Here is a 144,179-nt window from a genome sequence, read left to right as displayed (position 1 = left end):
TTTGTAAAGCGCCCTTGAGGTATTATATTACGAAAATCGCGCTATATACGTTATCCATAATAATAATAATAATAATAGTTGAACACAACTCCGGATAGTATGATTATAAATTGCAGGCCTTTATTGAAGAACCACGCCATGCTAAATTTATATAGTAAATTATTATCCCAATCTGCACCATTTTTCCTGACAGTAAGATGTCTGCCGCTCCGCCATCTTTGGTAAGATCTGTTTAAAAATGTCTGCAAAAGAACAATGCAGTTGATGCATAAGTAATGATGGTAGACGTCATTATGCACTACACACATACAAACGTACGAGACAATAATACATCCACCATCGCAGTCATGAATGAGTTGACTATTATGCAATGCAATTCTTTCTGCGACATTTGTGTTCGTGACAGATACGTATATGACATTCAGAAATATAGCAGATAAACTAAGTAATCTTATGTATTATCATTTTAAAAATGAATCGTCTGACTGTATTTCATTTATTTATTCAGATATTTAGAACATTACAGAAGAAAGGCCCAATTCATTCTAAATACAACAATAGATCACAAATTACAGTAGATAGTTATGTTATTAAAATAATATAACAAAATGTAAAAAGACAAATTAAAAGTTAGAAAGTGCTTTCCTAAGGGAAGGCCCACTGTCGTGAAATATGTTGACATCCGAGGCGATGCGATTAAGTAGCAAGATTGCTCTGCCAACCGGCATAACCATTGGCAGGTTGGTTCTGCATCATGGTAGGTAAAACAATCGATGCTGTCTTTGTCGAAGATTTGTACGAACAGACCTACATCCATCAGAATTTCTAAGTTATGTATGCGACCACCGATCACCTGGAAAAAGTGAACACCCAAATGAATGTCCCTCCATCTCCATAATGACTGATAGCCTAGCACCCCCAGTAAAAAGTCGGTAGGGAAGAGCAAAGGATAATATCCACACTCTTTTAGGTACAGATAGCGCAGAATTTTTTTCTGCACTCTCTCCACCATTAAAGATTATCGAGCCTTATGTGGCGACCAAATAATGGAACTAAACTCCAAACGACTTCTTACCCAGGAATTATACAATGTCCTCATAATCTGAGTGTTAGAAAAGATCTTGGCATTTCTAAGAACAAAACCAAGCATTTTAAGGGAGTCATTACATAGATTTGTATTAGTATTATGTCATCTGACCATCGTGTGGGGAGTCTTCCTCTACTTTTCAGACTTGAAATAATGTTGCTGTCGAAGAACTTCTTCGGATGACCATATGACCCGTATTACAATGATAAGTTAACATTTATATTAAATTTTATCCACAAAGTGAAATCAAGTTTTCCGCATGAAAAATATAATACGTGTACAATTTTCTAAACATGTTCAATTAGAGGTAACGGACGAAAATACTTGAAATAAACACATTTTCGTAAATAAATCTGTTAGATAGCCATTGGAAATAGCCCTTTTAGACCCAAGCCACAGAAATATCTATTTCACTTTACCAAACCGTCTCGATATTTACCGATAAAAATAGCGTTTATAATCGCGACCCTGAGATCTTTACTAGCTTGTTTTACAAGGCATCCGTTTCTCGACGTCCACCGCTGACTGTTTGTCGGCAGTTCATGGCAGAACTGCGGAACGCGAACCTGACTTGGGAGGATGCGCAGGAGCTGACAGCCGACAGAGATGTCTGGAGGATCTTCGTGGACACCATATGCTCCAACTAAGGAGCGGACATGGAATGATGATTATGAAATTAGGACCATTTTTATTAGTCGTAAATTGATGTGTTAGAAAATGGGAAAACAGTTGTGATAAAGCGGGGTTCGAGCCTTGGACTTTCTGAGCCAGAACCCTCGTCACTAGCCACGGGGCCTCAACCTGTCCGGCTGGTGTTAGTGGCCACTTAACACTATTCAGCCTTTGTTTGAACATCCATATTTCTTCAATTCTTTTAGTTGTTTTTTTTTAATTTGTGAAAATTGCAATAGAGACGTTACACGGGCATTTTTTAAAATTATTAGTTATCTTACTCTTTCATCAATAATTTATATTGATGTATCTATTCTGTATTATTTCATTTTCTCTTCTTTCCCCGATTTCCCATCCCATTTTCTTTAACTCCTGGGCTGGTGTTCTTAACGTTTTCGCGGGCGTAGAACACATTTAAGCGCGTTTTTAGTACGTAAATATGCGCCATAAAACGGTTCTTTACGCTCGCGAAAGCGTTCAGAATACCACCCCCTGGTGAACTATATATTTCGTATTTTATATTGTTGATCCAATGTGAAAGGCGTTATTAGTATTGTTGTTGGTTTTTATATTGTATCTATTGTTCAATTTTGTATAACTGTATTGGTTTCTTGGATAATTGATAAAAAAAGGCTAAACCTGTTAAATTTTGTGAACTCAAATAGCTGAAACCTGTATTGATGTGGGTTCTGCATTTTATTATATTTTAAAATCCGTATATTTTCAATTCTCACGGGTATCTTTTGATTTTTTTCTTTATCCGCTATTAACATGAACTGGAAATAATAATATTTTACGCAGCGTAGTCCGACTTGCGGCCATTATCTATGCACACGACAGATACTGATTTCTATGTATGTATGATGTTTCATTACAATTCGCTTCCACTACATATTTACACTGTACATTTCCAAGTCAATAAATCTGACTTCAGCATGTTTTTCGTGCCTGGCTGGCAACCGGCAACACGCTGTCAATACTTTGTCAACAACTGACTATTAACGATCTGGTGCTCAATCACAGATGTTTATCGCGTCGATTAAAAGTCCTGAACACTTTTACATTAGAAAATTTTATCGCGTCTGTAATAACCGGCAAGTGCGACCATTGTGATTGAGTCGCTAATTATTGAATAATTTCATCGCTCTTAATTTCTCACAACATTGCAAAAATGATTTTTGTATTTTAAGCATTTTCAAAAATACGATAAGCACATATTTGTATGTTACTCATATAAAATATGAGCATATGAATATACTATTACTAAATAACTTTTAGCTGCTAACTGTTTGATTTTCGGAAAAGGGTTGGGTTTTATGTAACCTATACACTTGAATTGTCACTATCAAAATACTTCAGTTTTTTCTTTTCTCTTTCTTCTTTCCTTCCCACCCCCCTCCTCTTCATAGCATGGTTTTGATTTTAAGTTTATTATTATTTCAAATTTCGTATAAAATTATAAGATTCTGTATTAATACCTATAATATGTCCATATATAGTACTTTTAATTTTAGCAAACGGTCTGGGCAGGTAGGAAGAAATTGTCTTAAAGCCATATGAATACATTATTTAATACTATAGACAAATTAATGGCAAAATTGTATTTAGAACTATAAAAAAAAGGTAAGGATACCTACTATATCATACAATACTCATTTTTATTCATTAATTGGTGGATATTTCTTATCTTATGATTTCCTTTCCACACCTAATGGTGCATAAGACACTGCATTAGTACACCAATTGCAACGTATCTCGATCAAATTTTGCAAAATTGAAAGTAATAATTGAATCGTAAAAAAATATTGACTTTTCGACTTTTCTTTATAATATAGTAAAAATAAAAACCCTTTTCTTAACGACTTATTATTTATTTATAAACGACCGGTTTCGGTTCGAATTTAACCCCTTCACCCTTCACTTCATATCTTCACAAACACAAAATACTTCTCGCCATAAAGGCTTGATTTATTACCTCCATTAGACTTAATGCACTGTTAATATTATAAACTAGGATTTATTTATTTATCTAAATAAAATTATATGTACATCTGAAAAGAAGCACGTGAAGCTCTGAACCGGTCCGAAATTAAATAAATAGTAAGTGGTTAAAAACGAAGTTTTTAATTTTAATTTTAATTACTCCTGTTTTTAAGTACGTTTTTCACGGGACTATAAACTGACTCAAAATATAAACAGGTTCATAGAGTACTGGTATATAATATGTAGTCACGTAATAATATGTACGTGTAATTTAATTACTATTATTTCATACAGTGTAACATGTCAAGGATTATTGAACTGTCCTACTGACAAGTAGTCACAACAAAGTCATTACTATTAAAATTATCTTTGGAAAGTCTTATTTTATCATAATATATATATCAATTATTAGAAAAAGTTATATTGTAATATTAACCTAATTTAACAACGAAGTAAGCGTGTTTATCTAGCTTGAGTCGTAAATACTAAATACAATGTCCACCCATTTTGATTATTACTTCTATGGTACCCACTTACTTCTTAATTTACATATATATGAAAATTCAATGTTTTTTCTAAGAATTTTGAGTTTGATTAAAATAAATTTCAAAGTTTATAATTTTTCAGTAATAAAAATATCATTTTGTTATAAAATGATTCTTATTTTTTATTTTAACAAGAAAATAAGATAATCGTAAAAACGAGCTTAATGTTTTTTTCGGAGATTTATCACGCATGGACATTATGAATATGTTGGTTTTTATTATCTCGCACCTCCAGAAGTATACTGCTGGGGCGAACCGTCCTAATAAGCGGCTGTTTGCAGCCTACCGTATCTTATCTTTTTGACATCGAAAGTAATGTTTTTGTCACGTCACAGTCCATAGTTTGCATTTCTTTCTTTAGTAAATTTACTTCGTATTTAGTTTAAAACTTCATTTCATACAGCAAGCCAGTGCGCTTCTATTGGCCGAAATTATTACTACTGGATATCACGAGCAATGTGCGGCTAAAGATAAAATATTAATTTTATTACGTCTTTAAACCCCAAATTTTAGATTGATGTTAAAATAATACTCTTACGATTACTTTTAAATCTTGCAGTTTTCCTTAATGTAATTTAGTATTTCAACAATTCTTCAAAAGGGCTATTATTCTTTTAAAAAAAACTGTTTAACTTACGACCGTGCAAATGAGGTAGCATTATACGCATCGGTTATATGTGAGAAAGAGATATCGAATATAGTATGTCTTAACAATGAAGTTAGATTAGAAAAATAAATACTATGTTCGGTGGTTTGAAAGCGAATTTATTGTAAAATAAATAATATTAGCCACATTTTTGCGGATTATTTATCAAATAAAAAATAGATATTCTTCAGGTTGTGCCATACTACCACTATGGACATCTTATCTGAATTTTGCAACTTATTAATCTAAAAACTCACCGCTCGCCACTGGTATACTGTTTTGAGTTATGAATGCCATATAACCACATTTTTTTATATTAGGAGAATACTTGCGTATCTCAACGTGCTTTGAGCGAGTTTAGCCACAAACTTCAGTATTTTTGAAAGTCATTTGAGTAAAATATCAAGAAGAAACTGCAATATTTTTTTTGCTGCAGTGTTCTCTTCTCATATTTAAAGAGACAAATGAGAAAATACCACTAAAATACTAGGCATTATAATGTCGACATACCTACATTAAGTTACGAGCATAAAGTTAATTTTTGTTCTACTGCAAATAGTCGATATAGACGTACCACAGTGTACTTCTAGCAGGGGCGAACCGTGTATAGAAGCGATTATGCACAGCTTACCATTATATTTGAATAACCATAATAATGTTTTATTTACATAAAACCAAATAAATAATTAACATTTATTTTGTATCACTTCCACCATTTGTATTTTTATCCTAATATAAAAAATAATAAAGCGCGCCCAGCGTCTGCGGTGAGCCAAGAAACTAGCCGATTATTCCAGCTTATTTTTTCATACAAATAAGTATACTATATTTTGAATGTATTAACCCCAGTGCAGGTATTTTCTCCTAGAATAAACTTGCAGATTACACAAATTATTTGAAGATCCTTGATTTGGAAAACAGTATTTCGAACATTGTTTCTTAAGGACTATTTTTCTTTGAGATAGTACATTTGACATAAGACCATAATTACTTTCATGCGTCATTTTGCAGGACATAAAGCGCTCCACGCGGCTGCTTTTAGCACTATTAATTACTAGAACAATGCGGTCAGTTGACATTTCAATTGAATACCTAATATCGACATAATTCAGTGGTTTTTTTTTTTTTTTTTAATGAATTAAATATTAAAGTAATGGATAATATATATATTTAATATATCACGAAGTTACATCGTTTGAGTTGATTTCATGGATGAAAGTTGTTGTATCACACAAAACCACAGAAAAATATCAATTTTTAGTAAATATTACTTACATTTTATTATGTTCCTCCTTTGTAGGTACAAATATATGATATTTTTTTATAGCTTACCTGTAAATAAAATCACCATTCGCCACTGACTTCTAGAGGTGTGATCCGTCAGTCAAGCAATAACTTCGTTAATTTATGAACGAAGAAGTCTCTCTGCATTATGAACTTTCTTCTTTTTAATAACATTGGAACATCCGTTACTTCACCGCACATGGCAATCTCGTTACGCGGAGGTTCACTGGCCCAACGGACGAAATATATTTACATATTATGTTTGTAAATTGTAGTGCAGTTTCTCCGGTTAAGGGTTACTACAAAAAATCGCACGATTTTGTTATGAATCCATACATTCACGTCAATTCACATGTTTTAATTGCGGATTCATACAGCAACGGATCCATTCGTGAGTTGTAACGTTGTATTCGTTGTTCATAGCTAGTATCATGAGTCTAATACCGGCATCATATGGAACGGAAATCTGCTGCTAAAGCTGATCAAATTTGTAAACAGATTCAACGGATATTCGAAATTCTGATAGAAACAAAGTGTAATTTGTAAAATGTGTAAGTAGGCATATTTTTGTTATTGTTAAATGAACGCCAATTTTGTTTGTTCAAATACATAAACTTATAGTTTAAAAATCCTAATTTATTTTCAGCTTTCTTTGCCCTTCTAATAATTTACAAGTTGTCCGTTAGACAATTATAAATTCCCACCGACGATATTTAATTATTAAATTTATTTTATTTAGTCCGCCCATTGGTCTACTGGTTAGGGGTCTCAGGGGTCTGAGGTTTAATTCCCGATATCATCATCATCATTTTTCCCTTTCCGCACCTAATGGTGCATACACAAAGCATCCAAAAATTACACATGATCCGAACGGGGAAACAAACGACCCCTGCGCCTACTTGTGTATGGCGTCAGGAGAATAAAACGTTGGAAGTGTTTATGACCGAGCAATAATTTATTCATGTTTTCGCGTACACATATTTTACTCATTTGTGTATTTTATTAATTTTTGTTAGTTTGCCGGATGCTTACGAACATAAAGTGAAATTGACCCTTGTATTATTTACATCTCTTTTGTTTAAGTATAAAAACAAATAAAAAAAACTATTTCAAAATTTAAAACCAAAAACAGGAAAATTCTTATTTCTATTAATTTCACGATTACAAAAAATATACGGAAAACAGCTTTAATACTACTTGAGTTATCGAATTAAAATCGGCCTATGGGGGATTCGAATCCCCCCTTCAGTCCGGCTAGATTGAAAATGCAAAAATTATCGCAGTAAGCTATTTTTGTTTTGTACTTTCGTCATATATATGCTTTTTTTAGTTGAAATAAAAATACACTTTATTTTAATGCAAAAAACATCAGTAGTCCCAGATAAACTACATATTTCAACATGTTTATTATTATTATCAAAAAAATCATTATTTTACATTGAAAGTTCTTTATCGATTGAAATTAATCTATTTGGTTCAAAATTTATGATGTTTCTGAAATCACGCAATCACGAAATCTTGTTTCCTGAGCATTTCGTTTAATGTGACTCCCGTTTTTCAAGTTACAGCATTAATAAAAACATGTTTAGTTTTCTGATTCACTTCTTTCGGTCATAACAGTTAATGGTATGAATTATGAAAAGTAGGTGCCCCGAGTTTGGGGCGTGTACCGGTATAAAATATTTCCAATGCCTGATTCTCGTACACATACCCCCTCACGTCGTACTGTATCACGACTGTACCGTGTTCCATTAGCCGATGGAAGGAATGTTATCCACACCAAAACTTGTATAACCTGCCCGAAGCCAAATATCCGAAGATTACGCCATCATTTTGCATCTTCCACACAAAAATTATTCGGAATTAAACATTTCTTGATTAATTGCAGCAGCGATGGAAAAGGCAATAATCTAAACATTTATTAGGTTTATGACCTGCCATTAAAAAAACAAACGAAATTTCTACATTTTTACAGCGATTTAGGTAGGTAATCAAATATTTCAATTTTAGAATAATTTTCTTTTAGACGTAAAAAACCGCGTTTTTTATGGGAAACAACTTGTGGCAGAGTGGTATTCGAACCTCGGACCTCCTAATACGGAATCCGCGACTCTAGCTACGAAACCACAACCCGGCTGCTTCAACTCATCTTTGTACACCGTGTAACTTTTACTATTGCGCATTAAGTCTTGTCACTGCCTAGGCACATTGTACAACAGAGATGCAACTCTAGGCATTTACAGGGCATATGACTTGTTGGCTGTGGTGTGGCCACTTTACATACCATGTCACATTCACTATTCTGCCCATGTTTGTATTCAATCTTTTTGTCCATCGATTTTCGTGAATTTAAAGAGCTGAAATCGTTATTGATGCGGGTGGGATTTATCTGACTGAATTCGATTCCTGCCTGCACCCGATGGTGCATAGGGCACTGCATTGGTATACTAAACGTAGCATATATCGATCATGTGTTACATGTCACGGCAACTACTGAGACGGATTTATCTCCACTTCCTTGTTCAGGATTCTTACCTGAGAGCAGCCATATAAACGAATGTAGGGGGCTCAAATGTCATGAAATCTAGTCTTTTATATAAATTTGGACAAACTCACAATATTGTAATTGTTCGTAACGGTGAATTTTCCCAAAAAGATTACTAATATGAAAGTAAGATAACAATATTTGCGCTTATCCGATTAAACTGTCCGTAAAATTAACGCTTTTGTATTCGTTCTCACATATCCATAATTCCGCGTGTTCTCGTTTGTTTCACAACCCGAGATTTTTCTATCTTAGGCTTTGCAAATATCCTTTTTTAAAGTCAGCCGTATTATCGCCTAATGTTATTTATTAATGTCGTGTGTTGACGCAATCTTCTTTCACGCTCGTTTTCTATAGCCAATTATGTGCGTTGGATGGAACTTCGGAAGAAAAGTGTAGAGCCAATCACCAGTCACCGGTTACCAGCATCTATTCGTTCTTCTCTCAACCTAGTTCGGTGTGGCCTACTTACTCGCCGGAATAATGACTACTATTCACCATTTCTTTGACGAGATTCAGTTGCGCAATGTCTCGAGTGCAGAGTCATGAGATGACTTTCTGTGCAAAAGAACGGCATTAGCGATGCGCATAACCGATTTTGAAAATATAAATAATCGAAACGGATTTTAAGCGGTTTTAAAGTATTCTGATCAACTAATTTTTCCTCGTTTTCACATTTTTATGTTTCCTTATTTGATTTTATAAGGTTATTCAACAAAAAACATATAATTTGCAAATGTTCATGTAAAATTACATAGAATAGAAGACCTTGTTTCGAAAACTTCAAATGTCACGAACCAATTTTTTTCCCGAGAGTTTTTAAACAGAATACCACGGTTTTATTATGCTTTTTATATATTTTAATGAATTGAAATCATAGATTTACTTATATTGCACCGTATAAGGTACATTTTTGGTCTTAGGAAATATGACCACATTTCTGATTATCGTAGGCAACTGAAATGGCTCAAAATTAGAAAGCGGAGAGACTATCACTCCCTTTCACTTCTGTTCAATGTACTTCATAGTCCTAACGCTCCTATATACCTGCGTGAAAAATTTGAACGCTTATCAGTTCATGGTTTACCTTTTCGTTCTAATTCTCAAGGCACTCTCTTAATACCCATCCACAATTCCTCTTTCTTCTCTAACTCATATAGTGTCCATGCGGCTCGACTGTGGAATCATCTCCCATCCACGATCAAAGATGTTACTACATTATCTCTGTTTAAATCACGTCTGAAAAAACATCTCCTTTCTTTTCCTTAATCTCTCCTCCTTTCCCTTTCCTCTTTTTTCCTTTTTCCCATTGAGTAATAGCTTTGATTTAAGGCAATTTTTTACGTTTATTATTATTTTTATATATCTAGCTTTTTAATCTTTTTTTTCTATTTAATATGTTCTGTAACTTGAATTATAAAAATAAAACTTTTATTTTATTGGTTGGTTGGAAGAAATTGCCATTTGGCAATACGCCCGCCAATGTACAAATAATATTATGTACAAAAAGTTGAATAAATAAATAAATATAGAACTTGATATTTTTCTAAATACTGCATGTATATTTAAATATTAAATAAAATGTCAGTGTGAAATTTACTGTTTTTAGACAATATTTAGACATTCTGTTTTTTTTGTGTAAACTATGAAGAAATTAGAATGAAAATTGCGGTATTTTTAAACTTGTATAGTAGTGAACTCACCATTTATAGATTTGTCAACAAAAACACATATGAGGGTTGATGTTTTTTGTTGATATTTCTTGATAAAACTCCAAAGTTAATGATTGTGATAAACCACCACCACAAGTCTTGAAGATGCCTACTTAGGCGAAAGCGCTCGTTGGTCAAAATAATAAAAAAGTTAAACTAAACCAAGAAGTTTCATCAATAACTTTATTTATAATTTTATCATAATCATTATATATGAATGTATTGAAAGCAAACTTAGAAATCTCCATTTAAGGAGTTACTGAGATATTTGCGAAAAACTTTGGAAAAAGAATTTTGAGATTTCTAATTCTGCTTCACCAGCTCAATGGAGAATGCTAAGATTGCGGTTTCAATTAGTATTATTGAATTTTTTTTTGCAAGATTTAGAGACGGTTTTGAATAACGCTATTTTTTAAGTAGGTGGGTTTTTATATATAGTTTATTTTGGCATCAATAACTAATTTTCCGTTTTTGTTGTAGTTTTTTAAGTTTACCTCAAATAACTGTTGACGGTGTATTCTGTTCATTCTAACAAATTAATGTGGACAATAATCGCTGTTTTTAAATAAATGGTTGTTGCGGACAATTGCTGTTTTCACAAAAATACCGTATTTTTAACAGTGAATTTGAGATACCTAAGATTTTTTTAAAAATATTTTGAAAGAAAGATTGTATGGACTCAAAGACACTGACAGAGAAAAATAAAATCTAATAATTTGATTTTGGACATCTGATGTTTTAAGAACGGGGTCTTCAATTACGTTTGACATTTTTGTGTTTGTGTTTTTTTAAAAAATATTTCTTGTACAAAAAAGTTGCGCGCATGTATGTAGATACTTATATAAGATTGTTAATTTTTAATTTCTTCCTATGATATAATTTGCAAACGTTGTAAAAGGGTCATGAAATATGTTTATATGCGCAGTATACAAGCACATAAATAACTACAAAAAAAATCATCACGCCGTTCCTGCGTAGGGGTAGACAGAGAGATTAGAACGCCACCCTTGCATACAGGCCTTTCCTTTCCTTTACGTTTATCCATTTTTTCATGCAATCTCGTCGAATATTCCGACTTTTGTCACGCCCATCTTCAAGTATTTAGTCATTCCATGTTTTTTTCGTTCTTCCTCCGCCCATCAACATTCGCACCGAAAATCTTTTTTGTTGTTCCTTTGGTATCCATTCGCTGTACATGTGTGAACAAACGCAGCACCTCTTTCTTAATATTGGTTTTTCAATTCAATTAAATTATTTTGACATATATATTACAAACCGAAATTCAAGCTGTACATATTTTAAAAATAAAAAAATACATAAAGTGACTCTTTTCAAAATAGTAGGAGAATCGTGTTTCGGAAAACCCCTTCGGATACATGAAATAGATCTAGATAGAGATATAGATAGAAATAGATCTAGAGCGATGTTGTCAGCATAGCGGTAGGGTTTTCAACATGCATAACCATTGGCAGGTTAGTCCCGTATATCGGAATATGAAACAATCAATGCTTACGCTGTCTTAGGTAATTATCAGGAACATACAAACCAATGCTCATCATAATCTCAATATTATCGATCATACCGCGCAACAATCGATAAAAATGTTGAGTCAAATACACATTCCTTCTAGTCTCTAATTTGTTGTAGTCAAGCATACCCTGGAGAAACTCGGTCGGGTTGAGCCAAGGATAATACCCGCACTCTCTCATGTAGAGATATCTCAGAAATTTCTTTTGAATTTTCTCTATTATAAGAGAGTATTTCAGTTCATGAGGCTCCCATATCATCGAGCCACTCTCGAGTCTACTTCGCACCAAGGAGTTGCAAAGACTTCCTAGTACACGGGTATTTTCGAAAACCCTGGCAGTACGCAGAACGAATCCTAACATCTTTTTGTTGACGATACTTGCAAGATAAGGCATGAACCTCGATATTTTTGCACCTATCATATTTTGTTTTACCACACATTCGCCCGAGCGATTACATTTCGACAGCATTCAGCTTACTTTCATCCTTGTTCTCCTGCGGCCAACACTGAAAAGGGTGATTTTAGTGCATCGTTCAATATGTACCCTTGCTTTCCCCACTAATAAAAAAAGAGAAAAAATGTTCAAGTAATATTTTGGAAAAAAAAAAACTCATTATTATTACCCATTACTCCCATCACTAGATGAACATTTTCTCGCGTTAGAAGACAAAGTAATACATTCTGTCTGCTCTGAATATCTATTCAATCTGCGCTAGCGACTGGGAATTCGAGCATTTATAATTCATCTTAACTTCCATAACTGAATTGTTTGCTAAAATACCCATAACATAATGATTGACGGAGTAGGGTCATCTAATCCAGTAATGAGATTTATTCATCTATGGCATTACAGTCATGCAACCACGTATTGCTGTAGGCCAGCGAGAGTTGAAGCGATCACAGTAATGGTACAGAAGTGTACCTAGCGAATTTTAACAAAACTTCGAGAATATCGTTATATATCGAAATAGACGTTGAACTAGTGGCATTTATGTATATAATAGGCACAGCATCCTTCAAGTGCAGTGATATTCAAGTTTAGATGATTTTATAAAATTGCATAATACTTTTGTCTGTTTTGAAACAACAAATAGACGCATAGGATTGAATAGTTTATGGGTGATGTTTTTTATCAATGATGCATCGATTGTGGAACAGTGTATTTATATAACTGCAATGCATAATCCTTCGAATACATTAATATTACTGAATTAACATCAACTATAGTTAAAAGTTTCCAATAAAAGCTATGCTCACCTATTAAAAAACGGAAACTAAATTTTGTCTTTTGTCTGTCTATATCGCTCTTTATTGATACATATCGAGACGTTTTAAAGTACAATCGATATTCGAGGGTACTACTTGAAAACCCGGCAAAATCCACATTTCTTTATTTTGAGCAAATCGCAAAAAACTGATACAATACTTAACTTAATTTTTTTCTTAAACTTATATTATAATCAGTAAATATTTTATATGTAAGCAGTGATGATAAAAGCATGATTATGTCAAGAAACAGAAGTGAAATAATAAATTTAATTTTATACATTACCAATTTTGCAATACTCAAGTAGAGGTTGCCATGTTTGCAACAATGCCGATAATTTTGAAGTCTTACAAATAAAGCTTTATTTTTAACTGACAATGAAAAAAATACTGTAAAAAAATCTAGAATTAGTGAAGTTAAAGAGCTGAAACTCGAAATCGGAAAATTGTTTTCAGGCGTTGCCTAGTATGTGAAATAATTCAGTCAGATGAATCTCCTCACAACAATAAAGGTTTCAGCTCTTTCACTTAAATCAATAAATGGAGGAATTGAAGAAATATGGTATATTTAAAATCGGGTTGTGGTCCTGTGGCTAGTGTTTTGGACTCACGAACCAATGGTCTGTGGTTCGAATCCCACTCTACTCCAACTTTATTTCCATTTTCTAATAGTGAGTTATTTACAACTCGTTGAAAATGGCCCTAAAAAAATAAATATTTCGGTAAATTATAAGAACGCAAATATTTATTTTTATTCTATTTTTTTTAAAAAAATGGATGTTCAAACATAGGCCAAATGGTTAATGTTACACAGTGTGTAAAGTGGCCACTTAAACCAGCCAATGACAAGTCGTAAGCCCTGTAAATGCTTATACTTCCATATTTCCTTCTTTAAAGTATTTTCCACCATCCCTGTTGTAATTTGTTACTGCATGTTTATATTTTTTTTAAATAAGTACAAATTTCGACCAATTGGTCTGTTTTAGGTTGGCTGGAAAATATTGCTTTTAGTTGTTGCTAACTCTCCACCAAAGTGCATGTATTTTTTATTTTTAAGTTTAAATAAATAATGACATAATGGAATACCCAGACCTAAGAAAAACCACATTATTGTGATTTCACCGGAAACCGAACTCGAGACCTCCGCGCTTGAAGCTAGCGTCATAGTCTTTGCGCGCATTACACCACGGGAGCTGCCATTGGCCCATTGGCCCATTCATCGGAATAGAAACATCCGGCACTGTTCTTTTCAGTAGAAATCTGCAATGATTGGTTCAATGGAATAAGAGTGTTCCAAAAAGCGCTTACTTTCAGATTTCTACGAGTTCTTTCACTAATAAAGATGCTGCAAATATGGAATTAGTCTAAAGTCGCGGTGACAGACTCATTGGCCCGATTTCATATGATCGTGTGAATATGCAACTTTTCGGTCAGCGGCGATTTCAATCGGTCTGGCCATAGACATCTTTGCGGAAAATAGACGACGCGATTCTCATTGTCCACCGGCCATTGTGTTAGGAAGCGAGACGAGGAATTTCTAACGGTCTCCACTCGACACACTTAGAACAAAAAATTACAACCGCCTATACACGGTGCACTCGAGTTTTATTTGCTAATATCTTATGCTGTTTGCATTGCTTTTGTTTTGACTTCTTATTTGGAACGCGTTTTCTGTATAGATAATAGATTGTCTATACTCGTAGATACTTCGCGAATTGATAACTGGTGACAGAGTCTGCGTAGGCTGTCTGGGAAAAACAAAATTAAATATTCTCACTTCACGGAGCATCTACCTCACACAAAAGTCTGCATACTCCTACTAACTCAACATAAATTGCAATGAATTGATGTAAAAATCACGTGTTGGCTCGCATATTATATTCTTTGGAAATAATTCATGGTTTATCTCATTTGTAATTTTGAGGTTAGTTCAAACCACGTGTAAGTTTTAACTAACAAAAAATGTTTTTTTTTAATAGTCCGTCTCCCGGTCTAGTGATTAGTTTCAGGCTCGACTCCTGACATGATTGACATGCAACCACGTAATTAAGGGGGGGTTTAGGGGGCTCAAACACCCACCTCATCGAAAAGTAATTTACAAGATATGTAATATTATTTATGTTTAAAACATTAACTTTGTGGTCAAACATTTTCACTTATGTTAGTAAATATTTGTATTACCACTTACCGACTTTTTTAGTCTACCGGTTTCGAGACGTACCCGTCTCTTCGTCAGGATAATCACTACGCCAACATGCAAATACTAAAATACACCTCCACCTTCACCTTCGTTGACTGAAATTAAATAATATGGAAATTTTTCAAAAAAGCCTTTAAAAATATATGCCCTTAGTAAAGATTCAAATAAGTTTCCAGTACAGCCCTCTTTTTTAGTTAAAAATTTACCAATCGGGTAACCCCACCTCTACCCCCCTCCCTCTCAACTCCCTACCAATTCTTCAATATAAGATTAAATATTTTTTTATTAAGCTTAGTGCATGTTTAGACATGGTGGTGTTCGCATCTCTATACATCTGCACGTGATTTACATATTTTTGAAATACTATTTTTATACAACGATAATGGTGATAGTGGAGGTTTATTTTAGTATTTGCATGTTGGCGTAGTGAATGTCCTGTCGAAGAGACAGATACGTCTCGAAACCAGTAGACTAAAAATGTGGCTAAGTGTTTAGATACTAATATTTACTAACATTAGTTACAAGATATATTATAATGAATTTTAAAGCCTGGACCTCAAGAATGGTACACGAACGCCACCCGCTTTACAACGAGGAGAACTTATTTCCACTTGATTTTTTTATTCAGGATTATCAGGTGATCGAAATACGTTATATTTGGTTTACCAATGCAGCGTCCTATGCACCACTTGGTGCGGAAAGAGACATGATGATGATAATGATTGTTTTCATAACCCATAGATACCTTCTTTGAATTTTTGCCCTTTACCTTAAAAATATGAGATATTTAAATAACAAAGCTAAGCTAAAATACCACACCCCTTCGAGCCATTATATATTTCTCTAGAACACCCCCCAATGTGGAAGCTAAAAATACGCCCGTGTTGACATGAAAACCACCAGATCATGACCCGACAAGTATCGGCACAGCAGCTGATGGTACCACGACAGAAAAACTACTATGGTGACAGAGCAATGGGTAGTGTAGTACCAAAACTGTACAATTTAATACCAGCTGAAAATCGTGAAGAAAAAAACCTAATTTCATTTAAAAAAATAGTCAAAAAATTATTAAACAGCAAGTGAAACTTAAGTGTATAAATATATTTTATTCTTTAATTATTATTAAACTATGTACTTACTTATAAATTATTTTTTTTTAAATGTAATGTAACCCGCAGACAAGCTTCGGCTTTGCGGGAACAAAAATACAATTATGTATGTTACTTATGTGTTAAAATGAATAAAACTTAAAAAAAAAAAAAAAATGAATAAATTCAATTCAATTCAATTTAATGTAATCTAATTTAAAAAGGTGGTTAAACACTAAAATATTGTATAGTTCCTGGACTTGCTTCTAAAGCGGAGTCTTGTCTATAGTTAGAATTCGGATTGTGGTCCTGTGGTAGTTATTTCTACGCGAATTAAAGGTCTGAGGTTCGAACTCTGCTCTTCTACAACTTTAATCACAGTTTCTAGCACAGTTATTCAAAACGAGTTAAAAATGCCCTGAAATTTGAAATAAGTATATGCGTAAATAATAAGAAAGCGTAAATAAAAAAGATTTTTAAAAATTCCCATTCCACTTCAACCGACCATTCCATTTCAATCAACCAGTTCAAAAACCGCTTGGAAGCTTTTTTTAAGCAAGAAGAACGCAGACAAAAAGCAGTACACGAGATATAAGCGCATCAGCAAAGGCTGCCTGCCTTAAACGAATAATAATAATAATAATAATACGTATTATTTTTTCTTTAACAAAAATTTAATATAGAAAAAATAAATTAAGATAAGCTGCGATTGGTATTCCAATATAGTGTCCCATGTACAATTATATGCAGATATGTTGATTGTTTTTAATTTAGCTGTTAATATGTTGTATTGAGTAATTTTCAAAAAAAGGTTAGTCACATATCATCGATTTCGATACGTATTAATTCAGTAAAGAGAAACTCCTTCAAATTATGTGTTTTTATATTGTCATTTGTGTACACAGCACATGAGTCAGGACTCAGAAGGATATAGCTAAGGACAGTAACCGCTATAAATTCCAAGCACACTCATTTTTCTTGTAAATCTTTAGCTGCGAAAAATGAGTCACGAATGTTTTTGTTCGTAAACCTAAGACATGAATGCATGCGACGTCAATATTTTTTACAATACAAATAAAATATGCTACCTATATTGTGTCGTATTATTTTATCATATTATGTACTTCTGGTGATTAGACAGGTGTACTCGTACTGTGTCAGAACCATTTATTTCCACGACAACATAAGCATAAATTCTTACGAAACCCTCACGCACGAATATGAAATACGATCAACTGCGAGAAGTGTGTTGATGGTCATATTATTTTTCGGTCCAAAATTAATGATCTGCTACTGGCATTGAGGCATATAGAGTAAGCATGCCCGTTCCAAATTTGGTCCCTCAACCTGCGGCCAGTTTGCAAATGTTTAATGGAACGGACTTTAGTCTATTGCGAGCAGTCCCTAGCTACTTTTGAACTTTTTTTCTGCTCGCAGTTACTAAAATGCTTATATGAACGCTAAGATACTGCACAAAATCGATCTGGAAAACCGATGGTATAACCTTTCACCGGCAAGTTATGTTCTTATCGTAATCAATACTCATTTAAAATAGCTATTTTAATCTCAAAAAACTTTTTATTAATATGTTACCAATTCGTATGTTATCTTTCGTCTCTGCCCTGCTCAGTTATTCGGGGGTATAGTAAAACTAAAACGACTAACAAAGGTGACGCATATGCAGAAGGGAGCGACATACTGAATCGAACTTACAGTAGACCGATGTAAAAAGTCCGTGCTTTTTACTGTAGTTCGTGTTTTGCTTGCTAAAATTAACGTGATATGACGTGACGACACTTTCTGCCTCCGCAGGTCATTCCCTTTCCTTTGGGGACGACTTTTTTAGCTCAGAGGTTTATAGAGTGTTATCTTATAAATATAATATCTCAATGGTTACCGGATAAAATTCACATTTACTTTTTTAACTTTTTTAGTAATATTCGTAAAATCTTATAACTAGATTCATAATTATTGTACAATTCATTTATTGTTTTTTACAATTTTCTATGATTAGTCATGTTTAGTTCAAAATAACATTTTCTGGTAAGGGATCAATACTCCAACCAACAAAAATTAAAGAAATTACTAAAACGGGTCATGGTCCCGTGGCTAGGTTACGGACTTACTTTTATTTTTATTTTTATTTTATTTTATTTATTTCGAATACAAACAGATGTACAGGTTAAATGAATATTTTTTTTTAAAAAAAATATATAAAATGTATACATAGTAGGGCCTGCCATCCAATTATATGTATTCACTAAATACTACTGTAATAAAGCGACGACGGCTTGAAGTTTAAACTATATAAATAATAAATATACTATATATTAAAATAAGATAAATATGGACAAAACAAGGAGATAGTGGAAAGGAAAAGAAGGAAATTGATAAGGAGTGGAAAGGATGATTGAAGGAAAGTGAGAGTGGAAAATTGCATTTGATTTAATGATTAAACGAATTATGAATGAAGAGCATGAATCTTACTTACGGATCAGAGATCCGTGGTTTGAACCCCACTCTACCCCAACTTGATTCCCATTTAGTAATAGTGGGTTATTTACAACTGGTTGAAAATGGCCTAAAAAATTTCATATCTGGGTCATCATAAGAACGCAAATATTTTCTTTATTCTAAAAAATAAAAAAAACATATCATTCAATTTTGTGGTTGATAATTTGATCCCTTATTGAAAAATGCTGTTTTGTATAATACAATCCGTATGATTCTAAGAAAGTTTGGTAATTAAATTTTAATCGTAAATTAAAAATTGAAACAAACTCATTTATGACTTTTTTTAAAAAATCGATTATTTCCTAGTGATGTTCTGTCGCCAATATTATGACTTTCTCTATTTTGAATTGGTTTAAAAATATGAAAACTATTTCCATTGTTTATTCCTATTTCAATCGATATTTTCGAACACATTCCGAACTGCGTCCCGTTCTTTCCCGCGTTGAAGCGTGCGAGAGCGAGTGGGAGGGCCTATCTGAAATATTGGCGGGAGGGTAGCCATCTTGGATTTTAGTTTCTAGCCTGGTGCATTCGGAATGTGGAATTGTCGGTTCGTGGAAAAGAAAGTGAAATTACCATAGGAAATTGACACATTTCCGGGGCAAATTGTTCGTTAAATTTTGGGACATAACAATACAACAAATGCATAGGAAATTCTATTATTTGTACAGTACACACTTAATTCAGAAAAACCGTTTGTCCGTTGAAATATGTAAATTAAATTACTAACACTGATTACTCCCACTCCAATATTACTCACCAGTATGGGAGATTTATGTAGGTTTGTGAGGACGAAAAACATCCGGAATTTGAGTAGAATTTAAAACAAAAACGTCTGTTTTTTTGTCCTGATAGAAATTTCGATTAGTAATATTGTATCTTAATGACAGTTTTTTTTATTTCATTTGTGCTGTATAATTTATATATTTATTATTATAACTAACGGCCGTAGCCAATTTGTACAAAATTAGAGGTAAATATAATTGAAAGAAAACAAAGTTTAGGGTTATGGTTAAGCTCAATAAAAGTAATGTACAGTTTATAAAAAGAATAAAAGATTTATAGTAAAACAGTAAAATATAGAAGAAAAGTAATAAAAAAAATATGCATTTTAGATTTGTAAATCTTACATAGGCACACATTATTAGACACAAATATTCAGCAAAAATAATAATGAATTGACCAATACCTGGTTCATCGGTTATTGTTGCAAAGTCAGTAGTACCCACTTCCTATGTACAACTGAATGAACATAAACCTATTTAGGTAGCAAGTATGACTGCTTGTATATATATATATAATATAATATAATGTTTCAGGGGTCTCAAACTAATTATTTTATTTATTATATCTTCAAATTAAAGAAAATAGATATTAAAAATAAAAATATTGCATATATATATAAACTAAAAACTCAGTTTTTTTATTCGCTTAGCCTGACAATGTTTATGAACTGTTTTTAAATTGAATTATTTTGCCCATTTCTCCTTTAATCTTCATTTCTTCCAGTTGGGTTCTTAATCTCCTAAAATGATTTATTTCGTTTCTGGTTCTGTCCTTTGATAGCGAAACGTTCAATCGCTCGGTGTTTTTTCTGTAATTTTTTTACGGTAGAAAGCGTTCATTAATTTGTGAGCATTTTTTTATATTTCTAAGTATCATTTTTATGGGTCTTGTTTTATCAAGATTTTTTTCCTTAGCCTAAAGGCTCTCAGTATTTAAAGCATATATTATAATAATACTTAAATTAATAATGAAACCCCTTAAGATAAACTGCATTACTAATTAAGTGCTCTATGCACTATTCATCGAATAAAGAAACGCTGATGATGAATTTTCGTTTAGCCTTTTTCAAATCCAAAAACACCCCTTTTGTGTTACCTATGGATTCTCATCTCTTTTTCAAGTCTTTTAACACAAAACTAAATCTTAACCACAAATATTTTGCCTTAGCAAATTTAGATTTTAAAAATATTATCCTTAAGTTCCTACTTGTTTAATTATTTTAAGAAACGTTTTAGCAAGAAACAACCTAATCGTCTTTTTTATATTTTTAGTCCGTCAATATCCAATGCAATTTCACAATTATTGTGCAAACGCATAATATAACAAAGGGCAACAAAGGTATTTTTCTACCATTTTAGATTATTTGATAAACGCATTTTACCCTGCCCGACGCACGTCAATTTTTTTAGCTTCGTATTGCGATGTCTATTGACTGAAATATATATTTCGTTGCATAGAATTAAAAATAACACACAATTGATAGATTTGCAATGGCGGCGCTGTCAACACATTTCGTGCGATGACAATCCGATTTTTCACCTTTTTCCCCAAACAGGATTTCTACTCGAGCGACTGTTCTGTGAAAAACCTTAGGTACTCTATGACGTCACCCCGTCAAAACTATTTTTCATTTTGAACATGCACCAATAACACCGGCAAAATTAGGCAGCGATTACCCAATAATGGCTGGCGGGAAAATGTTCTATTTTGTACGCCTATCAATGGATTAATAAAATGTCAGTATTTCCTCTTCCCGCTAGGCAGGAAATAGATAATACACTTTTCCTGAAAATTCTATTTATGTCATTAAAATTACTACATAAAAATATTTACTGATGAAACATTTCAAAAATTGTTAGTAAATAACCACATAACGTCCTTTCATATTCTTATTTGTCTGTATACTTATTATATCTACATTTAAATTATATTTACTATTCACTAACGCCATAATATTGTTTACAGGAAAAATAAAATCTTAAACACCTTATCTTATATTTTGACAAATCGGAAGCAGAGAGCAAAAATCTTGTACTAAAAATAATATATTATTTAATGTTCGTTTAGCATTCTAGATTTGAATAATATTATGAAGGGATTAGCATGCTAGATTTGAATAACATACATTTGAAAACGTCTGTGTTAAAACACGTTGATTCTGCTATGCAATCTGTATTTAATTTTATGGATAATTTCCTCTTCTCTTCTTCTCTTTTTCTCTTCTTCTCTTCTTCTTTTCCACATCCGCTCCTAAGTGGAGCATGTGGACATCAACGGTTGCCTCCAAGAGACCCTATTGCCAGCCACCACTCTCGCCTTCTCCCACGTCAATCCAGCGCCCTTTAACTCCACCGAATAAAGTCGAAAGATCGTCTTCGACGGCCTTTCAGGACGGACGGCGTGAGCCCGCCGGTTTAAAGAAGAGGTAATTTGAGGCATGCGCAGCACATGACCAAGCCAGGCGCTCGTTATAGGAGGCTGCTGCTTCCGTTCTCGGACTTCAATGTTCGTTATAAAATTGAACCACCGTATAACTTATATTCTCCTCAAGCACTTACTCTCAAAACATAGAAGTTTGATGTTCTAAGCTTTGGTCAGGTTTCGAGATTCGCACCCATATAGGAGTACTGGCATAATACAAGAGGTGAATAATTGGCATTTCGTTTTGACCGAGTGTAGACTAGAGTTCCAGACAACACGCATCACGTCAAAAGTCACTTCAGCAATTCCTAGGTGGGTTGCGAGCTCTTTGTGCAAGTTTCCATCCTCAGTTATGTGAACTCCCAAGTATTTAAAGCTGTCAACTTCTTTGATCCTCTGTCCATTATTATAAAGAGTCTTTTTGGTTTCAATATTAAGACCCAGACGAGTAGAGTTTAATTTAGAGGATAATTTAGCTAAATTTTAATTTATTCACGCCCGGTTTAATACGCATTGTACTTTTTTGTTGTAGCGGGTTTATTGCCAAAAGCAATATCTTTCAGAATATAATATTTCTTTTAAAAATTTATTTTGATTATTACGATTCTGTCTGCCTAAGTTGTACATTTATGCATCTTTTTATAAGAGAAATTTTAAGTTCGTTGCTTTGGTTGGAAGCTGACGGCATTCAAAATATGCGGATTTCATATTTTATTGTCGTCACGAAAATCGCAAATAATTGGGCGCTATTCCAAAAATAAAGGCATTGTTTCAAAACCACATTCTTAGCAGAAATATTTCTGCGAATCGCGTCATCCTTGCGGTTTTACTGGTATTTTATTTTCCTTTCCTTATTTGCTAAAATATTCATAATCTAATATTTATATCATAATAGGTTTTATTTTTTTTTAATAGGCAATCCACATTAGTATTTCCTGAAACAAAACAATTAGGTATTTACTTATTTATTTTTTTAAATTTACACGCCCTACGGGCTTTTAAATATATTAGAAATCACATTCAAGTGCAGCAGTGAAACATAAGTATGTAAATTTAGTTAAAATTAAAGATAACATAAGAAAAACTAAAAGATACAATAATAAGTAAAAATAAGGAAATGTACCAACATAGGTATATGGGTACAAAGAAAAATATTTAATAAATTTACATTTGAAAACATACACACACGCATACACACATACATACACATGCATATACATACATACACATACATGCACATACATAGACATACACATAAGTTTATACATTATTATAGAGATACACGAGAAAAAAAAAGTAAATAAAGAACAATATTAAGAAATTTTATACAAATTAATTTATAACCTTTTGAATACTTAACCTATATTTTAATAAAGACAGACGAAATATATCAACTTCACCATACTCGTTACCTAGCCGGTGTAGTCTAGGTATTGGTGAATTGTAATAATAATTATTTTATACTAAGGTTAGTAAATATCAGTATGTAACCACTTACCGAGATTTGAATGTTTACCGATTTCGAGTACCCGTCTCTTCGTCAGAACTCTCACATCTACATGGTTATACGAGTACTTAAATACATTGCCACCTTCGCTATTACGACAGTACACTATATGGCATACAGTAATAACGGAAATAATTTTTAACATGTATATTAAAAAGTCTTATGTGGTTATATACGAGTACTAATATTTATTAGTTGAATTTTTTTAGCAAACAATAATATAATGTGTTATGAATTGAGAATATGGAAATCTACGCATTTATAGAGCTTATGAAAGGAAATTATGAAAAATACATTACAAGACCCAGACCAATTGAGAATAAAATATTTCTTGATTTTTTTCTTGTAACTGGCGAGAATCAAACCGTCTATGATTTATTTTAAAGCGTCCATCGGGTATTATTTAACCAAGATAGCGTCATGTAAGTTATTCGTAGTAATACTTTTTACGATACTTAGTCAACTATTTTTAAAGCGTAGATCGAACCTCGGACTTCTGATCCGGACCCCGCGACACTGTCACGGGAATGCACCCGTTTTGATTAAATTATTCGATTTATTTCATCGACCCGTTATGCGCATCACTAATCCACGTTTGTACGTCCAATGTACAGTTACGCACTGAAACGACCTTCGTCGCGAATCGCCCACAAGAAGAATGATCGCCATTCTTATTGCTATCGAATTCCTTACATTGCGCATGCCTTGAACTTGACAGGTGACCGGCCGGCTCTACACGCCTAGGTACTATGCCCGTTTTGTATGAATCAGAAAACTGAATAAGAAATTTGACAGAATTCTTACATTTATTTCATTTAATTTTTATTCATATATATAAAGATCGCGCATGACACACTTATTAACTTCATGTCCTGACTTGCTAAATAAATCCTCGTAAGGTCGGGACTATATACAAAATTATTAGCAATATGTGCACATACATTTATATTCGTAAGATAATTCGTTAGTCAGAAGGGGCCATCTGTAATTTTTTTTAAATGATCAGGAGAACTGAAATAAGACTCAATTTTACAACTAATTTAAACTACAATTTTAACATACAATCCATAAACAAAAAAAATATGTGTTTTGTTTCAATAATTAATTACCATTTTAAATTATGCTGTTTTTATTTTTTATTTTCTAAATGTATTTACTGAAATATTAATCAAAACTCTTGACAACAAAAAACAAATAAATAAAATTACCTTCTGCCATCTGATTACCGGATTACTACGACAAGGTAACTTCAAAAACAGCATTTTTGAGTTACCTGCTAAAAACACATATTTGTATATTCCTCTACCAATGCTACAAATTGGCAAGTCGTGATTAATAAGAATCATGTTATGATGATTTGAATGCATGACTTATCTATTAGTAGCATTCATGCAGAAGCATAAAAAAATGTATTTTTTTTAGGTATCTGACAAATGTTACTTTTTACATGGCTATTTTTTAATATATTTTTTTTTTTAAATAATTATTTGCGTTCTTATGATTAACCCAAATATTAAATATTGAGGGCCATTTTCAACGAGTTGTATATAACTTACTATTAGAAAATAGTGCATAGTTAGTGCTACAGACTGGCATATGGAACAAATACTTATTTCTTGTCACGCGGAGGGGGACCTTGAGATTAATTTTGGAGAGTAGGTTAAAAGAGTCTACTTTATTATTTAATAATTTATGTAAATAGCATAATTCAGATGCAGTGCGTCTATTTTCAGGGGTAAAAAATCCATTTTGTTTGGCAGATTGGCTGTAAGTACTAAGCGTTTTAGTGTTTTTATAATGTAGGTATTTAAAAAATTTTCGTTGAACATTTTCAATACTTTCTATGTTTGTTATGTATTGTGGGCTTCACACATCGGATGCAAACTTAAAATAACTGCGTACAAAAGTGTTGTATAAAGTTTCTAATGTATTTGGTTTTTTAAAAGGTTTGGAAATTCTTCAAATGAAGCCCAGCATTTGGTAATATATATTATGGGCGTGTTCTATTGATAAGCACGTGTTAACCACTTACGCTTCAATAATGTACTAACATTTCTTAAAAATAATTAGTCAGTACAAGAAATCGTTTTTTTTAAATCTATTTCAAATAAAAAACGCGAAAAAATGTGTATTACACGATACAATATTTTCCAGTCAAAATCTGACCAATTTGTTGTTTAATTTTCTTATGCATATAAAACGTTCTTTACAGGCCCTACTCACAGGCCACTGGCCTCGAGACAAAAGATTTCACACTCTGAACTCTAGCTTCACATGTCATTGTTGTACCTACTTTATTGTACGATCCTCCGTGTCCCACAGTTTTCCTGTTTGTCTTATACACGGTTGCGATAACGATCAAACGCTTCCTTGATAAAGAAAAACATACTCTTATTTTAAAATTTCAATTCAATTCGAACAGAGAAAAAAAAAGATTAGACCTTTTTTGTGCCCACAGTTTTTTTTAAATATTTGTTTTATTCCAGTAAAATGGCTTTATAGTGCATAGCCAATTCTACCATATAAACATGAACATAATTATAAATATAACCATAAACATAAATATAAACAAAAATATAACAATAAACTTAAATATAACAATAAACATAAATATAAACATTAAAAAATATATATATTTGCAGCACTCATGGTGGTCTTAGCATATCGCGCCATCGCTCGAACAACGGTGAATGGATCCACCCTGCAGTGGCTTGGAGAATTTCGTTATTAGAGCTTTTAGGCGTTCCCATAGGCTTCAGGCTCTTTGGCGAAGTAGGGCAGCGAAGGTGTTTATTCGTCCAGCTGTAAACATTTCAGAGGCACTGCAGTACCTAGGCAATCCGAATAATTGTATGTATGAATTATTATACGTGACTCTTAATTTATTCCATGCCGCTTGCGTATAGTTGTTACATGGTCGTCAAATACGAAGTAAAGATGATTTTCTTCACTTCGTTACTGCATTGAAAGAAGCGTCTCGCTAGCATAGAGGCCCTGACATTGATGGCCCTTCTCTGTCTCTCTATGTCCTGATCATCTTTACAAGTAGTCCTCTGGGGTGTAGTGGTCAAGACGCTTGACTCACGCACGGAAGGTTCCAGGTTCGATTCCCGGTGAGAACACAAAAATTAAAAATGTGATTTTTCTCAATCCTGGGTGCTCTGTGATGTAATTCACCACTGTAATTAGGCCTCCTGGCCTGTTGTGGTGCAAAAAAAAAAAAAGGTTGTGCTTTAGATATTTTACTAGATATTTGAGATTTGTTCACGTTGTATTTATATTATTAGGCTTTAAAAAATCAAAATAAATCGATGTCTTCTTCAATTTAGAGTAATAACCTTATAGAGTCGCCCATGTGGAGGAAAACCATTATATGATTATTGACCACGAAGTTAGCTACAGATAACAGCAAAGCAACATGCTGTAAGTACTTGGGTTGAAAATTTCAAGGGCAAATCGAAACCGTCCGTTGCACGTTTGTTGTTGAACTAAAACCAAACCAACAAATTGGACCGTTTTTGTTCTATGCATTAGAGCTTAAAGGCTTATCTAGAGAATTATTACTATGAGCATGTCACCCATGTCGGGAATCGAATTCGAGACCTCTTGCATGGTAGGCAAACCGCGGACCATTTGACCACGAGGCGGAGAAAAATCACGGATTTAATTGCATAATTCGATGGTTTTGTGCAAATAAGTAGTTATACACATTTCACCGAATTGAATGTTAAGAAAACGGTTTTTTATTTATTTATTTATTTTGTTCATTAACGCCCAAAAGGCATTTACAAAAAATAAAAATGAATTACATGCTAACATACTAAATAATAAACAGAATATACAGAAAAAAATTGTGAAATTAGTTAGAAAGGATATGATAAAAAGTTTTACAAAGTAAAAAAAAAAACAATAATAACAAAGGTATGCAAGAAAAAACAGTAAGCATATAAACAAAAAATGCAAAGATATAAGCTTATGAAATAAATTCTGTAAGGCAAACAATAAATAAATTGTTACGGTAAGCAAGAAAGACATTTTTAAGTTAAATTAATAAACAAGCCAGCATATATTATCACGAAAAAATAAGAAATAAAAATATGTATCTATGAAATGCGTATTTGCCAATACTACAGTGCAATTTGATATAATGGTAAAAAATAAAAAACAAGTATAAGGTAATAAAAATAAACAAGTAAGTATTTTTTTTAATTTATGAAATTGAATTGTCAATAATAGTTTGACGAGCAGCTACAAATAAACTTGATATTATGTAAATGAAATCAAATGTTATTTGTCCTTTTCAGTACAGGCTTGGTAACAGATACAAATTTAAAAAAAAAACATAATATATAGTTCAGATTTAGTAATAACTGATAGTGTGCCTGTGCTAATATTATATTAAAAAACATTGCTTAAAGAGCTTATGAAATTTCGTCTTCATAATTTCAATTTACGTATTAATTTGCTGTCTTTTTTATCCACTTGTAACTCGTATTAATTAAAATCCCTTACAAAATCAAGGTTTACATAATAATAATTACGATTTATAATGCGGATTGATTGAGTATGACACGCATATGCAATACTATTTCCGGTAGCTAGATTATTATGCAATATTTTAATTTGCTCTGCCTTATTAATCATTGCAATAACTCATTGACGATTTTATCTGACTAGATCACTGACATTTTACTCCCGCGATAAAATCAATGTAAATGCAACCGCTTCTATGTATTTTAAAAAAGTACAATTGTACTGTGAATATAAAACTTTTCAAGGTCCTCAATTAAATTTTATATAACGGTTCTGCGTAATAATGCTAATTATAAATTTATTTTGTACCCTAGTATGCACATTGCACAATGCATTTGCAATATTTTAATAACATATTTGATTTGAATCTTAAATTTAGAACATCATTGCTTGAAACTGCTAGATATGAATTTTAAAACCCGTGGTATGAAATAGTGTATAAATCATAAAATAAATTAAAAATAATTCAACCTCTATCCTTTCGTGTTTACCTCTGAACAGAACCAAATGAAGGCGGCCTCCGTGGTGTAGTGGTCAAGACGCTTGACTCATACATGGAAGGTTCCGGGTTTGATTCCCGGTAAGAATACAGACATTAAATGTGATTTTTCTCAAGCCTTGGTGTTCTGTGTTGTAATTCATCAATGTAATTGGGCCTTTTGACCTTTTGTGGTGCAAAAAAAAATCTTTGCCATTGGATTGCAGTGTATTTTAATAATCTCCGTCCATTTTCACAGTTTTGGTCCATATTTAAACAAGGGCATGTATTCCACTGTAAAAAGCACGGTCCTGCTTCTTAAACCATTGACGTACGGGCGTATTCACAGCCTCCTCATCGTCAAAGTGAAGCCAACGATGAGTTTCTTTTAGCGACCCGAACAGATAGAAAACTGATGGCACCAGGTCAGGGTTGTATGGAGGATGAAGCAGAGCTACCCACCAAATTTTCACAATCTCTTCAAAGGTTGTGACGACTGGTATGTGGTCTTGGATTGTCATGAAAATAAGAACTTAAATAGGCCAATGAGGCATCATTTTTATTTCGGATATATTAATATATCTAAGTTAAATTCGAACATTAATTCTCTGTTCCCGAATAGCACCATTATGAAACGAGTGAATAATCAAATCGACACCACAGTTGGAATGTTTTTGACTTTGACAAGTGATAAACAATGAATACATTAGTTTGTTTATATTACAAATAAGAATTTAATTATGTATACGACCAGTTTTAATAAACTTTCAAGTACAGCTAGATTTATCTAGTGCTGTGGTTGTTTTTTTACAAATTGAGAAATATCGTTTTTTTTATCGACACTATTTTCAGAAGGTGATAATAACAGTTTTATTTTGTATAAAAGCGGTCTGGCCATTTTCAACAGAACATAGAATTGAATGGCACTTGTTCTAGTAACGATGGTAAATTAATGCATTTATAAATTACTATTTTTTCATTTTAAATTGTATTTATATATATATAAATTGTTCATAACCTCTTTATATGTAAAGGATCTTTAGGCGTTAATAAATAAAAGAAAAATAAATACACAAGCGTTTTCTTGAATTTCAGTTATTTATTTATTTTATATTTGGGAAAAAAACATCAGTTTTTACATATATTGTATAAAGAAAATTAGAATACACATGAACGAAAATTGTGAAAACAGTCAATAAAATTTTTCCACAGTAGTGTAAGATATCGATTAAGTACACTATTGGTATCAAAATAAAAGCAATTAACAATTGTTAGGCACTTAGAAATTGCAAATAAAATAAAAATACATATACTTATAAACAGTTATAAAAATAAAGTAAATAGAAACAAGATAAATTTGAATTTAAAGAATAAGAAAAGAAAAAAGCTATAGAAAAATAATGTAAAAGGTACAAAAATATAATAATGAACATACGAATACATACATAATTACTGACATCGTAAAACTAAACGGGTGTACTATTAAATCAGTCGCTTGCTTTCTAGCATAAACATATTGATACATAGATACAGTGTAGTATGATTCGTTTGAGACTTCGATTAACATCTGTAACCTTTACATGTGTAAACTATTAGGATTAACGGTACATGTTAAATGTATGTTCATAAATAATCCGCGTATAAATAGTAATTGTGAGGTAACCGCTAACCGCGGCCGCGCCCTGCGTCGGATTCCTCTCCCATAGCCGCGTGTGCCCGCGCCGGGGTCAAGTTCAGCATTCTGTATAATATTTACATACACGCTGGATACATAATACTCGCGTCGCTTACGCACTCTGACGTCACGTGTGGCGTCCGCGTCCGACGCCGACGCGACGCCGCGTCTCGTGCGGCCGGCTCTTGTGTGCGCGCCTTACATAATTCGAATCGTCGATAGGGCTTCGTAGTTAATAAATGTCGATATCTCATCGGAACAATAAGGTGTAGAAGTGAAGATAATATAATTACATTAAAACAATAAACAAAAAGCAATACATTTTTTTATTTTGTAAAAATATTTTACTCTGTCCGGCCTATTAATTAAATTAGCATAATTCACTCTGAAATTGTTTTCGCGCCATTAGTAAAGTTCGTTCCGTGTTATTTTTAAAATTCAAAATGGCGGCTCCTGAATTTCCATTTTAAGGTCGTATCACGATACTGTGACCTGTTTATCATTTTTAATTACTAGGAACATTATTTGAGGCGTCCTTGTTGTATACACTTTTGTACACTTTTTTATCTTATACTTAGTTTCTATAATAAAATATTATTTTATCTCTAATTCTTAATATTTTATATATTTTTGACACTTGTGCAATGATATTTACACACATGTCCACTCTCATTCCATTATAACACCCACTCACCCACCCTCTCACACACTTACACTCACACAAACACACTAGCATGTATTGTACGGGTATTCAATGTATGTATTTCTGTAGATATCTGTTATTGGTTTTATTCTCTGTATATTTTATTTGTTATATTTTTTTACATGTTGTATTTCTGTTGATATCCTCATAAAAATAAAATAATATATAGGAAGTGTGATCGTGATAATTTATTAACTTTTTTGTTTGTTACTGACCTATAAGCACGTAAAATTTTTGATTTGGCCGAATAATAATTTAATTTATTTTTAATTTATAAAATTATGCCTTTGACATGTTTTAGAAAGAATTGACATTACTTTGTTTTTATTAAATGTCTACTCTATATATATAAACGTAAGTACAGAGGATGTTCACTTTATTATTCTCAATGATGATTTTTCATTTTCGTGATCGTAATAAATTTTTGGTAATGTAAATTTAATAACATTTATAAATATATTTTGGGAAAAATAAGAAAGAAATCTAAAACGTCTAAACACCACGTGCTTAATAATTATGTCTAATAACTAGGAAATTGTTAATGCTTTTTAATTGAATGAATGAATCAGGTTGTTGTCCCGTGGCTAGTGTTGCGGACTCGCGGATCAGAGATCCGAGGTTCGAACCCCACTCTACCCCAACTTGATTTCCATTTTCTAATAGTGAGTTATTTACGACTCGTAGAAAATGGCCAGCAAAATTGAAATATTTGGGTTATAAGAACGCTAATATTTCTTTTTTTTTCTTTTTTTAAATTCAGCATAAATAATATGATGAATATAAAATAAAACGTGTAGTTGCAGATATTCAAGACATTAATTAATTTATGATACTGGTACAGAAAAAAATAAATATACTACAGTCTGTATAATATGTGCATACAATTACTCGTATATACAGTTTTAAATGAGTAAATCTGTAATCACGTGTAATCTCTCCTCCTTTCCTGTTTCCTCTTTTTTCCTTTTTCCCCAGTGGGTAATGGTATTGTTTTAAGATCATTTTTACAGAAATACATTTATTTCTATTTTTATATATCTTTAGCTTTTTTATTTTGTATTAAATATGTTTTTTAACTTGAATTATAAAAATAAAACTTTTATTTTATTAGTTGGTTGGAAGAAATTGCCATTTAGCATTATGCCCGCTAATGTACAATAAATATTTTGTACAAATAGTTAAATAAATAAAAATTAATCTTAAGAAATTACAACAGGGATGGAGAAAATTTTAGACAAAGGAATATAGAAGTCATTCTGACAGGTCATAAGCCCTGTAAATGCTTAGACTTCCATAATCCCTTCTCTAAAATGTTCTCCATCTCTGTTGTAATTTGTTTATGTTTATGACTCCCTAGGGGGTGAAATCCAGTCTTTTGTCTACAAATATTTGGACAAACTCAAAATATTGCGTACATTAAAAAAACCGAATACATTTCTTATGTAAATGATAATAATTTTAATTGCTGTAAAATTGACTGCAGATTGAACAAACACCTTGCTAAAATGAACCTTTCCGAAACTTCTAGATGTAGGTTCTGCAGTGCAAATGAGGAAACACCTATTCATGTTCTATGTGAATGTGATGCCTTATATCATGAAAGAAGCGGCATCCTCGGGGGATCACTAGTTAACCCTGAAGGTGTTAAAGAGCTCACCCCCCACCTAATAGCCCGAAACTTCATGGATCGAAGCTTGGAGGGGGAGATTTAGCGAAATGAAAACTCTCGCCCTCCACACAGTATCCAAGCTCTTTAGACCTGGGCTTAGACGACAAGAACTAATTCATGAGGTCCCGTCACAATAGATCTTCACAGGTCGCAGTGACGTCAGGAGCTTATATAGCAATGACTCCTACTTCAAAGAATAAGAATAAGACGTGGATTTTTTTCTTTTTTGTAAATTTTATTGTGTTATTATTTTATATTTTGCTACCCTTTTGAGCTTTTGGCTAAGTTTGATTCCCGAGATTATAAAAATACGTTACTTTTCCTTTGTTCTGTAATTCACCAAACTGTAATAACCGGTTTTTTTGGCTTGTTGAAGTGCTAACAATTTTTACTGTTCTTAAATTAGGTGTATAAATAAACAAAAAAAGTTATACGGTATTTACTTATTTTATTTCAATCGTTTAACTTTTTATAGAAGCCACGAAAAATAATCGTCAGCGCTAATCACCAACCTTTCAAAATCTCACTCGGCGATCTTCGTCAGAGCAGTCTACCATTTAGGTAAATCAAGGCTGTAAATGGAGATACATGTTGCTATCGAAACATTTTACTCGAAGCTAATAAGTTCATAATATCTTCATTAATTAACATACTAACAACTTCCTCTCAATTATTTTTCTACGTGATTATACTGGAACAAGTAGATTTTCATCGTTCCTTACTAAATTTATTTTACCCCGAAACAAATTAATACAGGTTCTTATTCGATCGCCTTCGACAAGCGTCCGCGTACGTTTTATTAAAACTGTTTTATTTAAATAATAAACCCAAACTTATGTATATTTTCTAATTTCATTGCTATAAATTAACAAAAAATTAGTGTGTCTTATGCTTGTAGACGTGTTTTGGTTTTTACGGCCTAGGGAATTTTTTATTAATTATTTATTAACTAAATTTATATTTCAACGCCTTTGTTGATCAATAATAAATTATTACTATTTCCATTCCACAGCTATAGGTGCGGTGCGTGTTGTAAATATGAAATTAAAGAAATATTTTATGTTTTCTGGAAAGCGTTTTTTATTTAATCTGCTATTTCTTCTTCTTCTTCTTCTTTTGCTGCTACTTCCGGAGGTTGGTGACCAATATTCTGAATGCATCACGATCCTCGACCAGTCTTATCAGCGCTGCTGCATCCGGCACACAGAACCGCTGTCTAAGATTTCTGAGCAATAATACTCTTTCCTTCCGTAATATGTTGGAGTAGGGCATTGGTCTCATTGTGGAATATGTGACCAAAGTATGAGGCTTTTCTTCTTTTGACAGTGGTCAGTAACTCCCTCTCTTTGTTTATAATTGGAGACATTATTAGTCCATGAGATTTGAAACATTCTTCTACGCAACCAAATTTTTGGCTCAATTTTGTTCATCGTTGAGACTTGGGTCCAAACCTTCACTCCATACAGCAACACTGGCAATATGTGGTTCATTAAATTTAAATTTATTTATAAAACAATATGTGCGTATAAAAATCAAAACGTATAAAATAAAAAGTAATTCTTTTAACATACATATGTATATGTAAATAGAATAAATCTTTTAAACAACAGGAAAAAAAAAGTTTTTTAATGTTAAAATATGGCACGATTCGTTTGTTCATAGGTATTAAATAGATGTATATAATATTTTCTGTATTTTTTTTTGTTCAACTGAGGTAGTCCATATTCGATTAAATTTGTCATGTAATCTATTACATATAGCTTTATGAAGGAATGACTTTAATTAAAAGCTTTGAGACAGTTTTTTTAAATAAAAAAATAAATATAAACCGTTATATTTCTGTACCGGGCGTTACCCATACCCATATCAATGCAGTACCCATACACAGTGATATACGTACACAGGATGCTACAAAAACTAAGTAAGGACAAAATAAGGCTTTTCAACATGTATTGTTTTAAGCTCTTTTTAACTATCTGTTTTGTGTTTTAGATTCCTCCGTGTATTTTTTTTATGTTTCCATAAGATCATAAATTAACAATTCCTTAATGTGTTTCAACCTCAACCTAGTCAATAGTGTGAGTATTAATTATGTAGTAACTTCATATATGATAATATTTTCATATAAGTTCATATATGATAATATTACAAATTAAAATTTTTGGTACACTTACACCTTTTTATTAAACAAATTGGCAATTTCACCCTCTTACCAAGATTTCCGTTAGAGGATAAAAGCACAAGGATGAAGCAGTAAACTTTTACAAATACATACGGTAATAATTACCTAATTACAATGAAATTCCATCAACAAATATTAATAAAAAATACCATAATTCAAAAAGTTTTCTTTTTGAGAAAATATTACAAAACAGTTTTTTTAATAAAATTTCTTGAATTCTCGATTGTTTGTGTATCAAAATACAATTATTGACTAATTAAGATAGGGTGTTTTAGGTTATGTCTTCATTTTGATGATTAGTTTCATGATTTAGAAAATCTTTGGAATAAAGAAAGCGAACAACGAATATTTCTTAATAGTATCAAACTAATTGTTTTCCCGGAAACCGGAAATCTATCACAACATTCTATCATTGATTGATTCAGATGAACTAGTGACGTCGTCGTTCAGAGTAGTTAATTTATATTTTTTTTCCATTCTTATTCTTATTCTTAGTGGTGGGGGTCAGTGCTATGCAAGGTCCTGCCGCCACTGCGACCTGTGAGGATCTATTGTGACGGGCCCCCGTGAATAGTTCTCGCCCTCCAAGCCCAGGTCTGTAAAGAGCCTGGCTACTGTGTGGAAGGCGAGAGTTTACATTTGACTAAATCTTCCCCTCCAAGCCCAGATCCGTGAAGTATCGGGCTATTAGATAGGGGACGAGCTCTTTAACATCCTCAGGTTTAACCAGCGGTCCCCCGATAATGAGGCTCCTTTTATGATATAAAGCATCACATTCACATAGAATGTGTATGGGTGTTTCCTTATCTGCACTGCAGAACCTACATCTAGAAGTTTGTTCATTCTAGCAAGGTGTTTGTTCAATCTGCAGTGCCCTGGGCTGGCTCTGGTGATACCCTCACTTGATTTCGGCTGAGCGTTATTAAGTCAAAAGCAAAACTCTGCGAGTACCCTTTTATCAGTTCCTTCTCATGGTATTCTTTTCATTCGTTTTTAAGAAACTTTGCCGTACAATTGAATGCTCTGATTTTTACCGCACGTAATATAAAAATCTAATTTCCAGTAGCAGTGACCTTCCTCATAGTATCGAAAGGGTAAAGATAAACAATTGTTACGTTTTCGTCAAAAAAGATTGATTTAGCTTACTTTTCATAAAACTCAACTGACTTGATAACATAAACTCTTTTGATGCAACTGGCTCTTATAAGTACAAAAAAATACTAAGTTAATATTATTCTCAAGTCATGTTTCCCAAGACTTATTAAAATTAAATATTTTTGGAACACTCAATACATATATGGATATTATATAGATGTGTGTTTTCGTCATAATGTATTCCGCGTTGAGTTTGTGTGTGTGGTGCGTATCGCTGTAAACTACCATAATAATATACGCTGCATTACGCACACGAGGTCACTGACCAGGAGATCCTTAAGTGACCCACACACGGACATTCAACTACCAACGACCAACACATTCATTCATACATACACGTACGTAAAAAAAATGTCGCGCAGTAGTAGTTTCATAGTTCGTTGCGTACAGTTATTTTCTACAAACCTATCAATCTACATAATATTATGTATTAGTAGAAGTTTTTTTTTTCGTACGTATAATTTTATTTATTTATTTTAATTTTATTATATATACGGCCTAAGCCAATTACAACAGTTACATTAAGAAACATAAATACAAGAAACTGATCAAAAAGAACATAAAACTATGTTAATGATTATGATAAAATTATAAATAAACTTATCAATGAAGCTTCTAGGTTTAGTTTTACTTTTTATTATCAAGAAATATCAACAAAAAACATCAATATTATAAAACTATGTAGCAAAGACAAACAAAGGCGATACAATAATGGTATTCAATATACTAAATGTTATTTAATATTTGTATATAACCACTTACCGACTTTTCTTTGTCTACCGGTTTCGAGACGTACCCGTCTCTTAAAACCTGTAAGTGGTTGTATATAAATATTTAATAACATTTAGTAAAATGTTTGACCACAAAGTTAACGTTTAAAATATTAATGGTATTCAATATATTCATAAAAACGAAATAATAACGAGCTAAACCATGCCAATCCAACTTCACCCCAAATTGTTTTAGCCGCGTAGAGATCTATGAAAAGCCGGAAGATCTATCCCAAAGAATTCTAAGTCGTGTGACGAATTGACTAATCTACAAATTCTGTACATTGGGGCATAAAAACAAAAGTTGCTCTTAAAAAAAATAATAAATAGCAGATTTTGACTTCTGATGACATGGTTGGGAACATGAAAAGAAATTGATTGCAACAGAAATGGGACATCACTTATAGCACTAAGTATTTTGAAATATCTTTATAATAAAATTAAATATTCTAACTAGAAACCACAGACAAAACATACTATTTCATACCGATGACCATAGAACTAACTTTTTTTTCCACTATTTTTCCACGGTTTTCATTCCACTATGTCCAGAACTCTTATGTCTCCCAATAAATATACCAGTCTTGATTTCTTTGATATCAAGTTGTCTTCTTTCATACGATCACTGAATCAAACTCAATAAAAAACACCTCTCTCCCGCTTCCACTCTTACCAAATCTAATATATACCATTGTGTCTTTCTACTTTCATTTTAATAATTTTCTATGTATAAATATGTCCTTAAAAATGCCCATTGGGCGTATATACAAATAAATAAATAAATAGTGTCTTAATAAATAAATACATTTAAAAAAAGAACAAACGGAAAGCGTTCTTTACTTTTTTCATGTAAAATTTTAATTAATTTTAAATGGACAGAACACATCGAATATATTGTACAAAAAATTAGAAAACTTTCCCATATCTTTAAGTCAATACGTAATATCTTATCCCTAATTAAAATCAAGCTACTATATTTTATTTTATGTAATTCAATTATAACTTATGGCATAATAAGAAAGGGAGGCACTAATAAATCGATATTAAAACCTCTCGAGTCTGCTCAAAAATCCATTATTAAAATAATTTTTAAAAACCCCTTCGGGTACCCCAGCGTCAAGTTATTTGAGGAATTCGAGATTTTAGATATAAGACAATTATATATTTTTAGAATAATAATGTTTGTGCAAGTAAATTATTCTATCAAATCCCAAAAGGAGCACTCCCACACTACCAGAAGTCAAACCAGAGGATGGGTCATGGGGTCTATCACAAACTCTGAATTCGGGCAAAGAAATTTCAGGTTTCTGGGCCCCAAAATATTTAATATGCTACCCAAAGATTGCAAAACCATGACTCGGATTCAATTTAACAAATTTGTAAAAAATTGGTTACTGGATTTAGGTCGAAAAAAATCGGAAAATTTACCAAAAATAAATTCCTATTAAATTCATATTGTATGACTGTTTAGTATATTATCAAGTAGGTAGTAATGTTATTGTTTATTTTTGCATAAAAATGTCTGCCTTAAAACAGGTTGTACCTAGTTAGCCATACTAGACATGATCCAGAGAAATCTATTACCTAAGTGTTTATGTTGTAGTTAAAGTTATTGTTATTTTTGTTAATAAACTTTGATTATTATTATTATTATTATTATTTAACGTCGACTTTTTCCCTGTGTATCTTTTAAAAAATATATATTCTTGAAATATGGTGAATTTGTTTTTTCTTAGTTTAATGGGATAATCTGCTGTTGCGGTGGTTCAGTGATTGTGTTGTAGGTGATTTTCGTTATCAGCAAATCTTCTGGTTCTTACCAAATTTTTTTTTGTTCTTGTAATTTTTTTGTTACCACCTTAGTGCTTTGGTTTTGAATGAATTAAATCAAATTAGGTGATAATTTTTTTGGGTGAAATAAATAAAAATAATTACCATCACTTTTACTACTTAAAAAATGTAACTTTTAATTGTGTCATAATTGCACATCAATTATGTACTACGATTTTAAGTGTAAATTCGATTGCAATTTTCATATTAATAATAAATACTTGAAAAATATATGTATATATCTCATCAATATAGTTGTTAACGAAAAGTAGGACTGTAAATGAAAATCGAATTTCATTCAATTTTGTTATTGGGAAATATTTGAGAAAGGAATAGGAAAAAAAATGGGTCAAAGGAAGGATGGGAACGAAAGGTAATCGGACAGAAATAATATCGATAAATGCTGTTATTTACTTAACAATGGTCGTGAACCATTTGTTTAAAAAAAATGTATGTTTCTATTATTTACCCGAATACTTCCTAAATAATCTTCAAACTTTTCATAAGGTTTAAGCTCGTTTAGCTTACAAAAGTCAACATTAAAAGCCCCACTACTTACCCGAATCAGTTTTAAAGATCTTAAGGTCTGTTTTCAAATCCGCACATTGCAAAAACACTTTTTTTTTAGCTTTGATGATCGATAAATCGTTGTTGTGATTAATCCAAATTTTTAGATTTCGGAGCCATTTTCAACGAGTTGTAAATAACTCACTATTAGAAAACAGGAATCGAGTTGGAATAGAGGGGGGGTTCGAACCTCGGGCCTCTGATACTTGAGTCCGCAACACTAGCCACAGAACTACAACCCGATTTTTAAACACTTAAAAACTTTGTTTATAAAGGATTCGCTTTTCTCTAAGAATTCACATTTACTGTTTTCAATGCCCCTGTCGCCGTCAGAGCAACCTCAGTATGTAGTCAATTCGTCAGTTACCCTTAATCTAATTTTCCCAATTCTGACGGCAATGGGGAATGTTAGTTCATTAGCTTGTTTGTAAACTGGATTTATTTTTTTATACTTTTACATTGTTTGTATTCTTTTTTATACAGAATAATGTTTCCTCACTGGTGTCCCGTGCCGAGGGAAACATTTTACAAAATGTGAAACATGCCTTGGATTAGCTATTTAACAAAGTTAACATCAAAATAACAATAAAAAAAACGTAATAAATCCAATTAACCTAATTATCATTAACATAATAAACAATAAAAAACTAAAACAATCATAAAAAACATAACCGATTTATACAGACCAATAGAACAAATTTAATACATAGTACACACATTTTACCGATTTGGCTTGATCCACTCATCGATCCGTGCGCAACCCACCTCCACTATCCATTTAATTTTATATTGTGAGAACTTACTATATTTTTTCTTATGGATAATGGAAGTAGATTTTACACTTTAACCGAGTAGTAGGCCAATCCTCTTTGACCGAAGGTTGTATTTATTTTTTTATTTTTTTTGCAGCATCAGGGTGGAATATCTAGTAACTCTTGTATTTGTAACGGAAGGTAGAGAATAATGTTAAAATTACGTGCGTATAGTAATAAATTACAAGTAAAGATTGGACTTGTTTTTTTCCGGTTTACTAAAGACAACAGATGGTAAATTTGATGAATTGCGGATGTTACACGGTGTGTAGAGTGGCCAGTATAACCAGGCAATGACAGGTCAAAAGTCTTGCAAATGCCTAGACTTCTGTATCCCCTTCTCGAAAATGCTTCTCTCATTTGTTTTGGTTTATTTTATTGCCGTTCCGAGATATACGACACGATCTTTTCTTATGCAAATTAGAAGAGGAGAATGTTACGTTCTCACTATGCGGCTATGTAAATGTCGTACCTACAAGTCGGTTACGAACGTTATTACGAATACCTGTCCACGCATGCGCGGTAATTCCGGCGATGACACGCTTGTTACGCGCCGATATCGCATTCGTGTCAATGCCGTCGTCAAGCAATAATCATACCGGCGCATGAGTATTATAATGTACAGTCAATATGAATAAATATGCAGGTAAAATAAAACGGGCGGACGCGATTATGAACTTGCGCTATTCCGCGCCATTGTTGCGTGAAAACTATTCAAGTTTAATGTGACAATCTGGGATTATTGAATTCCCGCAGTATATTTGGAAATCTTAATGTCGAATCTATAAAACAACTTTATGTAAAAATTTGTTACTATACGCGCTTAAGCATTATTCTCTACCTTCCGTTACAAATACAAGAGTTACTAGATACTCCACCCTAATGCTGCAAAAAAATAAAAAAATAAATACAAACTTCGGTCAAAGAGGATTGACCTACTACTCGATAAAAGTGTACAATCTACTTCCATTATCCATGAGGACAATTAGTAAGTTCTCACAATATAAAATTGCTATTAAGAAATGGATAGTGGAGGTGGGTTGCGCACGGATCGCTGAGTGGATCAAGCCAAATTGGTAAAATGTGTGCACTGTGTATTAAATTTGTTCTATTGGTCTGTATAAATTGGTTATGTTTTTTATGATTATTTTAGTTTTTTATTGTTTATTATGTTAATTATAATTAGGTTAATTGAATTAATTACGTTTTTTTTATTGTTATTATTATGTTAACTTTGTTAAATAGCTAATCTTAGGCATGTTTCATATTTTGTAAAATGTTTCCCTCGGCACGGGATACCCATTATTATGTATAAAAAAAGAATACAAACAATGTAAAAGTATAAATAAATAAATAATGTTGTTCCAAATTTGAATGGAAAGTTTCCGTACTGAGTGTATCTGAGCTCCGATCACAACGGGAAGTAACAGAGTTATCTTTAATCGTCTAAAAAGTAAAAAAAAAAATTAACGAAAATGTGAATATCTGTATGAAAATTTTTAATATCTTTGTCGGTAACACGCAATCAAACATGTTTTGAATAAGTAAATCATGAAAACATTTTCGAACGAAAAATCGATTTTATTTTAAAGATAATTGAAGATAACTTTTATTAATGTTTAAAGTATTGACTTTGTGATCAATTATTTTAACTAATGTTAGTAAATATTTCTATGCAACCACTTGCTAACTTTTTATGTAGGTATACCGGTTTTTGTACAAATATACAAATTTTCGCACATAAATATCGATTTTAATTTATACCGTCTAAATATAAACATACCAACACGTGGAACAAGACAAAATAGTATATATTATTATTGTCACCTTTCTTAAACCAACTATCTTTGTCACTCACCTATACCGCGCATACACAGACTAGGAAAACTCGAGTCTTTGTGAATTCAAATCGTCTCTTTATAAATATTTTATGGTGTTCTATAGTAACGATTAACGAATTATTTACAAAAGTCACCTATGCTAATGATCTGGTGTTAATTCATTTTATATTTTTATATCGTTTGTATGCTGACATACATACATAATACATATATATATAAATATTTCTTGTTTGTTTTATTTTTCTTTTTATAATAATATTTTTTTTTAGTTTTTGTATCTCTAACTCATTATATTGTTATATTTTGTATTATAAAAGACACCTGTGCCGTATAATAAATAAGTAAATATGTATCGATGAAAATAGCGTTTGCAATCACGGCCCAGGGTTCGTATTACTACGGAAAGATAACTAAGTTATCTTCACTAATGTAAGTAAATATAAGCATATAACCACTTACCGATTTTTTATATCTACCAGTTTCGAGACGTACCTGTCTCTTTGTCAGGACATCCACTACACCAACATGCAAATGGGGTCCCTCTCCTCTCCTTCCTAACCCCACACCCATTCTCCAACACTCCATTGAATATTATGACACAGCGATATTTGTACCCCTTTAAATCCGCGTGTAATTTATGTATTTTTTCGTAAATACTATATATATACTACGGTGATGGTCAAGGTGAAAGTGTATTTTAGTATTTGCATGTTTTTGTAGTGAGTGTCCTGACGAAGAGACGGGTACGTCTCGAAACCGGTAGGCATAAAAAGTCGGCAAGTGGTTATTTACCGTAGTAATACGAGCCCTGGGCTGCGATTGCAAACGCTATCTTCATCGGTACATATCGAGACGGTATAAAGTAAAATCGATATTTATGTACGAAAATGTGTATATTTGCACGAAAATTTAAAGTGTCTTCGTCGGTAATATGTTATTGAAAATGTTTATAAAATAGATTTGTGTACGTATTCTATTTTTCAAACAGACAACTTAATTTTACATTGTAGATAACATTGAAGATGAATGTTAACTTCCCATCGTAATACGGACCCTGGGCCCCGATTTCAATGGGAAGTTACCAGAGTTACCTTCAGTTTTGTAAAATATTTTTTCTGTTCGAAAATATAGATATCTCAAAATTGCTACGCATTTTGTTCTAAGATATTCGATGCAGGGATAAGATTCAAACCTTTCAAATACGCTGTAAAATTGCAATTTTATCAATGTACTTATACATATCTGAAAAAATATTTCCTTCTTAATAGCGATCACAGTAATAACAGCAGACAGTATAAACTTAACAATATTTTTTTTTTTTGGTGTGTGCATGAGTTTCTTACTCTAATATACAAAGAAATTGGCAATATATGTGTACATACTGTTTGTTTACCTAATAAAATAAATAAATACATTTTCAGTATGACCAAAAGTTTCCATATAAATTTATTCGAAATACATTTAAAACATCATAATTTCTCTGTCTATAGGCCACGCATTGGTACTCTTATTGGAGCGTATCTTATTATTTCATTATTTTTGCAACAAAATAGTTATAATGTTCAGAATCAATCTTCAGGTGCCCGTCCCAATACACTGACAATAAAATATCACTGTGTAGAACCAGTAATTGAACCTAGAACCTCAAGCGTACTAAGCAAATGTACCAACACCTACGCTGTCGATAAAAGTGCGTGAAAATTAAACGAAAACTCGAAGGCTGTAGTCTGGTAAAACGAACGCAAAATTAGAAGAAAACAAAAGATTTTGTCGTTTCAAAACGAATGTTTTTTTCAATCGCGTAGGTAATATTTAAAAAATAAAAACAAATAAATTATATAAAAACAATGATTTTTAAAGATATTTTATTATAAAATATTATTAAAAGTTTTATGTAACAAAAATATAATTATTTTTCGACCAGCAGATAATGCCATTTCAAATTTAGACTAAACTTAGGTATCTGGGATCTCAACAATGACTAAGTATTGAACTAAAATTTGTTGTAATAATTTAAAGATAATAAATTAAATTAAACATAAAAGTGGCTGCGGCCAGCCCTAATCGTTTTCAGTAATCCTGCATCCTAATCCGGTCATAAAAAAGTCAATAAGATATTATTTTTAATTTATTATTACAACGAGAATTACCTTCTATTTAAAAAAAAATAAAACAATTCTATAAAAAAAGGTTTCAACTAAAGTATTTCAACATATTACAACAGAGATGAAGAACATTTAAGAGAAGGTAATATAGAAGTCTAGGCATCTACAGGGCTTATGACCTGTCAATGGCTGGTTAAAAGTGGCCACTTTACACACTGTATAACATTCACCATTCTGCCTATATTTGAACATCTATATTCCTCCATTTCTTAAAAAAAAAAAATACTTTCAGGCGTTGCCTAGTATGTAGGTGAAATAATTCAATTAGATGAATCTCACCCGCATAAATAAAGGTTTCAGCTCTTTAACTTCACAAACATCAACAGATGAAAGAAATGAAGGAATATAGATGTTCAAATATAGGCAGAATGGTGAATGTTACACATTGTGCAAAGTGGCCACTTAAACCAGCCATTGACAGGTCATAAGCCCTGTAGATGCCTAGACTTCTATATTACCTTCTCTTAAATGTTCTTCATCTTTGTTGTAATATGTTAATATAAACAGCTCCCCAGGGAGTTGAATCCAGTCCTTGTCTACAAAAATTTGGACAAACTCAAAATATTGTTGTTGAAGTATTTCAATAATTTTTTTTTTTTAAGTATTACTGAAGGAATAATTTTAAGTAGAAATAACAAAAATGTATGTGATTTAAAATGCTTGTATTTCTTTTTAAAAACAAAAATGTAAAATTTTACCGCGACCACTTTCATGTTTAATTTATTATGTTCAAATTATTACAACAAATTTTAGTTCAATACTTAGTCTTTATTGAGATCCCAGATACCTAAGTTTAGTCTAAATTTGGAATGGCGTAATCTGCCGGTCTAAAAGTAATTATATTTTAGTTACATAAAACTTTTAAGTTTATTTTCTTACAGAAATACATTTGAAAAATATGGTTTAATCTAATTTTTGTTTTTTAATTTTTTATTTATTCCACGATTAAAAAAATCATTCGTTTTAAAATGGCAAAATCGTATGATTTCCTAATTTTGCGTTAGAACAAACAGGGGAAGTTGTGAGTTGTGTAAAGTGTTTTTTTTTAATTAATATTGCTGTGTCCGTGTCGAAATAACGTAAGTGATTTCGACGGTCAGGAGTATAGTAAGTTATTTATGTAGTTCTGTCTTGCGACCACACCCGCTCCGGTTACTGCGGCTAGTTCCTGAGCAATGCATCTATGCACTGTATGTATACCTACACATTATACTATGGTATGTTGCGTGGGCGTAGCGTTTACAGCATGCGCGGTCCATCCATGGATTGGACGGAACCTAAAACTCAAGTCTGTTCATTATTACAAGATTTGTTTAAAGGTGATTCTAAACGAAAATATGAAACTAATTATTCACAGATGGCGCTTTTACAATTTTTAATTAAAAAATGGCATTTTTACATTTATTTTCAATGGAAATTTTACAAAACTTGGTTTGCGGAAACTTTACACTATATTGATTGTAACAAATACCATAATAATATAATTTAGTCCATTCTCACAAAATGATGTACAAAACAAAAAATAACTTATTTTTGACGTTTAGAATCACCTTAATAAACAAATCAGCTGCGTGATATCCGACGGACAATAGCATATTGCACACTTTTTATCTTAATCTAAACGGCACTGTGAAATTATAGTGGATTGACATTTATTAGATTCGTTTGTACCTATTTAAATTTGATTATATTTATGTTTTTGTTATTTTTTATAAAACTCCATAGTTAATGATTTTTATAAAAATATTAACAAAAACGCCCCTGTATATATATTATATATATTTTTTAAATTTATATTTGCGTTCCTATAATTTACGCGAATATTTTAATTTTGGTGACGATTTTCAACGAGATGTAAATAACTCACTATTAGAAAATGGAAATCTAGTTGGGGTAGAGGGGGGTTCGAACCTTGGACCTCTGATCTGTGAGTCCACACCACTAGACACGGGACCAAAACCCGATTCAAATAATACAGTAAAACTTAATAAAATAAATTTTAATGATTTATTAAAATCGTTATTTAAATTTAGCGAGTACTCTCAGGTAAAAATCCTGCAAAAGGAAATCGACTGGAGATTAGTCGGTCTCATGGTGTACTGGTTATTGCGTTTGCCGGGCATTAAATAAGTAAATAATTGTAAAACAATGAATATCGATTCACCGTATTGTATTTTCATGCCAATAGGCTAATCATGCGATATCACGCAGTGGGCTCGTGGTTTGCACGTGCACAGCGGTCCAGTGACCGTGAATGTACAAATATTGAGATGGTGACATTTTAACCATGATTTAAATTATAATAATAAAAATCCTTTATAGTTTTATTCCACTTTTATTTATATTTTTTTTACCAGTGACCGGGTTTTGTCGTGACCGACATCGTCAGACTGAACGTCACACGATCATCAGTCTGACGATGTCGGTCACGACGAAACCCGGTCACTGGTAAAAAATTTATAAAAAAATTATAAATAAAAGTGGAATAAAACTATAAAGTATTTTTATTAATCTTATTAAAATGCAGTTCCAGCAAGAAATGTCAGTAGAAAAACTCAATAAACATTATTTAAATGTTAATAAAGAAGGGGCGTCATTGACATTAGTGGGTAGATTATTCCACAATCGAGTAGTCACTACCGTGAAAGAGGAAGCAAACATTATAGAGCAGTGAATGGTTATTGAAAGCGTTCTCTCGTTGCAAGAACTAAGTGATAGCCCATGCTGTGATAGTGGTTGGAAGAGCTCTCTCAGATAAATAGGTGAAGTGGGATTATTCAAAATATTTAATTTATTATAAAAATCATAGTCCACTAAAGATTTGAATGCACTGTGCGCGATTCTTACTTTATACCTATATATTGATGCTATTGTATCTAGATGCATTCATACCTACGTTTCCGCGCAATCGAGCGGTTTGTAGTTAGCTTGAATTAATCGCCAGTTAACTTAACTGGCGGTCAACTTGACCGACGCGTTTAGGAATGCCAGTTCAAGCAGCGCGACGTCTCTCCAGTCCCCAACGGTGGGCAAAGTGAAGACACCGCGTAGAATGCGGCGCAGCATTTCCGCCTGCATTTCCACGGCTCTGGGCGGGAAATGGCCCTCTCGGCGTGGGTGGCGGCCGAGTTGACTTGTGGCGGACTGAAGCGGTCGTGTGCAGAACTAAGTTTACTAACTCTAACATTCCGAACGCAAGATCACGGCCGTCCATTCACACGAAGTCCATTCTGCATTCATTTATTTTGGGCGTAGTCTATTCCGCACCTTTTTCAAATGAAGGGTACAGGATATGAAGGACGAATGTCAAAAAAGGAAGGTATAAAAATGAAACATTTTCAAGGATCTTGGACATACAAATACTCTAACACACATAAAAGAACCTGCTTAATGTAAAAGTCCTAAACTTTTTTTTTGTAATCTAAATCGATTTTCATTAATATTACATCATCGCTTCATTTTCAGTATTTAACATCTGACATCCACCCTTTATCCTCCAATGCCTTTTTTTCTTGTTAAAAAATCTCGGAAAGTAGAGCCTTTGTGTAAAATTTTACTAAATAAAAATGCAGATCGTGTGAACTGCTGCTAGATGTTCTTATTAGTTTAAAACACATCAACATTATTTACATCCATCCTGTACCTTCCAAAGTCTATTTCTATTATATGATTACGTGTTACATTACATATTATATTATATGCTTACACACATAATACGCGAGATAAAGGTGTTTTCTACAACCGCGAGGGCGTTTGGAATATCACCCCTGGGGTGGTATTCTGACTCATCTCCACCCTTTAAAGGGTGATTAATTTAGGGATTTTTATTTTTTGCATGCGTTTACACTTTGCTTCATATCTGGCCACGCTAATAATTAAACGTCAAATAAATATGAGCACGTGAAATCAAACATGATGATTTTTATTAATAGAAGTAAATACTAGTATTTAACCACTTACCGTCTTTTCATGTCTACCGGTTTCGAGACGTATTCATCTCTTCGTCAGGATACTCACTACACCAAAATGAAAATTCTAAAACACACTATCACCTTTACCCTACGTAGTATACATAGTATTTACGAAAAATACATAAATTACATGCAGAGTTAAAGGAGATGCAAACACCCCCATGTTCGAACATGCACTAAAATTAGGTTAATAATATTAAGCTATATGTTGCAGAATGTTGGGGGTGGGGAGTTACTAAGGAGACGGGCTAAGTGATAGAACGTTACACGATTGGTTAATTTTTAAATAAACAAGTGGGCTGTATTGAAAAGATTTCGATTATTTATAAGGGAAAATATTATTTTTTAATATGAAACACCTCCGTACGTCTTGAAACCGGTAGACATAAAAAGTCGATAAGTGGTTAAATACTAATATTTACTAACATTAATCAAAATAAATAGTATGATGATTTTCGTTCAGAACACTACTGCGGTTGAATTGACCAAATCATATCAGTTTTTTTTTCGTCATTTGATGTATGTATTTGATGTCATTTGATGTATCAGTGTGGTCATTTATGAAGCAAATTGTAATCAAATAAAAAAAACACAAATCAACCACTCTCTAGGGGGTAGAGAATATTCAGCATTCCACTCCTGCAGTGGGCTCATATCGTCACCCTAACTTGTAAAAACTCAAATCCACAAAGAGTAAAAAAAAAATATAATGCATACAATCTAATATGTGTTCAGTTCTATTTTTAAAGGGGCTTTCCTAAAATATTTTTTTTATGTAACATTATATTAGTTTATTTATATCAACTTCATCATTATTCCCCTGTTTCCACCTAACGGTGCATAGGGCACTGCTTTGGCACGCCAATATCTAATGCAGTCAAGATACCCAGTATTACGCTTCGGGTGCTAGTCCAGGGGCTTTGAAATATGACAGTAAAAAAACATATTTAAACCGAAATGCAGAATAGTTAACTGGTTCATGTGGCCACTTTACGCTCTGGGTAACATTTAACCCCAGTTGACCCGACTTTCCTCAAAAACAGAATAAATTCAAATGTTCTTTATACGTTTCATGTTTTATTAATTTTTCGATAAAATTTAAAATTCTAGTCTTGTATAGTAAGTTGCGCCATGCGACAATGTATCGCTGTCATTTCTGCATAAATTAGTTTCTACGCTTCGATAGACATATATGTTATATAAATACGATATTATAATAAACGTGTTCTGTGTATACAGCTTAAGGGCATCTTATGGGCGGGTATTGAGATAATGGTCTACCATTGTTTCGCTTAGCCTAATTACACAATGACCTTTTGACTGGAACCCGTTTTACTTTCCAAATTAGGCACTTATGCAGAAGTAATATGCTCGGCCTTGTGCCACTTATCACATCAATACCGTTTAAATGTATTTTTTGCTATTTATTTTAATAATACACCGTATTCTACAATGTTGACTGACTACTCTTAACTATTAATTTTGTTTTTTTTTCTTTGCGCGAAAGTTAGCAACTCTGATGAAATGTTCAGTTAAAAGATAATTTATGTAAGTACAAATAGGTACATCAGTGAAAAGTGACGTAACTCAGAATATCAACTCTAATATCAAATGTGTGGATCATAGAATTAAAAATAGTCCAGAAGGAACGTAGAATCATATTTAAATACATCAGACTGTGTCCAATAATCTTCCCACTATGCCCCACATTCGCCGCGTGCATTCGTGATGTCGCCGCATAATGTTGCGCGATGGGAAAAAATATAATTATAACACAAATGTAAGGTTAAAAAAAGCAATCTGTTAATTTTTCTAAAATTTATTTAGTAATTAAAAATATAGCATAACTGTTTAATAAACGTTTGTCGATCTTTATATTAAAATTTTCATTAAAAAACATGTTATCCTTTTGAATTTTTCCTTAATTTTATGTACGACTTGCGGTTTGCTTAGTAATATTATCTTCAAAATAAATGGGAAAAAAACTACGCGAACAATACAAGAAAGACACAGTTTTTGCAAAACAGTTTCGTAAAGCAACATTTTATCGTGTAACGAGTCTTTCATCGGTCTATTCATTTGGTGTCTATGACCGGATTTCTTTACAGATGAAAACGTGTTCTTCAAAAACAGAAAAAATGACCAAAACGTCCACAATGGAAACATTGTGCACTTTTCAGATAAACGTTTATAATTAATTGACAGTAAAACGCCAGGGTGTTAAAAATAATATAAATTTCCTAGTTCATGTTTTAATATATCAACGCTTATTTTTGCAAATAATAAATTAATGATATATTCAACGATGTTTTGAGTATCCAAATGCTTGCAGACAGGCTGAATTTCTTTCCTAGGGAGTCATTCAGATCTAAATTTGTTGCAACACAGAGGAAAAACACTTTTGCGAAGGGAATTTTTTATTTATTTTATTTATTTATGCTTTATTAAGTTAGTTCATAACATCTTAAGAATTTATATAAACTTTAACAATATTACTTTTTTTTTATAAAAATTTCTCAATAACATTTTTTCAAATTAATTTTAAATATTTAGATTTTTTCTATTTCCTTTATTTTTTCAAGTAACTCATTGTACAGCTTCAATCCCTTGTACAATGAGTTTTGAGATTCTGTTTTTCTCCTCATTGGTAATCTTATATTTTTTTTACCCCTTGTTTCATATGTATGACATTGTTGGTTAAATTTTATTATTGTTTTTATTTTATTCATCCCCTTAATTATTTTATGTATAAAAACTGCTACATTATATTTTTGTTAATAATTTGTTGCTTTACTGTGAGCAAGCCAATTTATGGAATATGGAAGTCTCGGCATTTACATGGCTTATGACCATGGCTGGTTTTAGTGGCCACTTTACAGGCTGCGCAACATTCACCATTCCGCCTATGTTTAATCATCCAGCCTGTATGCAAGCATTTGGACATACTCAAAACATCGTTGAATGAACTAACTGGTAAAAAAAAGTATTCGAATTGGAAAATTCTTTTCAGGCGAGTAATTTTTTAATCCACTTTATTATCTTAGTTTTTTATTGATTGTTAATTCAAACATTAAACATTAATGAAAATCCTCGAACCTTAATTGCAAATTCATCTTTACAAACAATAACGAAAGTTTCTTGACTATTAGCATTTTATTTTTCTTTTTTCTCGTAGTTTTTTTTGTTACTGGTGTAGAAACTTACTTTAAATAATTTTGATATATTTTGATATTTTATTTTCTTTGTTTCATAAATCCATCAGCAATAAGATTTTTTCCACATGTTTTACGTGTTTAATTTAATACTTTTTGCATGTGGAGTGATACGGAGTAAACTGGTGCTTTTTTGACATTGTATTCAAAATTATTTAGAAAACTATTATTAGAATTATTTAGCTTTTTTGTAAATATGTTTTTTTGCCACGGCTGTTGCTGTAGTAACAAGCGCGGTATACACCACTTCACGAGGTGAATTAAAATTAACAGTTCCACTTCTTAAAAAAACAGTAACTAACTGAGTTCCTAAATTTATTAACCTTTTAGGGGATTATGGCGTCAGCAACAATCTGGTTAGACTTTTATTGCCCGGATTAAAAATTAATGGTTAAGGTTGGGAGTTAGCAGACCGTCAACTTGTGCTCAGTAGTACACGTCGCCAAGTTGGTGTTGTGCACTTATTTACTGGACTCGATAAACCAGAAAAGATTAACTGAGACCTGAGACGACTCGTATTTTTCTCTCCAAGCAATGGAAGGAGTATCTCCTACGCTCGAATCCATTTCTGATCTCTGTAGTACTTATCTATTTAGTCCTTCTGGCAAGTCATCGCGGTAAATTATATTAAAGTGGACTAAACCATAATGCGAGATGCATTTTTTCCTACCGCAAATCTAAACGTAGCTAAATGTACTAAACGATTAGATCCAGGGCTTATTTCAATGTGATAAAATGCAGAATAGGCAATTTCGCCAATTCTTTATAACTTAACTCAGAGGATACCTCAACCGAAATGTATAACTCATCCGTCCAAGAGATGCTTAGTGCATTGTTTTGTCATGTCTGTCAATCGCGATATAATATTTTTAAATTCATCATACAAATGCATTTACCGGTCCAAATTTTTAGGAGCCACTCCATGTAAATATTTCAGCAAAAAAAAATGTTAAATAAACACTTAAATTTGAACCTGTTGGAACTCAAACGCAAGACCTTATGTACAGTGTATCTACCATCAACGTGCTTCGCAATACTAGCTGATCATTCTTTTCGGACCATATTGTTTTTAATTTTTATTACTTATGTAAAATTTGGCTAATTAGAACATTAAAAATGCTTTTATACATATGAAGTATGTATATAGATATAACATACAATATAAGATTTGTATTGACACATCGCACTACCCGCAGTGCACTGTCGTTAGTCTAAATTTCGCTGTTTTGAGTTATGAATGAAGTATAACCTTATTTTATTCTCTTAGGAGAACACTCACGTATCTATACGATTTTTTTAGAGCGAGATGTGCCACAAACTTCAGTATTCTTTGAAATCAATTGAGTAAAATACCGAAAAAAACACTGTAGTAATTGTGATGCTACAGTGTTCTCATATTTTGACAGTCAATCGAACAAATACTGGGCTAATGCCCATAATCGACATAATTATCATTATACATTAAGCTACGAGCATTAATATATTTTTAAAAGTTTGTTTTTGCTCTCCTGCAAAACAGATTTAGTCATACCATAGTGTACTTCTCAACAGAAGCACCAACGTGCGACATTTTTTTTTTTTTTAAAAACGTGTCCATCTTTTCTGCTTTATGTGTTAAATTAAATTAAAATATTTTTAAAGTACATATTCGTTGAGCGAACAACATTGAAATTTACTAGCAATTGAAGTACAAGACGAGAAATAAACGACTAAACGTCTAGACATAAAAGACGAGTGATACTTTAATCCACAAATTTGGAATATCCAGTGACCGGTTTCATAACTTTCGCGACATCTTCGAGACTGGTTTCTTCACTAAGAAATTCAATGTATATATAAATTTGTTTTTGACTGCCATGTTAGCCAATAAGCTGACGCCAGCATCGATGACTGCGCTTATTCTGTTCCAACCGTCTCCAAAGGAAGATTAATCAAATTGCTAACTGCTATCACAAGGTTTTGAACTGCAATCGCCGAAATCTTCAGCGATTATCTTTCTTTTTTACTCCGTGACTGTGGTTAATAGCGATCGTGATATTTCAGTGCATTTTATTCGTTTTTTTACGTGGCTATTCATTCGATATATCCATCGTCACTGTATATAAATAAATAAATGCAAACCAGGTACCCGCACCTGATATTGTGAAAAAAAAGTTACTTAATCGATTTTTTAATACGCTTATTCACGCATTGCGTAATTAAAAATCACATTTTGTTAATAAATTACAGAAGAAATTAATAAGTTTAGAAATTTTTTAATTGATAAAGAATTTTTTACTGATATTTACAATAGATTGCGTATTTTAATTATAAATTTGACTGTGTGGTTTTATATGATTATAAATTTTATACAAGTTTTATACGAGTCTTATTAGCGTCAAATTCCGGAGGAGCAAGTCAACCCCTGTGCAAGCAAACACAGGGAGAAATCATGCAAAAAAAGGTATTTTTAATATCTATCACCATTTATAAGTGTACATCAGGGCCTCCATTGAATATAATAATTATAATATAGAATATTGCGCTAAGCTCGATCGCTCAAATTTCTTACCTACAAATTTCAAGTTTTGTAAAAAGGAATTCTCGGTAACAGTAGTTCATGGTGTTTAAAATGTGGGTATTTCATAAGCATGAACTGTGTATTGTATTTGGTTCTACTACCTAAAATAAAGTCAGAGTACAGTAAAACTGTTTTCACAATAACTTATATAATTTTTATATTCTTCACAATAAATTTAACCATAGTATCGTGACTTGACAATTTGCTCGAAAAAAAATATTGGCCAAGTGAAGTTTTTTAGGGTTTTTCTATAACTTAGACAATGTGAGATGGATTCTATTTTTCATGGAATCAAAATTGCGAGCCGTGCAATCATAAATGGCGAATCTATAGAGATTTATTTAACTAAAATATAATACAAAAAACAGTCAAATTAATGTTAGGTAGATACAAAAAAAATCATACAAATACATGTGGCTCAGTGTCAAATATTTATTTTTTTGTATGTAAATTCAAATAAATTGCGTTTTAGTTACATAAGCCGTTCATTGTCGTTTCAGCACGCGTTAAAATGTTTATTATGTTATGTTTTTGTTTAAACATTTCAAACAGTGGAAATGTTGTTATTTTTACCAGCAGTCATTTGTTGAACATCGCAAAAACATGGTACCTACGTTGTTTTTGGCAGCCGTTTGTTTAAGGGTCAGATATTAAACATAAACATATCACTTCGCACTATTCCAACAGAAGCAGTATTATTGGTGATTTTTTTTATTTATTCATTTTTTCACATTATAAACAACAATAAAATAATGTGACCTCACTGGTAACCCGTGCCGAGGACCCTTAACAATATACTTTATGTATTTTTTTACATGTGAGAATATGAAATAATTTTTAAAAAATATAAATAATAAAAAATTATACATGTCAAGAAATAAAATGCAGAAAGGTTATTTAATAATACGTGGCAATATGTAATTAATAATTTATAGTAATTTTATAATTCAATTCGATAATTAATTGATAGTAAAAATAAATACAAAACAAAACAAGAACGTAAGAATAGTAGCACATCTATATGGTAGAATATGTAATTTAATAAACATAATAATAAATCATTTTATGCTTCGATTAGCAATAGTTAAAATATATATTTACAAATTATTAAGCATCAATATTAAGTTTATTCAAAGATGATATACATATATAAGTATATGAATAATAATGAAGACATCATCGTTATTATATATATTAAAACCACTTTTTATTTCAATTTGTATCTTAATCAAATCAAACTTTGGGAATATTACGAAACATCTGTCGCCTATCTGCATACACATTTTTATTGGAGTTTTGGCGATACCGCGCCGAAATAATTCGAACGATGTATTCGTTTATTTATTAGTTCGGAAAAATACTTTGAGCTGGACGCACGTCGGTTTGATTGTTTTTTTTTAATGCAAAGCAGGATGTGGGCCTGTATAAGTTCATAAAATACCTAGCTTAAGCAGTCGGTTAGTTTGTGTCTTGGGTCTTAACTATGCAAAAATATTTGCCCAAATTAACTACTTAAAACTGCAATCTTTAAGTATGTAAGTATGTGTATTAACTCCGCAAAAGTCAACAATCACCTTCAGATGATTATCTGCTCGCTTCCTTTCCCGCCTCACGCGTAAAACAATCTATGAACCTTGAGTTTAAAAAAATATAAAATACAAACCCTTCCAGCTATTTTGCGTCTGTATCAGCAACGGTACCATTTTGCCATTAAAGAAAATCGCTCTCCGCGCATTATTTCTCATTTCCCATGTGATTATTCTGCACTTCGAAACAAATAATAACGCCATCGTCGAAATAAAGCCGTTAATCGAAAGTCGAGCGGAGCGTATTCACCTGTTCCATTTTTTCCAACGGACAGGTACACCGGTACGAGGGGGACGGCTGATGACGAGATTGGGCGCGTCTTCCGAACAAACTTGATGAGATTCGAAGGTCGCTGAACTCGATTCGTCTAGCGTGAATCGAACATGGTTATTCCACCAATCGTCGTCTTTCTATTTTTTTTACATTCCAATTTTGAATCATTTTCACCGCTCGCCTCTAAGGTATGTCTTGACCACACTATCAGCCCTGTGCGTGCTGTTATATTGTGGTTATATCTCAAACATTGTGGACTTTTCAATTTTTTTAGATCACCTACAACATTTCATTGCGGATTGAATAATATCTAACTTATTTTTATCCTTCTGCTTTCAATCTTCGGTTCGCCACAAACACCCGTATCTCCTTCATCGTCCATTTTTTTTCCATTCTATAGGACTCATATTGACCATATTGAGTCCGTCCTTTACCGTTTACTTAGAAAAGTGGTATGGCTGCTCGAATTACAAAGGGGTAATTATTCCTTTTTTGAAATAGAGTACTCTCTCTCAATCTGTCTTCATAGGAGAAACGTAGAACGGGGATGGATCTTATATGTATTTTCAAATATTTAATGCCATACGTGATGTCCCATCTCTGTTACAACCAATTTCTTTTCTTGTTCCCAACCGTGTCACCAGAAGTCAAAATGTGCTATTCATCAAATTATATAAAGTAATAGGCAAAAAAAAAACATTAAGTCTATTTCAAACGATTGCAAAAATTCACACAACACGATAATTTTATACATAGTGTGGAGTAATACAATTATAATTGTATCATAATGTCGGCCTCGTGGTGTAATGGTAAGCACATTTCCCTACCATGCGAGAGGTCTCAGATTCCATTCCCGACATGGTTGATATGAAACATTTGTTTAAAAGTGTTTTTTACACCAGAATATTTCATAGTCTCTGGACGCGTAAGACTGAGCATCTTACCTTCATGTAACAAAAATGATCAAGATACGCTGCGATTGGTGTACCAATGCAGTGCCCTATGCGCCATTGGGTGCGGAAAGGGAATGATTATGATAATGATGATCATAGCTTTTTTCGTTTTACAAATTCATTTAATGGGCAGCAAATCGGTAGTCAGATGGCAGAAGGGATCATCTGTATTTTTTTCTGTTTTTTAGTTTTCAAAAGTTTTAATCAATATTTCAGTAAATACACATAGAATAAAAAAATTTAAAAACATCGTAAGAATATAATAAATAGTTAAAAATGGTAATTGATTATTGAAAAGCAACACTAAAATATTTTAGTTTGGGGATTGAAGTCTTGAAATTGAGTCGTATTTCAGCTCTCCTGAACATTTTTGAAAATTACAGATGGTCCCTTCTGCCACCTGACTACCAAATGCACTAACGAGAGCACTATGAAACCGATCAGGATTTTCAGCTGAGAGTAGCCACTAAATAAACAAAAATAATAAAAAATACTTTCGTTAAATCAATCCATCCTAATTTTACCGTGTCATGTGGATTTATACGGCCGGTGTCAAATCGCCCTTATTGTTAGATAAATGCAATATACTATATTTTCTCGCTGTTCCTGATGTATGTAGTGCAAATATTTGACAAAGTTTTATTTAACTTGATATTCTCATTTCCTAATTTGGTTTTAATTTATTCTATGCACAATCAAGTAATGTAGGCCATTTCACATTTTCTCACGTCCTCTTGTAGTGTCAATCTTCCATTCCAAGCATATTCTTTCCATGTGAAAATGCACACGAATCATGCACCTATGATCGCGTGTTTAGTGAAATTGATTGCTTTAATTTCGATACTGATAATGATCCGCTTGCTTAAGGGTAGGTGCGTTGGACACCACTTAAGAATAATAATCACCACTGCAATAAATGTTCGGGCTTAATCACTCCTGAGTCAACATTTAAAAAAAGTACCATAGTAGATAATACCACACTAAAAACGAGATGAATGTTTTTTTTTTTTCAAAAAAGTTAACAGTTTTATGTTATGCCTTTATTGTCTGTTCCTGTTACTGAAATAAATAAATAACAACGTGTTTCTCGTGTCCACAGGCGATGGAGGACGCTCTGGAGAGCGAGGCAGAGATGCACGACTGGTTCCTGCGGGACACCAAGTCGGGCGTGGTGCTGCACGACCGCCTCATGACGGACGCCGCGCTGGGCGCGCTGCCCATCAAGACGGAGCACTCCTACAGCCTCAGCTCGGGCGGGGAGTCTGCCTCCGCCTCGCCGCGTGACCTGCACACCCGCGTCGACGGTACGAACCCCATCTTCCTGTACTCCTCGTTATCAGTTTCCTATCTGCACCTAGCAATGCATTGCTTCGTAAATTGCAGCGTATCTCGATCCTCAGGATGGGTTTTGTTGTTGTTCAATATGCTCTCAAGCTGGACAAGCGTCGAAATCCATTGCAACGAAGAGAGAAAACACCTTTAATGGGAATATGGAAGTCTAGGCATTTACAGGGTTTATGATATTAGCTAATTTAAATGGTTCCTTTACAGTATTTACACTCCGTGTAATGTGGATGCTATCACCCTTCTTCTAATAACTACCTAGGTAGTGAAATCCAGCCGTGTCTACAATCACCTAACGTTTGTCCTAGTTCTAGACATATTTTAAATGTTGTAGATGCACTTTTGCCAGTGATCCAAATTATTTAAAAGACCAAGAGTCTGTCTATCGGTTTCGCTCATGCATTAAAACATTTTTTTTTGTCAAAAATTCAAATTTCATAAACCTCTGACTTCGACTTTTTGTGTAGATTGGATGGTTTAATTCAGATATTGCGTATCTTTCTTGAGACAATGTTGCAATTACACAAACACTACCGTATTGTATTTATTCACACACCTTTGAAAAATCAATTTCCATTGTGTTATTAAAAGAAATTCACCATCAAAAATTTTGATTCCTATCGATATATTAAAATATTACTTTAACTCTACTGACGGCGACGCCTTGCATTCAAGTCACCAAAATATGTATTTCATAATCGTGCAATCAATACAGTTTATTTCAAGATTTATTGACTGTTTCAGTTTTACCCAGTCACAGTGAAGGGATTGTCGTTATCATCTCAATTCTATAGAGCATTCACCGAGGTGTACCAAATACCGTTTCACGGCTGGCATGGCGCTATCGTTTAAGTGAAATCTTTTTCCGCCGAGATATTTTTTAAGATAGGGAAGCGATGGAAGTCTGACGGTGCCATGTCAGGTATATAGGGCGAATGGATTATCGACTAAAATACAGAATCATGCAGTGCATCCATTGAAACTGCTGTTGTGTGGACTGGCGCATTGTCTTGATGAAAGTTGACCACTATGGTGCTGACCAGAACGCTGATTCTAGGTTTCTTCTCCTAGTTTTTTTCGCAACTGGGTTATGTTACGATGTCAGCTATCTTACTCGCGAGGAGCCTCGTCAGACAAATGAACATATGCTTTAGCATTTCCCGATCAAAATCCAATGATTCTGAAAGGGTAAATATGCTGAATGATTTATTTGAAGTGACAAGACCGCGACCTGTGCGATAATATTTTATTACGTTGCCTAGATAAATTAGTGATAAAATGACAAATCAGCTTATTATGCCAAATGATGTCAGATAGTGTCAATATCAATTAAAAGTTTAAAGTATTCATATAAATCAATAATAAATTGCAACTGGCTATTAGATGCATTCTTTACAAATAATAATGCTGTATCCATCGACCTATTTCGATCGATGGCTTTATCAAATATCAGTTTTAATGTATTAACCCTTTCCCTGACGGTACAAATTTGTCCAGGTGTGAAATGACTCATATATCTCTTACATGTTGATGTATTTGATGTAACTAATCACTCTCGGTATGTACATATTTGGACATTTTAAGTAGTTTCAGCCATTTCGAAGTAATTAGCGTAGAGCTGTCACCCGTTTGGCTGTGTAAAATTACTACTCCTCTACAAACCTCAATATTATAATTATGATGGCAAAAAAAGTTTTTTTATTTTTTATTAATATTTTTGGGGTTTGATTATAATGTGAGTTTTTCATTTATTTTTGTAAATATTTCGTATTGGAAAAATAACAGCTCTTCATAATTCAATTCCCTCGCGGTACAAATTTGTACCACCATCTTTTTATATGAAAATTTTAAAAAAAACAATAAAAATACGTCATCGTTTTCAAGCTTTAAATATCATAATTCAAAAAGTAAACTAAAGTTTAGCGTTCAGAGAACAAAGGGTCATCGATCGCCGATTGTTTGTTAAGATTTTCTTGCGTTTCAACTAGATTCCGTGGTTATCGCTTTGACCTTTTCTACTGATCATGACACGTGCTGAATGCAGAAATATCACCAATACAACCTACATTATATATTAATATTATTCAATCAAAAGTGATACTTTGTTCTCTATTATCTGCCACTTGATTTATCCTTATTTCAGTTTACTGGGGCTATTCTAAACAATCTTATGACTTGTTTGCACAATCATGCAAATATTTGCTCATCATACACATTCTTATTCCTTATTTATTGACTGTTAATTTGTATTACATTTATGTAAATATCTTTATATAATGAAATTTGTATTTTTTAATATATTTTTATCAACCTCATTAGAGAAATATTTGAAAATCACTAATAATGCTGATGAAACACTTTTTGAACTCAGTCTTTCTAATGTATAGAAAATACCTGCTTATTTTAATTATTATTATGGATAATTCATTTACATACTTTTTTCGTAAAAATCACCTCATATGCGAAAGAATCACAAATAAAATAACTACTATTACTTTTTCTTTACTTGATCTACGTTGCTATTTTTTCCTTGCGTTCATTATTTTTTAAATTATTTTTGAATATATTTTTTATTACAAATTATTTGGGTAGTTTTAAATTATTTAAAAGACAAAAAATTCATAATGTCTTATTATGCATATTAAGATGTGTTATATATGTTTATTAATATAACAAGTGTTTGAACTATATTTAATTAATTATCAAAAAAATATAGGAATTAATAAAACAAAATACATTTTTTTAAATATGCATTTTACGAACATTTATTATTTTTCATTTAATTATGGCTAATATTAAATTTATTCGGGAAAAATACATATATTTTTTATTTAAATAGTATTTCCCACGTTTTATGGATTTTGTAAATTATTATCGAGAAATAGAGTTGCAGTAAAATATTCGATAAATATATTCGATTTATTTATAATTTACTAATTTTAATTTATTTGTTCACCCACAATCTTTCATTCATAATTATACAATTAATTATGCTCATTGGAGCGACGAGTTGTCGTAGAACCTTCAAATTTGAAAAAGACGCAAGTTTGGCAATCAAACCGATAAAAATGCCGTCAATGTGTAAAGTTTTTTTTTTATAAATAATTTCGGATATAAGTGATTAAAACAGAATTAATGTAAGTAAAAAAAATATTTATTACAGATATGGAGGACGAATGTTTCCCCGCCATCCCCCTGCGCAGCGCGTGGTCTGGTGCGGGTGGTGCGGGGGGCGGGGTGCGCGGGGGCGGGCGGCCCTCCCCCAGCCCCTCCCCCTCCTCTCCGCGCTCCTCCTGCCCACCCTCGCCGACGATGGTCAAGAGTGAGCCCCCCTCTCGACCGGGCTCCCCCGCTTCCCCCTCGCCATCACCCCCGCCCGTGCAAATGATCGACTATGTCATAGACCACACGGTAATAAATTTTTACCTCTTACCCTATGTTATAGACCACAATGTAATAAACCTTTTACTTACCACTATGGCATAGACCACACGGTAATAAACCTTTTACTTACCACTATGTCATAGACCACACGGTAATAAATCTTTTACTTTCTACTAGGTCATAGACCACACGGTAATAAACCTTTTACTTACCACTATGCCATAGACTACACCTTAATAAACCTTTTACTTACAACTATGTCATAGACCACGCGGTAATAAACCTTTTACTCACCACTTATTCATAGACCACACAGTAAAAAACCTTTTGCTTGTCATGGACAATGAGGAAGTTAAGTGCTACGGAAATTGGATAAAAAATAGAGCATTCAGGAATATGTTTGTATCAAGAAAAGTCAAACAACGTTTCCTCTTAAAGTTGAAGTGTGATGTTTTCTATTATTTTTTAATTATGTTTTATATTTTATTTATCATAGAATAATAAAAGTTCAGAAATCGCATTCGCGCATCAAACTGAAGCCGACCAAACTACTAATAAATGAGTAGTTTTACGTTTGGGCCACTAGTTTCTCTGTAGACGTTGCTTAAAACGCAATTGCCGATTTAAATTCAAGTACGCCGTGTTATGTCGTTTTTAAGTGGCAAAATACTGCTGGAATTAAAAGGGAATAGGTTGGGATCACATTGCACGTGTAAGTTGCGAATCCACAAATAATATTATATGAGAATTTGATTATTTTACCGTTTGTCAGATTGTCAAATAAAACAAGGCTGACATTTTGTAATTATTTCCCGGCAAAGTTGATTCTGCGCGTCTTCTCTAATTTTCTAATTCTGTGATATTTATGTTCATTTTGATTTACAGACCGGCAGCATTCACTTACCACAGAGTGCACTCAGAAGGGGGACGCCTCTTTTACTCGGCGCCTCTGGCCTCACATCCCTGCCTAAACTCAGCATCAAACTGGAGCCAAACACATCCGGTAAGCCTCCCAAATAAATTATATACTCATCCATTTCGAACATTTCGGAAAAATGGCAGGAATTTACCAGAGCATTTGGGTGTTAAAAAAAGATTTATTAATTCAAAAACACTATCGATTGACAATTATGTAGGAATGTGGTAAGTCTAGGCAATGAGAGTAGAGCACATTTCAGAAGAATCGACCGGTAATTGGCTCGTTTACGTAATTTGTACACGGTGTGCATAATGCCTATTTAAATTTATTTCAACAGAGAGGGAAAAATTTTTGAGAAGGAAATATGGAAGTCTAGGCATTTACAGGTCTTATGACCTGTCATTGGCTGGTTTAAGTGGCCACTTTACACACTGTGTAACATTCACCATTCTGCCCATGTTTGAACATCCACATTTCCTCAACTCTTCCATCTGTTGACTTTTGTGAAGTAAAAGAGCTGAAACCTTTATCACGTGGGTGAGATTCATCCGGCTGAACCAAATCACCTACTAGGCAACGCATGAAAACAATTTTTCAATTTTTATACTTCTTCTTTTACCAGGTAGTAATTCAACAGTGTTTGAAAATCCAGTAAAATTGTAAAGAATTCTGAATATGACATACATATTTACAATTTTAATTTATTTTGGGCCTTACTCATAAAATTGGTATAAAGTTACGCCTGGGCATAGTGGTATTATATTTATGTGAATATCATCCTCATAACAGTTAGTTCAATAAAGATGGTATTTCCATCCTTATTTTACCACTCTGCCTTTTATTTACTTATTTATATCATATAATATACATATAATATACCTGTTGTAATTTGTTAATCTTAAGGACTCCCGAGGGGGTGAAATCCAGTCTTTTGTCTATGAACATTTGGACAAACTCAAATATTGTAACAATTTAATATCTAAATAAATTATTCTAAATATACAATATATGTAATAAATTATTTATATAAGTTATAAATTAAAATACTTGGTACACATTCACTCATTTTTTTGACCAATAAGAGTTTTCACCCTCAAACGAGTATCTTCAGACTGATCTTACCTTTGAGTAAAGACACAGTTTGTAATGTTATAATTTAAACTAGTCGATGATAGGTTACATCCACATTCAAAAGATTCCATAATATTCCCTTTTCAAAATACTATCTCAAAGGGTATTGTTGAGATGTCTGTCTTGATAAAATACCCCAATGATTAAATCTAAGACTTGTCCCTAAAGAACTGGATATTCTAAAATGAATGTAGATTTTTTACATTGCATATAACATCTTGCTAACTGGGGTACAAAGTTCGTTCCAAGCCAGGCAAGGAATGCATTACGATATGTGTATGTAAATATATTTTTTGTCATGGTTAGACTTAAATCACTAGATTATACAATGCAATTTAAGTTATATTATTTACAATGCAACCGCCATTGATCTCCATCTCTCCGCATTTCTTATTTCATCATGTCTATTTAAGTAAACTTCAATACTCCTCTTCTCTGCACTCGATATACTGCAATAACAACAACAAATGCATCACCAGAGCAACAAGGAGGAAGATAAATAAGTTTTTTTTAAATATAAGAAGACGTATAATTTGGAGTTTTTCAACAAGTCAACTCTCCGCTACAAACGGAATAACATTTAGCCTTTTCTTAAAAAAAACTAAATCTACTCCCATAACACACGAACATACATACCACATTCCACACACATCACTGCATAGACCACACAACACACGCCACACTCTAAACTCACATAATAATAATAACACCAACACAAATAAAATCATCTTTCTAAAGATATTAGAAATTTTATTATATCATCATCAGTCTAACTTGTAAATCTTACAAGTCCACAAAAGGTCAAAAATAATATTTAGGCATTTTCTATCAGAACAAATATATGTGTAAAACTTGTATATTTGTAGTGTTCCAATATTTATTGTTAAAAAAAACTTCGCCATCATTTGCTACTTAAGTAAAAATTGTACTCTGTTACCCCCCTCTGCACAAAAGTAAATTTGGGACTCATGAGCTTTACAAGTTAAGTCGACAATATATTGTGTTGTATATGTAATTGACGCTGTGTTTGGTTTATGTTTTTTTATAATAATGCTTTGTAATATAATAAATTCAAATAATGAAATAAATGGTATAAAAATACTTGAGCCAAAATATTTTACAAAACAAGTACATACTTAGTTAACCAAAGCTGAAATTTTTTATAAATTGCTAAATTTGTTATTTTAGGTTTCGGTCTGCCCCCCACCCCTCCGTCGTCCCTCTCGAGCGAGGACAGCGAAGGGGGTCTGTCCCCCTCCCCGCCGCCCCCCACCGCGGCCGCCCCCGGCACCCGCGGACGCTCCTCCACACACCTGTACTCGCCCGCACACCACCAGCGCCAGCCGATACACACGCCACTCATCAGCACTCAACCGGTGAGTCCACACTCCTAACTTTGCCCCCGTAAGCACTGAGGGGCTTTAGTCCAAGACATATTAACAAGGACAAGTTTGGTAAACCTAACAAAAATTGTTATGATAATAATATTGAGACAGCAGACTTTTTATTACATATATTCTCGATACTTATGCAATATTATTCGTCAATAGCCACAAAAAATTTATTCTGTGTTTCGACATAATTGCATGCAAATTATGGGTATTCTATTCTATTCACAGAAATATATTTTTTAATGTTAAATAGTTTGGATCAGTGCGAGTACTAACTTGCAATCATATTAAAATGGACCATTTGGATGGATGTTATTCAAAAAATAATCATTGTAATTTCCTGTTATCGTATACTATCACAAAAAATGTAACTTCCTGCGGTTCAAATTGCAGCATTTATAATATTTTCAAATTTCGAACAATGATTTTGATTTAACAAATAAGAAATTCTTGTTTTTATATTTTTACTAATAAAATGTCAGAGTCATTCTAGAAATGAAGATATATTTACAGAGGTATACTGCTTTTCAACTTTTTATCGGTGGATTTTTTGGATTTTCATTACAGAAAGGCTCAACAGGAACATTAGAGCTAACAGATGAAGAAAAACGCACATTACTCGCTGAGGGATACCCAGTACCAACCCGCCTACCACTGACCAAGACAGAAGAAAAGTCATTAAAAAAGATTCGCCGTAAAATAAAGAATAAGGTAAGTACGTCCATTGTAAGAATTGTGCTGAAAATTTTAAGGGTATGAGATTCAAATTTAGTATAATTTTTAATAACCATTAATGAGATTAAACCAAATGTTAAAAATCTACATACATATTTTTTGTTTTGTTTCATGAGCTGTATTATGGGCTCGTGAATTAATTTGTTTTTATATGGTTTTTTATTTTTATTTCACATACACTAAGTTCATTTCATTTCCCTAATCAACCGTTTATAGTATCATGGGTTAGTTATGTTACAAATATGTTATGTTTCAGTACTTACAAAATCCAACATATTATGTAAATAAAAATGATAATTTTAAATCAATGGTACACCACAGACGTACGCCATCAATGCAATTAAAGTACATTTTCTCATAAACAGATGATTACATGATGATGATGATGATGATGATGATTATGATGATAATGCTGGTTGCTAGAAAGTTCATTTGAGGTCCACTAGCCGTAAAATTAACAGGGATGCGTAATTGAAATATCAAGACAATTTAAAAAAATATTTATTTAGTACATGTTTTGCGTATTGTTTCATAACATTTCATACTTCTTGAGAATACTTTGAGGCATTGTTACGCAATGTGACATAAATGTCACACTCTAATTTTGTAACGTTTTTTATATTTTATTATGAAAATTTTGAAAAACTAAAATATGTGTTCCATTATTTGCAGAAAGCTATCAAAACACCCGGTATTTTTCGGAGTAGAAGTTGAGTTATTTGTAACCCTTTGGGATTAAAATATTTTCTAAAATCTGCCACATTCAAAAATATGATATTATACTTCGGTTCGAAGTTTAATTTATAATTGCAGATTGATACCTTTTCAAAACATTCACGTCTATCTTAGTTTATTTTCTTTCAAAATTATGTAAACGTTTTGCTATATTTTGTTAATAGGCTAATTTGTTATTTTTCTCCAGATATCGGCACAAGAAAGCAGACGCAAGAAAAAAGAATATATGGACCAGCTAGAAAGGAAGGTGGAGATCTTGGCTGGAGAGAATTCCGACTATCGCAAGAGAGTGGAATCTCTAGAACAGTCCAACTCTAACCTTCTCAGTCAACTGGCACTCCTGCAAGCCGCTGTGGCGCGCGCTTCTCGGAAGTAAAGTCATCTAACTTAAGATACGAGCCAGGAAATCTTCTCCGTAAAGGTCCTCGTCTCTTACAATAAAACTGAATATTGTACATTATTTACAGATTCGTATTAGAAAAAAATAATCATCGTCATTGTTGGGGCCTTTCGGTCGATCTCCTATTTGGTTTGTCAAGCTTTTATGCTTCTGCATATTATTATTGTTAAGGTGTTTTAATGTAAGTACTACGTTTTGGAATTGCAGTGTGTTATTATTGCCTCCGTTTGATCCAGCCATTTTTTTTTTCGAAACGGAAATCAAAACGAATCAATTGACTTAGTTTTTCAAGTCCAATGCGCAGATAATGCGGATTTATCAAGGCTCGCGTATTCAACTAGACGTACTTTATGCGTTGTTGTGTTTTAATGCAGGGACATATATAATATAGTTATCATATACATATTTGTATAGTAAAATATAAATAGATTATATGACGCAGCGAAATTAAATTTGATAGAGTTCTCTGTCTTCCATTTCTTATTAGAAACGTGTTGATGGCATGTGAACTCGAGTATATTAAATGCATGCATTGTATTATTTTGGACATTCCAATATGAAAACCATAAATATATTTTATAAAAATAAATTATTTACGATATTTAGAAATCTATTTACAAATCAAGCGAATATTTAATTACATTGATATAAAAAATGTGTTTACTGTAAATCATGAATACATATTTAGTACAAACAACTTTTCTTATGTTTAATGACTGCGTGCAATTTGCGATTATCTAATCTTAAATATTGAAACAAGTGCAATGATAAAAGTGATGATATACGGTATCTGTGCCTTATTTATTACCCCAATATGATATTAACGTTACACCCCGGAGCTCCATTGCCAGACCCCACGGGGACTGAGTGCGGAGTTGCCCGGACTAGGATTAGGAGAGTAATCGGAACTATCGTATGTTGAGGTGTGAAACTACGCTGCGGTGTTACTCCACACCGCGGCTACATGATGATATAGTGAAATGTATAGTCCAATCTTAATAACTTAGTCTTTCTATGAGATACGGATGTATTACTTAATAAAGATAGTCTTTGGACTGTCTTAGCATTAATATCTGGCAATCGGTTGCGTGACCAGTTAGAGCGATTTAATTATTACAATGTATTTTAGATTATTTATAACATTCTGAATTGTTATGAACCTGAGGCTGCTTTTCTTCTTGACAGAACAGCGCGAGCTGGTATATTTTATAAACAAAATTATTTACACATATACAAATGCATGTATTGTCTAAATTTGTAAATAAAAATAAATATTATATTCGTATTTAAAGATTTTAAGAATAAATGTTTTATAAAAGTAATATATTTTGTAATATTTGTGTGCTGCGGCACTGAAGACACCGGGGGGAAGGTAAAACTACTTCCGTTTATTCTTCAGACTCCTAACTATTTGTAAGCATTTAATAAGTTATTTATCTGATGATATTGTAACATTAATAGACTTACGATTGTGGTCGATACATATATAACTGTACAAAGTAGAGAAAACTAGTTTTAATCATTTTGGGTGCCTATATTGTAATTTGCGTTTTAAGCTTCACATTCCATACATGTTTTATTACTGACCTTAATATTATATAAAGAAAGACCCAGATAGTTAGTGCTATGTGAAAATGTACTTATATTTCGATGAATTAGGTCGCCACTGTCAATCTGAGCCATTACTACTTCCTTAATGTATTGTAAACAGCAAAGAAAAGAAGAGCTAAAATATGTTATTATCAAAATTAGATATTAATGGTTAATATGAGAAGTACATTATGTAATGTATATTAGGATTTATGACAAAATCGTTATTCTAGAGAATTTGTTTAAGAAAATATTTTAAAATATAAATAAAAAAATATATAAAAACTGTTTTCATTCATGTGAATATTTTATTCGTAATGAAGTTTTCATAAATATATAATATATGTGTTGCGTGATATTTTTTGCGTTATATTATTTGCGTTTGTAATAAGTTTTATTTGTGACTGTTTATTGGTGAAATATTTATTTAAAGTCTTCCGTTGTTTCATAATTTCATTGTTGCCAATTAAAGAGTCGCCATTTACAAAAATGTCCGCTTCACAACAAAAAAAATATTTAATTAAAACGAGTCTTCATATATTTATTTTCTCGAAGAGCTAACTTAATTGTAGTGTACCGATCCTATGTGAGATATTGACGAATTACGATAAGTTATTTTTCTACTAAATGAACTGCTAGAATGAAATTTTAAATGTATAAAGAGAATAAATAGCTATTACGTGAACATTATAATATGTAATAGCAAGTTATTGTAAGTGTTTGTTTAACAAAAGATTATTGATACAACTGCGGTCGGGTCGCTATGTCCACTCTCGTTACCTTCTGCCCTTCGTATGAATTATGATCGTACGGGCAAACATTGTAAGCATCACTTTATAGCACCTGCTAAAATAATAAAAGTCAGTTATATTTATTCTCTGTTCTTTTATTTATCTTATTCCCGACTCCTTACAAAAATACTGTACACATATTGTTATCACATTTAGAGGAATAAGCTAACCCATTGTACCTTATTAACAGAAGTAACACAAAGCATCTTTAGTCAAATAATCAAGAACATATTATTTCAAAGATTCTAATATTATGTTACAAATTAAACCATTACATCAACTCAAAACATAGATTAGATTTTAACTTACGTATTTCATAAGAAATTCTACAAAATAAACAGCAGTTCAACCTAACTAAATGCACAATATTTTGAGTTTGTATAAATTTTCACCCCCTAAATGGAGAACATTTTAAAGAAGGTAATATGAAAGTTAAAACATAGGCAGAATAGTGAATGTTCTTTCCTTCTCTAAAAAGTTTTCCATCTATGTTGAAATATATTAATTAAATGCATAAACTTATAATGCAAGTAAGACATCGGGTTGTGGTCCCATAGTGTTGCGGACTCACGGATCAGAGGTCCGAGGTTCCAACCCCACTTTGGACCAACTTGATTTCCATTTTCTAATAGTGAGTTATTTACAACTCGTTGAAAATTGCCACCAAAATTGAAATATTTGGGTAAATTATAAGAACGCTAATATTTTTTTTTTTTTTTTAATACAAACAAAATCTGTACAGTAACTATGTTTTAACTAACGAACTTGTATGATACCAAAGCATGTATAAAGCTGAATAAACATTATTTTTAAATTTATATTAGCGATGTTTTAGCTTGCAGTATCAGCTTGATAACAAAACACAGATACTTGGCAAAAAATATGTGAAGTAAAAATAATGTAAGCTATTTGACAATACTTTTTGCCTACAGGGAAAACCAGAATTTATTTATTTATATTTATTGAGTTAGTTCATAACATCTTAAGAACTAATATAAATTTTTAGTAAAATTACATTTTAGATACAAATTTATCAAGAACATATTAAAAAAAATTGATTTTCAATATTTCAAGGCTTTCTAATTATTTAATTAATTCATTTTTATTTTATCTTAATAGTATTTTCATTAGACTTGACAATGAGGAAGTTCAGTGTTTTTTTTTTTAATGTTTATTTATTTGTTAATAGACTACTAAGCTAAGTCAAAAACATATGTTTTTTTTTTTTAAATTTATGTATCGTTATTATCAGCGCTATGATTTTTTAAAGTTTTGTATTTCTGAAATCTATGTGTGACGTCTCAAGTTCTCTTCCCTTTCTCGGGTAGTTCTGCAGATTGGTCCATTGACGGTAAGGACACTGAAAATCTTCCACAACTCTCTTATCACTGGTTGATTCATATGAACTAGCGACGTCGTTCAAAGTAGTTAATTTTCATTAAAATATTTTTTTCATTCATCTTTAAGAAACTTTGCCGTATAATTCAATGCTCTAATTTTCACCGTGCGTAAGAATACATTTTTTATATCCAGTTTCACGTAGGGCTGAACTTCCTCATTTAAAAAAACAAATACATAGCGTTTTCATTACATATGTTTTTTCATCTCAAGAGGCCCAATTATAGTTAAAAAATGCATAAACTTGACAAAATCACATTATTTGCAATGTGATCTTACCGGGAACCAAAATAGGAACTTCAGCAAGTGAAGAAAGTGCCGGTGCTACAAAAAACAGATACAATTTGCAGACCTTTTTTTATGACATTTCTATTGACATGCCCTTACAAGATCACCTTCAAATTCAACTATTCGATTGGATGAAATAACAGTGTAAAACAGTGACAATCCTAACAATGAACAAAATCATAGACAGATTTTTTTTGTAAAAAATAAATAATAAGTTTGGTGTTTTTTTCTAATTATTTGTTTACTACTACATATTCGATTGGATAAAATAACAGTGTAAAACAGTGACAATCCTAAAAATGAAATTTTGCTCTTTTTTAGGATTCATAAAGACACTTTTTTTTGCAAAAATAAATAATAAGTTTGGTGTTTTTTTCTAATTCTTTGTTTACTACTATAACTAAGCCAAAACATTTTTTTTTAAATCATATTATTTCGACACCACTGTAATTTTTGAAAGATTGAAATCCCCTCTATAATTTTTACTTGTGGCATCACTCTTACCTTAATTGTTCTGTGAAATCTATGGATTGTTTTCAAACGGGAGTTTATGATTAGCGAACTAACCTGTGAATTCACAAAATTAAATTATGTTTGTTAAATTATCTGTTGATGAATTTGGACTGGTTTAATGTTCATCGCATGAAGGAAATTTATTACAAACCTTATCTCACAAGGTGGGGGATTATTAATTTTATTCATCATTTCAAACAAGCACCAAGAAGTGTACACAACACTCAGCTAACTTAAAATGGCATCGACACCTCAATAGGTCAGGGTAAGTACCATGCATACGCAGGACTGCAATCGCAGCGCTGCGATGGCAAAAAATACAAACGGAATTGGGTGAATCTAGATATACCTTATGTACGGAAAGAAATTTAACAAATATAATTTCAGGTAGAACTTAGCTCTGCATTGCATTGGAAACATATTAATTTAGAAATAATTATAACGGGTATTTGAATATCGTAAAATTCAATGTGTTTGTAATTCATTTTAAAATGTAATGCTTGAGTGGTTCCTTCAGTTCTAAGTGATTTGATGTCACAAGGCTGGTCCAATATGACCGTGAACCAAACTGGATTATCGCTATTAAATAACAATATGCATGCAAAATAAAACAAATATTGAATTGCTAACACAGTATGTACATCAAAACCTCAAACATAAAGAACTAAATAAATGTTTTTAGATATATTCAAAGCAAACAGTAAAGTGTGCAAACGGGAATAGAAAAAGTCTGTTTTTAAAGTACACACAGTTCACATTTGACCGTGGTAAAATGTAATAAAATAACTCTTTTAATCCCAGAAAAATGTTTAATAGAATGTGTGACAAATCCCGAGAAAGTTTCTCACAAAAAAGACTAGCTAATAATTTATCTCAGTTAATACTAATTGATTTATAAACAATTGTGTACAATGTCATACCACAAAGTAAAAAATGTTTTTGATATTAAAAAAAATATTAACATATTACAACAGAGATGGAGAACATTTTAGAGAAGGTAATATAGAAGTCTAGGCATCTACAGGGCTTATGACCTGTCATTGGCTGGATTAAGTGGCCACTTTACGCACTGTGTAACATTCACCATTCTGCCTATATTTGAAAATCTATATTACTTCAATTCTTCCATCTGTTGATGTTTGTGAAGTGAGATTCGTCTGACTGAATTATTTCACCCACATACTAGGCAACGCCTGAAAATATTTTTCAATTATACTTCTTCTTGGACCAGGTGCATACAGACTTAAGCATACATCTTTGTGTGAACCATGCTTACACACAGATTACAATATACATTTACTAATTAATTACATATGTAACTAGTAAAGGCAAGTCTTATATTATTTAACACCAATATAATAAATTGATGTGTAGTCAAAATAACATATTTTAATGTGAAATGGTCAATTCATGTAGATATAATAATATGAACGTAGTTATGCAAAAAGCAGCCAGTTATAGAAACGTTTAACAAAGATAGGTAATAACACTTTTGTGAAGAGTGATTAATCAAATCTACAGAACAGTTGGAATGTTTTTTACTTTGACAATTGATAAATAATGCATACATTCTGTTTTTTTTTATTACAAAAAATATTTGACTGTGTATTTGACCAGTTTTAATGATTTTTAAAGACTGGCTGACCACACAACCTAAGATGCGCATTTTGCAGAAAACAGCCAGCCCTAGTAAAACTCTGATGTATGTTGTGTCATTATGTATTGAACATATTATTTTATATTTATATTAGGGTACTTAATTTCAAACAAACACTTAATTCATTTGTTATAATAACCTTAAAAATAATTTAATAATGTGTTAAAGGAGTTTCGGTGATTTTTTTCAATCTGGCTGACCACACACAACTTAAAATATGCATTTTGCAGCAGGAAACAACCAGATCTAACATCTAATGATACCTCATTCAATCTTTGAATGTATCAGGTGACATTCTGTATTAGAACATGCTGTATTTTTTAATTAATTATTTTATAAAATTAAATTATTTATGTATTTATCCACTTTAATTTACTAAAGAGAACTAGATTTCTGGAGGCATTAATCTTCCCATTAGAATCTATACCATAAGATTTTTCTAGTACTGGGTGTTTTCTGCAAATTGAGAAATGTCATTTTTGTGATCAACACTATTTTCAGAAGTTGATTTTTTTTTTTTTGTTCATTTTTTCATACATATATTTACATAGAATTTTCATTACAAAAATACACTTTAAAAAATACTACTTAAAATTAAGCTACAACATAAATTGGAAAAAATGCCCACAAAGACTTCAGCATCTGAGCGTGAGCCAATCCTTTTTTAATTATTAATAAGTTTATAGCATATAAATATGGTATGACATGGCCATGAAAAGAAAAGAAAAGAAAAACAAAATTAACATATGCTGATATTATGAAAACAGGATTCATTTGCAGTATGCATTTTATTTGTAATTTTATTTAATTTTTTAAATAAAGGTGTCTATCTGTTCCTTCCATGCCTCAAACCTACTTTAAACTGTACCAGTGATTTAATGTTTTGTAATTCCTTCGTTAGAAGATTGAAGGATCTTGGACCAACATGTAAGGAGTGCCTCTGTGCGAACTTAGTTCTGCATCCTGGAACTGACAGTACACTATCAGATCTATTGCTAATACGATTTAAATTATTACTAAATAATTCCCTATTTATTTATTATTACAGTGTTTTGTATGAAAGTGGCCTGAATGTTTTTAGCAGAACATATAATTGACCTTCTTCATCTGATAACCACCAATATATATTTTTTTCAAAATTGTGGACTGGCTGCTTTCTGCATAACTACGTTCATATGTACATCTGGGCTGGTATTCCGAACGCGTTTACAGCGCGCTATAATGCATATTTAGTACGTAAAAACGCGCTATACCGCGCTATAATTGGGTTCGGAATACCAGCCCTGGCAAAGCTGAATTCTTACTATACTAAAATACCTATATTAAGAGGCAACGTAGTGCTCATAAAATTAAACATAAAACAGTCTGACTTTGGACATTGTAATTAGAAGATCTCCATCAAAGAATTTTGTCTCGATAATAACATTCCCACTGTAACAAGAACATAAATCAGAAATTATTAATGTGTAAACATAAAAATAGTCAATGAAAATAACTGCAATAAAAGGCTATTACAAATTAAATTACAATGGAAAGCTGATTATTCAAAAATATTCATCAAAGTTAACTAGTTGGAAGATAAGATTGGTTCGACATTTTGATGTTTTTGATGAGTTTACAAAACACCTTACATTTTACCCTTCCTTCTTACTCTTCTCTTTAACAGCATGTTGAATTGAAATACATGGCGGTGTTATCTCGATCGATAATGACACTAAAGCAAGATGGCCAGAGTGACGATTCATGTGCTAAGCAAGAGTGACACGTGAAATATTATTTTTAATTCACATCTTTCTTCGTTGGTTAGGAAAATCACAATTTTTTTGTTTTTTTATTTTACCCCTTAGTACTATTATTTTTCAATTGTATTCATTCGATAAGCAGGGGTATTTTCAAGATAGTTTATATTGAAAAGCCAGTTTTTTTCACAAGAAAAGACTTTTCAAAAACACATTTTTTTCATCTATACCAAAATGTTATTTCCTCAAACAAGTGTAGATAATGTGATTTAAATAGGACAAAATGGCAGCCAAATAATTGTATTTAATTTCATAGATAGGTTTGACAGTTAAGAGTTGTGTTATTTGTAAAAAAAAGTGAGAGTTAAAAAGAAGTGCACATTTAAAACAAGAGTAACTATGAAAAATAAATAAAAATAAGGAGAAAATATAATTATTCAAAGATAATTTTTTTTACTGATTAAAAAAAAAAAAATTACCAGTGGCATAAGTAAATATACATAATAAACATATTATTTCTTCAACATAAATTAAGTTAATACGTCTAAAAATAATTTGTTCATGGGGTAAAGTATTTTAGTAATACTGATGTCTTTTGCTGATATTCCATAATTAATATCAATAAAACTTCTTGGTTTAGTTTTACTTTTTTATTATTTTGACCAACGAGCGCTTTGCCTAATTTCACCTAATTTATTAATAACTTTATTTATAATTTTATCAAAATTATTAAAGTATTTTAGAACATTTAAGATATTTTTTAAATGGTCACTTATTTAGTTAACTTGTTAAATAATTTATGAATAAATAAAAATAAAATAATGGGTGAAACATACTTTAATACATTAGCGGGCATCATTTGAGATTCTGGTGCAGATTCTATGACAGACTGCCAGGTATTTGTTGATTTAGGAATCACAAACCCAAATTCAAAGAACCATTCTTCTAAACAGCGGCCTTTGAATAATACTTTCTGTAAAATAAAATAACCCTTTTAATGTACATACATAATGTATTGTTTTTCAGTTGTCTAAAATTCAAATAATATGTCATTTTTATCAATTGAAAAATGTAATTGTTTTCAGATGCTGTACAAAATTGAGATAAAAACCACCAAATTCATGGCTATGGAGACGTTAATAAGTATTCATCATGCACAAGGTTTTTCATACCTGTTCTACTCTAAACTTTTCCATCGGTTCAATGGAACTAAAATTCATTTCTCGAGAAACAATTCTACATTTCAAAATCTTTTTTGGGACCTTGGCTTCATGCTCCACATCTGGACATGACATATCCTCGTTGTTTTGCCACAAAACTTTTCCTACAAACAAAATAAAAATATGCATAATATTATTTTATATACATATTTTTTTTTTTTAATCATTTATTTATTAATATATATGTACATTACAAAATAGAATATCTAAATTCATACATGTAGAAATAATTAAAATAATTAGGTAAAATTAGGTATATGTAAAAAAAAAACACATTAGTATACATAATATCCAAAGAATAATATGTTAAAAAAGTAAGAGAATCTTGTAACGAAAAACTCCCTCAGAGACGTGAAAAATGTCAATGTCCAAAGTGATATTGTTCAACATAGAGATAGCCTTTCCAACAGGCATAACCATTGGCAGGTTGGTCCTGTATATTGGAATGTGAAACAGTCTATGCTGACGCTGTCTAAGGTAATTATCAGGAACATAAAAGCTAATGCTCCGCATAATTTCAGGGTTGTCAATAATACCGCGCAACAATCGAAAGAAGTGCGTTGTTAAGTACACATTCCTTCTAGTCTTCAAACTGCTATAACCAAGCATACCTTGGAGGAACTCAGTGGGATAAAGCCATGGATAATATCCGCACTTCCTCATGTAGAGAAACCGAAGATATTTCTTCTGAACCCTCTCCACCATAAGAGAGTACTTCAACTCACACGGTCCCCAAATCATCGAGCCACTTTCGAGTCTTCTTCGCACCAACGAGTTATAAAGAATTCTCAGTACTCGTGTAGTACCAAAAACCTTAGCAGTATGCAAGACGAATCCTAACATCTTCAATGAACTACTACAAACTGTTCTGATCTGATCATGAAATGTCAGGGAACTCACAAAAGTGATGCCTAGATCTTTAACCTTCGCAATCCGCATAAGATTCTGGTCATTCATTCTATAGCGGAAGAATAGCGTTTTGTGGGCCCTGGTGAAAGACATAACTGAGCATTTTGAAATATAGAACAATAATTTATTTCGTCTTCCCCATTCAGATACATTTATTATATCCGCTTGGAGAGAACATATACATACATATACTCGTGCAAAATATCTACATGGGCAAAATAATTCACAAATAAGTTAAGTTGTTTATTTTTACAATCTGGTCAATGAGCCAATTACAGATTTTCCATTTTTCAGAAATCCTTCTCTGTAGAGCTTGTAAAATGTTATATTTTTCGCCTCTCATTGCATGCCCATAATACTTAAGTTTTCTTTTCTTGATGGCCTTCAGTACCTCTTTACCTTTTTTCATCCATCGGAGAACGTCATCCTTTCAGACTCTGTCTACCTAGGAGATTTTTAATATTCTTCTGTAGCTAATGCTACGTAATCTTTTCAAATCCTTTTTTAAGTGTCTTGGGTGAGCCTCCACATTTTGATGCCTTAAAAAAGTACCGAGAAGACGTAACATCGTACAGTGCGCATTCTAAATTCTCTTAAGTCTCTACTACAAAAGCGGCCACACATCCAGAAAAACCTGTCTCGCGTCATCTCTTTTCTGACTGATCTCTTGTGAGTGATCCCATATATCATTCAGCCAGCATCCTAAATATTTATATTGATAGACTAGCTCAAAAAACTGTGCTCCAATTTTTAAAGCCATTTGGAAAGTTTGTTTTGGCTTGTTCCGAATAACCATACATTTGGTCTTGGAAATATTAATTTATAGCCCTTTATTTAAACTAGCCATGTGCGCTTTCTGCTAGGACAGTATCATCTGCGTATCGGATATTGTTTATAATTTGCCATTTATGCTAATACCATCAGTTAATTCACTTAGTGCATCTCTAAAAATGGCTTATGGTACATATTAAAAAGGAGAGGAGACTAAATACATCCTTGCTGAACTCCATGACATATGTCTATATCTGATGTCAATTCATCGTCCACTTTCACTGGAGCTTTCTGATGCCAGTAAAGGCTACAGATTATTCTCATATCTCTAGAATCCAGGTTGTTTCTTTTTAAAATTCCTATTAGTTCTTGGTGGCGTACTTTATCAAATGCTTTAGCATAGTCTTTGAAACACGTGTACACATCCACATTTACGTCATGGCATTTTTCAACAAGCAATTAAATACAACAAAGAACTTTTTTTTTGTATTTAATTGTAAGTGTAATAGAAAATCAGAATGCTCGATTTTTCTGAACCAGAACATCTGTCAGATTTCAATAAATACCCCTCCACTCTCATCAGAAATTTATCAGTCTTGCTAGTTTTCGTGGAAAATGATTTTTTATATTAGCGCACATCGGGCTAATATTTGAATGGTGAAATGCTAATATCTAGCACCTTTACTCAGAATCATCACACTGAAAAATTCAAATCAGGGCATGGAGTTTTGTGTTTAAGTTATTATTATGGTTAGAACTCGGATAATGTCTAATAAACAAAGGTAACTAAAAAGCTTATCGGTATATAATGAAGGAAGCTGTAAGACTTAAAATAAAATAAATAAAAAATAAATAATTACCAGTATCACCATCTCGAAGGTTCATCCAATTACTGAATAAACCAGGTTAAAGAAATTATTTCCACAATAAAAATACAAACAAATACTAATATTAGACCTCGAGGGCATTTGCAATTGTCTCCTTATTTTTAACTTAAAATAAGGAGATATTTCTTATTGTGCTTAAAAACTTTGCACGTTCCTCCAGCGCTGTTTGATACACACAAAAATGACGGATTCAAAATCAGAAAAATGGAACATTCATAGGCAATTGCTCCAATCAACTATATTTGAAGTCAAAAGTGATAATATTTAAAAATAATCGGTAAAAATATGAAAAAAACATTTTCTAAAGCTCATAACGCAGGAAACAGGACCACCCTTAGCGGAGCTCCGAGAGCAACTGGCGTTATGTGACAGTGATATAGACTGGCCTGCGTCACTGGTGAAATTCTCTCTCTCGCTCGCGAGTACATCTATAGCCTCGAGAGTGATGCCCACCTTTCATGTCCACCCTGCCGAGAATTGAACCCAGAACCTCAGCATGGTATGCGAACGCACCGACCACTACAGTTTCAGGTGGACTCACTCTGCTCACGATTCAATTTCATTTTCCAAGATTTTTATCTGAGAGCAGCCATCGAGTCGAAAACATGAGTTGTTGTTTAATTTTACACACAGAACTGTATTTTTCGTCCGCCTACACAGAAATCAATTTTTCCCAAAGACACACTTCCTAAAATTATTGTTTTTTTATATTTTTTATGTGGCAAGTCATAAGGACTTGTCAAGAGAGGTAACATTACACACGATAGGCATAGCTAAGGCAATAAAAGGTAATAATGACAGCGGAACAACAAATGCCGAAATGGATCGGAAGGTCTGTTGGTGAAATACAACAGTTCGCCTGGCAAGTTTTCTGTGGTTTCCCTACATCATGAGAGCAAATGGGAGGAAACTCTTAAAACAGGCCACAGCCAAAACATCCCACCTGATCCTATTGATTGGATTGGTCTACTTCTCTATTAAAGTATACAACCTACTTCCATTGTCCATAAGGACAATTAGTAAATACCATCACTATAAAATCGCTATTAAGAAATGGATAATGGAGGTAGGATGCACACGGGTTGATGAGTGGATCAGGCCAAATAGGTAATAAGTTGTTTTTATTTAGTGTTTACATTTGTGAGTTTTATGTTTTATTTGTATTTGAGATTATGATTTGAGGTATGTTTCAAAATTATATCAAATGTCTCCCTCGGCACGGGACACCCCAGTGAGGGAGGGAGACATTATATTTAATGTAAAAAAAAAAATACATAAATTGTTAACGAACAAATAAATAAATAAGATACTAAATAAATATTACAGACACAACAACTTAATGAAGATTTTCTTATAACAGATAATACGTTTATAATTTGTAATTGTAATATTTGATAGTTGATTCTTACTGTTTTTTCTAAACTACTGAGTATGAACAAATAAAATATAGGTTATGTTTTTAAAAGTAATGAATGATAAGTTACCACACAGTGGTGAAGACGCCAATGATCAAAACGTTAGATGCAATTGAATCATCTGATCAGTTCGATATGGGGAAAACCATGAGATCTTAATTTAGGGGCGTAAACCTGCTATTAAAAAGGATACACTTGAAAACCTTTTAAAATTTCCAAGCTTCTCTCGGTGGCAGCTGTCATATTGCGTATGTATTTCAAAAATACATTTAATGAATTTCAGCGTCGAATTATCGTTTTTATTTGGAAACGCAAACCCATCAATTGAGCTAATCAGAATTTAAGAGGATAGACGATGTTTTTATACACTTTAAACCATTCTAAAACTATTATAAATATGCATAGAATTTGATAATTTTACTATTATATGTCAACTAGAACGCAAAGATTTTGACAGCATGATGACCATAGATTTTGACAGATTATCCATAGAAGGCATATGAGCGTATCCATAAATACTCGACAAAGATAAATGATAGCTAATGATGAAATTATGCCTTGGAGCAGTGTTTCCCATGGTGGGGCGTACGCTCCACCGGCGGGACAAAACGCCTCAGAGGTGGGGCACCACGCTTCAGAAATGGACACGTCGGCATTCCACATATAAAGGGAAATACTCATTGGTCATACAAAAAATGCCTGAGATGGACTTAATTGAAATATAAGCCAAATTGTACTTAAAATATAATGAAACCCGTTACAATTTCAATAAATATCAGAAAATACAGAAACTGTGCAGGATGTAGGAATAAATGCATGGATTTGCGAAAAAACTAACACAAAATATCCTAATATAACTTTGCATGCCAGAAAATTATTATTACCCTTTCCCTTATCTTATTTTGTGGAATGTGGTTTTAGCGCCATAAGCGATTTACTCATTAAAAAACGAAATTGATTGGAAATGATTTATAGAGGTATAGAGGGGACCTAAGACTGAAAGACTGAAATCAACTAAGTTAGATCCGGGCATCAAATTTCTTTGCAGCAAGCGTAACTGAATTTAATCATGAATTACTCAAATTCAAATGTCACTCGTGTTTTATTGTTGTTTTAATTTCTATTTTATTTTACTTAATTACATTTTCAATTTGTGTTTTGTAATCATTTCAGTTTCAGGGGTTTATAAATTACAATATAATTTGAAAATTTACATGCTATTTACTTTAAAAATATGCCGGTGGGGCATTTGGCCTTTGAAAATACTACGGTGGGGCATGGCATAAAGAAGGCTGGGAAACACTGCCTGAGAGTATATGTTCTCTAAGAATTATGAAAACGATGATCAAGTACTGATGAGGTACAATAATTAAATTAAGATGATGCTTCATAGAACAATATTCAACGTGCGTTTTCTTACTTAGGCCAGCTTTTCGTCAAACGACCCTAGTTAACAGTAAAAAAATATTGATTGATAATATGAGTGTTTCAAATTTCTAAAATGATCACTGCCGTTCAGATGCCCATTGAGGTTTTTTGAGTTATTATGCTGTTTGTCGTTTAAACTCTTACCTTGACGGGATTCAAAACGCCTTAAAAAAAACGAACGATTCATGGTATAATAATCCAGAAAAACTTATTGTGTCGTTGGTATTTTGTCATGGGTTCTGCTAGTGAAACGTCTGCCACCAAAAGAATTCTTTCAGTATTTGTAAAACGGAAAAAAATTAACAATATTTTGAGATTAAAGAGAATTGGCTGATTTAAATGGCCACTTTACACACTGCAACATTCATCATTCTGCCTATATTTGAACACATATCTTGCATCTGTTGATGTTTGTGAAGTTTAAGATTTGAAACGTTTATTGATGCGGGTGAGATTCATCTAATTGAATTGCTTCACCTACGTACTAAGATAGTAAATATTTTTTATTTTTTATGCTTCTTAGACCAGCGCAGCGGTGCTATTCTAAACCACTTTTGCGACTGTAGACAGCTTTTTTATCTCGTTTATTTTTTCTACAGCCATGAGAGTGTTTGGAATATCACCCCAGCGCTGGTATTCTAGATGCAATTATAGCGCAATATTGTGCGTTTTTACGTACTAAATACGCGTTATAGCGCCCTGTATGCGCGTTTGGAATCAACATCAGGATATCAACAATGTTTTCAGTTTGTCCAAGTTTTTGTAGACAAGAAGTGGATTTAATCCTGATTGATCATTTTACTATTTTATGTTCTAAATTTTTGTGTGCTTTATATGTATTTTACTATAAGTATTTATTTTCTGTTAAATGGGCACTATCGGGATTTTGGTGGGTTTTTTTTGATAGTTTGTACTTCAGTTTATGTTAAAATTTTATTTGTTTAGTTATGTGTTTATTATTATGTTATCCTTGTACGTGTATTTTTATTGTCCATTGTTTTTGTCCATATTTTGTTATTTGTTGTTCTTTCTGTTTGTGTTCCTTTTATGATTATTATACTTTGTAAATCCACGTAACTTGTTTTTGGCAAAAGTTATCATGTTTTGATAAAAGGCCCTAAAGCTTTTTTTTGTGATTAATTAAAGATTTTATTTTTTTGCATGCGTTAATATTTTGCTTAATATCTGGCCAAACTGATGTTTAAACGTCAAATAAATAAGATCGCTCGAAATAATCAGGAATGATGATTTTCATTAAGAACATTATTTGAGCTTTAAGCATAACTAAAAACACTTACTAAGGTTGAATTGACCAAACCGCATTCGTTTTTTCCGTTTATTAAGGACGTTCCTCACATATATTAAATAAAATTATTTTTGGACAACAATTAATGTATGTTTATAGACGGTGTAATAATATAAATAAAACAATTACTCAAAGAATTTAAACGTAGCAGGTTTCTTAAAAAACAAAATTTTATGGAAAATTTCAAGCCGTGTTTAATAAATAAAATAAAGTGAATTAACGAAAAATTTTTTTTTAATAAATACAAAATACAACAACACGTGACGTGCTGCTGATAGTTATTTAATATGCATCTAAATGAATTACTTTTTAAAACAATTTTTTTTTTGAAAAACGACAGCAACACGCTGTTTGAATTATTTTTATAAAATTTGCTTATAACAAAAAATAAATATATATTACGGAGTATTTTTGGATTAATTTGAATTCTTTAGCTGCGACGTGTTGCCACCGGTAGTAATTGTGAGAACCTCTGGTAATAATATTTTTAACATGAAAATGCGCTGGTGATTTGCTGTTTCGTTCTGTGATGTGAGAGTAGAATATTAATGTGCAAATGCTTTTAAAAAGTGTATTTCAATTGTACGTTTGTTTTGTCAACCATCCTATCATGTTTTCCCCCTTTTGTGTACGAGTTTTTACTATTTATAGCGTTTTTAAAAAGCGTGTAGTGTAGCAACATAATATAAATAGCAAAGTATTTTTTTCTTTCAGATAATACTACTTGTATACTAAAACAAACTTTTTTGCACGAGTAATTTTTATTTGGTCTGTTAGACTAAAACAAACTGAAGCTACTACTACTACTACTACTACCATCACGCCATTTCCCCGTAGGGGTAGGCAGAGAGAATGGACCGCCACACACGTCTATCCTGGCATACACTCCTAGCCTCTTCCACATTCATACATCTTGTCATACATGTCCTTCGGTTCTGTCTGCTTTTGACATGACCAGACTTAAGATTTTGGTTTATCTGATCATGCCACGTCTTCCTTGGTCGTCCTCGTCTAACGTTGCCGTTCATTTTTGCCATATATACTTGTTTTACCATTCTCTCGTCGTCCATTCGTTCTACGTGACCAAACCAAACTGAAGCGACGATATATTAACGGTATTAGGCCGTTTTTCCAAACACAATTTTTTAACTTAAATTCCAAATAAATATTATTTTTCACTCACGAAAAATCTAAAGGGTATAGTTGTTGGTCGTATTATCGTAAACCGATGGATGTTAAATTTTGTCTCAGAGTAGTCTTTTCCGTGAACCGGAGGAACGCTTTGAAACTTTTGTATAAAATATCATATAAATTTATTCAACGTGGAACCCAGGTCAAAAGAATAAGTGCTTATTAGATTAAATTAAAAATCTATATAAATTATCCTACTTATTTTGCTTTCTGTTTCGGAAATAGAAGTAAGTACTTTCAATTTTTATAATGCTTAATTTTTTTATCACTGTTGATCACCTTCTGAAGTCGCTATCTATGATTTATATTAATTTAATATATTTCTACAAATTTCTATGGTCATGGAAAACTCGTGTGATTTTTGATAGAAATCGTTTGTTGTTATTTCATATTGTATGATTTTAATGTTATTATCTTTAACAATAATTTATTTTATGTGTATGTGAACGGTAATTAAGATTTTAAACTTAAGTCTTGTCAATGAGCTCAAAGGACGAGTCAGAGGAAGCTTCGAGGTGAGTATCCAAAGTAAATGAACAAAATACGTCCTTTGTCTCTCGTTTATCCGTGATCAATGATTTGCAAAAATACTTAATAAACAGCGTTTTACTTCCCTGTTTAAAATAAAATAAGTTCTGTTAGTTGTTTTTAAGTATTTCGGCTGCTTTGAGGTTAGGTTATTTAGGAGAAAACAGTCGCATCATCCAAACTTGTCAAATCTTATCTAAAATGTAAATATTTTTTATTGTTGATCTTATTCTGACTATAAGTAATTTCTCACTAAAGAATTTTTTAAACATTCTGCAATATTTGTAGATTCTTAAGATATTTATTTCTGTTTTCATACAGACCGTCCTAATATCAGTTTGTGACATAATTGACAGATCTGTTTTTTGTTCTCGCATTATATTATTAATAATTAACAGTTTATGAAATGTTAATTGCTTCAATAAATTTTGTTATTGATTTACGTTGTATTATTATTTAAAACTTAAAAATTTTTTTTTAGGGGAAGCAAAGAAGCGAGTCCTACTATTGAAACTCAGACTGAGATTATAACTGAATCCGAGCCAGGTACGTTACATGTATATATATTCATATATATATTCAAATATATTCATCATTAATGTACCGTAGAACAAAATGGATTAAGTAATTTATAATATTCAGCGCTCCAGGCTCATCCTATAAGATGCCTGTATTTTATGATGATGCGACTTGTATATTCAAATAAAGACCTGGGGTGGTATTCTGGATCTTCTTTACCCCGTGATTAATTTGAAGAATTTTATTTTTTAGTGCGTCGACACTTAGCTTCGTATAATGGCTACACTGATGATTGAATGTCAAATGATATATAAAACTGCTTCAAAAACGTAAATAAAAATAATACGGTTTAATCAATTCAACCTAATAAAGTGTTTTGGTAATGCTAAAGGTCGCAATGTTCTAAATGAAAATCATCATGTTTGATTTTTTTTTTCATCATACTTTTTGACGTTTTATCATCAGTGTGGCCAATATATAAAGCAAAAATTAGCCACATGGAAAAAATAAATATCCCCAACTCAACCACTCTCTAGAGGATAGAGAAGATTCATAATTGCACCCTGGATTATTTTGGTGTAAAATAAGACTGTTTTTAAATCAGTCAAATTATTAATTGTTTGTCCCTTCTCTTTCTAACCTTTTACATTATGATTATTTAACAAAGGTTTCTAAATTTATTTTATAGTATCGCAAGGCAGCGTTGAACAAGACGGCATGAAACGAGCAGCAGTTAGGAAACTTATTGAGCGATATTTCTATCAGCTGACTGATGGTTGTGGAAACCCCAACTGTAATAACGAGAATTGTGCTTCTAGTGGAGGGGTGAGCAGATACCGCATTGAAATTTGTAGATATTCATGGCCTTCCTCGCACTGGTAGCATCTTTCAAGGTTGTTACACAGTGTCTTATTAGAGCCTCACGCTTAAATTTCTGACGGCATTGTAGTGTCCATCATCCGGGCTAGTGTTGGATCTCGATATCAGCCCTGATAATGCAAACTTCAATCCAGTTTGAAATGTTGACAAATAATGGTACTGACGCACTGCATAACAACACAGAAAAACAACTAGCAGTACGATTCTGAACGCTCTTGTGAGTGTAGAAAAAGCATTGCTAGCACGTAATTTACGTACTAATTACATGCTAGCAATGCTTTCTCTACCTACGCCAGACCGTTCAGAATTCCAGCCTAGGGAACATAAAATTTGTAATTATCTATTTTATTTATTTTTTATCAGAATATTTATTGTACACCCACAATATTTTAGATAACAAAGAAGTGAAAGCTATTTTTTACAATATTAAGTTTTGGCTTATTTGCTTTAAACCATCTAGAATGATCTAATAGAACCATCTAAATTAAACTAAAATATATACACAGATTAGTACTTGGGTCCTAATAGGGTCGGGTGCAAGGGGCAAGGCAATGTGTGGTGGAGGGGGTGGGGTTTTCCTAATTATGGAGAATATTGATAGCAGGGGTGAAGAATTTTGGAATATAATATTATTAATCAAAGTTTTCTCTGAGTTAAAATTTTCTTATATTTCAATATTTTCTAAATTATTAATTATAATACATTTATTTATGACAGAATGTAAAAGTTTAATTTTATGGGAATGAAAAGAATCCCCACACCACACATTGCCTTGCCCCTTCCACCCGACCCTATCAGGACCTAGGTACTAACCAGGTATTTTAGTTTACTTTATATTTACACCCGATGACGAGTAATTCAGAATACCTGAAACTAGTTGTGTTATATTAAACTCTTATGTGCTAAAAATTACAAAGCGTTTCATTTGAAATAAATTCAAAATGTTTTTCCACAAAGTAAATGCTGAAACAATAAATAATATGACTTTATTCTTACTAAACATGCGTCAACTCCCTGTCACAATTTAGTAAAATGTCAAAATTAGATACTTAAACTAAAAGGTCAATTACACTGCACCGACTTAGAATTTAGTTTGAGACAATAGTATACCTATCTATGTATGAAAAAAATCAATGCTTATTCTTGCGTATGGACTATTTTTTTATTGAAATTCTGATAACTTTCAACTGTGAAATTCTCATAACTTTCGACTGTAAAGTGACAGTTAGCCCACTGCGATTGTTTTTTGAGTACTTATTTTTAAATTAATATTCTAGAAAGGGAAGTTGACTCCCGATGAGGCAGCAGTTCGGGCCTTTCAGCTGTTTGCCAAAGAAGCTCGGCTGTGTGAGACTTCTCCACATAAAGTTCCCCGAACCAGCTCACACACACCATGTTCACAGGATTCAGTCTTTCCCAGGTATATTTATATATTCCTTTACAAAATGTTTAGGTCGTCTGTTTAAATAGCTGCGCAGACTTCACTTTCTCTTTTTTTTCATCTCTTTACCTCCTATGCCAACACCATCACAATATCTCTTCCTGCATTAACCTTATTCTAGTACTAACCCTTCTTTTATTTATTTTTGTACATATTTATAAATATCATTATACTAAAATCGCACATTAAAAAAAACTACAACTTAAACCAAACCTTGGTCTCCTTCAACCTTTGCCCCTAACTCCGCATGTTCTCAGCCACCTTCCAACTTGCAACTTGTAGAAGCTGTGCTGCATCTTTATATTGTCCTTCCACCTCAGCCTAGGTCTTTCAATCCTTCTCTTTAAAAAAATATCTATACTTAAGTATACCCATATCTCCGACTATCATGTTCATTTGAAAATAAAATGGCTTAATGGTTTGTTGTAGTAACAGCAAAGATGGTCCTTCAAATATTGTCAATGTAAGCGGTTCCAGCAAAGATGATACACCTAGCAATTATGGTGCAAGTTCCTCCACTTCAGGTGAGATATAACAAGATATCTTTGTATGAATTATTTTTAAAAATGTCCTAACCTCAGAGTATTAATTCGGTATAGAAGCCCTTTAGCTCTGTTGCATAGAACAAAAGCATTCCAAATTTTTGGTTTTTAGTTAAACAACAAACGTGTAAAGGACGGTTTCGGTTTGCGTTTACAATTCTCGACCTGAGTACCTACGGCCCGTTGTATTGCTGTAAACTGTAGCTAACTTTGTGGTTGATAATCATAGAGTGGTTTTTGTTCGTATGGTCGACTATTAGTCAGTGGCGTATTATTACTCTAAAGTCCTGCTCTTTATCGACACTGTTCATTTGGTTTATACAGAAAATGCATTTGTAAAATTGATAAACATGATTTTTTTCTATATTTTCAGATGTTCTTAATGAAAATAGTCCTAAAATTCTAACGGAAGAGCGAATGAAGGATTTGTGTAGCCAGTGGGATACTGCACCTTATCTCTTGACGCGAGCCTTACGTGATGCTTTTAGTAAACGTTCCTGCCTTACTCGGTGTTTTCCTGCCAAAAAAATGAATGTCGCTGAAGTTGAAGAAGAAATAAAACCTCCAGGTAAACAAATATTTTAATAACCAGTAGAAAATGTGTTTTGTCTATAGACTGTATCTTGATTCCTTCTTAGTTTTTGCATGTTTGATTTATATGTCAAGCTGATTTTTGAATGAAGGAAGATCATGATTGTTATTTATTAACTGTCTTATTTCTATTAGACAGTTCTGAGCATAATTTTTCAAGTAATTATTAATTACAGGGATGTTAAAATTATTCACTTTTCAAACCCTATTTCTGTTGAGTTGTCATGGTGATCATTTCACGATCAGAAATCAAAAGTGAAACAATCACACGTAATATTAATAAAATATTGACAAAGCTTCTGAATATTGATAGTCATAAATTTTCATTTTATTGCAGAGCATTCAGGGGGGAAAGAAGCATGGAGAGCAAAAGAAAAAGATCCCGATAAAGATGAAGACACAATTGCAGAACCATCGTTAGACATGGCCTCTTGTAGAAGAGCCTTTGAGTATTTAAAAGAAGTGAGTAGATAAATGCTTTTGAACTCATGTACACATATTCATCTGATAGATAGAATCGGGTTGTGGTCCTGTGGCTAGTGTCTCGGACTCAAGGACCAAAGGTCCGTGGTTCGAATCCCACTAAACCCCAACTCGATTCCATTTTCTAATAGTGAGTTATTTACAACTCGTTGAAAATGGCTCTCAAAATTAAATATTTGGGTAAATCAAAAGAACGCAAATATTTCTTTTAAAAAAAAAAAAAAAAGAAAAAGATCAAAACAATGTCCCAATTTTATGAAAAAAAAACTTATCTTAAAACTGTATACAGTAAAACCCTTTTTTACGTTTTTCAAGGGAGCAACAATAAAATTGTAGAACTGAAAACACCAAAGTAAGGAACTGAAAAATATATGGAAGAAATAGAATTACATAAAAATAAAATTATTGTACTAGACTATAATCTAAATATACTCTCAGACAAATTGTAAAAATCGTCATAATTGGGGATTCTAAATATTTTTTACCGATTTTTAATGATTTCATTAAAAATATTTTGTATTTTTTAATCAATATTTTAATGCATTTTATTTATTAGATTTTAAAAAAACATGCGTAAATAATTTTATGTACTTAAATTAAAAAATACAAAAATAGAAATTTGAATTTGCCTAACAATGATTTTTTCCTTAAATGTTGGGAAATTTTATTTTTATTGTATACAGGACGTTTCGCCGTGTATATAGTTGAACTGTAAATAGGAGTGGCTCTGCAGCTGCTATTCCCGCTATCTCGGATGAGATAAACTTCTCAGGCTAGGTCGGCGGTGATATCCTCCAAAAGACGCAGGCGGCGGAGTCGAAGGCGGAGAGTTTGCCTGCCATGCAAGAGGTTCTTGCGCAATTCCCGACATGGTTGATGTGAAATATTGATTTAAAACAGTGTTTTAACACAAGATTATTTCATAGTCCCTAGACTGGCGCACCTGAAGCGTATAACTAATCCTTTTCCATCATGTAACAAAAATTATCAATATACGCTGCGATTGGTGTACCAATGCAGTACCCTATGCACCATTAGGTACGAAAAGGTAATTAAGTGAAGAAACATGCGTCAACCGCCTGTCACAATTTAGTAAAAAGGTCAATTACACTGCACCATCTTAGAATTTAGTTTGAAGCAATAATTTACTGGTTTTTTCTTTACCATAAATTTACTCTCCATTTTCACACGGCTCGGGGTCTTTTGACAGATCCAATGGGTTTTGAAAATTTTTCCATGTAAAACCGGGTTTTGAAAAACGTTAATTGGGGAAATATTTGAATGAGAATGTATGAAATAAAATGGGATCCGAACATTTTTGGCGTAAAAAGAAGGAAAACATTAAATTGAGAAACGTAAAAACGAGGTTTCACCGTATCTTATTTCCATTTTATGGCAGTAATAGAGTAATTGTAATAGTGAAATTATAAGTTCAGATCTCTTGATGTCTTATGATTAATAGTTCTGGATTTGATTTTCTATTGAATTCAATAACAATAATAATTTAATGTGTATACGGCAAAAACAGACCCAATAATACATTTTACAGGAGATTGAAAAGAAAACCTTAATTTGTGGGACACTGGGTTCATATATTTAATAAAATAGGTTTTCAATTGATGTAATATATTTTTTTACACAAAAGAACCAACAAAAACGTCGGTTTAGATTCGTAGATTTTTTTTCCTTCCGTGACCCCATATTTATTTCCCACAATTTACAAGACAGGGAGCCATGTTGTGTTACATTTGAATATTCAATTTTATTGAACTCATTTAGGAGGGAAAATGGCACTAAAAATTCAAAAATGGAAAAAATGCAATTGTTTTAGTCATGTACCCTTTAAATGTTATTCTCAATTCTTGATGTTCTGTGCTGTAAGGCATTAACCATGTGCGTGGTGCAAAAAACTATAAAGTTAACATTTAATTAGAATGTTTTATAATTCTGATATGTTGTTTTAGGTTCCAGCGTATGTATATAGTCCCACATTAATTACCACTTTGATAAAATTCTCGGAAAATATAACTTTTGAGATGTCGACGTTTCCCCGCCTCGAAGACCTCTCCAATTGCTTACTCATAATATTTGAAATCCCCGGAATCGGGTCGGGGGACTACCTGGAGTCAGCCCTGCCGGCCCTATGCGAGGCCTTGGCCAACTTGTCGACGCGGGGGCAGGCTAAGTTGGCGCGCCGCTGGGCCGACCACAGTAAGGATAACCTGCGCTACATGCTGGAGGCCCTGCAGCAGTTGATCACGATACGAGTCATGTCCACCACTTACGACAGAAGTTATTGTATTCAAGATGACCCGAGAGTGACGACAGCCACTAAATTAATGAAGGTAAAATTTTATTTTACATTAAATATAACGACTACATTCTGATTTGAAATTGATATTTTTGTTAGCGTTCTTATAATTAACTCAAATATTTCACTTCACTTAGTGGTCATTTTTAACGAGTAGTATAAAAGTCATTATTAGAAAATGGAAATCAAGTTGGGGTAGAGTGGGGTTCGAACCTCGGATCTCTGATTCGTGAGTCCGCAACACTAGCCATGGTACCATAATACTTTTACACTGAATGTCGGGAATGTTACATATTGCATCCTGGACACGGGTAATAAGTAAAAAAGTTCAACACATCTTTTGGATCCTAAATTCATGTTTTGAAATATTTTAATTGAAACCTTTATTTTACCACAATTTCTTCCAGTTCAAGGTTACGGGAGGCAAATTACTTGGTAAGCAAAAGGCCCAGATCACCAAATAAAAGTTAATGCTGGAAGGAATCATACAAAAAGCAGATCTTTTTCTTTATTTGTGTGTAATGCTACAACACCTGGGCCTCTGATAGAAATAATAATATAACAGATTTAAAAAATAATAATTGTAGCACTGAAATGAGATATTAATTTTAATATACCTTTCAGATCCTTTATTACGCCAACCTGTTGGCCGGTGTGATGGAGTCCAGCGACCTTCGCGAGGAGGAGATCACCGTCCCTGGTCAACTAGATGCCCTCGGCGATGCGCTGGATCACCTTAACCCTTATAGCTCCAAGCAGAGCAAGCAGGCCCAGTCGGACGACCCCCTTGCCACTGCTCTGGGTGTGGATGTGCTGGATGCCAGGAAGCCCTACATCCCCTTCGAGGAGTTCTACAACGAAACACTTAGTGATAATATAGAAATGGACAAAGATTTTGCTTACTATAAAACCGAATCACCGCAGTATTTGGATAAAAAAAGTATGTATTTTTGGAACTATCCTTGCCTTAATTTGAATTCAACGCAAGTCACTAAATCAATCACTTTATATGAGACATTGAAAATGTCATAAATCAGTTATTTTAAATGAAACCTTTCAGATTTTGTTTTTAAGGTTTTCTAGGTAGCAACAAAAAAAGTGTAAAACTGAGGAAAACACTAAAGTGAGGAAAAGAAAAATGCATTGAAAAAAAAAATAACATAAAAATATAATTATTGTACTAGACTATACTAAATATACTGCAGAAAAATTGTAAAAACGGTCATAATTAAGGATAATTAATATTAACCTATTATTTCATTCAAAATATTTTGTATTTTTTCAATCAATATGATGCGTTTTTTTAATTGAATTAAACAAAACATGTTTGAATAATTTTACGTAGGTACTTAACTTTGAAAACACGAAAATAAAAATTTGAATTTGCATAAAATGCATACAATGATTTTTTCCCTAATAAGGGAAATTTTATTTTTACGGTATCACTTTCTTAGTATGGCATCACAGAATTTCAACTGTCATTTATATCGCGGCAAAACTGTTTCATACTTTTATGATAACTGTTCTATCTTCTTTCCATATTATGTTTATACCTTCACATAATATTTCTATTGCCAAATTTTTTAACTTTCTGCATCGTAATTTATTGATGTAAAGACATTATTCTTCCTAAACCTGCGTCAACTGCATGTCACAATTTAGTAAAATGACAAAATAGACACTCAAACAAAATGGTCAATTACACTGCACCTACTTTGAATTTAGTTTGAGACAACAATTTTCACCTTTTTTATTTTTCTTGATTTTATTCACCATTTTGGGAAAATGCGGCGACACGCGACTTGGCGCCTTTAGACATGTCGAATGAGTTTTGAAAATTTTTCAACTTAAGACTAGGGTTATGAAAAATGTAAAAAACGTTCATTGGAGGAATATTTGAATGAGAATGTATGGAAAAAAATGGGACCTAAATATTTTGGCGTAAAAATCGGGAAAACATAAAATTTAGGAACGTAAAAACGAGGTTTTACTGTAATATGATTTTTAAATATTTTATCCAAACAAGTGTAAACTACTGTACTACTGAATTATGCTGTATTCCAAGGAAAATAATATACCTTCTTTGAAAAATGCGTTATATATCTTTTCAGTCAATAATTTCTTCATCTCTGTTGATTCTTCTTTATTAATATTGATAACTTCCAAGGAGATTGAATCCAGTTCTTGTCTACAAAAATTTATATAAACTTCATAATATTGTTGAACAATTTCTTCGTTCAAATGACATATATAAAAAAATCATAATCTCAAAATCAAATTAAGGTGACGCCGTGCTCTATTAGTGAACATATTGTGTCAACAGTATCTCGATAAAATAAATAGCATCTTGTGCAGTGGAATCTCTATTTTTGTCATTAATCTGTTCCTGGGGGTCTAACGGATACAGAATATGATGAATATAGAAACAATTTTTTTCCACAAGAAATAACTAAAATTCAATTAATCTGTTTCTAACTTCTAAAATGGTACCAAAAAAAATGTTGCTTAAACTTTAACTTTATTGTACTAAAAAGATATACATATTGGTAAAAGTGGAAGAAGAGGAAGTATAATGTTAAAAACTAGAGTTGTATCAATTATAAGAAAATAAATTCAATTAGGGCCTGTTTAGATTTGGTGTTCCTCTGTGGTTAGGTTCCAGTTTATCTAATACATGTTTTGGTTTATATGTGAAGCTACCCAAGGCTATAATAAGGCTATACAAGGCAGTGAAATAGGCTCTCTTATTCTTTCCTGCACGGGCCTCGCTTGCTTAGCTCCCGAAATAACAGTTGAGTTCAGCGGTTCCCATCTTTCATTTCCGTCCACAGCTGCAATAATATAAGAAGAAACCTATTCAAATTTGGTCCTTCAAGCCGGACTTAAAAAAATTGGATAAAAATCACTAAAATTTTTTGATTACAAAGGATTCTATAAATAAACCTTGTATTGTTGGTAGTGTTGCTACAGTGTATCAATATTGTAAAATTTATTTTACAGCAAAAAATTTTTCATTCATGCGGCATTCCTTCATCCTGACTCCGGCCACCAAGTCCCTAGGACTGTACTATGATAACCGAATCAGAATGTATTCGGAGAGAAGAGTTTCCCTCTTTCATGCTGTAGTAGGAGCGTCTCCTCCCATGCCTTACCTTCGTCTCAAAGTAAGGCGACAACACCTCATAGATGATGCTCTTATAGAGGTAGGTTTATTTTAACTAATGTTAGTAACATACTTTGAAGTAGCTTTAAATGTTAACGGTGATGAAATTAAGCAAATAGAATGATTGAATGGATTTTAAATGAGTTAATTTGTTTAAGTTAGGTTAGATTCAAATCTATTATGATGTTGAAGCAATTCAGTTGTTTTCATTCAGAGTGAAGTTGGAGCAATTCTACAGTTTACATTAAAAATATTTCCAAATATAATTTAAATTTGAAAGTCCTGCTGTATTGAAAGCATGCAATCTGTCAGCAGGTTCTTGTATATTTTTTTTTACACAAGATACTTAACCTACATTAATAATTTTAATGAATGAATTTAATTGAACATATTTTATTTAATGGATTATTAATATACATATATTTTTTTACTATCAACCGCAATTTGATAATACTTCTCACTTCTGTAATCAAGAGGAAACACGGTGGCTGAGAATTTTGATGAATAGGTATTTGAGCATTATTTAGGCGGCCTCCGTGGTGTAGTGGTCAAGACGCTTGACTCACGCACGGAAGGTTCCGGGTTCGATTCCCGGTTAGAACACAAAAATTAAATTGTGATTTTCCTCAAGCCTGGGTGTTCTGTGATGTGATTCACCACTGTTATTGGGCTCCTGGCCTGTTGTGGTGCAAAATAAAATAAAAATAAATAAAAAAAAATTGTATCGCTCTCTCGCAAATGCCTCCCCGATACTGCCCGATAAAGACAACTGCACGCCGGACAGATTACGTCTAACTAAAATTTACAAAATAAACATTTTGTTGTCCTTTTTTTCCACACCCAAAAAATGAACCGATTTGGTTGTTTTTTTTTTTTAGAAAGTATCAGAATATTTTTTTTGTCTCAGTACGTTATGCGTTTTTCAAAAGTAGTTATATTTGTATACCGTATGTCTGAAAACAGCAGATAAAACAAATTTTTTGGATGGTCCTAGTTCCCAAAACAAACAATTTATCAAAAAAACTAAATGATGGTTTGGTAACGTCTTATCGTTGTATTGCTGTGCCCTTTTGCCATATTACTATAATATTTAGGAACAGTTAGCCCATCTGTTATTGTAAGAGTTTACCAGTTTGTGTTTATTTTTAAATCAGCGGCCTTCTTCTGTAACTAATTTGTTTCGTAAATTCATTTGTATTGTATTAGAGGGAACGAGAGTGAAATGCATTTTTATTGCGTTAGAGTGAGATGGATATGTGACAAACGAATGAACTTACGAAATGAAATTGTGACCGAATGTGGTAAGATGGAATTTAATGTAATTTCAGTTGGAGATGGTGGCCATGGAGCGAGTTTTGGACCTAAAGAAGCAGTTGGTTGTCGAGTTTGAGGGTGAGCAAGGTGTGGATGAAGGTGGAGTCAGCAAAGAGTTCTTTCAGCTCATTGTAGAGGAAATCTTCAACCCAGACTACGGCATGTTCACTCATCAGCCTGACACGCACACCGTTTGGTGAGTAATATAATTATTGTTTATTTGTCATAACCAGAAACTAGCAGAGGAGCATATTACAACAGAGATGGAGAACATTTTGGAAAATGGAATATGGAAGCCTTGGTATTTTTAGTATTGCATTTGGAGAAATATTGATGTTCAAATGTAGATAGAACGGTACATAGTGTGTAAAGTGGCCACTTTAACCAGCCAATGACAGATCATAAGCACTGTAAATGCTTGGACTTCGTATTCCTTTACCTAAAATAAATGTTCTCCATTTCTGTTGCAATATCACCCGGCTTCAAACTACATTATTTCTATTAAGCCAATTGCATAGGCATACACATTCTGGCAAAAGGATTCATGTCGATAGACGTTTTTTTATTTTTAAATAGAAATATTAGCGTTCTTATAATTTACCTAAATATTTCAATTTTGGTGGCCATTTTCAACGAGTTGTAAATAACTCACTATTAGAAAATGGAAATCAAGTTGGGGTAGAGTGGGGTTCGACCCTTGGACCTCTAATCCATGAGTCCGCAACACTAGCCACGGGACCACAACCCGATTCAATTCATTTAATTGTGTGGCAAAAATAAAATACTTTGAACATCCCATGTTCTTCCAAATCAACCAATGATTGTGTTGTGATGGATTTCCGGTTTACAGTAAGCCAACTCACCAATCAGCAAATAAAAAGAACTTGTTACATAACAGGAAGAGTAATTTCAAAATCACAAAAATTTAAAAACCATAGCACTGATAAAACAATACAAAAAAAATATTTTTGGCTTAGGTTAACAAATAAAAAAAAATTAAAAAACCCCCGAACTTCCATATTCCCTGAATAACCAAATCAAGGGAATCAAGTTTGCAGTTCGAATCCTTTTGTTAGATTGTGTATTGCACGACAGGCGTCGTGGTGCAGTTGGTAAGACAGCCAATTGTGAGACTGGCGTTGCGGGTTCGATTCATGTTTATTTGTTCCTGCCATTGAAATTTGTGTAGCATAATTTCAGGAACCTTGACGTCACAACAACCAAGGCCAAACACGTTGCATTTTACTACGGACTCATTTTTATAGATTTTCTTTTTTACATTTATGTATGAAACATATCTCCTCAATATCCATATTGATTTTGAAAATACAATTAATTATTCTAAATCCATTTCATATATTTTTTATCGGTATTTGTAGTATGTGATATTTCCCTATTGTGGTTTAAAGCCTTTGACCTGATCACAATTGATATGTTAATCTAAATAACTCCCTAGGTGGTTAAATTCAGTCCTTGCTAGCAAAAGTTTGGACAAACTCAAAATATTGCTGGTAGAAGAGGTTTGAATACAGATTTAACGAGATTGAAATTACATGTTATTCAAACATCCTGTAATTTCAATCATAATAACGAAGATTATAGCAGATGTAATTTGTTTATAAATCAGATCAAGTTGTGATAAAAAAGAAAGAATAATTTTAATCTGTCGTCTATAGGATCTGAAATTGTCAATAAAGTCAATTAAGTAAAAAAGGAAAAAGATGGCCAAAGAAGATATAAGATGGCCCGATTATATAAAAATCTCAGATCTAGTATTCTCATTCTATGTATTTATAATGTTTTCCTTTTTAGGTTCAATCCTACTTCATTTGAGACAGAAGCGCAGTTCACGCTGATTGGAATAGTGTTGGGTCTTGCAATTTATAATAATATCATTCTGGCTGTCAATTTCCCTATGGTTGTGTATAGAAAGTTAATGGGCAAGAAAGGTTCATTTGAAGATTTAGCAGATTGGGATCCTGTAAGTAATTTACTAATATTTCTGAAAAATATTCACTCTCGGAAAACTAAAACGTTTAAATAAATCTATGACAAAAAGTAACTTATAATATTTTAATTTTTAAACATTTTTTTTTCACTTTTTCAAATAAATATTACAAATACAAAATTCTCTACATATCACACAAACAAACAAAAATTCCCACAAAGGCATGGCCTATGAGTTGGGTATACATTTTTTATTTTAATTCAACTAAAATTTAATAGAAGAATACGACGGATATCAAAAATTTCAAAAAGTGCTAATATTAAAATAAATGTTTGTTAATAGAAAAGAAAAAAAAAGTAAATACAATACATTAACTCTCCCTTCCCAGTGATGTGTAGCCAGTACGCGTTGTGTCTAATAAGTTTTATTTCTCTGTAAATTTAATAAATACTGGGTTATGATTGTCGGTATACCTTCATTATACATTTATGTATCTATTAAAATAATTTCTTATTAAATTATAAGTACTTACTGGGCATAGAAAAAGCATTTTATCAGAAATATGAGATATATCACCTATACAATCAAAAGCTTACCGATGTGTCACATTGTCACGGCGATTTAGTAAATGAGTACCAAATATATGATTATCTCAAACACTCTTTACATCTCACTCTTGATGCAAGTGAGAGAGACAATTTCACGCATGACAAAGGCAGCCTGTACCACTGGCCACAAAACGCCAGTTGCTCTCAGTCGCTCTCGGAGTTTTGCTCACAGGGGTCTGTTCACGCTGTGAGCGTCAGCAAATGGTTGTTTTCATGTTTTTAGCGATTATATTTAAAATATCACTTTTGACTTTAAATATGTCTAGTTAATTAAAGCAATTGCCTATGAATGTTCCATTTTTCAGATTGTAAATCCCTCATTTTTGTATGTGTATTGACTGCACAGCACCGGAATGTGCGGATTTTTTTAGCAAGGAAAGGGTTAAAGAATGAAGCTATTAAAATATTTTTTTATAAAACCCATAATTTAAAAAAAAACCTTAATAAATTTCAATAAATAATGAAAAATCAGTGTCCTTGAGCGTGTCTTAATTTACAATATGGAATTTCTAGTACATTATTCATTCTTTGGCCTAAATGTATTGAAATGAGAGTCTTGATTTACAATTTTTAGGTTCTCTACAGTGGTTTAAAAACCATGTTGGATTACACTGGTGATGACATGCAGGATGTATTTATTCAAACCTTTAGGATATGTTATCAAGATGTCTTCGGCAATAATATTTTCCACGAATTGAAAGAGAATGGCGACCAGATATGTGTTGCACAGAAAGACAAGCAGGTTTGTAAAATACATTTTTAATTAAAATAGTTAGTGATGTACATTAGAATGGAATAGTAATGTATTGAAGTAAAAATTACTGTTGCCTCGAAAATTCTCACATTTAAACGCATACTTTTCTGTATTTAATAAAAATAGTAAATAAGAAGACTTTGATATCTGATTATTGCATGTTTTCCTTACAGGAATTTGTAGATCTGTATGCTGATTTTTTGCTTAACAAATCAGTAGAGTGCCAATTCAAGGCCTTCCGAAGAGGTTTCATTATGGTTACAGGAGAGAGTCCTCTATCCCTACTCTTCAGGCCTGAAGAGATAGAGCAGCTTGTGTGCGGTAGCAAGGTATGATTCTTTCACCTTTTCGTGGATTCTGCCAAAAGTTTATCTTTTCAAAATTCATTTTAAAAATCATTTGACAAATCATGAATATGTTGTACATTACAGGACTGAACAATTGTGCATTAAAATAAAATTAAAATAGTAAAACCCTTAAATTACTATTTTCAAGGGACTGACAAAAAAATAATGTACCTTAATGGAGAGAAAATGTAAATGGAGTGTAGTGATCAAAATTTATTCAGCAAACTATATTATTAATAAATGTTCATAAAACACAATGTACAGTTGGTAAAATTACAACAAAAAAACACAAAAATGGCGGGAATAATTTTGTCTCTCTATCATTATACCAACAAGTTGGTATAATGATAGAGAATAGAGACTAACTTCAGACTCTTGAGTTGTCAAAAACACGAAAATGGCGCTAATAAATGTCTGCAAAACACAACAAACTGTTATAAAATTACGACTAAAATTAAAAATTTCTCCTGCAAAAAAGTTGGTATAATGATAGAAACTTTTGAGCTGTCAGTTTTCAGTGCGGATTGCAAATTACTCCGATATAAATTGCGGGAAAAAAAAAAACGTAAAACTGGGTTTAAAATGTACTAAAAAATTCAAATTTTAATGGGACTTTAAAAATTATATGTAAATCATGGAAATACGCAAATTGCGGGGACGTCATTTCTGGATTTGACTGTATGCTTAACGGTACATTCTACAAATGTAATTAACAAAAGCTATTGAATGAAACGTTTCCATTAATTATTCCCTTTCCACACCCAATGGTGCATAGGACATTGCATTGGTACACCGACCGCAGTGTATCTTCTCATTTTTCTTTTATGAATGTAAGATGATCAGTCTTACACTTCAGGTGCCAGTCCAGGGACTATGAAATATTCTAATGTACACCTTTTTAAATAAAAATTTCATGTCAATCATGTCGCTGACAATGTGCTGACGATTTGACCACAGGGGAGAAAGATACCTTTAACATAAAATAAAATATATCTTTCAATCTATGAATTTATAATCAGGTGTCCTAATTTTTTATTGATTTCCGTCACCTGTTTTTCAATTGTATCCTATGAAGTGTTTTATATTGGTTCTTTTAAATAAAAATTCCAGAAAAACTGGTTTAAATTTAGGAACTGAATTAAAGTTTGAACTATATGTTCTTTCTCATAATTGTGTTTCTTGTTGCTTTTCAGAACTTTGACTTTAACGAGCTGCAGGTAGCAACCGAATACGACGGCGGTTACACGGCAGATTCTCAGATTATCAAGGATTTTTGGTCAATAGTTCACGAGTTCACATTGGAAGACAAGAGAAAGCTGCTCCAGTTTGCCACGGGATCTGATCGAGTCCCGGTCGGAGGACTTATTAGACTTAAACTTATCATTGCTAGAAATGGTTCAGATTCAGATCGACTACCGACAGCTCATACCTGCTTCAATGTTCTCCTACTTCCGGAATACGAAACTAAAGAAAAACTAAATGATAGACTGTTAAAAGCCATTAATTATGCCAAAGGATTTGGTATGTTATAAGTAACAAGTACGCAAATGATGTCTAACTTAAATGTATTTAATATCAAATTGGCACTTTGTGAAAAATGATCAAAGGGTTTGTTTTTAAAAAGATGTTTAAAGGGCAACTCCTTGAGCTAAAAGCCTTTAGTATGAGTGCATAACCTTATGCGATTTCAACACCAGAAGGTTGAATGCTGTTATTAACTTTAATGCGATGATTATTTGTGCTACCCAAATAAAGAGATATTAAAATTCCATCGACGCTACAGAAAATTTAATTAAAAAAATCTTATTGGCAAGGAATGTTGGAGAATATCGTAGATCGTTTTATTTTTGCCTTGAATGTATTACACCTACATTATTTTTCATGTGTTGAAAAGTTTGTTACGAGTCATTAGTGGATGAATTCCATAGGCCATTTTGTCTTTATCCAGTCATACCTCCCCCGTTCCTCTCGTTATTGTTTATTGTGATCCCAAATAATGTGAATGTATCAAATAGTTATGATGTGAGACAGACGGAATTCTATCACAAAGAAACGGAACAGTCAGTTAGAGTAAAAGTACTTAAACACGGTGCCTGCAATTCTGTAAGTCAGTATGACCTTCGCGGGAAGGTCTTAAAAAATGAATAGTGTAATTTTTTACAATGTGTATTATGAATTTGGTGCTTGGTTAGTCAGATTCGTCAATGCCGAGATCTCTATTTAGGATTGCGTTTTATCATTAAAGAGAAAGCAATATTTTATACATTAATAACATTTTAAGCTTAAGGTAGATAAATTTTGTAATAAATACATAGTCAATACATTTGATGACATTTTTTAAAGTTTCTCTGACGACCAAATTGGATGATTGGATTATTGTTAGCTGTTAATTTACACTCACGTAATTTGTACCATCAACCACAAACAATTGTTAAGTTTAAATTATTGACTGGGAATTTATTTATTTTCACAAGTACCACACTATTGGCTTTAATTTGACATACGATAAAATACAATGTTTCAATATGCACGCTTATTTCATATTTCTACTGCTTGAAATACAATTATAAATATATGAAGAGCTATATTCAATTTACCAGCAAAAAATATTGTATTTAAAATGAGCAGCTTAGCTGGTGTGCTTGAATCTTGAGATTTATTTTTGTAGTTGGATTATTTTTATTCATGTCTAGTCCATTCTCGAAGATTTTCATGTTGCAGGTAGGAGACCAATAATTCTTCTGACAGTTTATTTAAATGATCAATTATCATTGCTCAGGAAGTGTTTGTGGGATAGTTTAAATTAAAAAGTTTTTTCACTCCAGTGATAGTAAATTATCTTTTATTAAATCTCTATCATTGTCATCTGTCTCTCATCTTTCTAAAAGTGTTGTCCGAAAGTTTATAAGCTTTACTCATAGGAAAGTTGTTTTAATTTTTTAAAAATTGATTGTTATTAATATATTTTTCATAATAAACTTTATAAATACGAAAAATAAATAAAAATATTATAATTTTTTAGATAAAACTTTTCACAAATTTACAAGACGATGGACATGTGTTTTTACCCCTATTATTTAAATATTGTAAATAATAAGTTGATTTTCTCATTCAACAGAAATAACATAAGCTTATTGTATGTATGATATACATAAATATATATATGTATATATATTTTGTTTTCCAAAATCTAGAGTACTTTTGTATTGTAAGTTAAGAAATTACATTTGTTAAAATGTATGTTGAAATTCACAGTCGATCATCGCTTTAATTTTTAATTTTGATTTGTAGCCTATTTGCAAATGTAAAAAAATATATTTATGAAATAATTCTTCTAGTTTTATTTATTATCAATGATTAAGACAAATCGCCGCTTTAGTTAGTTTTTGTCCAACATACCATTTTAAAGAAATTGAGTTAAGTGTACAGGAGTTTGGAGAAAGCCTTTATTTATAAAATTCAAATGAAAAATATATATTTTTAAAATCGTTTGAGGAGTTTTTTTTAAACAAAATTTGTCTTAATTTGTGGTCATTATTTATGCATGTTCCGCAAAAAAATGTTAAAGCTCTGTTTCTGCAGATTTGTGTTTTGGTCTGTTGAATAAAAACAAACTGAAGCGACAATATGTTAATAAATATTTGCTTGATTTCAGTTGGCATCATTAGTTTGTTTTTCTTGTTGAAATAAGTAGAATTTCATAATTTAATTTGATGTAATTGATGATGTTTTAAGACGACACATTAAAATGTAATAAAATAAATAACACACTGCCAAAAAAAAAATGTCTTAAAGACTGTGCTTAATTGTGCTGTGAAAATTCACTGCAAATGGTCTGCAAAAATCATTGTGTTCTAAATTTGTTGCAACAGAGAGGGAAAACATTTTTGAGAAGGGAATATGGAAGTCGTATGGCTTCCACCACATTACAACGTAATTCTACCTTTTCTGCGCGGCAGAACAATGTCATTCACAAACAAATAAAAACTCCAGAATGTCATTCACAAACAAATAAAAACACTATACAATTTACATTTTCATCAAGTTGGAATATTTTAAGCTGTGGAATAATCGGCGGAGTGAAAATTGTATGACTGTATACAAAGGAATCTTTTGAAAGTGACCTTTCTCCACTTAACCTTACTTAGAAACAGCGAATTGGTGTTGTTTTCCTTTTACGGTATCTCAAAACAGTCGGATTTTCCACTCCGCATTTTTCAGAATTTACATTCTATTATTATCAATGATTATGAATGAAAACCAAATGATCAATTACCTACTTAAATCACTACCAAAATTTTTATTTCTTTAAAAGGCAGTTGTGCCCATGTGTCCATAAACAAATAAAGGGAACTGGAAAAAGAATAATGAAAAATAGGTTTTTCTTTGCTAGCTGAAACTTCTTATTTTTAAAAATTCAATTTATAATATGTACATTTTGTTAGTTTTTAATATTCCATTCTATTGAATTCATTCAGAAGAAAATATGACATTTATGTCTCGGAAATTAAAAAATGCAATGACCCTATTTTCGCCATGTAGGAAAAACTTGTAGGAGTGACTTGTCTTGTATTAGAGACGGGCGTTTCGGTTATTTAAAAAGAGTAGCAGTAATGATGATGTACGAAGCCTATGTCAAAAGTAAATTGAGTTACATGATCGCCTTCTGGGGAACTGGTAACAAGACAGACATAACAAGAATACAAAGACAACAAAATAAAATTCTTAAACTAACATACAACCTACCCTACCTGACCTCTACGACTGAACTGTACAAAAAAACACACCAGTTTGACATAAACTACTTGACTAAAATTGAGACCTTAAAAATTGTGCACAAAATAACACTGGGAAACATACAAGACGACGACATAATATTAGTCAAAAATGCTGACATACACAAACATAACACCAGACAACAACAACACTATCATATTGAAAAAGCGAAGACAAACACAGGACAGTCAAAAATACTACATAATGGACTTAAACACTACAACGACTTACCTTACTACTTGAAAACTTTTACTGGAGACAAATTTAAAATCAATCTGAAAAAGCACATGATGACTAAACTAACTAGACTAGACGAGACATAAAATGACTAGACAATATTAAATTTCTAATGTAACCCTAACGGGTTTTTTAAAATTGTAAATAAATAAATTTAAAAAAAAATAGTTAGCGATTTACAAATTAATCTGTTATAGCCCCATTATAGCTGTTATAGCTCTTTGCGCTGCTCATGCTCATGCTTCTCGTGCTGCCGCCCTCTCGCCCGATGTTGCCGCCCTCTCGCCCGATGTTGCCCTCTCCGCCCACACACTGCTCTACTCGCGCAATTAATTGCGACGTTCCGCACTTGTCATTTGTCTTTCTATACAATGGACGATGAAACTGTGACAGCGTGCGCGCAATGCATTTTTAGTACAGCTAATTATATCAATGTATGGAATGATGGAATATTTTAACTTTTTAAAAATATTTTTTATTTTATTTTTTTAATTAGTACTATAAAATAAAAAAGTACCTTATAATCTTTTACAAAATATTTTCTTTACTCTTATATAACACAAAAATGTTATACCTGTCTATTTATTATAGGAGCAAAAATTCATAAACATTTCTTGCATATCTACGAACAGGCCATGCCTTTGTGGGATTTTTTGTTTACTATTTTTACTGTTAATATGTATTTCATTGCTATGTATTTATCCTTTATTTTTTTAATACTTTATTTCACCTCTTATGTATATTGTAAAAATAAAAAAAAACCAACAGCCATCCTGGGAGAGGGTGGGGGTGGCTACGGTTTTGCCTACAGTTCTTCAAACTGTTATATTAAAAAACAGTTTTGCGATGCAGTTTGATTTCTGAATGAATAATATCGCTAATTTTTTTGCAACAGAGAGGGAAAACAGTTTTGCTAAGGGTATATAGATGTCTAGAACCTCTTATTGGCTGGTTTAAGTGGCCACTTTACACTCTGTGTAACATTCGCCATTCTGCCTATGTTTGAACATCCACATTTCCTCAACTCTTCCATCTGTTAACATTGTTCATAAGCCCTGTAAATGCTTAGACTTCCGAATTCCCTTCTCAAAACCGTTTTCCCTCTGTTGCAACAAATTTAGATCTAAATAAATCCCTTGGAAGGAAACCAGCCTGTCTACAAACATTTGAACATGCTAAAAACAGTTTTAATAATATCACCACTAGTGTTTCATTACAGTAAACAGTTTTCGGAGAATAACTGTTTCATTTTTTTAACCACTGTGCATTTTTATGCACGAGTATGTACCAAAATTTAACGCTTAAAAATTATTAGGTACTCATAATATCGACCCCTATTTAACATGAAATTGTGCAGCGGGAGCAGACAATTAATTGTTTATCTGTCACGCTGACAAAACTATTTTATTTTTATTTTGCAGAGCAGGTAGGTAATTCCAGAAACTTTCACTGTGTTCATGTCGCTTCCGAATAGTTAAATCAGCCACTCGATTGGCTGCTTTGAATTTTTGAATTAAATGCCGGCATTCAATTTGCTCCCAGACTAAACAATGCATTTACTTAAAATGTGAGACATGAAATGTTCAACATATCACTCCTTTAAAGAATATGCTAAAAAATGGGTCATTGAAAGAGATATTCTTGATTTATTTAGCTAAATTGCTAGCAAAATATATTACTTTTTGATTTTATGAACTCAAATGTTTATATTGTGTTTTTTTTTATGTGTAAGTGTATATATGTGTATAAAAGTATGTGTATGCAAGTATGTGTGTATGGATATGTGTGGGTGCATGTATGTATCAGTATGTATGTGTAATTTTGTTCATAAATTCGTGCTGTCAACATTAAACTGATTAAACCAGTACACCCACGCACAGGCTATGCCTATGTGGGATTTTTTTCTTATCATTTTGTTCCATCGCTATTCACATGTACTGTAAACCAATGTAATAATAAAATAAAATTCAATAAATGAAATAAAAATTAAAAATTAAAAAATTGAATGGCTAACGGACGCTTAACAAAAGTGTGAAAATGTGAAGTTAGGTTAGGTTAGGATAGGTTGAGTTAAGTATAATAGTAAAAAAAGTTTTTGTACTTAATTTATTCCTTAACTTATAAGTTAAGTAAAAAACTTTTTTTTTATTATGAAACTTAACGGCTGTAGTGAACGGTGATGCGGCGGACAGCCGTCGTAACGGTGACTAGAGAGTAGTTTCCTAGGAAAATGGTGTTGATAAATGTTATAACGGCTGTCCACAGCACAGCACAACCGTTCACTACGGCCGTTAAGATACGGGCACCGCTGTCCTAGGAAACCCCATCTCCGGCCGGGCGGCTTTTGGTTCGGCCGTTTCTAAATGGCTAGCTTTCAACCAGCCAACGCGTTGAATGTTGAGCTATCTTAATTCATTCAATGAACGAGCTAGTCATTCAATTGAATCCCTGCATTTGATGAACAGCCGATCCGTCCAGTTGAGTGGACGATTTGGCGGCGACACCCATACGTATTAGTAACGTGGAAAAATATCAGCAAAGAGATCCTGTCATACATGTTTACATTATTCCTAACATTTTTCCGAACAATTTAAGTAAACTTGCAAAATTTGCTAGCGCATGGGTAGAAAAATGGGATGCCCTTCGGGGAATCAAAATGCGCAATGTTTTTTAAAATATTTTTTTTATATTAAAAAATATTTTTTTTTTTTGGCTCAAACGAAATTTTGAAAAGGATGATCTTCATGGCGGCAATGCAGAACCGAACTCAAGTCATGTGTTGTCTATTTCCGTAAAAGGGAAGAGGATTTACTACTGATGCACTAACGAGTAGGGCTGAGAGGCGTGTATCGGTCGGGGGTCGGGCTGTGCTGCTCCTTCGCCTCCGTGGTGGGTTATTGGGGACGCTGTCTTGGATAGGATTGGGTTTTCATATTGCGTGTGGTTAATAAGATTGGTTGATAGGTCGGTTGATAGATTAGTTGATAGGTCTTGACTAGGATGCTAGATTTTCGTCTTGAATAGGGTAGTGCTAGGAATGGAGCGAATTTATGATCAATGATTTTCTTTTTTTGGGCCTTATCGGTTTGAATTATTTGGCTGGTGGAGGGGTGGTAATGGTTCTGATTCTCCCGATCGGACTTGTTTCTCTTGGTTTACTAAAAAGCTAATGAACTAACATACTCCGTCGCCGTCAGAATTTGGAAAATTTGATTGAGGGTGACAGACAAATTGACTATATAATTGATTGGTTGCTCTGATGGCGATCGGGGCATTGAAAGCAGTTAACGTAAATTCAAAAAATAAAAATACGCGAATCTCTTGCAAACAAAAATTTTTGAAAAAATTAATAAATTTATCGTTCATTACAGCTAAAAAAAGAAATTGTTTTTGCAATGTGCGGATCTGAAAAGAGGCCACAAGACCTTTAAAACAGATTCCTGTAAGTGGGCGGGGGCTTTCAATATTCCTAACATTTGATGATGTATGCATTTAAAATCGTAATATATAAGTAGCGAAAGCAGATTAAACACATAGATATGAAATTGCACAAAATATAGGTTTATGTGATATTTTTAGCAAATAATATTGAATTGCTTCTTTGAAACCCACCGTATTTAAAAATTAAAATAGATAGGAGAAGAAACTTAAAGAAACATAGAAAGTTCGGTTGAATTTTAAAGTAAAATAATTGTTGCATTTTTATCAAAATAGACATCAGAGTTTGCATGGAAAAGTAGAATAAAATAACTAATTTTGACAAAAACGCAACCTTTTTACCTTTAAATTTTACCTAACACAACTTATTTTGATGCAACTGGCTCTTACTGTAATAAATAAATGAAAAAATCTAGGTAATTGAGGAAATTCGCAATCATAACTTTACATTTACAGTAGAACTCCGTTTATCCGAACTTCCAAATATTCGGATCGTTATCAGGAAACGAAAAATAAAGGAGATGTTACTAACAAAAAAGGAGTAAACGAATTTCTTCGCTAAAGAAATTAACTTTGCTCAACATGTTTAAATCGGGTTGTGATCCAGTGGCTAGTGTCTCGGACTCACGGCTCAAAGCTCCGTGGTTTGAATTCGACTCTACCCCAACTTGATTCCCATTTTCTAGTAGTTTCTACAATTCGTTAAAAATGACTCAAAATGAAATATTTGGGTAAATCACAAGAACGCAAATATTTATTTTAATATTTATCAAAAAAAAAAGTTTTCAATGTAATTCCAATGAGGAACTTCAGCCCTGTGGGAAATTGAATACAAAAAAATATTTTTTTACGCGTGGTAGAAATTAGAACATTAAATTATATTAACACATTACAACATAGATGAAGAACATTTTAGAGAAAGGAATAGATAAGTCTAGGCATTTACAGAGCTTATGACCTGTCATTGGCTGGTTTAAGTGGTCACTTTACACACTGTGTAACATTCACCATTCCGCCCATATTTGAACATTTAAATTCCTTCAATCCTTTCATCTGTTGATGTTAGTAAAGTTAAAGAGCTGAAACCTTTATTTATGCGGGTGAGATTTATCTTATTGAATTATTTCACCTATATACTAGGCAACGCCTAAAATTTGTATTTTATTCAATTTCTATACTGCTTCATGGACCAGGTGGATTTATCAACAATATTTTGAGTTTGTCCAAATTTCCTGAGGAGCTGTTAACATTAACACATTACAACAGAGATGAAAAACGCACAGTGTGTAAAGTGGCCACTTAACCAGCCAATGACAGGTCATAAGCCCTGTAGATGCCTAGACTTATATATTCCCTTCTCTAAAACGTTCTTGATCCCTGTTGTAATGTTTTAATGCTAACAGATATCCAGAGAGTTGAATACAGTCCTTGTCTGCAAAAATTTGGACAAACTCAAAATATTGTTGATTAAATTATCTGGCAAAGTTTCTGGAAAATGTGTAAAAAATTCAACAATAAAAAATATTTTAATAAAAACGAACTACTTTGAACGACGTCTCTAGTTCATATGAATCAACCAATGAATGATAAGAGAGTTGTGAATGATTTCCGGTTTACGGTAAGTGAACGGACCAATCGGCAGAACTGACCGAGAAGAAGCGGAATAGAACTTGAGACGTCACACGTGGGGTAATTTCAGAAATACAAAACTTTAAAAAATAATAGCGCTGATAATATGACACAATTAAGATTTTTTTTTTGGTTTAGTTTAAGAGTCTTTTAATAAATAATAAAAAAAAACACTGAGCGTTTCTATTCTCTGTATTATTTCAAAAGCAATAAAAAAGTGATATTAGAGAAAATTTGCGTCTTTTCTCAAAACATTGTCTTAATTTTATGGTTTATCCAACTATCCGGATATGCAGAAACCGGATAACGTCTGGCACTCATTAATCAGGATAATTTGAGTTTTACTGTAACATATTCAGAAAGTCGTATGTATGTTAAATTAAATGGTCAAAATGTAATTTCTATAACAGGTTCGGATAGTAGCCAAGGTTAAATAAAATTGGTACGAATAAGGTATTCCTTTGAATTTTCGTAGTCTCTGGAACCTACCTATAGATACAGAAATTCAATTCAGTCCTAACGTTTAATGATATTAAATATTCTATTTCCACAGATAAAATCTTTGTTTCGAGGCAATAGAAATGAATTGGAAAAACATATTTCACTATTAAATACACAGACTTCTTTGTTTGCCACTATTCACCGGGCTTTATCGAGTGAAACAAATTTATATAATGGACACATTATATTTAATTGTATTTACTTTGATCCCTTCTCTAACATGTCAAAAGTACCGCTAAAGGAAAATTAATCCTCCGGTTCGAAAAGGGAGAGAGAATTATCCATAATTATCACATCCCTAAATTATTTCTCGGGTAAGTACCCAAACGGGAAAGATAAGAAAAAGTTATTTTATGTTTGCGATAAAAGTATAGCATTTTTGTGTCGGCTTTGGCAGTAAAATACTTTCAAGAATTTTCTGAAACGAAGATTCCTTGCACCGAAGCTTTCCACAAAACGAAATACTTAATCTGCTTAATTTAAATAATGCTATGCGCTCGATCATCGAATTCTACTCTCTGGAAGCAGAAATTGTGAGACAATATTGTAAAATAAGCAGAAACCAAGGGTGAGCAACCTTTTTTGCAAGACTAATATGCTGAATCAATACCTCAAAATTAACAAGTTAAAATATGGTAACTAATCGTAATTTTTCAACCAAACTGAACTGCTCTATTTTACCGATGAAGATGGCATTTGTGATCGCGGCCCTAGAGTGATAATCTTTACGTGATCTGATAGTGCGTTTTAAGAGCGTAAATACGTTCCAAATACACGCTAACAAAGCTTTCAGAATAATACAAGTAGGTGATACTTCTAGTGTAAAAAACAACTGATATTTAAAAAAAAAAAAAAAAAAATATTTGCGTTCTTATGATTTACCCAAATATTTAATTTTGAGGGCTATTTTCAACGAGTTGTAAATAACTCACTAATAGAAAATGGAATCGAGTTGGGGTAGAGTGGGATTCGAACCACGGACCTTCGGTCCGTGAGTCCGAGACACTAGCCACAGGACCACAAGTAATATTAATATTTACTTATTTAACGAGAAATAGCACAGCTGCGTCACGTATTTACCATTAATATGATGTAATCAATTGAACCAGTCTTTCTGAAAGCGGGCGATAACACCTCCTTGTGGATGCTGAAGGACTTCAGGGGGGCGATAGAAGGCCCAGATGAAATAGGGGGGCGTTGAGGTGGTTTAGGGGGGCGATGATGTTGGAAATCTATGAATTAAACAGTAATATATAACGATGCCTGAGTTTGATATTATTAAGTTCATCTCACCTATATCCATTCTGTTCCGCCGCAAGGAGTATGTAAGGTATATCTACAAAAAATAGTTTGTATTTAAAATATTTTTTGTATTAAATAATGATTTGGATTTGTTGCAAGTAGAGGGAAATCATTTTCGAGAAGGAAATGTGGAAGCCTAGGCATTTATTTATTTATTTCATTTTATTTGGGATTTTTACAGCTATTACATAAACAAAATAATTAGAAAAATCTTAACAATACTAAAGCCAATTAAAAAAATCCACTGTAAATATAATGACACATAATATATAAGAAAAGAAGTTTAGTAATAGTATTTGTGTGACGTTTGTATTCATGTGTATGTGAATGTGTGAATGCGTGAATGAATGAGGGAGAGGATACATGTGCGTGTGGGAATGAAAGAGGGAGAGGGTGCGTGTGTATGGGTGCGTAAGTATGAAAATAATATATTTGCTTAAAACTTGTAAATTGTATTAAAAATGGTACAATAAAGAGCTTAGTAAAAAGTTAGAAACCTTTTTGTTAAAATTCAAATGACGAAATGATATAAATTGTTTTTTTAAGTATGTTAAATTTCAAAACCGTATTCTGAAAAAAAAAAGCATTTTATTTTTTAAATTTAACTGATACACATCGAATGAATAATGTGCGACGAGTCCTATACAATACAGTAGGTAATCACAAAATGCAGTAAATACGAAATAATGACAACAATAAAATAAGGTTTGACAATACGCGAACGTTGATTCAAAACGAACACACAAATGCATATTATATGCACCTACATAATATATAAATAAGATTAACATATAAGTTTAATAGAAATGATTCGGATTATAAAAAATCAGGTGTCACAAACAGTTGGCCCGCAGTACGGGGATACATAATTATATTAAAAGATCTTCTCACTATAAAACTTATATATGTTCAGGGATTGAGAGCAACGGAGAGGAGGATGCGGACAAAGACAATTTATTACCTATGGCAGTTTTGATAAATTTAATATTTTTGGTAAATATATCTATTTCGTTAAATTTCCTGTTATACGTATCCATAATACGGTTAATCGTAGCGTTTTTTGACGAATTTGTTCTGCATTTAGGTATGTGGAAAAGTTGTGTATAACGCGTTTGTCTCTGTGGTACCTTAAGATGAATGCGGTTAACCAATTCGGGGGAATCTATTTACCGGGTTTATGACCCGTGATTGGCTGGTTTAGGAAATGTGAATGTTACACAGTGCGTAAAGTGGCCACTTTAACTAGCCAATGACTGGTCATACGCCCTGTAAATGACAACACTTCCATATTTCCTTCTCAAAAATGTTTTCCTTCTTTGTTGCAACAAATTTTGATCTAAATAACTCCCTAGGGAGGAAATCCAGCCTGTCTACAAACATTTGAACATACTCAAAATAATGATTGTTTATAACAGTTGCAGTTTACCTACTATCTAATTTGGAATGAGGAAGTTCGGTGGTTTTTTTAAATTATTTTTATTTGTTAAAATACTATTAAACTAAGCCAAAAAAAAGTATGTGTCGTATTATTAGCGATAATTTTTTAAAGAATCTATTTTTTAATTACTCCGCATGTGACGTCTCAAGTTTTCTTCCGCTTCTTCTCGGTCGGTTCTGCCAATCGGTCCATTGACTTATCGTAAGCCGAAAATCTTTCACAACTCTATTTTCATTTTATTAAAATGTGATTTATTATTTTTTCATGCATTTTCAAGAAACTATACAATTGATTGCTCTAATTTTTACCGCGCGTAAAAATCATTTTTTCTATCGAATTTCCCGCAAGCCCGAACTTCCTCATTTGATGTTTTTTAGTAGACAGTTGAGAGCATTAAAACGATTGCCAATGAAACGTCATGATCGTAGAACAACGACGCAAGGTTTTCTTCAACTTTTTGGCGGTTAATTTTTTTTTTGACACTCACTCGGTCTCTCAAGTCTCACTCGGGCGGTATAGCGATGACTTCGGCACGAATGTTTGCCGTGAGCTCATCAATGGCCCGAGGCTTGCTGGCGTACAATTTGTTTTTCAAACAACCCCACAAAAGAAGTCTGGAGGAGTCAAATCAGGAGATGGGTAGCCAGTCAATGTCGCCTTTTTTGACATCACACATCCAGGAAATTTTCGTTGCAGAAACTGCAGCGCGGCATGGCGCACCGTCTTGTTGACAGCAGTAACCGTCCAGAACTTTTCTATACATTTGTGGGCAGGCATAGTAAGCCAATGTCCACTGATATCAATTTCCATCGACTGTTTTTCCTTCTCTAAAGAAAGACGGGCCAATGATGGTTTCGGCGCAAACGCTGACCCAAACAGTCACTTTTTGGCCATGCAATGGTTTTTCTTGGATTTCATGTGGATTTTTCGTTTCCCAAATGCGGCAATTTAGCTTGTAAACGGCGCCAGAGAGTGTGAAATGGGCCTCGTTGGTTATCAAAATTTGCTTTAAAAAATCAGGCTTAGTGTCAGCCAAATTATCCAAATATATATAAATATAAAATCAGGTTATTCAAATATATATAAACGGCAATGTTTACAACACCGGGTTTGCCCACCGGTCTTTGGCTGATTCTTTCTTTACACTTATTTGTTTATATATTTGTATAAACCACTTTTTTTTTATTACACTTCGACCGGTTTCGAGGTTACTACCTCATCGTCAGGAATTTAACTAACTTAACACGCGTTGCTATTTATATAATAAAATATTATATGAAAGAGACAGAAAATTGAAACAAAGAGAGAGAAAGAAGATAAAATAAATCATAACGGGAATAGTTTTAAAAGAGGACTAAACTACTAACCAGGACTAACTAAATTTAATTGACAATATTTTGAATAAAAAACCGGTCGAAGTGTAATAATAAAAAAAAATAATAATAAAAAATAAATAAAAATAAAGTGGTTTATACAAATATATAAACAAATAAGTGTAAAATGTCATACCACAAAGTGAAAAATGTTTTTGATAACAATAATAGATTCTTTCTTTGCCTGAAAACGATACGACCAGCAACGGAAACTCTTCCCTTTGAGCTCAAAGTTAGTGCGAATGAACGCGAATAAAATTTTCACAAGAAACCTATGCACACTAAATAATAAATAATAAGCTTCCTATATTTAGAAAGAGGGTACATTTTCTAAGCTAAATATGCTTATTGCGTGGGACGCTGTAATTTCTACCCGGTGGGGTACACAAAGGTGAACATATTCTGCAAGATATTCCAGTAGTGACGTCATTATTATGTTAAAGTCGTTTACTCACGGTAAGTGCATGCGTATATTGTGCTACCTACGTCAAAAACCCAAAATAATTTATTTATAGATCGCCTGTCCTCCCACTCTTAAACCTTTCAGTCCGAGTGTTCATTAAAATATACATGAATTTTAAGATTTCATACCTACCGAAATCCAAAAGCGGCGAGTTTATTTTTCAATTACTGGAGCCCTCAAGTACGTCTGTATTTTTTTGCATGCGTCGGTAATCAGCGTTACACAGAAAATTTTGTTTTCAACTTTGACAGTTTGCTTCTGACTGGTTTTTTTGTTTTGGAGGTTTTTCGTAAGTTTAAAAAGAAATCAGTAAAATTAAATTAATTTTATTTCATAAATATATAATGTAAGATAATAACACATTTTTCATGAATTTTGTCGGTTGATTATCAGTTTGAGACCCATTTTTAATAAAAAATGAACGGTAAATAATTTCAAAAGTACAAAAGATAAAAAAAAATGTAAATTTCAAAAAAACAAACAATACCGAGGTCTATTTCTAGAAATGTATTAAAAAAATAACTTTTTTTTTAGATTCAGAGGAATTTTTTTTTTTTTAAATATATTTTTTAAAAATTTATTTCTTAAGTTAGCTTATATTAAAACTAATATAAACTATTATGTACATTTACATCATCTATATATATTTACATTTCCTTACAGTAACTTATACATTTATTTTTAAATTCTTTCAGACACTTTTCATTCTTCATACATTCAGGCATCTCATCATACATTTTTAAACCCTTATACATCAAACAATTTTGCGACTCAGCTCTTTTCAATAATGGTAGTCTTATTTTATCCTTTTGTCTAGTGGCATATTCATGACAATTTTTGTTTAAGACAACTTTATCCTTAAAATATTTTGGTAATTTATCGTGAAAAAATTTATGTATAAATATCAACATATTAAATTTAAGTCTCCTTTTTACAGATAACCATTTTAGTTCACCTCTCATTTTTTTTACATTGCTATATTTATTTTTCTTAAGAACTATTCTCATCGCTTTATTTTGTAAAATTTCTAGTTTATTTAAATTTCCTTCGTTTGCTAAAAATAATATTGTTGAGCAGTAATCTATATGTGGAAGAATGATTGTTTTGTAAATTAATGAAGGTCTGAAAGGGTTGACCGGACCTATTTTAATATATTATAATGTGCAGGTACTTTACTTGGGAAACGAATAAATTATTACTCAAAGCCAGGAAGTTTGAAAGGTTATTGAACTACCAGAATAAAGTAGTGATACTCAGAAAAAAAAGAAAGTGATAATAATATTTTAACACGAATGTTGTTTATTGACTAGATTCTATAAAAAAGGGATATTCATAAAATATCAGACGCTTTAGAATAATATGTCCTAAATAAGATTAGAACTATCCGCATCCCTTTCTATTGCATATACATAAGGGTGGGATGTTTCGATGTTTTCGGTTTTTTTTTGAGAAAATTTGAATTTGATAGATACGAAATTTCCGACGGAGCTGGGGCAGCTATTGCTTCGGCAGTTCTTCACACTATCACTTCGGAAATTGTTGATAAGAGCAAACTCCGCAGAAAACGCAAGATATCACGCGCGTTGGTCACAAAAGACAAAATTTAACAAACAGATGTCTTGTACTTTGATGGCCGAAAAGATAAAACCTTTAAATTATGCGATCCCTCAGGCGAATGTGTGGAAAACGATGTATGATAGGTGCACAAATGTCGAGATCCGTGAAGTGTGTAAGGCTGAGACATGCATTATTGACAGAATCAAGAAAGGGGTGCTGCGTTGGTTTGGACATGTAGAGCGAATGGACAGCGAAAGAACGACTAAAAGGATCTACGATGCAAATGTTGATGGATGCAGAAAACGAGGAAGACCGAGAAAGACATGGCACGATCAAGTCCATCAAATACTTGAAGATGGACATGTCAAAAGTAGGAATAATCGGCGTGCGTGCATAGAGGAAGCGAGGTCTGTATGCCAAGATAGAGTGTTATGGCGTTCTATCCTCTCTGCCTACCCCTACGGGGAAACGGCGTGATGGTTTGTTGTTGTTGTTGTTTGTTTAAATTATCCATGAAAGGTGGGAAAATATATAAACAAACCATTTTTGAGAAGCACATTTCCTTGATAAAGGAACCAGGCCCAAAGTTTCTGGGATACATTGTACCAGCTGTTGGTACATCTAAAAATATAGAAAAGTCTATCGCCGATTTCTTCTTAGAATCAAATATACATATGAAAACGTCGATGGCAGTTGGATGTGAAGGTACTAACGTTAACGTTGGTAAGCATGGAGGTGTCATAAGACTTCTTTAAAAAAAGTTAAGTAAAACTGTGGGTTTTCTGTCTTCTACATATGGACGAATTACCCTTTTGACACTCGTTTCTTCACATTGGTGCCAGCACATTAGGACCCCAGAAATTTTCAGGGGAAATAGGAAAAGATTTGGAAATGTGCAAAAAAATGCCAGTCGTTAATTTCAAAACCATTTCATAAGAGTAACCTGAGTTTTCTTCTCAAGATATAATCACAGATCAATCATATTTATACAAAATTGTACAAGCCATTTCATCGGGTATATTTACCAAAGATTTAGAGCACAAATTGCCGGGTAAAATCTTCCACGCCCGGTGGCTCACTCGTGCAAATTTATTGTGTTTTACGTCTGTACGTTGCTATAGAGTCCTCTTCAGAAAATTGATGTGGTCAAAATTTATGGTTTAAATTGGTTTACCATAAAAAAGTACCCTTCCTGTAAAGATGGAACACGACATTTGTATAAACTAATCACAACCACAAGATATTTTCCCAGCCAACTCAAAGGCATAGTTGATCCCGCAATCCAAAGATTTTCATTTTGCGCACCCAAAAGATTTGATGCTTGACGGGAAAACAAATTTCCACGCGGATGAGGGGCGTAAAATAGCGGGAGTGAAACCCCGCTCTTCTATGATATTAATGAGCGGAGTAAACTGTAATGAAATTTAAGTCAAACAAGTGAGTATCCTCGCTATGCGGTATGCAGTGTCAATCGGTCACAACCCTAACAAATTAGATGGATTAGGAAGGAAGGCCACTAATTTTATCTTTGTTCTTGATGGACTTGCCAGATCTGACTTGACACTTACGAGCAACACGATGGCAGGCTCGATCTGAAGCTCAACACTGGTGGTTTTTGGAAAAAAAGACACGAGGTCTTAATGTGGCGGGTGATCAAAAGATACTGATGTGGGAAGTGAACAGTGGTTGTGGGTACAATAATGTACAAGTTGTGACAATACTTAGCCCATGCATCCCTACATAGTTCACAACCATACCCACATAATTGCAAGGCTAACTGATTCCAAATCGCGCACCCGTGAACTGTCCGCTTGTCGTATTTTGAAGACCCAAAGCATTGATTGAAAATAGAATATGATTGTTCGACCTTCCCATAATTAAATTGAATGCATCATCTTATAAATATTGAATTGACTGGCACGACAACATAACAGAACCACTTGTATTAAAATATTTACAGGATGAAGTCATTTAACTGTTTGTTGCGCAAAAAGAACAAGGAGATCAACTGCCGTTACTACTCCTGTCATGTCACACACAAGCAGTTAAAAGAGCAGTGAAGACTAACAGAAACTTTTGCAACTTTTTGCAACGAAAGGATTGGTTTCATCAAATCTCAAATAGAGCCGAAATTTGAAAGCACAAACGATTTTCACGCACACTGTTTTTTTTATAACTACGAGTATATATTTTTTGTAATCATTAATCTTATAATTAACATATTTCGCTTATTAATTTTGATTTTATGAACTACAACCACTGTTAACCGTTTCGTATTATTTAAAAAAAAGCTTTTTTTCAAAATTGTAGGTGTTTTAAAATCAATCCAGAGACATGAGATGACATCCGATTTTAATTAAATTAAATTTTCTGTGTTAGTTTATAGCATAATTTTCCACCCTTTTCCTTTTGTGCCTGATAGAAATCGTTTTTTTTTTCTTCCTTGAACTTTGGCCCACCCTAATATACATTATCGTGTAAATAAGTAAGAACGTGAAAATACACCATTTTTATTAGGAAAATGAAAATCCTAGACCGTGAAACTTTAAAGAAATATTGCTCATGTTGAACGTTTAAAAAAATCCAACTATTTTTTAAGGTTTTTTATTATTTTTTAAATTTGAAAATTTCTTCGACTAGCATCCCTTCTACAAACCCTTAACCCCCCCTACAACAAAACCGGACGCGTACAAGGGAAGCGGCTGGATAAGGGAGGGATGAGGGTTTGTGGAGGGAATGCTGGTCCGAGAAATGAAGGATTATCTAAATTTATAAATTATTTTAAAAAATTGGATTTTGGAAAAAAAATGTAAAGAATTTTTAAAAAGTTTACCGTGTGAAATATTCCTTTGGAGTTTCACTGTCTGGCCCTAAAACACGTGTATATTAATATATATATATATTGAATATTTCATAGTCCCTGGACTGGCACCTGAAGCGTAAGACTGAGTATCTTAACTTTATGTAACAAATATGATCAAGATATGCTGCGGTTGGGTACCAATGCAGTGTCCTATGCACAATTAGTTGCTGAAAGGGAATGGTGAAAATGAGTGAATATGTAAAAAAAAAAAAACGGCCGAATATGCATAATCCCAATCGAATTATTTTTATTCGTTGGTATTTGTATTTCGTGTTATTGAGTAAAATAATCTAATGTTGGATTTGCGCAATACAGCTCTATGACCCCTACGACTGTTCTGTGTGAAAAAACACGCCACTTTGACATAAAATACTTGCCGAAAATTGAGATGCTAAAAATTGTATTATTCAAAATTGCAATGGGAAACATTCAAGACTATGAACAGCAACTCAAAATTCTAGCAACAAAAATACCACATTAAAAAAGCAAAGACAAATGTGATGCAGGATAGTCAAAAATACTAAACAGTGGACTTCACTACAATGACGTAGATGACTACATAAAAAAATATATCAGAGATTAATGTAAAATCAAAATTAAAAAGCACACAATAACCATACGAGATATAACATGACTTTTTCTTATGGTATGTGGGTACCTATGTCGCAGCCGGATTGTCATACTAAGCGGAATAAAATAAAACGAAACGAAACGGAAACAATTATTTTTTCACTTTCGCATTTATTTTGTTATGCGAAGCTAGATTGGTTGGATGATATATTGGGTTAAATTATGTAATGAAACTGAAACTTTTTCATTACTAAATTTATCACAACATATCCTAACCTAACCCAACTTCACATCTAACCTAAACCAACCTATTCTAATATAACCTAACTTTACATAACAAAATAAATACGAAAATTGTAAATTAATAAATAAAACATCGAACTATTGTTCCGCAGGTATTAAATCCACTGTTGGGTCTTCGGGTATTTTCTTCTTAATAATGTTAATAAAGTTAATGCTAATTGGCAATATCAATTATTTATTTATTTACTTACTGCTTATTGTATATTTTTGGAAAAAGTTGAAGTTTTTATTCAGCAAGGTACATTTCTTCTCCCAATAAAATTGAGTGGATGTTTGCTTTTTACCCAAAATCATGGTCCCCTAAAGGGCTAAATTAGAAGCACACTTCTTCTACGTTTTATCGTGATATTTGAAAATATTTGTGGAACAGTTTTACTGCACGACGCCATTTTTACTCAAAGACCACGGCATGTGACATACAACGCCTCAAGTGGTAGAAATAAGAGCTAAAAGGAACAATCGGGCGGGATTTGTATCCAGCTCAAACATTTACCTATGGCTGATCGTTCGGTCAGCCAAAATACAATACGGCTAATCGTCGATCCGCCGTTTTACAATAAGGAGCCATTTCGTAATATGGCTAGCTAACACGTATTCCGGCTAAAATGACAATCCAGTTGCAACATATATATAAACCAAACGGGAGTTTAAAATTATAAATAAACAGAACAAAGAGACAACATTTCAATATTTACTCTACCCACATTGTATAGAATTTAATTGTTTTTATCTTCGGTATAAAAAAAACGGGGTTCAAACTGTCAGTAAGGTTGCAGTGAGTCACATATTAGTGAAGGGTGTCTCTCTATAAAATGCTGCGAACGCCCAGTGGCATTCCGCCGGTAGCACTACGGACTAGTCCAACTCGTTAGCGTCCATGTCGTGAACCCTGGGCGATGGGGTCACACTCATAAAGGTGTGATCACAGCTGATAACGAGAGGATGAAAGTCGAGTTACAGACAAATTTACCAGAGAAGGGAACAGGAAACCACCCTGGTTATTTTTTCCCAGGAATCACGATAGCGAGTAAAACCAGCAAGCATTTGTCCTGGCTGTAGAATATAGGAGTAGCGCAGGACCGAGATGCTTTAGCTGTAGTGATCGCCAACGTCGCGTCGGGGGGACCTGACAGGCACCGCAACAAGAAAAAAAACTGGAAACCGGTAAATCGAAACAGAGGGGTAATTGGAAACCCTTATCTCGACCACAAGCTCAAAACTTCATTTGCAAGTGCGCTTTCATACAATAGTCCGATATAAAATAAATATTTACGTTTTAATAAATATCGCGGAAAAAACGCAAAATATGATCCACTTTAGAAAAAACAACTTCACTAGTTTATTAAACAATAGGCTACTCTGAAATAATAAAATGCAAATTGGTTGAATATTTACGCTTTTCAATATTTATTTTTATTACAGCGGTCTTTATTCTCCACCGCCATTTTTGGGGTGGCGGGGCTTTCAGTTTCAGGTAAACATGGTCGACAAATATCCCGTCAGAATAATTTATCTCGTTTTTTTTATCCGAACACGTTCTTTTGTTTGATCGTGTCTTAAAATAACAAAAATTTAAACCAAAACTGGAAAATACTATCTTTTCAATAAAATGTCTATTTGAACGCTTAGATTTAAAGTAACAAAAAAACATGTTTGGTTTCCAATGGGGTATTTTCACAAGTCGCGAATAACGTTTAAAATATAACATATAATTAGAGCGGATTTCGCAATTCTAAGCAAATAAATATCGATGTATTCGAAACAAGTTTGAATTTTTAATTTTCTGGTTTAAAAATGAGCACATATAAAACGGCTCTCAGTTGGCATCACGTCATTTTGACGTCACGCGTTATGACCGCCGACTGCGCTTCTAATAAACATTGCGTGCAAGTTTGGAGCCAAAATGTCTCGTTTTCGTGTAATTAAAAATATATTATACATGCTTTAAACCCCTGTGGAACATTTATCCGACGTCACACGAAAAAAATATTAATGCCGTTACCATCGTAATTTTTCGTTTATTTGAAATAAAAAAAGTAAAAAGACCTAATTAAAAGAACACGTATGCAATTGGCAATACCTACATTACCCCGACCAAACCCAACTGTTCTTTAAACCACTACGCAGAGGGAGTAAGCTAGCGAGCACGCGTGAGTAAGATGGTTCATACTATGCACAAAAACACGTTTTACGTGGGTAGATGTACCAATAATACCTCAAACGACACGACGTTCGTCTGGCTCCGATGTTTATCACTGGCAAACTTTTTATAGTTTATGTTTTCGTTTCAGAGAAAACAATTATTCACTCGGTTAACTCCATACAAATCGATGAAAATCAAGAATTCTCGAGTAAATGACATAATATTTTGATTACGCTTTATAATGTTTTCCATATTATAAGGCTTTAATATTTAGGAAAAAAAATACTGGAAGTATTCTTGATACTATCATAGGATTTTTATTTCGTGTTACTTGCGCTTTTTGGAGATTCTTTTGTTTTGTTTATCAGAAAGAAAGTTGAAATGAAAGGAAAAAAATAACAGAATAAGAGTATCAGATTTTACAGCCTTTTTTCTCTTCTAAAGACGCAACATATAAACAATATCTTAATATTTTCTGCTCAATGTTTATGTTATATTTCATATATTACAAACGTCTAGCTCACGTTTTCAGCTCTCCGTAGACACCCTGATCACTAAAATCGACCAACTCGTTCGGGGGATGCAACTGAACTGAGCGCGCGCCGTGCCCATACAAGCCCAAATTTAGACCCCCCGCGCAGCGCTGTGACGTCACTTTGCAACTTTCCCTCCGCTCATGACAAACTATTTCAGGAAGTCAACAAAACGAGCTATCTAGTCATAGTTTTAGATATTCTGTCATTCTTATGGTTTTTGCATCCGAGACTCTTGAAAGTACGCAAATATTGGTCGCGGTAAAACCTTACATGACACAGAGAACGAACCATAAGATGATCATTCGCATTCATATGAAAAAAATTAAGTTAACACGTTTGTAAGATTAAAACACATTTACTGTGCGTAGGTACAGCTAAGGCATTTTAAAATGTCATTGAACATGTTTATTTATTTTATTTTATTTATTTATTAGTGTATTCACGGCATAAATGCCTTTTATAAACATAAATACAATTAACATACAGTGTTCTATTACAAAATTATGAAATAATATAATAACAATATATCTTTACATATTACACAGTTGCTTTATAAATGTTCTATATAATAACTTTGGGATTTTATTACTTAACATACTTTGGTAGAAAAATAATAAAAATAAAGATAACGCGGTATATTCGAAATAGCAAAGATCATAAATCATTGATTTGTTGGTATTGTTGCAATGTATATTGAATGCCCTAGGAATAATACTAACTGTCTCCTGATAAGAGCTTAGGTATATTTATCTGTGCTCACGTTCTTCATATAAAACTAATAGTTTATTTATAGTAAAAATAACTTGTTTTGCTTAGCGTACATATTAAAATATATAATTTTCTATAAGCCAGTAGTTACGCTTATAGCATTAAACATTGTTTGCCTGTTTGGTGCCCTTAACTTTAACCTAGTAATTTTAAAATTCGGTACTTAAGTATTTCTTAATTTTGTGTGTCCAAAAATTAAAATTGAAAAATAATATAATCTTTAATGAGATAAACTAGAAATTCTAAGAACATAGTGGTCTGAAAAAATAAACCTAACTCCGATTTTTTTTCCACTATTTTCATCATTATCATTCCATGTCCGCTCCCTAGTTGGAGCATATGGTATCCACAAAAAGCCTCCACGCATCTCTATCGGCTGTCAACTTCTTTGCGTCCTCCCAAGACAGGTTCTCGTCCCAAAGTTTTGACATAAATTTCCGATGAACAGTCAGCAGTGGACGTCGAGGACGTCGAGAACCTGATTCCTTGTAAAGTAGGCAAGCGTGGTTTAGGCTCTCAGGAGGCATCCACTGGAGTTTACTGCGTCCGTTCTCCTATAACTTCATTCTTTACAAAATCAAACAACTATTTTAGTGATTAAAATGAATTCTAACGTCTTATTTCTTGAGCTTTAAAATGACCTGTTTTATTTTAACAAGTTTCCCATATTAATTAAAATTACCTTATTTATACACAATTTAATGTACAGAAATAGCACCTAGAAACTCGTTTCCTTTGTTGACATAATGAATTCTTAGTTTTTCTACAACCTGGAATTCAACGCTTCCCTCAAACACATACCCACGTAACAAATTCATTGGCTAAATGAAAATTTCCATAAACACTCGAATTGCCTTTAGCGTAGGCTAAAACTACACTCGAGGACTGCGAATTTAGTATTACTATAAATATTCTCATTGTAAGTAAGAAATTTCCATGTCAAATAACACTGGAAAGCTTACTGATTCGAATGAATATCAAATTTTCCGTTTTCCTCCCCCGATCAATTTACATTATGTATATGAAAGTTTCGAATGAGTCGTTCAGTAACAGAAGTATCATAATCTCAATGCACCTTGGAACGGACAGATATTGTGAGCATACAAGAATGCAGAAATGCATAAAATAGTCGTGTTATAGGTAACAGCGTTGTTTCTCTTGGAAAAGTGGCACACCCAAGGAACTTAGGCATTATTATAAATAATGTGTTTACGGAAAACAGAAAGGTAAATTGGAAGCAGAAATTGTTACACATGCGATAATAATGATGATACATTTTATCAGTTTTATAATATGACCTTGTCTGTGACAAGGCAGATGGACAATTTTTTTTTCTACGTGTAACATATTTTCGATGCACATGGAAATTCCTTTTTTTTCCATACTAATAAGAGTTTTTATATGGTAAAGAATTTAAAAGATAAGATTACGTATATATATTAGAACTTAATTATAAGCACCTGCTGATGAACTGCTTTTTATGCAGTTCAGTATGTAATAAATAAATAAACACATTCTAATGTACGAAACCTATTTAAAAACTGAAATAAATTATATGCAACTTCTATGGGGAACAGGAAATTAAAGTGACATAAACAGACTACAAAGACACCAAAATGAAATATTAAAGTTAGTAAATAACCTACCCCATATAACAGCAACAAAATAACTTTTAAACAAACTAATCAATTAAATTTAACTGAACTCTTTGAACTAGAATCTTTAAAATTTATTCATTAATTAGCCACTGATGTAATTGTAGACGAAGAACTAAATCTTGAACAAAATTGTAGTAAACATGGACGCGATACAAGAATATCAGAAAAATATCATTTACAACCTTCTAAAACGAGACAAAGATAGTCGAGACTAATAAACCATGGACTGAAATTATTCAATAAACTGCCAGACAAAACTAAGCAAAAGACTCAGACAACCTTTACAAAAGGTGTCAAAAATATTATCCTTAACAGGAGAATGTGAATTTTAAAAGTAAAAATATTTGGTTAAATGTATGTAACTGAGAAACGCTCAACATTCAATACGGAAAATCTATATAAGTTGAAGTTCATAATAACAAAAAGAAATAATACAGTTCAGCGTGTGAAATAGAGTCAGAATCCTAGATAATTGGTTTTGTGTCGATGGCTACTCTCAGGTAAAAATCCTGAATAAGGAAATCGAATGGAGATAAGTCCGCCTTGTAGTGTAGTCGTTGATGAGTTCGCCTACTACGCTTGAGACCCTGAAATCAATTCGCAGACGTGTAATATTGATTTTAACAGTATACAGCTTTAGACGATAAACATAGCAAACGCGTTGACGATTTTAATCAAATCGACCAGTAAATCACTCAAAACTGTATCGCAAACCATATTGGAATACCCAAAAAACGTGTAGGGTTCATTATTGGACAATAATTGGAATATCGTAAAATAATCCAATAATCTCGCGACATGACAACGCTCGTCCCCACACCTCGCGCGCAACTGAAGAGGCTCTGCGACACCTGAAGTTCAAAGAGATTCCACAACCTCCTTACTCCCCCGATCTTGACTTCTTCTCTGTTCTCTGCTGAAGAGAGACCTCGATGGTAATCATTACACCTCGGACGATGAGGTGAAGGCAGCTATCAAGTCCTGGATTCGAGAAAAGTCGGAAGAGTTTTTCAGTGATGGAATGAAAAAAATTATTACACGTTGGGAGAAATGTGTTTGGCCTTACGGTAACTATGTGGCGGCCTCCGTGGTGTAGTGGTCAAGACGCTTGACTCACGCACGGAAGGTTCCGGGTTCGATTCCCGGTGAGAACACAAAAATTAAAAATGTGATTTTTCTCAAGCCTGGTTATTCTGTAATGTAATTCACCACTGTAATTGGGCCTCCTGGCCTGTTGTGGTGCAAAAAAATGAAACGAAATGAAATGAAATTTTGAAGAAAATAAAGGATTTTGAATGTTAAAAACTTTTTGCCTGATCGGGTAAGATCTTGCTATTAGTGTTTTTTCGTGTTTTACAAGCATGCGTGCATAACTTTTCAGCGTACACGTGTAAATTTAAAAAAAGTAAAAGTGTTTTGAAAAGAGAATTACAAATATAAAAAAAAAACAAAATAAATAAGAGAAAATAAAATAAAAAAATCCTTGAAAGCAGCATTATTTTTTTAGTATCTCTTCCAGCTTATTTATTCTGATTCTTGGGGGCCACTCTTTTAATTCAATTTGAATTTTTTTTCTAAGACTTAGCAATATATTAACAATCGATACTTATTATCAAACAAATGTCCAAATCAATTTATTTTAAGGCTAATTTGAGAATACTGTTTGAATTCATAAGCGTATAACGAGACGAGAGAGCATTATATGAATTTAATAAACATAGCTTTTGATTATTAGGTAATAAACTCAGTAGTATTACTGCTTACTGAAAGCAAATTCAAGTTATTTTAATTCCCAGAAACCATTCAATACCTTTACAAATGGAAAGCTTACAAAGCAGGTTCTTATAACTATGTGAGTCAAATATCCTCGTAGTACAACCGGCATAACGAGCTTTCTGACAGTAGTCGATAACAAGCTATGGCAGTAATTACTAAGTTTCATAACTCTTAAGGGCGCAATACTACAACCAGTTTTAAAATACTTTCTAATCAAACATATTCATGGATGCACCAATCAAAATAATTAAAATGCAAATTTTATAATTAATTGAATTTTTTAACTGAATTCATTGTCTCCAAAGAATGACTATTACACAGTGAAAAGACCGGGGTAATAAAAGCAGTTTATTAATAAAACAACAATAGAGAACTTCGTTTATTGCCAAATAATGATTTCACATGATAGCAAACGCCTGTACATTTTATATTTTTATTAATTTGTTTGGACAGTCTGTTTTTTTAGGTTAAAAAATTCTTTCAAATTCAAGACATCCATGTTCCCTTGTCTAAAATGTAACCCATCTCTGTTGTAATATATAATGTAAATCTTGATAACTATCTTAGGGATGAAATCAAGTCCTTGTATAGAGTAGGGTGCTCCAAGAGTACGCAGTTTGCAAGAGTACGCATGGATCATTTAAAAAAACTATAAGACCTAGCTGAACGTTTTAGTACTATTTTGACAGTCCTAGTAGAGTTTACGTACTGCATTCATAATGATCTGAAGATATTCACAATATTCTAATTTCAAGGTGAGATTTTGAAATTTGGCCTTCTTTATTTTTTTTGTGTATTTTTTATACGTTCACACTATTTTAATTACCTTTTTATTAATTTATTGAGACACCGATGTAAAACTAGTGACTGCGTTCGGAAGCATGTTCGACAATATTTAAACAGATGGCAGCACTCGAATTATTTATGTTAAAATAAGGTAGTTGACAAGAGTGCGCGCGCATTCTTGTAAACCATGAAAAAATGGTTTTGTATTTCAGTATTTTCTTTTTTTTCATTTTTAAATTGTTTTCTAATTTAGGTATAATATTTTAGGATATCTGAAAGAAAAAAAACTGATATAATAAATTGTAGCATATGGCCGCCATGGAAAAAGTTCGTAAACAACTAGGAGAAGAAAAAAACAAAGCAAGTCTTGCGGCTAAATAAATGAAGTTTGTCAGAAGTTTTTTTTTAAACCATATCTCCTTTACCACGCTCGACAAAGAAAAGGCCCACCAAAAGAAACATGAAATAACAAGTAATATCGAGTGTGCCAAAAAAGCAACGTCAAGTAAAAACAAGCCTTAAATTTATACCAAAATGAAATGTGATCCCATCCCGTTTTTTTAAGATCCCAGCAGTATTTCTACACTTTAAAACGACACAACACGGCATAGTTGAATCCAAATCAGGAGTTGCGTACTGAACGATGTCTACAAATAAACTACTCTTTTAAGAGTGGTTTAGTCGCCTTCTGTTTGATGCGCGTATGCGGTTTCTGGACTATTCTTAATTCTTTGTTTTGTTGTAATAAGGAGTTGAAGCTTAATAATGACTCTTAACTAGAAGAAATAAAAATTAATTTAATTTTTATTACTAGATGATGTAGACACACAAACGAAAAGTGCGCACTCTTAACACTTCGAGCACCGGCCGAATACACATAGAATTTACCCTGTGCCCGGCCCATTTTTGTGAAATTTCATGCTTTGTGAAGTGTTTCTTAAAAGTGTCATAATTATGAAAATACTAGGTTTAATCAATTGAAACTTATCATATTTATTTGAAACAATTTTTAAGTCATTTTCGTTTGAAAGTTTTGCCAACATTGGCCTTTATGAAGAGCCACATTGCAATGTTCGCACATATACAGAGTCTTACTCCTTTTTTGTGTTTATATCCTGGAGCCGTGTAAACACGTGATTATAATAACCCCACGTTGTGTCTCGGTCCCGTGTTTTCACGTAGTTTACCAGCAGCGAAAAAGTACTAATAAAAGTTACCAGATGTTAATAAAATGCACTTTTTTAGACAGATGGTAAACCACGTAAAAACACGGGACCGGTACACAACGTATAATTTTATAATCCCGTGTTTACACGGCTCCGGGATACAAAGTGTTAAGGCGCCCTACTCTTAACATGTTGACAAACTTAAACATTTGAATGATATTACTTGTTTTTTCAATGCCACTGCAGTGTTCTACGCACAAACAAACAAATATAAATAATGATCACGAACGATGAATGGTCTTGATTTTATAAGATGATGTATGAATCGGCGTTATATTGGTGTCGACAAATTTCATATTCCAGTGCTCGCTGTCTGGAGTATTCCCGGGAAAATTGGAAATGTATTTTCAAGAAGGAACTTTTAATCAGATTTCCAACTTCGGGAATATAATAAATTTTCTTTGTTTTCTGAATATTCCAGAACATTTCTCGGGCGCCCTTGTCATTTTGTTAAATTGCACAAAACACGAGACCTCTCTCCGATAGAAAATATTTGCTCTGGAAAACCACATGAAAAATAATTGATAAATGCTACAGGAAAAAAGGAGAATATCCTTCAAAAGAAAATACGGGAGCTTAGGCGAATGAGAAACGTAAAAACTATACCAAATATTGTAACTAACTAACTAACCATCACGCCATTTCTCCAGAGGGGTAGGCAGAGAGGATAGAACGCCACACCACTCTGTCCTGGCACACTTCCTTTGCTTCCTTCACATTCATACATCTTCTCATGCACGCACGTCGATTATTCCGACTTTTCACATGACCACTTTCAAGAATTTGTTGTACTTGATCATGCCATGTCTTTCTCGGCCTTCCTCGACTTCTACAACCAGACACATTCGCATCATAAATCTTTTTAGCCGTTCTTTCATCATTCATTCGCTCCACATGACCGAACCATCGCAAAAGACCTTTCTTAATTTTGTCGATAATGCTTAACTCAGCCTTGCATTCTATTTATTTATTTATTTATTTCATTTTATTTCATTTTATTTGGGATTTTTACAGCTATTACATAAACAAAATAATTAGAAAAATCTTAACAATACTAAAGCCAATTACAAAAATCCACTGTAAATATAATGACACATAATATATAAGAAAAGAAGTTTAGTAATTTTATTTGTGTGACGTTTGTATTCATGTGTATGTGAATGTGTGTATGCGTGAATGAATGAGGGAGAGGATACATGTGCGTGTGGGAATGAAAGAGGGAGAGGGTGCGTTTGTATGGGTGCGTAAGTATGAAAATAATATATTTGCTTAAAACTTGTAAATTATATTAAAAATGGTACAATAAAGAGCTTAGTAAAAAGTTAGAAACCTTTTTGTTAAAATTCAAATGACGAAATGATATAAATTGTTTTTTTTTTTTTTTTTTTTAAGTATGTTAAATTTCAAAACCGTATTATGAAGAAAAAAAAAGCATTTTATTTTTCAAATTTAACTGATACACATCGAATGAATAATGTGCGACGAGTCCTATACAGTACAGTAGGTGCTCTAATTTCGACATTAGGGCACCTATCATACATTGTTTTTCCGCACATTCGCCTGAGGGATCGCATTTCAACAGCATTCAGTCTACTTTCGTCCCTTTTTTCCAACTCCATGCTTCGCTTCCATACATTAGGGTTGGTACCAGAACTCCATTATGAACTGCTAATTTAATTTATTGTAACTAGGAACATAATATAAGATGATGAATGAACCATAACGTGAACATAAAAATAAATGACGAAACTCTCAAAGAACTAGAACACGTGACATTCTTAGGACTCACCACAGACAGACAATGAAAATGGACGAAACACATAGACAGGCTCACCAATGTAATGGAACCATTAGATAGCCTATTTAAAAAAATTAAAGATCTTTTTCCTTTTTTTTAAAACGCGCTTTAGAAGAATACCAGAATACCATAGCAGAATACCAGCCCTGAAACGTAAGACTGACCTAACCTTCAATTAACAGTTTTTTTAAAGTTTTATTTATTTTAACAAATCAGTAACATACATAATTGTATTTTTGTTCCCGCAAAGCCGAATCTTGTCTGCGGGTTATATGACTTTTTAAAAAAAAAATGTAAGTAAGTACATAGTTTAATAATAAATAAAGAATAAAATATATTTATTTGCACACTTAAGTTTCGCTTGCTGTTTTTTTTTTTTACTATTTTCTTTAATGAATTCCGGTTTTTTTCCTCACGATTTTCAGCTGGTATTAAATTTTACAGTTTTGGTACTACACTCCCCATTGTTCTATCTCCATAGTAGTTCTTCTGTCGTGGCACCGTCAGCTGCTGTGACGATACTTGTCGGGTCATGATCTGGAGGGTTACTTTGGATTTAAAACTGCAATCGAGGAAATGATCTGTCATTATCTTATGCTGACACTGTTTGTTAATTGGCAAAACGTTAACACAGTCAAATAATATTTTATTGTTGTCTTTTCCCTCAATTTTTATTTTTACTGGTGCGATAGTTTTTAAATTTTGTACTTGTAAGTTCAAGACTCTGTCGGAATAAAATTTGAAACTTAGTCCCCATATTCTTAATCCATATTGAATTATTGGGTCAACTAGCCCCAAGTAAACTAGTCTCAGCACTGGGTATGGTATGTATGGTTTTAAATAGTACATGTTAAGTAGGCAAACTCTTAGCTTATTGCAAACGGTTTTTACCCATTCTTCCCAATTAAATGTGGAATCTATAATGATACCTAAATACTTATATTTTAATACATGATCTATTTTTGTGCATGTCTTGTAGATTTGTATGCAAATATTTGAGAGTGTGTGCATTTATTAATAAATCTTCTTTTGGCCTTTTATATGGGGACGTAATGTGTAACGCATTCGTTTTTTTTGTATTTATTGTTAGGCTATAATCATATGACCATTTTAAAACTTGATTAAAATCCGATTGCAGTTTTTGCTGCGCGTCTATTTGTGTGTCTCCAATAGCAACAATTGCAGTATCATCTACAAACTGTTTACACAGTGAGTTTATAACATCTTAGGAACCAAAACAAACTTTTAATTTTTTTATCAAAGTTTCTCAATATTATATTTTCAGAAATTGATTTTGAATATTCCAATGCTTTACATTTCTTCAGGTAACTTATTGTACAACTTCGATTCCCTGTACAATGAGTTTTGAGACTCTGTTTTGCTCCTCATTGGAAATTTTATCTTTTTTTAACCCTAGTTTCATATGTATGAGATTTTATTTATTTATTTACATACATAAGATTATTGTACATTATTTGATACAATAAGTTCCAACTCCGTGGGACTAAAAGTCCTGTGTTGAGATGGGATGAGCAATTATATGACACAGACGCATGAGTATATATCACCACAAATATAAGATTAGAAACATAAAAAATAAATATAAAAAATATTTTAAAAAACATATATATGGCACATCAATATGGTTAACAGTTAACTCAAGCATTTGGAAAATCATCAAGGAGTTTCCTACTCAAATGATTGGTGGTTAAATATGATTATATTTTTTATTTAGTTTATTCCTTTGATCATTTTATGTTTAAAAATTGCTACATTATATTTTATTTGTTGCTTTACTTTACTTATTAATTTTTCAAAATTGATATCGTCTGGTTTTAACCTTTTTAGTTTTTCATTAACTGTATTTCTGAAACAGTAATTATTTATAACTTTTCTCTCAACAATTTGAAATTTCAGTTTTTGTTTTGAAAAGTTAGCAACACTTGCTTTTATTATCCGATGATCTAGTCCCGGCCAATCATGCAATTCCATTTTGTGATTTCCCACTCATTACATAAAAAAAGGATAGAAGAACAGTAATTCATTTGTAGGCATTTGATTGTTTGATATATACGAACACCGAACACTATTCTTTATATCTATTACATCTTTTAATTGTCCCATGAATGTTTTTTTTGTTATATATTGAGAATGTGTTTTGAAATTTACATCTAAGTATACTGCGAGATACTTTATTTTATCTACATATTTTATATTTAGATTATTAATATTAATATTGTATCCTTGTAGATGAATTCTGCATTAAGTATATTAATGCAATGCCCTATGCACCACCAGGTGTGGACAAAGAGTATGATGACGATATTACAAAATAATATCTCACATGATTTGATTATGTAATTTATTTAATACCTACTGTAACCACAAAATATTTTCTACACTCCCGTAAACAGTAACGATGGTCGTATTATATACTCAATTGCGCTAATACTGAGTAATAAAACTACTGGGTAGTATATCATTAAATTCGATCCTAAACAAGCCCATTCCAATTAACAATTATATCATTAAACCATATTACATTTTGATCTGATTTGATAATTAATTATGGTAATATTATTTATGGCGAAATTAGCAGTTCACAATGGGTCGTGAGCCTCAATTATGAACGCTATCTTTATCTGTACATATCGAGACGGTATACTTAACTTCTGTACTATCTGTATTCACTTCATTATGTTCTATCTACTTGTTATCTCAACATCATATGATCGAAATCAACCAATGAATGACTTCAAAGATTTACTCCGCGTTCCTTATTTCATTAACATTTAAAATAGTTTTCTTTTTTTTTAAAAGGCTTCTATAATAAAAAGTGCCCACTTCAAAGGGATTATAAACTCCAATAAATCCCAATTTAAGCAAAAAATGCTAGCTCGAACATGGTTTTTAAATGACTTTTGACAATTACTGAGCAGGAATGCTTAACTTTTTTCTGTATTTACCTCCCGAGCGATTACACAGCCGTTTCTTTTAATGTCTCGATACGTACACTCAGGAAGATAGTAAAACAGATGGAAAAAACAAAATAATTAAATTTTATTTTGTACAGTGGTAACATTTTTTCAGCAAGATGCTCTTGTATGTTAATAGGGCAGCATCTAGCCAGTCTAGCCACTGTATCTAGCCGCTCGTTTTCAAAACTGACAGTTATGTCGGAATTAAATTTGACTTCAAAATTTACTTATTTCTATCTCGTATTTTGAATGGGCATTTAAGAAAAAAAGTGCCAACAAAAGAACGGTTAAACATTGAAATAATTCGTAATTAAAGAAAAAATTGCTCAGTGGAAAAAAAATTTGGTCACTTTTAAAGCGTGGATAAAAGTTTCGAAGGGTTCTAGAACCGCTGATACAAACCGATGTACTTACGTCAAAACTTGATGGTGTGGGGATCGGTAGTGTATCTTCGTAATTGGTAGGGAGAATTTTATCTTCAACTACGACGTCATACTGAAGCTATGTCATTTTAGTGCGTAGGTATGTGTACCGTGACTTACACTTCCCCTTGTTTTATTTCGATATACCTACCCAAAACTTGAAGGGGGGGGGGGGTCGGTATTGTACCTTCGTAATCGCTCAAGAGAATCTATCTTTAACTATACTGCCATGGCGAATGTATGATTTCCTTATCTTCCCATCATGACCGAGGCCCTAGTACCGACGCTAACGGACGTGAAGTATGAAGTTGAAAAAACAAGTATGAAAGTAGATTGAATGCTGTTGAGATGAGATCTCTCAGGCGAATAAGTGGTAAAACTATGTATGAAAGAAATGTCGAGCAGTATGCAAAACTGAGACAAGCATCATCGACAAAATAAAAAAGGGTGTCTCGTTGATTTGGACATGTAGAGCGAATGGAAAGCAAAAGAACGAAAAAAAAGATTTGCGATGCGAAAGTTGATAGATGCAAAAACGAGGCAGACCGAGAAAGAGATGGCATGAACAAAAATTTAAAGATTACCGTGACAAACGCCAGAATAATAGGCGCATTCCCATGATACGATATGTAAATGTAGAGAAAGCGAGATCTGTATCCAAAGACAAAGTGATGTGGTGTTCTATCCTCTATGCCTGCTTGATGTTTTTTGTTTGTTTTTATTATTAATTTCTATATTGGTTCAACAAACTTATTTAGTTGTATATAGAAAATGGGTACTATTGATATTACAACAGTAACCAATAAACCAATAATTTAATCAGTTTATAAATATGTCAAATTCAACAATGTCTTAAGTTCGTCCAAATGTTTTTGTAAAATAATTGTAAAATTAACCCTTGGCCGTATTGAAAAATTAAATGAATAAATATATAATATATTATGTAGGTATGTAAGATTTATAAAAAGAATATGTATCTTATACTTTATTACTTTTCTAACGATGTTTTACCGTTTGATCACAAATTATATAATTTTTTTATTTATTGTGCTTTACCTTTATAACGTTTAACTATAATATTAAATATGCTTTCCTTTTACAATGTTCTACTTTATCTTTTTATTAAGTTACACAGTTGGTACAAATTGGCGACCGCCGCTTATAAAAATAATAAAAAAATATTTAGCCCTTAAATAATTGTTTATTAAAGTAAAATATAAATAAAATTTGAAATGAATTTCCATACTTAATAGTTCCTGAACTTGGCTTTCTGGTTGCGCCACTCACCAGAAAGCAGATGGACGCTCGAATTCTGCTTGTTTTGCTGGTTCGTGGATTTGGCGTTGCTATGCGTTATCTTCATTTACTTTGCCATCGAACCTCAATACAAATGAATGCATTTACCTACGTTGTTCTGAGATTCTTCTAGCCTTAATGTTCGAACTTCTCTCTCTCGGCAGGTTCTATCAGATCCTGTGGTCAGATAGGCACTTATCGGTTTCTCGATTATTGATTCATACGATTATACGACACGGTGGATTGGAATGCCTTATTGATAGCTAAAATAACTTGCTAGCGATCGCGCTCAGAATATAAAAATCACATGTACATTCGGTGACAGTTCAGTTGTTGTTGGGCCGGAGAGAAAAATATTACACCGACAGTAGGATAATTACAACATTTTAATTAGAGCTCAGTAGGTAGCATTAAATTTAACACATCAACCTTTTAAATATGCAATACACAATAAACAAAGTACATGTGGCTAAACCACCTTCGTAAGAGTTTAGTTTATTAGCAGTCTCCTTATTACGTTTAAGAATATTTAACATACCTGGTCGGAATGTTTGCTTTCATCTTAAGGATTGTTCCGATAAGTTGTAGAATAACAATGGTTAACCCTTGGGTAAATCTAGGGTCCGGAATTACAAAAACCCTCTCTATTTGGTTAAATTAGTGATCCCTTCTCATATATAAAAATTAAGAAATACACCTTTTTGCCGTCTTAAATTTTGACTCAAAGTTTTAATGTTTCAATAATCGATAAAATCGTATTTCTTTGATTGACTGACTTGAAAATTTAAAATTCATAGATTATTTGAATTGATTCATGTTACTTCTCGATAATTCTTGATGGAATTCCATAATAACTTATACTTGACCCTGTATATGAAAATAAAACAATAGATTAATATTTTTAAAATGAAATCCTCCCTTACTTGACACTTTTTGGGATTTTTGATCTTAATGCAATTTTTTATAAAATGGGATAATTTTTAGTTAGTTAAAAATAACTGAGTAGCGTTAGAAAGAGGGAAAAAATTAGTAATGTGAGGTTTCGCCCTTGAAACTGATAAAGGTAATTCCCTTTCCAAACCTAATGGTGCATAGGGAACTGCATTAGTACACCAATCGCAGTGCGTCTTGATCATTTTTGTAACATTAAGGTAAGATGATCAGTCTTACGCTTCAGTTACCAGTCCAGGGACTATAAAATATTCTAGTGTAAGAACACATTTTTAAATAAATATTTCATGTCAACCATGTCGGGAATCAAACCCAAGACCTCTTGCATGGTAGTCAAACGCGCTGACCACTGCACCACGAGGCCAACAGAACCCTTGGAACTTCTGATCTGTAATCTCCAACGTTACCGAAGAACCCCAATCTGTATCTATATTAATAATTTGTTTTGTATTCACTATCCATATTTTATTTTTCATGTTTTTCAATTTTGTGTTTGCTTTTATTGGACTCGTCAAAATAAATTATGTACATTTAAAAAACATTATTTTTTGACTCTATATTCACCTTTATTGAAAATACGTATTTGTTAATCTTAAAAAAAATCTCTATCAGGTTCAGTACTTCGTCATGATTTTCTGCAATTTTACAAAAGAGCGGTTTTTCTTTTTTTGACACTTTATCTCAGAACTCAACAAGTACAAAAGTATATCCTTTGATACTTTGCTTAGTTATAACATAATATATTATATAGGGGGAGGTCACCCAGTACCAAACACTTATGTTGTTTTGGAAATAAAAAAAACAAACAAGTTTTCAACACAAATTTGTTTATTTAATAATATTCTTAATTGTATATATAATGGACGCAAATGTAAAAAAAAATATCTTCACTTAGTAACTTTAACATATATTTAGCGTCATATTAACGTTTGTGTCCCCTTTTTTCGGACAGTTAATATTTTGCATATTTTAAAAGATATGAAGTAGGTTTTATCCGCTAGAAACAAAAAGAATTGTGATAATCCATAAGGATAAAATAAATATCTTAAATTATGAAAATAGAAACTTAAAAAAATCTTGTTCAGTGATCAAACAGAGTACTCTTAGGCACACTATATATTTAAGATGCACTCCGGACGGAAAGTTTCTTCCGCAAAACATTTGACTTATTTTAATTTTATGCAGTCTTGAGCCTTCTTTGTTCATATTGGTACTGGTTCACACATATTGTTATATAATCTGTAAAAAATAAAGCAATCTGACAGAAAAATAAACAAATTGTGAATGGTAAATGTGTCCGATGTTAGGGGTCATTTGATGTGTCCGGTCTTAGGGGCCATTAGACTCCAAGATAACATATTTTTATTAAAAAAATATACTATAACTCATAAAATCTATTTTTAAAATATAATGAATAGCTAACCTGCAAATGGCAATTAATAGTATACAATTCTATATAACGTATCTGTTGTTATTTATTGACTCTAAAAAAAAATTCTAACAAAATTTGCGCGGTTTGCAATTATTGCCGAGCGCGCTCTGGTGGGCGAGCGGGAAGGCACTGCTCACAAATCTACTCCCTCCCCGCTGTATTCAACAGACGCGCTCCAGTAACAGCAAAAGTAAACAATTGTTGCGCTTACTTTTGCTGATACAAGCAGTACGGCTTTAGAAGCTGTCCGACACGTGGAGAACTCCCCCTATTTTTTTTTCAAATTTAAAAAATCTTTTCAAGATCAAAAATATAAGAAAGTCAGTGTCGCATTTTTTGTACATCCGTCGTTGTTCTACGATCACGAAGATTAAAAAAAAAAATGATGTTTTAAAAATACATGAAATTAATTATTTAAATAACGGATGCGTATTTCTCTGGAGTAGGGGTCGGTGGAGAACAAACCAAAAAACTTGATTCTGAACGACGCAATTAATCTCCGTAAACCCTTTACCCCGCAACCCCACGGGTAATCATTTTCTGCGTCAGATAATAAACAATTTTCCCAGTTCATAATAATTTATTCATGAAGGAAATAATTATTTTGCTGAACCGTGTCAACACTAAATTACCTAGAGTAATATTTTTATTGCATTGACATGAAAATATTTTTTAATGAAGAATATTTATTACATATTTTTAACTTAACAGTATCCAATGGTGAAAAGGTCTCTTTTTGGACACGTCATATCAGCGAATCGTTCTCATGTCAATGCTAGTCTAAGAAAACATCGAAATATTATATTGCAAAAATAATTTTTCAATCCGTTTTCTATTTATTGAAATTATTTTTTTTCTTCGTAAAAATTAAAGAATTTTCCCTACATAAATAAAAAAATTGGAGGAGTAATACTTAAACGAAATACTTAACCCTGGGTAAATAAACCTAGGTGTGACACTTGGCACACGTGTAACCGCTCACTACTTAAATACATTAAAAAAATTAACTGTTTTGAGAATTATAATAAAACAGTTTTTTTTCGGGAAGAGATGTAATTATTGTTATTATGGATAATTTATAAGCGTTGTTTTTTGTGAAAATCACTTTAAGGGCGCTGTTCAATAAATACATATCCAAGCACGTCTTGCAGCTACAGAGCGTATAGACGATTGGAATTCTTGTTCCTCGTTTCCAATTATGATGTATAAGAAAATGACTGAAAACCTTTCATGTGAAATAAAGTTAGAACATTAAAAATTGAAACTGTTTTTAAAGGTAACAGTTTTCAGGGCAGCGTGAAAAAAACGTGGTCATCTCTACCCTCACAAAAATTAAGAAATAAGGCTTCTGTTTTTAAAATAACTGTTTCTGTTTGTTTTCAGTAGTTGCTTGTGCCAGATTTTTTGGCCACGCTGCCCTTAACTGTCATAAGGAAACATTTTTACGAATCAGTTTAATTTGTGAAATGGTAACTGTTACTGCTACTTTTTTAAATAACCGAAACACCCATCTCTAGTTTGTTTGACGGCCAACTATTGGCGTTGCGGCTTCGATTCCCGCTAGTTGTAAGAAAAATTCAGCAAGGATTATTTTCTCAAGTGGTCTAGGTGTTATGATGTATTTTAATAACAACTATCAATATCCCATATTTTTCACGTGCTGATAAGCCTCTAAAATAGAAGCTAAATAAAATATGTTGTTAAATAAATTAGGGTGTCTCATCATCACATGGACAGCTATTAATTTCTGAGAGCTTAAAACGGTAAAGATAGCTCATAAAACTTCCGTGGCCTGTGAGGATTTGAGTCAGTTCGTTGCCAACTTGCTGCGTTTTCATGAAATCAAAATCTTTAAAGATTGTTAGAAAAAATATTTTAGTTACCGGTCCAGTAGTTTCACTTAAGTCTAGGCTTCAAACATAAGCAGAATGATAAATGTTACACAGTGTGTAAATTGGCCACTCAAACCAGCCAATGACACGTCATAAGCCTTGTAAATGTCTAGTTTTCCATATTCCCTTCTCAAAAATGTTTTCCCTCTCTTTTGCAACAAATTTAGATCCGAATAACTCCCTAGGGAGGGAATCCAGACAGTCTGCACACATTTGGACATACTCAAACAATATGGAATCGGGTTGTGGTCCTGTGGCTAGTGTTTCAGACTCACGGACCAAAGGTTCCTTCTACCCCAACTTGATTCCATTTTCTAATAGTGAGTTATTTACAACTCGTTGAAAATGGCCCTCAAAATTGAATATTTGAGTAAATCATAAAAACGCAAATATTTCTTTTTAAAAAAAAAAAAAAAATGAAATATATAATAAATAAAAACAAAAGTGCGTTTGGATAATTTTTATTATATTTAATGCACAACGCTCTTAAGATAAATACTAACAAATAGATGCAGCTGAACAAAGGGCATCAACCATTTAATTAAAAAAATAATTACATCTATTATACTCACTTTATTCACCATGAAGAAAATAGACATCAAGTGATGGTCGAAGTACCTATGAACTCTGATTCACGGTGCATGATACTACCGTGGGACGGTACACCGATTTTCATTAATAATTTGACATAACTATTGTTTAAAAAAAGTCTTACAAATAAAATGAGTTTAAATTTATATGTGAAATGAGAAATGAATTTTCACGAATGAATAAAAGTTAAGTGGTTTATTTTATAATATTTATTACGACACTCGGAGAATTTACTTTAAGTGCTACAAGACAAATTGTAACCCAAAACATGATCCAAACAAAAAACAAAATAAAAGGAATTTAAGGCAATTAAGAGAGCATTAATAAAGTGGCCTTACAAGATTAAAAATTAGCACCAAGATTTATTTCTATCATAATGGATTTTGTCTACTTCGTACGTTATCCCATTCCAGTAGTGCGCAACTGTTGGTCGATGACAGTGAAATATTGCAGTGTTACAACTGTAATCCACGTCGGCCTCTTGATTTAATGGTCAGGGCGTATGTGTACCGTGCAAGAGGTCTCGGGTTTGATTCCCGACATGGTTCAAATGAAACATTTATTTTAAAGGTTGTATTTAAAATATAATATTTCAAAGTCCCTGAACTGGTACCTGAAGCGTAAGGCTGATCGTAAGACCTTCATGAAATAAAAATGATTAAGATACGCTGCAATTGGTGTACCAATGCAGTGCCCTATCTACCATTAGGTCCGGAAAGGAACCCTACCACAGATTGCATTATTTTAGATTTGTTTGAGAAGTTGCAGTTACGAGCAAACAGCTATCTTGGAGATTCAGATCTAGATTAAGATCATATTCAGTAGTTTCAGATCTTACAACAGTTTTTTTAGAAACCGTTTAACATAACTGTTTAATTTATAAAACAGTAGCTTGTTAGAAAATTATTGAATTTATTTTTTGTAATCTTGAACCTCTCTGTATTTTAAGGTAGCTTGCTATATGAACCACCTTAGTATGACTAAAATTCATTTGAATGAGTAAAAGTGTTTCTTTAATAACTTTTAGTTATAAAGGGTCTTGCAATAGAGTTGATACAATTTCAAAAGGCTATAATTTCAACACTGCATATTATTTTATATCATTCCTTATATAATTTGTGTTCAGTATGGTATGCCATTTAATCATGGAAAGATACACGCTTCAACAACGTTTCAAAATTATTAAATTGTTTTATCAAAATCAGTGATTATATGTGAATACTGAAAGAAATTTAAGAATAATTCATGGACGACATTATTCAGTTAATCGACCCACTAATTGTCGTATTGACGACAAATTAGAAAATGAATTTTCTTTACACGATACAAGAGTATCAGTACGACAAAGAAATGCACGTGCACAAGAGAATATTGATGAAGTAGCAGCAAGTGTAAGAGATAATCCAAATTTATCAATTGAACGCCTTCTTTAATAATTAAATCATTCTCAAACAACAACATGGAGAATTTTAAGAAAAGATTTGAGTTTACACCCTTACAAAATTCAATTGGTTCTACAATTAAAGCCAGCAGACCACCACCAACGTCGTTTATTTGCTGATTTTGCTTTAGAACAAATCAATGAAGATCCATTTTTTACCGTTCATTGGTGTTAAGTGATGAAACTCATTTTTGGTTAAACGGTTATGTAAACAAACAGAATTGCAGAACTCAGAGAAACGTGTTAGTGGTGAAATAACACCAAATTTAGGTGAAAAGTGATGGAAAATTGGGTTGACAGAATGCGGTATGTGCGGAGAAGTCGTGGTGCTCTCACGAACGAAATTATTTTTCATTCTTAATGGCATAATGAAACCTTTCAAACAAAATAAAAAAATTGTGACGCACTGAATAATTTATGTGTTTTTTTCAATTTTTAAATTGTATCACTTTTAATGAAAAACCCTTTACTTTAAGATTTCGCAACAAACAACATCTCATATTTCTGTCGCCAGTTGCAAGTCCTTGCTTACCCGTGCTAATGACTCATATCTCTCCCTTCGACTTGCTAAAAATAATAACTTTGTCCTTTTCACACAATAACGAATCATTTTCTATAGCCTGATTTCATTTTATCTTTCAGGGGCCAGCGCCTACTCACTTCTCGGGGACGTGCTCGTGAAGAACACGGTGTGAAAGTCCGAGTTTGTCTCGTTGCTGAACTTTCAGGTGAACAGATTAATGGACAGGTGCCAAGTGTGGCAGTGCATTCCCATTTGTTGAGTGAATAAAGACCAACCCAAGGTAACCCCTTCAGTCATATACGTCATTTGTCCGTCGTCACATCACGTTTAGTAAAATGGCCTTTAGGATTTTTTTATAATTACAGTTTATTTTAGGATGTATTTCCGTAATATTAAAAGAGCTTGTAACTACCAAATCAAATTGTTCTTATTATCATTACTATTCTGTTTTATGTATTTATTTACATTTCCCTTTGAATGCACCTGTAGAACAATTTTGGATCGACAGCCCAGAGAAGATCCTGTAGTGGATCTTTTGTTGGAATGAAATTGTTATGTGACTTACCACAGTTTCGTGGCAAGGTTTAAATAAAAGATTTTACTTACATTTTTGGTGTTTTAATTGAATATACAATTTAATACAAATACACAAAGATTTTAATAGACTAATAATACAAACACTGAATGAATTTAACCGTGACGCGAAGTTTATAACATGTGGGTAATTATAGGTTTGAGTTATGGGGAGCGACAGCGAATCCAAACCAAAGCCGATCGTAGACAAACGAGTTCTCCTTCTTCTATCGCGGCGTTGCGTTATCCGCCTGTTTCCTGTTTCTGTGTTCGCGGTGTTGCCAGGATGGACATGTAGCGCCAGAGTAGGCCCATAATCCCACCCCTGAGAAAAAAAGTTATCATGCCAGTATTTTTTAGGGTAGTAGGGTAGTATAGTGGTTGAGTAAGCATCCACTACCTTCCATATATACCTCACCTTTTTATTTCATGCAACTTTTTATTTAAACTATAACAAGCTGTTACTGCTACTTAAAAAAAAAACAAAACGCCCAACCTTAATACACACAGATAAATGTACACATACATTTTTAAATATGCATAAAGAAGAATTTTAGTCCTTGGGGGAAATTGGATGTAAAAAAACGTATTCTGAAGTGCGGTAGAAATTTGACCATTAAATTGTACTGCAAGGTTTCTTGAAAATGTGGAAAAAAATGTTTTTATTAAAAACAAAACACTTCAAAAGACGTCCCTCATTCTTCTCAGGTTTTCAATTTACAATAAGTCAACTGACCAATCAGCAGGTTTCATTGAGAAAAAGGGGAGTATTTAAGACGTCACGCAACTAATTTCAACAATATAAAACTTAAAAAAATTGTAGGATTAGGTTATTGGGTTTTTTTACCCCAGTTAGAGATTGACAAAAGACACGAGGTTGCTGTTAATGCGTATTTATTACATGGCGAATAAGATACAGCACTTGGTTGTGTAGCACGAGCGTAGCGGCGATGGTGGGTTGAAGTAACTGCACTTGAACTACATGCTGGAGTTGAGTGAACTGCATTGATCTTATTGGGCTGACTGAACGAGCTGACTGACGTTGGCTGCGTCCTCTGGTTTTTTTATAGACGACGTTCTTTTGTAGTTCATTTTTTCATGATAGGGACGGTGTAAATGTACTGTAGAACGATGCTCTCTGATTTCATGTGAAATACTCATAGAGTTGCATTTTACGTATGTATTGGATTCGATTGAAAATGATGACATTGCATCGTCGGTCATTAGTCTATTTTAGGTGAACTAATTTAACACGTGTGTGTCATCGACTATGGACTATGGACCCTACGAATTCATAGTGCTGATAATAAGATACATATTTTTTTTTAAAGTTGTCTTAGTTTAAAAGTCATTAACAAATAAAAAATTAAAAACCACTGAACTAAGTTGAAAAAAGAAACTTAAAGTTTGGCAACCACTGAATTTCCTTGGAGAAAATGGTTCCAACAAGAGACCAAGTGTTCAATTTTCCCGAAAGGAAAAGGAAGACACAGCCTGACAAATGTGGAGCGATAGTTGTTTTTGCCATAACGAAAATCGTATCAGTAAGCACCATCAATCCGGCTTAGTGTTGGTTTGTTTTTGCTTCTTTCCTTACCTACTTTAAAAGGTCCTGACGAAAATGGGTTACTTAGTTCAGAAATATG

The 144,179-nt window shown here is 32.6% G+C and overlaps 3 protein-coding genes across 4 annotated transcripts; 2 read left to right on the top strand and 1 right to left on the bottom strand.

Moving 5' to 3' along the window:
- Positions 1 to 57,825: 57,825 nt before the first annotated feature.
- CrebA (Cyclic-AMP response element binding protein A) lies at positions 57,826 to 69,226 on the top strand. Its single transcript, XM_088233418.1, has 6 exons — positions 57,826 to 58,027; positions 61,231 to 61,478; positions 62,337 to 62,454; positions 64,690 to 64,877; positions 65,460 to 65,603; positions 66,550 to 69,226. The coding sequence occupies exons 1-6, from the start codon at positions 57,826 to 57,828 to the stop codon at positions 66,736 to 66,738; spliced, it is 1,089 nt and encodes a 362-aa protein (XP_088089544.1). The 3' UTR covers positions 66,739 to 69,226.
- On the bottom strand, positions 69,223 to 80,409 carry PrBP (Prenyl-binding protein). 2 transcript variants are annotated; one of them, XM_088233419.1, is made up of 5 exons: positions 80,134 to 80,409; positions 78,499 to 78,530; positions 75,911 to 76,062; positions 75,575 to 75,711; positions 69,223 to 74,430 (listed from the first exon to the last, which is right to left on the bottom strand). In XM_088233419.1, exons 1-5 carry the CDS (start codon positions 80,181 to 80,183, stop codon positions 74,349 to 74,351), a joined length of 453 nt encoding a protein of 150 aa, XP_088089545.1. In that variant the 5' UTR covers positions 80,184 to 80,409; the 3' UTR covers positions 69,223 to 74,348. The 2 variants fall into 2 exon arrangements, with proteins under 2 accessions (XP_088089545.1, XP_088089546.1); XM_088233420.1 differs by having other exon boundaries at positions 80,144 to 80,386.
- A 3,765-nt stretch (positions 80,410 to 84,174) lies between these two features.
- Positions 84,175 to 101,080, top strand: Ube3a (ubiquitin protein ligase E3A). Its single transcript, XM_088233417.1, has 15 exons — positions 84,175 to 84,380; positions 84,875 to 84,939; positions 85,601 to 85,737; positions 87,069 to 87,211; positions 87,662 to 87,756; positions 88,148 to 88,342; positions 88,703 to 88,827; positions 90,813 to 91,193; positions 91,784 to 92,099; positions 94,160 to 94,362; positions 95,651 to 95,832; positions 97,449 to 97,617; positions 98,767 to 98,934; positions 99,120 to 99,275; positions 100,487 to 101,080. The coding sequence occupies exons 1-15, from the start codon at positions 84,346 to 84,348 to the stop codon at positions 100,823 to 100,825; spliced, it is 2,709 nt and encodes a 902-aa protein (XP_088089543.1). The 5' UTR covers positions 84,175 to 84,345; the 3' UTR covers positions 100,826 to 101,080.
- The last annotated feature ends 43,099 nt before the right edge of the window (positions 101,081 to 144,179 follow it).

This window comes from Micrasema longulum, unplaced genomic scaffold, assembly GCF_059751315.1.
Source record: "Micrasema longulum isolate JH-2025_06_02 unplaced genomic scaffold, ASM5975131v1 h1tg001098l, whole genome shotgun sequence".
Classification (NCBI taxonomy): domain Eukaryota; kingdom Metazoa; phylum Arthropoda; class Insecta; order Trichoptera; family Brachycentridae; genus Micrasema; species Micrasema longulum.
Note: the sequence above shows the minus strand (reverse complement) of the source record. Positions and strands in the feature narration are given on the sequence as shown.

Coding starts and splice junctions, on each gene's coding strand:
- PrBP (XM_088233419.1), bottom strand. CDS start 80,183: ATGACAGCTGCCACCGAGAGAAGCTTGGAAATTTTAAAAGGTTTTCAA. Junction 76,063..78,498: donor CCTTCGAGATGGTGATACTG/GTAATTATTTAT, acceptor TTTTGTTTGTAG/GAAAAGTTTTGTGGCAAAAC. Junction 75,712..75,910: donor AAAAGTTTAGAGTAGAACAG/GTATGAAAAACC, acceptor TTTATTTTACAG/AAAGTATTATTCAAAGGCCG.
- CrebA (XM_088233418.1), top strand. CDS start 57,826: ATGGAGGACGCTCTGGAGAGCGAGGCAGAGATGCACGACTGGTTCCTG. Junction 62,455..64,689: donor ACTGGAGCCAAACACATCCG/GTAAGCCTCCCA, acceptor TTGTTATTTTAG/GTTTCGGTCTGCCCCCCACC. Junction 64,878..65,459: donor CACTCATCAGCACTCAACCG/GTGAGTCCACAC, acceptor TTTTCATTACAG/AAAGGCTCAACAGGAACATT.
- Ube3a (XM_088233417.1), top strand. CDS start 84,346: ATGAGCTCAAAGGACGAGTCAGAGGAAGCTTCGAG. Junction 91,194..91,783: donor CAGCCACTAAATTAATGAAG/GTAAAATTTTAT, acceptor TATACCTTTCAG/ATCCTTTATTACGCCAACCT. Junction 94,363..95,650: donor TAGATGATGCTCTTATAGAG/GTAGGTTTATTT, acceptor ATGTAATTTCAG/TTGGAGATGGTGGCCATGGA.